Here is a 120,155-nt window from a genome sequence, read left to right on the forward strand (position 1 = left end):
TGCATGAAGCACAAAATGTTAAAATAATGGAATTCCATGTGTTCAGGGAGGAATGAAACTTCATTTCACATGACAATGACGAGAAAATCAAAATATTTCATATTTCATCAATAAAATACAAAAGAAATAGTGAGTGAGTGATGTCATCAGTTCCCTAATTTGCATACCGACCGAGATGTGTATATAACTGTTTTGTGAAATGAAGCGAAACTTTAAAATGTCATAACTTTCTTATTTTACATCCGAATTTTATGAAATTTTCAATGTTATGCTTGTTGGATTTTTCGCTTTTTATTCAAATCAAGTTTTTGTTGGAGTGGACTTGTCCTTTAAATAAGCCCCAGCTATGCGTTACAAAGTCAAATATCCTATCTTCTAAAATGCACAAATTAAATTTCGATGGTTTGCTGTGGTAATTTTAGAGTTGAAGGAGGTTCCTATTTAACTTCATTATGTTGTCATATATTTTGCCTTACTTTTTACTTCTATTGTTTAAAATGTGAAGTGAAATAATTGTTTTATCAATCAAAGTAAATTAAGTGTTAAAAATCTTTTATACCTTTTCATGTCGTATCCTAGCTGAGAGGAACTTTTTTAGATATCTTCTCTCTCTTTTGCATCGGGGGAGTTTCCGAAATTGATGGGGGGGGGGGGAAGGCCCCGTAACACATTCCAAAAATGCGTCCTAACTAGGGGGAGGGGGGGGGTCTGGGGTTTCCCTCCCTTAGAAAAGGTTGGAAAAATTACACCCCTTATATGCGATTTCCGCGTTTCTGAGGTCATTCACTTTATGTAATAAATATGGATTTCAAAAGTAAAATGTGCGTGTTGATGACATTAGTAAAGTTGACGCAAGGGGCTTGACTGAAGTAGAAAAGTGATATTGTGGCACACATATACATGTAGGTATGGTAGAGTAGGCGTGACTTACCAAGTCTCCATTTTCTTCATGTCGAAATCCGGGTATGTTTTTTGTCTTACGGCCTACTTGAGCGCATATATGTTAATCCTATATATGCAGAGCTAATCGGCCGTTGATGGCGTGCAGGACAACTGTTACGAGGCTGTAAATGAAAGATGGGTATAATACCCCCTTACTTTAAAAAATGCTTTTAAGTGTTTATCTCAATTAAGTTAAAAAGGACATTTTTTTTCTGCAGGTTGCCAAAAAGGGATCCGCCACTGCTGGTCGCGTCTTCTATATCGGATGGGGACGACGTTAAAGGTCAGTCCCCATCGCCGTACACCCCCACACACTAATATCTGAATGTAGAAATCGAAAGTAAGGACAGGACAAAGGATGTAATAAAGGGGAAGCTTATCCTGCTTATCCTAAGCAGAAAACAGACAAACATCTCTTCCATATTCTGTAATATAAATTCAACAAAAATTGAGAGTGGTTTTATATTTATGCAGTGGATTTATCATTAAGCCGACTATTTCATACCCCATTCTCTTGATAAAAATACTTTAAGTTATCATGAACTTTTGGAATATAAATCTATATTGCATGAAGATCTGATCGCACATGACGACGCAGATGGAAAATTTATAAAACCCATAACTCATTATTTTAAAGATTTTCATTACACCTTTTCTAATATTTTTTCCCGACATTTCTGCTTTTATTAAAAACAATTTATTTCCAAAGGTAAACGCGTTCTTTAAATAATGAATGAAATTTAAAAAATGTGATGTAATATAAACCTATTGATATTTTTGTACAAACGTTTTATATTAAAAACACTGACTCGATTGTATAATGAAACGTAATGAAATATGATCAAATATAAATTGTTGTGCTAGGTGAGAAACTTTTATCTAATATACTAGGTCTACATATTGTGTGTATTTATCATTATGTAAAGTCAATGATTTGTATTTCATGTACATATTCCACAGCTGTATATATTGTTTGTTTTCTTTTGTTTTTTGGTTTAAAACAACGAGCCCCTGCCTCCACTTCAATTCATATTCTGTCTTGATAAATGTGTATGATACTGTTTATGTTGTTCCTTTGCTCTTGAAATGTGAAAATACGGTTACACTTCGTAATTCCGAAGGTTCTTCATTCCGAAGGTTCGTAATTCCAAAACAACGTAAATTGCCTATACCTCGATGTTCGTTAATCCGAAAACGTAAAAGGGTTCGTTAATCCGAATATTTGTGGCGTTATTCCGAAGGTTCGTTATTCCAAAGGTTCGATAATCCGAAAACGAAATAAGGTTCGTTGTTCCGAAGGTTTGTTAGTCCGAAAACGAAATAAGGTTCGTTAATCATTATGTTTTCGGACTAACGAACCTTCGGAATTACGAAACTCATTTCGTTTTCGGATTAACGAACCTCATTTTATTTTCGGACTAACGAGCCTTCGGAATTACGAACCTCATTTCGTTTTTGGACTAACGAACCTTCGGAATAACGAAGCTTCGGAATTACGAATGTATGCGGAAAATACATGCCTGATGATCTGGAACTTATTATTTTTTGACTTGTAAATACATGTCCTTTATATTTTTTATCAAGGACCCGCATATAGGCATTACGGACACTTACAAATATTTAGGAACTATATTTAAACCGTCTGGAACCTTTTCCGTTGCAGTCAAGAATTTATTGAATAAAACTAATAAAGCAATATTTAGTGTAAATAATATATTCCCCCAAAATAGACTGCCTTTAATAGAAAACTTTAAAATATTCGATGCTTGCATTAAACCAATTCTTTTGTATAATTCCGAAGTTTGGGGGTTAGAAAAGATTTTACATGATCGAAAGAGAATAGAAAAATATTATATGACTAATTCTATACCAGAGTGTATTAAATCAAGATTCATAAAATAAACCCTTGGTTAAAACAAAAGTGCAGTAAATAACGCAGTCTTATCAGAAACTGGTCGCCATCCAATGTCACTATCTGTTATAAAATCTGTTATTAGATTCTGGTATCACATCATCGAAGCCCCAGACACAAGTATTATTAAAATGACATATATGCATAGATTAGACAATAAAAAAAACTCTCACAAAAAAGGAAAAACTTTTTGATGTAGCAGGATTTACACATGTATGGGAAAATCAGCATATATTTTCGGTAAAATGTCTAGGAAAAGCTTATTTAGAGAGATATATAAAATATTGGAAAGAAAATTCTTGACGAAAATAGTAGTGAATACAACAAGAAACTCCAAGTATACAATAAATTAAATGTAAATATGAATTGGAAAATTATTTACTCTTGGCCCGAACTCTTGGATATTGACAAAAAGAACATTACAACCTTCATCAAACTCAGAATAAACGATAATAAATAGGTGTTCAAACAGGAGAGATACAAACAGATTCCAGTAGAAAATAGGCTCTGTCCTCTTTGTCATATTGATGTTGAAGATGAATATCACTCTATTACCCAATACAGAAATCTCGATAATCCCCTTACCAACCTGATTGACAAGATAAAAGACGCAATACCTAATTTTATTAAATACAATGATGTTGAAAAATTCAAGTTTTTGTAGCGGCGCCCAAAGAAACGGATATGATTAAAGTATGCATCACTGGAATAAATACAATGTATGATTTGCGATCCAAGTATATCAATAGCATGGCCTCAAATCAAAGCAATGACAAATATTTCACAAATTATATGATAATTTTGCAGTTGATAAATTATAGAACGACGTTTTAGTACCTGATGATTATTGTTTTGCTAGGAATAATTATGCCCTGTTAGTTGACAGATAGTCTATTGAAAGAGTTTTTGACAGCATATGGTTCTCCCCCCCCCCTGAATTTGATTTGTATTGTTGTGGCTTTCGTTTTGTGTTCGTTTTGTTTAATTTTTGACTCTATTTATTGTTAGAAATGTTAATTAATTTATCATTGTAACTTATGTTCGAGAATTTGTATTTAAAAAATTGTTGATTCTATTTTGATTGTAATCCTTTATGTTTGGATTCGAAATCTATCAGAAATAAATTTGAAACTTGTACATTACATATACAGGGGCCGCGGAACGGTTTTTAAGTGTGTGTGTGTGGGGGGGGGTGGGGGCTGATCATGCAAAAAAAATCACCAACGGATGGTAATTTTACGTTTTTGCACACGGTTTTGGAAAAAAAAGTGGAGGGCTGAAGCCTACCCAGCCCCCCTCCCGTTTCCGCGGCCCCTGACATGCACAACATAATGAATTGAAAATAAAACAATTGAATTAGATGATGTATACGTTACTGGAATCTTTAATCAGGAGGGGGGGGGGGGCACCGTGACAACCAGCCTGTGTCCCCCCTCCCCTTTGAGTGGCGAAATTGTGTTTGGTAATACGAATATACCGTTCTAAAACAAGAGTGCCCCCCCCCCTCTTTGAAAGCGAGGACTTTTTTTTGCTTGTCAATTTTTCATCGGAAAACGTGCCCCCTCCTTTGAGAATCCTGGATCCACCCCAGATAATATCTATATGTGGATTCACGCATTCGAATATTATTATGATATAAGATTATCTTGTTCCGTATTATGATGAATAGTTTGTAAATGGAGGAATAAGATATTTAACCCCCGAGAACTAGTTGTGTTTTTTAACGTATCGAGATGACATGAGACAACGGCTATTTCATTACTATTATCATTATGGTAATGTGAATGAAACAATTAAAAAGGAGAGTTTAATAATATTCCAATGTTCTTGTGCACGATATATATATAATCAATGAACATTCTTGTTGGCAATGGTCTGGGCCCGTTGCAAAAAAGTTACTATTATGGTAATTTTGCAATCCAATGGTAATGCTGATGATCAACAGCCAATCAGAATCAAGGATTCCATGTAAGGTACCAAATGTATGGCAGAGTTACTTTGTCACTTTATGCATCGGGGCCCAGATTCTTATCCATCCTGAATAATAGTTGCAATAAAAAGAAGAAAGAGGTTTTTAAAACTAATGGTAAAATAAATCGATATCTTTGATAAAATAGTTTTACTCCGGGGGGGGGGGGGGGGGCGTTTCATAAAACTGCATGTTCGTAAGTTAAGAGTGGTATCCTTTTTGTGGTTAATGATATTCACCATTCAATGTTCATTAGCGATTAATTAACTGGTAAGAAAGGTTCACCAATTCTTTAAACTCGTTTTTAACTTACGAACAGCTTAACAAAAACCCACTGTTTACGTTAGTATGATAGGTTGCACAAACACAATACCGATTTCATTTCTTTCCCTGAACTTTATATATAGGCCTATCCCTGTCAAAAAGAACAGGTTTTAGAAAAAAATGAAATAAAATAAAAAGGAAATGAAAATCTAGAATGTGAATACACTATTAAACATGTACTGTGTTCTTTCAAGTGGGAATGTTGGATTCTCAGAATACTATCTAAGATATTTTTGGCGAGATTTTCAAAATTAAAATCAGTTTTTAAAAGTTGGTTGATTTCCCCTATATCTTTTGTCGGAATTTATTGTATAGTATCATTTTATGTGTTTGTTTGTACACTCTTGAAATAAATCAGTCGCCTTTTTAGTCGGCTGGGTGCAACTGATATTAAATGTCACATTTCTGACATATCAGAAATAGCGCCGTTCTAGTAAATGCGACTAGAATAACAGGTTTTGCTCAGCGACGTATGGGAGATTGAAGTAGATATAATGCCCGTCCAATGACAAAGAACAGCTGACAAGTCTTTGTCGAGAATTCGTGAACAGGAACAACAATTTCGTTCTAAGTTTCCAAGCTGACGAAATTTGCGAAGTGTATTGTTTGTCGATCCAGAATCAAGAAATATAACGTTTAGTCCTTAAACCGGTTTTCATCAATTTTCGACAAGGACTTCTTTCATTATGAAAGATTTCTGCCTAAATGAGACAGAAAATCGTGTACAACTCTTGAACGCACACACAGGTCACGGAGTGACCCTGAGTGCAAACAGCTGACTGTGTTACAACGTAGGGGTGATACATTTTCGCAATAGGTGTGATCAAACTCACTGGAGGGACTTTAATTCACTTATAACAAAGAAATGTGTACTACAGTACTCCTGTTGAATGCTCTGATGAAAATTATATGAGTTTCACATTCATTTGAACGGGAGGACAAGATTATTGTATATATCGAGTAATCGAGTGCATTATCCATAAATCATACTACCATTGCGACCCTGCCCGGCCGATGGTTCAGGCATGACGATCCTGAGTGACGTCACCGATAGAGACCTCAAATGCCAGGACAGCCTATTCGACAACTAACTTCATCTAGTAAAAAACACGTATTGAAGATATCCAATGGGAAAATGGCTTTCATTTTCATGAAATATACATTCCGTTCCTCAATAAATCTTTAACCCCGTCGTTAACTGCCCATTCATTCTCGAGCAATGGGGAATGAATACAGAGTGTCTCAAAGTTTGTGTGAAAAAAGGTGCATTTTCCATAGAACTTCTGCCAAAAAGCAATGCGTAAGGGAAAGATTAGCCCCAAAACACGAATAGATGAGTTAATCAAATGGAATGAATCATGAAAATCAGTGAAATATAGTTTCTCCTGTACTCATTACTGAATACCCCGACTTGATACGATTAATTTTTCCCCCTCTCCATCAACTTTTAAAAAAAAGGGTGCATATTTTCATAAAAATATCATGTGTTATATCGACGGACGCCCGTGCGTACGAGCAGGAGGAAGCCAAATGTCTCGTATTTTTCATAATGTTATTTTAAAAATACACACAACATTATGAAAAATACGAGACATTTGGCTTCCTCCTGCTCGTACGCACGGGCGTCCGTCGATATAACACATGATATTTTTATGAAAATATGCACCCTTTTTCTTAAAAGTTGATGGAGAGGGGGAAAAATTAATCGTATCAAGTCGGGGTATTCAGTAATGAGTACAGGAGAAACTATATTTCACTGATTTTCATGATTCATTCCATTTGATTAACTCATCTATTCGTGTTTTGGGGCTAATCTTTCCCTTACGCATTGCTTTTTGGCAGAAGTTCTATGGAAAATGCACCTTTTTTCACACAAACTTTGAGACACTCTGTATTCATTCCCCCATTGCTCGAGAATGAATGGGCAGTTAACGACGGGGTTAAAGATTTATTGAGGAACGGAATGTATATTTCATGAAAATGAAAGCCATTTTCCCATTGGATATCTTCAATACGTGTTTTTTACTAGATGAAGTTAGTTGTCGAATAGGCTGTCCTGGCATTTGAGGTCTCTATCGGTGACGTCACTCAGGATCGTCATGCCTGAACCATCGGCCGGGCAGCGCGTTTCCGTTTTACACCCTGGCGAAGGCATTTTCCGGAAAAGTAGCCAAAAAGCGACTAGTGAAGAGTCTACATACGTCGCTGGTTGCATGCAGCGTGCGACACAGTACAGGCGAGTCAGTTGCACAGTTACTGATCAGAGCACAGAGTTCCTCGGCACTTCATGTACAGAGAGAGCGGCAGTCAGGAGTGAAATCCGAACATGCTTTTGCAGTCGCGTTGTTTATGATAGTTTTTTTTTCTAAAAATAAATTATTAACTAAATGAATAGAATGACAGACAAAATCAAAATAAACAGATACTTATAATGGAAAGACAAATTGAAGTTTGATGGATTGATAGAAGCTGCCGAAAGATAGATATAGAAGACTGATAAATAGATAGAGACAAGATAGACAGATATAGATAGATAGAAGAGAGAGAGAGGTGGATAGATAGATAGAAAGAGAGAGAAAGAGGGAGAGATGTTGTAGATAGAAATATGGACGGACAAAGAGAGAGAGAGAAAAAAGACAGATGCTAGAGAAGGAGAGAGATAGAGAATTTGAGAGACAGATAGATAGATGTTAGATAGATAGAAAGATAAAGAGAGAGACAGAGAAGATAGACAAATTAACAGATAGATAGATACATAGATAGAGAAAATAGAGAATGACAGACAGATGGATAGATAGATAGAGATAGATAGATGAGAGCCGGATAGATAGATGTTAGATAAAGAGGGAGAGAGACAAAGAATATTAACAAATTAACAGATAGATAATTTTAAAAAATAGATAATTTAAAAAAATAGATAGATAAATAGATAGAGAGAATATAAAGAGAAAGACAGTTGGATAAATAGATCAGAGAGAGATAGAGAATTTGAGATAGATAGATGTGAGAGAGACAGAGAAGATTATTAGATAGATAGATACTGCAGTTACATAGATAGATAGATGGAGATAGAATTTGAGAGATAGATATATAGACAGATAGAGAGAAAGACAGACATCAGCAAATCGGCAAGGCAAATGATCAAGGCAAACATTCGTATTGAACCTGGAAAGTATAAGCTCAGCTTCACAAGTACGGTATGTTCTGCGGATAACTTCGGTGCGGACTTTGGATCGCGCGCCCAGCTGATAATGTAAACAAACGTAGACGTAGACTCTTCACTAGTCGCTTTTTGGCTACTTTTCCGGAAAATGCCTTCGCCAGGGTGTAAAACGGAAACGCGCGGCCGGGCAGGGGTCGCAATGGTAGTATGATTTATGGATAATGCACTCGATATATACAATAATCTTGTCCTCCCGTTCAAATGAATGTGAAACTCATATAATTTTCATCAGAGCATTCAACAGGAGTACTGTAGTACACATTTCTTTGTTATAAGTGAATTAAAGTCCCTCCAGTGAGTTTGATCACACCTATTGCGAAAATGTATCACCCCTACGTTGTAACACAGTCAGCTGTTTGCACTCAGGGTCACTCCGTGACCTGTGTGTGCGTTCAAGAGTTGTACACGATTTTCTGTCTCATTTAGGCAGAAATCTTTCATAATGCTACTGAGACTGCTCTTGAATCGTTGGTACGATCCCACAGTGTGCATGGAACACAATGTGAAATTATCTTCACAAGCAGCGTTGAAATACAGCGTTCATTAAGTCCACTATGTATATTTACATCCGATCATAGCGTACCTACGGGGGGCAGCGGGGGCAGTCTGCCCCCCCCCTGACAAGTCACAACCCATACAAAAGACATATCCCCCCTGACGAGCTTGAATACCTATTTTGCCCCTCCCCCCTGACGAGCTTGAAGACCTTATTTTATTTTTTTTTTTTGCTCAATTTTTTTTTCGGGTACGATTGAAAAGTTTTTGGATGGAAGACCTTTTTTTTTTTCTTGTCAAATTTTTCGAACGGTTTTGCCCCCCTCCCCTGTGGAAAATCCCAGGTACGCCACTGCATCCGATCAAATTGTTTGATTTTTCTCGAATTCATTAAATTTAACTTTTCGGGGTAGACTATAGCTTGTTCTTTGAGCGTTTGAACAGTGTGAATAATACCCCCTTCCCCCGGATTATTATATAGGCCTACAATATGCAGTCAACTTGCTACACACTCTTAAAATAACTGTAACTGTGAATACACAGTTACGCATTTACCCCAAAAGGTATGTGCATAGAACAGTCAAGGCCCTACTCAAGTGCATTTTGGAGCATAATACCCCATTTTTAATTCTTATACGTAAACGAAGGTCTGGAGAATAAAATCATGCTTTTGTCCACCGTGTCCACATAATTTCGCTAACAGACCAGACTACCTCGTTTAATTGTGCAATCGGCGTAATTGTCCCATAGGGCCTATTGTCTTCCCTTCTGATCCTAACCAAAGTAGCCTGTCAACCGGCCCCAGATCAGATTAATGGAATTTACCTTATTTAGAATTTATACCTTGTATAGGCATAAGTTATACACAACTTACTTGCCCCTCTGTTACGAAACGTTGGTACCTAAAACTTATTTGGCGTTGAGTAGCATGGGTATGAGAAACGTTATGGCATGAGAAAAGTTATTGGTCCCAAAATTGAAATGCTCATTATCTTACCATTGTTTTTCTCCAAATCTATTTGATTTTTTTTTCTTTGACTTTTCTGTTTGTCACACTAAATTTTATTGCATTTATTTTTTTCACCTCGCGTATACCATACCCAAAATGATAACGCTCATTTATTAGATCTTTCGATCGTACCATTTTGATCGTCGTGGAAAATGGGCGTGGAAGAAGCTCTGGTAAGTATTTGTTTTTGGTTCTATTTCATATTCTAAGAGTTACAGTCGTTTATCCAACCGTTTAGATCCCGTTTTCCTGAAATAAATGAGCATAAGTGGCGGTAAAATGCATTCGCACTCGCCCAAACATACCGACCGTACACGAACGCTGTCGCTTGCCAATGCTTGCTTCGGCGGACGGGTAAGAAGTCTCGTCGGGCTTGCGTCGGCCCAGACTCCAGAGAGGTACTCAGACGTGCCAACCATGGCATCCATGCCGACCCAGGGCCAGGGGCACTCACACAACATGCGAGGTTAGTAATACTAACCTCGCACAACGCATGTGGTTTCATAGTGGTGTGGTAATTATTAAAAAAGGGATATTGGTTATGAGATTAACCTGTTGGGAAGGAAGGAAAGGGGGTTATCAGGAGGGAAGTATCAGTGATACTTACCAAGAAAGTGATGGTGCAGGGCACGTTGAAAATAACCGAAAGCACGGTGAAAACAATAATGCAGGTAGAACCAAAAAGCAGGCCAAAGTAACTTGCATGCTGTGGTGATATTAATGGGATGTGACGTATTCCTGATGTAGATGTAGCTTGTAGATATAATGTACTTGTAGCTGTTGTAGATAAACTCGAAGAGCGAAAGGGCGAAGCAAAGGTTGTTGTGTTGTGTTCACAGACGTCCTCGTCTCGCTCATGTCGACTCTTCAAGTGATCATAAGATCTCTTGGCTGGCCTGACAATGCAGCTCTGCTGAGTTGTGCACCCAAGCATGGATGAATGCACATGGCTTGGGGTCTATTGTTGTGTGCACACAGCCTCTATAGTACATGAATCCTCTATGTTCCAACCCATCCCACAGTACTATATGTAGGGAGCAGTCGCGCGTGCCCCAGACTGTGGTACATTTTACCACACTCCCCCCGACTTTAGAACATCGTTACTTCCCTTATTTTTGGACTGTTGTTGTCCGGCCATATGTCATATGTACACATGTGGATCTAAGCAGTCCTCAGTGAAAGGAGGGAACGATAAATGTTAATCCACTGCCGCTCTCAGAGGTTTGCAAGAAACTGTCTGGAGTCGCAAGGGTCAGAGGATGAACATGCCATTTAGTCGGTATATTTATATGCCCAAATTTATTTTAAATAAAACAACTATCCAACTTCTCAGGTAAAAGGTCAAGGGGGGACTTATCAATGTGACTTTTGGATACAAGTATTTTAATCAAACAAACGCTGCCACATGATAAACTTGATGCTTATACCGAGACTACAAGAGGGATTTCTAAAGTTTTGCAAAAATATATTAATATCAAAATGGACTGCCAGAAGAGCTAAGGTCAAGCCTTACGCCCACAAGGGAAAGGAGAATACATGAATGCATATTGAAATGCTTATGAAGACTTTGTTGGTGGTTATCATCCCACAAGTCAAGATCTAGAAATCTTTACTGTTAGGGAACGACACCTGAACAATGATTGTCTTCGGAAGCCGATATGTACATTTTCATTTTAAACAAGAAAAAGGTTAAGCTTTTTGAGCAGACGGTTAATGGTGTAGCTAATCAATGTGAATTTATGAAAGGATCCTTCGATTGTTAAACCCCTCACTTGACAAGCTTAACCTCATCCCAGGAATACTGGAATGTCTAAAATTTGTAATGTACATGCATGCTTGCAGCAGCCAGAAAAATAGTTGACCCAAAGGTCTGACAAAATTTCTATAAACTTTGTTATGCTCTTAACCCCTTCCATAAAGATAAATTCTTAAACATGTAAGGATTTGGGGCTTGATTATTATTACTGAATAAATACAAATCTCAATTTCTGAGGCTAGTCCTTGGGCAGGATTTGGTCTGGAGTCCTTTGATGGATCTCCGCCCTTATTGCCAAGAGACAAGCAATCAGATTCAGAAGAATCTGTTAATATTTGTCATCTATCCAGTAAAAAGAGAACCTTATTGAACTCTATCAATTTGCTTAGTTTCAACGATGTTTATATCTTCCTTGCAGAAGTTAACAGATTCCCAAGGAGGTTATAACCAGAATAAAGAAAAAGACATTCTGGTTGTTGTGAAGTTTAAAAATGAATACATGTACATGTTGCTCTGCACAATGCTAAAGTCTGAAGTCATAAAATTCAAGACCTCACACATGTAACCTGCATTAAATAATCCCAGGAATATTGTGCCAAAATTTTAAGTAGCATAATATTTTTCACCTGATTTGTAAACTACTCAAACATTTTGGAAGCAATGGACTGGAAACTCATTTGCTCAAAGTATAAGTTCTATTCATTAACTAATTTAAGAAAAGACCACAAATTAATCTCCCATCTATCAAAAAGATATAGATTGAAATTATTGACAAGTGTTTAAATTTGTGTAATTCTTGTCTCCAATTACATAAAGATATCAAAACAGTGTCAGCTTTTCAAGTTAATTAATGATTCATAGCATAATGATAAATAATATTTCCCATTATTTTAAGTGACTTTATGTCAATGTTAAAGAAGAATTGTATTCAATGGTGTCAATGACATTCTGAGTGATAGTAAAAATGTCAGACTTTAGAAAATGAATGTCAATTTTGCAGCTACTCTAACAAAGACATTGTTAGTTCATCAGCACAAAAATATTCTGAGGTAAGTGCATGTAGTTTGACCATGGACAAGCACATGGGAACAAATACTCTCAAATTAGATATGTACTGAATAAACCAAATGAATTGGAACTCCCTAGTAACACCCCTGATTAACAATTAAGATTAATTCAGACAAACTTGTCTGAACAATTTAGATAAACTAACACCCAGCCCTGGAAGATCCTTAGAGAAAGAATGCAAATTACATAACTCATTGCCCTGGAAGAGAAATTACTCCAAAGGTGAACTATTTACAATGTTTCACCTATAGTCTGAAAAGTTTGTCACCCTTAAAGAGTTTAATAGATTGCCCTACTTTCTATAGACAATAGCAATTCCAACCTATTATGTATGTTCTGCAACCAGGGTTGAAGACAACAAATTTAGATGTTCTCAAGTCTGCTCTCAAATATTCAGAGGGTCTGCTTAAGAAACTAAACAAAAGAAATACATTTGTATTATTTGATTGAAATTGATCAATAGCTTATATTCGGAGGCTTTCTGCAAATCCTCCAATTGACTGAAGAACCCTTGATCAATGGAAATAGCTTTCTATAGAAAGCACTGAATTAAATTATCTAAAGTATCTGCTTAATTATGGGGAGTAGTTTTGTATGAAAGCTTTGAACACAATGGCCTAAGGAATCTAGTTACAAACATTATCAATTGAAATAACTTTGAATCATTTTGAATTCAAAAGCATTTTACCCCTTTTGATAAAACCTAAAGGACGTGCTGTATGTTATATGCGCATGTTAAGCCTGGATAGAAGAAACCTAACTTCCAAAGCATTCCTAAATATAATTATTTAAACTTTAAAGGGATAAAGTAACAATGTTCACAGACATGGTTTATTTTAAATCAATAAAATCACTAAATATTTAATGAAATTTTCATTATTCCCTACCCCCTCCTTTTTATTTATTTTATGTTTAAGTGAACCCAGAGTTCTTCTTGGGTTTCGTTCCCCTGGAACTGATATTTGGGGGTTGTGTTCTCGACACTTTGAGTTAATTGTGTTCGAGACACCTGTGCAAATGACGAGTGTAGGATTTTGATTCCTAATCACAAATGAAAGACTATCTTCAGATTTGGATATTTAGAACACCATGCTTTTGAATCTAAATCAATTTTGGTACAAAATATGAATACCAAGCAATGGTGTAAATTCCCAAGTCAAAAATTGAACAAAATCAAATACAAGACAATTTGTCTCTGAATGATATGAGTAATAGATACACAAGCCAGGAATATTACAAGAATTCTCTTCAGTGAATACCTTATCAAATTTGAGCAAATTAATAACAAGGTATTTTCAAATTATAAGTAAAGGAAAATCATCAATGCCAAAATACAATTTCTTGAAAGTATGCAGGCAAATTAATTTACGCAATTCCATGGTGGTACTAAGGTGGTACCGTACAACCTAAAAGGATAGCAACGGTGATCATGCGCAAACCTATGCTGCATTTGAAGGTCATTGCAAGAGAGACCTTGACAAGAGACAGTTACAGCACTATCCCAGCAGACTGCACGCTTACATGCATCTGGGTAAGGATTAAATCCTACATGTAACAAATCCAACCCAATCTTACATGTATTTACAACAGTATTTACAACAAACATTTCAGACTTTGATTGAAATAAAATTTCTGAACCATCAGAAATGTCATCAGAGTTGATAGTCTTATTATTTACAGTGTTAGCTCTCAACTCTGTTTTGGCTGGAGTGGCTTCTCTTTCTACCACTTTAGGACTTGAAAATAAAGGATCAGAAAAATTATTATTGCACTGCTCCTTTGCAGATTCAGAAATAATAGGAGTATTAACAAATAAGGATGGACCCTTACTAGAAAATGAGGAAACACCTTCATCTAATTTGTTACTGAAATCAAACTTCCCCCTTACTGTTGAAGTCAGTCCCTGGTCAGGTATGGATTGGGAGCCCTCAGTTTCAAAAGTTGTGGTCAAAGCCACTTCTGATTCAACTTTCGGGTCAGAATCCTCCCCACTGGATTGGGAGCCCTCAGTTTCAAAAGCTGTGGTCAAAGCCACATTTATTTCAACTGTTGGGTCAAAGCCCTCCCCATTGGATTGGGAGCCCTCAGTTTCAAGAGCTGTGGTCAAAGCCACATTTATTTCAACTGTTGGGTCAAAACCCTCCCCATTGCCAGAGATCAGACTACCAGACTTGGGTGGATCTGATTTCTTTTTGGAACCCTGGCCTGTTATTGGGGTTGAAGGTCGGCCTCTATCTTCAACCCTTCCCAGTTTGGGTAATTATTAGATTTTGAACGTTTACATGAAGCAAGGGTACTAATGAGATTGTCTAACTTGTTATTAATAGAGGCCATCTCAGTCTTCCATTGAGACTTTCCAACTCCATCAGAGTCCCTTGAATTATATTTACATGATTTTGGGGTAGAATCCTGCAAAATATCAGGGGTAGCCTGGACTGGACATTGTGTTCTGGGGTTTGGAAAATAATGTGAAGAAAATTGGCTATAAACAAAAGCAGGATGCCCTCGGTGAGTTTGGACATTCTGAGGGTATGTATTAGGTGAATCGTTTCCAAACCTATGTCCCAATTCAAAAACTAAATCAAAGTAATCAATTCTGGGGTTGCTTTCAAATATAGCTGCACAAAATTCAGCAGCTTGCCCCTGCAAACACAAATACAAATTATTGATTCTCTGCCTGGCGGTCCAACCTGCTTTATCGGCATACCGAGAAAATTGTTGAAGAAAAACTTTCCAACTACCATTAATGCCATCATAAATTGGTTTGTCTAAAACAGAAACTTTTTCTTTATTAAACCAAGTGGAAGAGGTCTGCCATTGACTTCTAGAAAACATGTGGTATCCTCCACAGTTTGATCAAAAGTATTTCAAACAACCATATTTCAAAAACATGAAACCCAATTTGACCTAACAGAAAATTCTTTGCAAATTTGCCTAAAACTTGAACCAATCACAGTAAAGGAAGTTACAGGCTGAAAATACCTTCCTACTATTTGCATTCAGTCCAGAACAATTTGAAATTCTATGTGGGAATTTAATAATAATATGGAATACAAAGCAGAAAATAAAATTCCTAATCCCACCTTGAGATTTGATAGCAAGACAATATACCCAAGAAAATCAAATATATTCTATCCTGATTTCAATTCCTAAAATCAAGCTATCTTTTTTTATTATTAAACAAGGAACTTCCTTGGAAAATGGCTGAAAATAAGTATCCACTTATTTTATTTTAATCCAGAAAACAATTATTTCAAATTGGAAAATGTGGTGACTATACAATATTCAACAAACTATTGAACTAATGCTCAGCCAAACAAGTGAAAGAAAACAAGCACAATGCAGCTTGGTTCATTCACTAACTGAGCCACGCCCAAGGCAATATTCACAAACAGAACACTGCAAAGAGCATGAAAATTCAGCATTCAGAATCACTCAAAAATTACACAAACAAAATATGGGAAAGAGACTAGAAAATCAAAGTTCCAAAATATCGCAATTTTGCGCAATTTGGGAAATATAACAAATTGATAGCTGGGATAATCTGGAGAATTTGATACTATTATCCCACTAAAATTGGACAGTAAAATTAGTACAAGTTTAAATCCAAAAAACAAATTGCGTATTAAATACAAGGATTGACTTATGCTTTGCAAAATGTCAAAGATACAAATTTATTTCTGGAGTCTCGCTCCCATGCAAGACAACAAGCATTCAGAAAAATAATCAGAATATCACTTTAATATCACAAGCAATAACAAATCAAAAGCACAATGTACTTTATATCTTTTGAGCTTACTCAAAATTATCCAATCTACCCCCTTCCAAAAATTTATGAAGGAAGCAGAACACTCCCAAAGCACACTCAAAATAAACGAAAAGAACGAACTGAAATCTAATGGGATGCCAATTCGCGCAAAGTAAGATTCGCAAGCGCCATTGTGGTAAAATAATAGGAATATTTGGTATGGGATTAACCTGTTGGGAAGGAAGGAAAGGGGGTTATCAGGAGGGAAGTATCAGTGATACTTACCAAGAAAGTGATGGTGCAGGGCACGTTGAAAATAACCGAAAGCACGGTGAAAACAATAATGCAGGTAGAACCAAAAAGCAGGCCAAAGAAACTAGTAGACAATTGCTGTGGTGATATTACTGGGATGTGATGTATTCCTGGTGTAGATGTAATATATAGTAGCTTGTTGTAGATAACCTCGAAGAGCGAAAGGGCGAAGCAAAGGTTGTTGTGTTGTGTTCACAGACGTCCTCGTCTCGCTATGTCGACTCTTCAAGTGATGATTTTATCCCTTAGCTGGCCTGACAATGCAGCCTTGCTGAGTTGTGCACCCAAGCATGGATGAATGCACATGGCTTGGGGTCTATTGTTGTGTGCACACAGCCTCTATAGTACATGAATCCTCTATGTTCCAACCCATCCCACAGTACTATATGTAGGGAGCAGTCGCGCGTGCCCCAGACTGTGGTACATTTTACCACAGTGGACTTTGACGTTTTCATTCATCACACGAATGTGAGGGAATGAAAAACGCCAAACATTTGAGTATTTCTCCACTAATGGAAATTTGTTTTTATGATTCAACTTTTTTTTTTAATGAATTGGAAATTATTTATAAAAGTGTTTTTATCGCTTACCTCCAAGTCTCAACCAGGATACTCCGTTCGATCCGTCCTTAATACTGCGGTGGAAAGTACGCAAACAACAATCGAAAAGCAATTTTTCGTATCGAACATTCTCAATTCAAGTCGTCAGCGCATAATAGGAAATTGTACCAAAAATCAACAGGTTGCATCTCATGTATATACTTATTGGTAAAGTACGCCATCTTTTGACAAGATGATGATGAAAGTGGATTGAACGAGCAAGAAAATAATGCTGATCGCCTAGAATGCAGCTAGCTTGCAACACCGTAAACAAAGGTACGGTAGGCACTTAAGAACCAAGTTTGAAAGGACACTCGTAAAATTACGTCACTCTCGCGATGAATAATCATTAGATCGTGGTCGTGCGTGTTCAATAAAAACTCTCTGCATGAATGAATATTCATCGGCGAGAGTGACATAATTTTACGAGTATCCTTTCAAACTTGGTTCTTAAGTGCCTACCGACTTTGAAATAATATCGCGCGCCCTCTTTAGGCAAAAGTTGATATCAACGCTGATCAAGAGGCATCTACGTGAAGATCACGAAAAATGCTCTTATTTTATTAAAAACAACACCAAACAGAATTCAACAAACGATCCATATGGTTCGGTAAGTGTCATAGAATAAATATAATGCTTAGCTACGATGTAAAGTCATAGTTATTTTAGTAAAAAGGGTGTGAAAGATTCGCGTGCACCAGGTGCATATGAATCCTTCACACACGAGACGATTTGAAACCATGAGTGGGCCAGGGGATGTAGCGTGGTAATTCTGAAAACGTTCTTATCTTTGTTTTATCTTTTATCTCATTGAGATAAACGCTAAGAATTGCAAGTCAGTATTCTGAAAATCTTTGTTCTTAACAACACAGAATTGCAAGTCAGTATTCTGAAAATCTTTGTTCTTAACAACACATTATGTTAAATACCGGTCATGCTGGTACATACCGTGTAATCTGGTCTGGATGACTGCCCCCTTGGCCTTATCTCAACTAGAAAGTCAGATGATCAGATGCCCATTTTTAAGATTTTATCCAATCAAAATGCGCTTTCAGCCTTTATTTTATATTGGCAGTTTAACCAATAGAAGCGTTCGTTATGTCAAGAGAATATCATGAACGCTGGCTGCACTTAGTATGACTTACACTGTTTCTGGCGCATTGCATGAAAATGACTGAGACACGTGTACGAAATAAAGAAATAAAGAAGGTACGAATAAATAACAAAATAGGAAGAAAGAAAGTAAGTATTAGAAGACAGAAAAGGGTCAGAATGAAGTAGAAAAAAAAATGAAAAGAACAGAGCAGAAAATAATGAAAAAAAAGAGTAAACAAAAGAAAGAAAAAAAAGAATGAATAAAAGAAAGACATAGGAGGAAGAAAAAAACAATTATCAATGATAAAGTGAGGAATAAAAAATGAAGGAAAAATAAATAACAGGAAAGAAGGAAACTTAAAGGAAAAAAAAAGAACAAAACAGAAAAATTAAAAAAAATAAAATGAAGGAATAAAGAACCAAAAAAAGATAAAAAATAAATGAAAGAAAAAGAGAAAAGGAAAGAAAACGTAAAAAGTGAAGGAAGAGAAAAAAAAGGAGAATGAAACAGGAAGTGAAAGAAAGAAAGAGATGAGAGAGAACGGTTAGGGTAGAATTGGAGTCAGAAATCAAGGTAAGGAAGAAATATAGAAACAAGGAAAAAATGAAATGAATAAATAAAAAAAAGAAAAAATATCAAGATGAAAGAATGAATGAAAGAAAGAAAAAGAAAGAAGAAATACAAAGATTGAAAAATAAAGTGTAAGAAGAAATAAAAAGGAAAAAGAGAGAAGAGGAGAAAAAGGAAACAAAAATAAAGACTTAGTAAAAAAGAGACGAAAAAAAAACGAAAAGGGAAAATAAAAAACAAAGAAAGATGAAGAATACTTGAAAGAAAGCAAAAAGAAAAAAGAAATTAAAAGATTCAAAAGAATAAAACAACAGATATAAATGAAGAATGAAAGAAAGGAAGAAAGACAGACAGATAGAAAGAAAGAAAAAGAGAAAATAAAGAAAAAAGAGATGGGTAAGATAAAGGGTGAATGAAAGAAAGGGCGGAAAAAATACTTGTTACCACCAGTGGCCATCTGTTTTAAGCAAGAAAGAATGTGGACATTGTGAGATGTGATAACCCTTTAGCTAAAATGTTGTAAATATTATCATAAATATTGTGAAAGATAACAAAGGTAAAAGATAAGAACATTTTCAGAATACCATTTATCTTTATTTTGTTCTTATCATTTTACCGCACTTTTGTGCGAGTAATAAATTTACTCGCTCAGCTTAGGATGGAAAGCAAGATAAGAAAAAGATGAGAACAAAATATAAGAACGTTTTCTGAATACCAATATGAGATCGTGACGCAGATCAGAACATATTTGAGATAAGAACATTTTTAGAATTCCGTCCCGGGACCGTTCCCTGGTCATCTGCCATGCCACACAGCCACGGTCCTCCCGTGTGCAGGGAGACAACATCCTTGACAGATACTATCATTTATGAGCCTTTTTAGACAATATCATAAATATTCTATAGATCTAAGATCCATAGGCATTTTATTTTTCAGATTATAGTAGACAGGGTACAAGGTAACAATTGAATTTAGAATCTAAGTTTCTTTTCTTTCATTCTTTCTCAATCCAGGAAGAGTTCATTTTTTTCTGACAGCCACCCAAAATTGAAAATAAAAATATGGAGAAGATTCAAAATAATATATCTAGCCCCAATATCAAACATATATGATGGGAGAGTGGAAATACGAAAACACGGCTTACTCTGTCAAGTTTTTTAGCAGGATCGAGTGCGTGTAAACTGTCCGTAGACATCGGTTTATTTAGTCAGTAAAGGGTCTGAAAGCCTTAGACTACTTGAAGTATTGGCTTATGTAATATGATTTCTAGAAACCCCCTTTTCGGTATAAGCGCTTCTCGCTAGCATAGCGGGAAGAATCCGGGGGGGGGGGGGCATGTACATTGACGAGTGGCTACCATGCGCGACCAATAAAAATCTCTCCATCTTCAAAATAGTATACAAATATATCAGGCTTTGAGAAAGTATAAAAAGGATGTCTTTTTCAAGATAGGGCACATTACATATGTGTCAAAAACACTAATATAATGAAAAGGGGTATATATTTTCGATAGGAAAGTTATGTGTTTAGGGTCCAATTTGCGAGGGTATAAAAAATCAAGACTAAAATGTTTTATGTGCCTCAACAGTCAACACTACGTGTTGTGGGGAGGTGGCAGAGCTGTACCAAACCCAATGATGTATAGGTAAAGGTAAAACCGACGTCGTCCATGGCACAACAATTTAAATATCACTATACTTGTTTAGGGGTTCAATTCACGGAATACTTGCCAAGAGTATCGTTCTGTTTCCAATTCTTGTTAAGGGTAGGGTTTCACATGCGAATACTTGTTAAGGGGTGCGTTTTCAGAATGTGGAAAATACGTGTTTAGGGGGCTTTTCGTGACCCCATGGTCGCCAATGGTATCCACTTGTCAATGATGATGTCACATCTCCACTTGTTGTTTTGTATATGAAAATAGGTTTATTCAAATTTTTTCCTCCAAGAACTAGAAAAATTGGATTGACATCTGATTTAGTGTCTTAGATATCTATTGCTGCAACCTATTTCATTATAAGGGAGACATATCATTCACACAAGTATGAAATAATGAAAAAAATATGATTTTATGTAATGACATAAGAAAATGGAAAGTGGAGATGTGACATCATCAGCCCACCTACATGTAATGAACATTCATGATGACTGTTTTCACAAAATATAGCTAAACTTTAAACTTCAATAATTTTGTTATTTGTTATCCAATTTTGATGAAATTTTTGGCATTTTGCTCAGTGAATTCTACTCTTATTTATTAAAATATAAATACTTTCAGCCCGGACCATCCCTTTAATATATATTGTCGTTTGCCCATCAATATTTTGCAGTATCACTGTCACAGTTTGGGCGCATGGATACTTCATCTTGATCACACATGTATTATATGTTAATGGTTTTTGTTGTTCTGCTCTGAAGCGCCTTGAGCATCTAATCATGATGGAAAGTGCGCTATACATGTACAAATCTCATGTATTATTATTTTATGAGTGATTTGGACCCCCTGTGACTCAACTAACCCTTTTCCTGCAGTAAGAACATGACTGGGAGTGGGAACCAGGAAAAAATGTGGAATTACAGGCTTCAGGGAAAGAGTTCCTCTTGTGACAGCCACCCAAAATAACAAAAGATTTTATTTGTAACCGATTTTGATGAAATTTTCGGCATTTTGCTCAGTGAATTTTACTGTATGTATTAAGATATAAATATTTTCAGCCCGGACCATCCCTTTAAGGGCATGAACTGAAGTTACAGGAACTTATTCTTTCCCGCTACCATCATCAAATGGGACCACCTGAGAGAGAGTGTATCAACTGGCCATCATCAAATTCATTCAAGTACTTAATAGTCAATCGACAGAATCTTCTCATCGTCTCAGTACACTCTCTCTGTCTCGGCTGATGTGATTTTGCCTGGTACATAAATCCAGAACCTTGTTATTTTTTAAGCCTGTAAAAAAAGGAAATGCACACCTTATTTAAAATTACTTAAAAGAGAAATGCCAGAAATTGCAGTAAACACTGCTTTCATGAGAAAGTCTGTAAAATAAGGTTTAATTGTCAGTATATCATCGAGGATCTAGATCTGGTACAGTCACATAAACTGAACTTTGTGAAATCTTGAAATCTACGCTGAAAAATGTTCACACTGAAGATCACCAACACAGAAAAGCGCACGTGGGACAGTGTAGTATTACTGCATTGAATGTCGGGCCCGACGCCTTGACCCGAATCCTGTGCTTACATGTATATGCTGATTTCTCAGCAGTTACACAATTTCATCCAGAATCCTTTGGCACATATGTTTTATCTATACGAACAGACACTTTGGTGGTCATTTCATTGGATTCTGTATGAACTCATTTTGATATCGTTACCAAAACTGGCATTTACCTTTAAATTACTTTTTTCCCTCATATAGGTTCTTACCTTCCAATTATTAACAACACTGCATATTGATGTCATTAATTCTGCAAATATTAAATTGCTTTCCTCCCCTTTTTATTTTGCTTCGCATATGCTCATGAAACTGGCCTCCATATCCTTGTGTTTGTGGCTTTTCACTGGTTTCCAACGATGCTATAAAATGAAAATCATTTGCTCATGAACCATCACATCGCAAAGAAGGTAATTATTAACTGGCAGTAATGGATGGGGGGGGGGGCTCACAAATTTTGAGTGTGACTGAATGTATGTGTGTTTTAATGCTAACACGCAACCATTTCACACATGTTATTGATTACATGTGGTTAGTCTGCAGGCAGAGACCCTTGGTTTTCACAATTCGCATACTAGTAGAGCATAATGCAGAGTCTGAATTAGACTGAATTAGACTATGTACTGTTGCTGGCTCTACCAAATCTTATTTGACAAAGACAGAGTCTTTGGAGTCTAGTCTTTACTCTAGACCTGTTATTGGTTGAAGTGTCAAATATGAGTCTGAGCCTGCAGACTAACATATAATTTAGAATAGGTTCTCCAATGATTGCTATTAACCTAAATAGACTGGGCTATTTCGACGCCTAAGAAGACCGGGGGGGGGGGGGGGGGGGCTGATCTTGCCGACTTGCCCCCCCCCCCCCAGTCTTTTTAGGGTTAAGGCTTTGTATTGCTGGACCCAGATCTGGGTCCCATAACACAAAGGTAAGCGATTAATCGTACGTTTGATTTTTACAATTGATTGTACATTGTAGTCAATGCAATCAATTGTAGAAAAATGTTCAACGATCATTGCTAAGCTTTGTGTTACGGGCAAATCACACAACTCTTTGTGAAACCCCTCCCGGAACCAGAAACTTCTGCATGCAGGAAATGTTTGCATATTTTGCAAAACTAGTGTTCTGAATGATACCTGATAATGATATTCAAACTTTTGTAGATTTCATTCTTTGAATCAGGGGCGGATCCAGGATTTTCCAAAAGGGGGTGGGGGCACATCTTCCAGATGACAAATTTGACAAGCAAAAAATAAAGGCCCTCACTTTAAAAGGAAGGGGGGCCAGGGCAAAACTTGTGTTTCAATGGCATTCTCACATTACAATTTTAATTCTAGCCCTCACGGGGGGGGGGGGGGGGGTAGGAGCCGGCTGTGCAACACTCCCCCTGGATCCTCCAGTACTTTGAATTCCCTTTCAAAAATGCACTATTATTAGGAGTGGGCTATAAATGGGTGATTTTTGGTTTTACTGTGGGAACAGTTTTTTTGTGTTCCTTTTACCTTATCTCAACATGAAATGACAATATTTTTTTGTCTCGGGTCCGAGAAAAAAGTGTGCCGGGCCAAAATCCAAAATGGCCGCCAAAATCCCCCAAAATCACAGTTTTGGCCACAACTTCTTTATTTGGTGGTCTTTTTCTCTGGTTTTGGTGTCTATTCATATGTTTTAGGGGGCAGGCAATTTGTTTTTCCTATAATTAGCACTTTTAAACCATTATTTGTAGAGTTAAAAGGTAATTATACCTAAATTTTCCCATTTTTATAGCCTTTATTCAGCCAAATATAGGTTTTATTGTCCTGGAGTTCTTGGATATTAGATGGTACGAGGTCAACAATAGCAAGCAGCTTCATAGAGCTATATTGCTTTTATTCCTCTACGATGGGTTTTACGGATATTTGTGAAATATATCTTATTAAATAAAAAAATGTTAATTATCCATAGGGGCTATACAGTATACAATGTACTGTTACTGTACATACTACACTGCATATTTCCATGCATTGACCACCATGACATATGACAAGGCCTGTATATAAACTATAGTGTCATAGAAATAAGCTCTTAAGGTTTAAAATTAGATTGTGAATTTGATTGCTTGTCAGCTGATGTACATGATGAAACCAGCAACGTAAATTGCACATAAAATATCACATATCATATACGTACATCACATATCTACATGTAGCCATATCTTCTTCATTTGGAGGCTTTTTTTACCTGGTTGTGGTGTCTAACTGGCCTGTGTTTATGGGGTCAGGTAACTTTATAATCATGGTAACGTTGATCAACAGCCAATCAGAACCAAGGATTCCATGTACATGTAAGTTACCATTAAGTTAACATAATGGTCAATTTTTATGCAACGGGGCCCAGAATATCTACAGTGTAAATGCCATGATGTGGGGATTATTACCTGTCTCTGCCCCCTGAATTAGCATATTTGACAAAACATGTCCTCAGTTTCTGAGACAAAACATATCTTCAATTTCTGAGGCATCTAATTCTAAACCTAAGAGCTCATTTCTACATGTATAACACTAGTTTATACATGCCTTGTCATGGTGGCCAATGCATTTATGCAGTGCAGTACATTGTATGTACAGTACATTGTATACTGTATAGCCCCTATGAATAATTAACGTGTTTTTTATTTAAGATATATTTCACAAATATCCGTAAAACCCATAGTAGACAAATAAAAGCGATACAGCTCTATGAAGCTGCTTGCTATTGTTGACCTCGTACCATCCGCTATCCAAGAATCCCAGGACGATAAAATCTACTTTTTGGCTGAAAAAAGGCTATAAAAATTGAAAAATTTAGGTATAATTACCTTTTAACTCTACAAATAATGGTTTAAAAGTACTAATTATAGGAAAAACAAATTGCCTGCCCCCAAATACATATGAATAGACACCAAAACCAAAGAAAAAGACCACCAAACAAAGAAGTTGTGGCCAAAACTGTGATTTTGTGTGGTTTTGGCGGCCATTTTGGATTTTGGCCCGGCACACTTTTTTCTCGGACCCAAGACAAAAAATATTGTCATTTCATGTTGAGATACATTACAAGGAATAAAAAAAAACTGTTCCCGTATTGAAATTACAAAAAAAGTATTTTTGACCCATGTATAGCCCACTCCTACTATTAACTTGCTTTACGAGTTTCATTCTTTGAAAGTTTTTTGTTGTTGACAACTTGTGTGTTGATTGCACTTGTTATTTGCTCTGCTCTGTGTTAACAAAATTATAGAGATTTAAATGTTATTGTTTATTTTGTTTTTTTGCCAGGTTTTATACATACTTGTTGCCAGGGGCGGCAGAACTGTGGGGGGGGGGCAGGGGGGCACTTGCACTTGACCCCCAAAATTCCCAGTATGAAAAAATGCCTTTTTTAAAAACAAATACCTATTTTGAAGTAAAATATAAATTTTAGGTTAGATAATCACAATATTTTTTTGGCTCCCGCTTCGTGCTCGCATCAATTACTGTTTAGTAAGGTATTCATTCTGTTCTTGGTTACAAAAAGCGGTTAGAATAGAATGTCCAGTTTTCAGGTTGGAATATCATGAATTTTAAGGCAAGTTTCACAAATTTAGATTTGAAAATGTTTCAAACCGCTCGCTTGCTACTCTCGCTCATGGAAAAAAGGAAGCCTGACTATTTATTTCATCAATCTGAAATCATTTTAAAAAGGCTATGTTCAACTTAATTACTACAAAACTACTTGCAGATGATAATATGGTGAAAATATCAATTTGCATAAAAACGCCCATTTTGACATATACATGTAAGTGCCCTTTTTTGCTTTGCCCCCCCCCCAACGAAAATATGTTCCGCCGCCCCTGCTAGTTGCTGTGTTTTCTGTTAAAAAATAATGCTGTCATGTAAAATTGCAAAATAAGAAGCGTAGCTGGAACATCAGATTCCATGCATGTTCAAGCTTTCACAATCATATTTTCTCTTTTATCAAACCCAATATTCCTACATTTAATTTTCATGAACTCCTAATCTTGAAGCCACCTAAAAAATGGACCATGTTTAACAACAGTAAGCAAATGCCATTGCACACCTTATGACTTGTCTATGACCTATTTTTTGGAACAAGCAGCATATTTTATTTTTAAAAAATATTTTACTCGTGGAATGATCTTACATGTATTTGAGGTTAGGGATAACTATTCATATTAATTGCAAGGCATTAGTTTGCAGTTTTGGCAAAGTTGGTTAAAATTTACACAATCATGCAATTGATATGACACCATTACGATTCTGAATTAAGTTTGCTTTTACATGCGCATGTGGTAGCATACCTCTGGTTGACATGTATCTGAAAGTACATACATAAGGTTATAATTCGGAAAGAGTTTTTGGTTCTGGAAAAGTAAAGTTATTAAGGATGAAGGGTTTATAAATTTGCAGTGTAGTTTTAGAGAGTAGATTTGATGTTTCGCTTTACAGGGCGATTGTTACTGGAGCAAATGGCATTAAACCCTACATTTACATGTACATCTGTATGAACAGGAAAGAAATAGCCATAAATGTATAAATTCGAGTACTGGTATTCAGATGATTTTGAACATTGGACTCTAGTTTATTTTATTATTTAGTCTTCCCATCATTTCAACCATTCCAATTTCGGGTCGTTAACTAAGCATATTACGGAATGCAGTGGCCTATCAGACTAACCATTTTTTATACATGTAGCTTCTTGGCAGTTCCATAAAATGTGTACGTCCAGCCCCTGATGTGTGGGACCTTCATGAAATTTTCCGTCTCTGATTTCTTGTTCTTTTGACAGTCTGTCATGTTCTCAAAGGACCATTACTTGGTCAGTTTATGAAGTAAATTATTAAAGACAGTATGAGAAATATCGGAGCTGGACCTACAAAAAGGTTGATCATTTTATGGAGTTGCCCTTCTGCACGAGAATAAACCTCACTCTAATCCCTTTTCTGACATCCTATCCTTGCTTGTAGTTTGGTGTGCCTGTAGTGGTAGGGATAGGTGTGGTAGTCCTTACAATCGTTGTAGGACGCTACTTCTTCGGAGGCGGTCAAAAGAAGGCGAAAGGGCCCAAGAAGACGTTGATTGACGCGGACACCAAGATTCCTCTGCAGCTTGTTGACCGTGAGGTAAGTTCTTAGATTTTATATTTCATCTTATACAATGACATACATGTACCTCCCAAAGAGGTCACAAGACATTTCCATGTCTGCCAAGTGTCTTTGTTTCATTTCAATAAGCCAGTTGGTAGTTCCACTCTGCGCATGATCAGAGGAAGGTCATTGGGATTAAAGTGACATAGTGGTTTAAAATTTGATGAGATAAGCACCAATTATGATGTCTTGATTATTCATATATTTTTTTAATTGGACATAATTTCATTTACGTCCACGAAAAACAACAATGCGCCCACAAACGACTGGTATTTCACAGTTAGCCAAGCACATACACATTCTACAACATGCTATATACATGTAATATGCATTCAAAGTAGAAATGCAACAAATTAAATTGTTCATTGGTGTGCTATTCTAGTCACCTGGTCTTCTGGGCCCCGTCTTACAAAGAGTTGTGATTGATCCGATTAATCGCAACTATGGACGGCCAGCAATATCAACATCTAAAATGCATGTTGGTTCAAAATATTTTCTAGATATGCTGTATATTCATACACTCATCCTTTTCTTGCAAGTTCATTGAGTAAATTTCCTGCAAAACAAATTCTGACATGGATTCCAGAGTTACGATTGATTGGATCAATCAAAGTCTAAACAAACAAGGATATATGTGTCTTTATTAGAATAAACAAAACAACAAATTACATGTGGCAGTAGAGAAAAACACACCAATTTGATGATCAAGGCAAATATGGTCTGCTTCCTTGTTTCTGATATTAAACTCTGGTATAAAATCTGGTATTAAACCTAGATTTTGTTCAATATTGCAGGAGATTAGCCATGATACTCGTCGCTTCCGCTTTGCCCTACCAAGCAAGGATCACATCCTTGGACTTCCAACAGGTAGGTCAGGGGCCTGCAACACAAAGCTTATCAATCAATCATAGAACATTTTTTTAAATATTGATTGCATTGACTACAATGTGCAATTAATTGTCTTGATAATCAAGTGTAAGATTAATTACTAACTTTTGTGTTATGCCAGTCGAATCGTTTATTTTCACTTGGGCTAATTATACTGGGTGGTAGGTAAACCTACATGTAGGTTTAAAACCTAGTCTAATCTTGAATTTGAACCACATGTAGATGGTATTCTGGCTTCATAATATTCCTTCTATATTCGTGGCAATTATAATGTACTAACAAATTTATTATTCAACTTTTTTTTCTGTTCTTCCCATTTTTGAAAACTGTTTGCAAGCGGAAAAGAATTATTTTTTAATGGTGAATTCATAGGTTGACAACTGGCACTCCATAAAAGTTTGATCCAAGACCCATGTCACACCTGATTTCCTACCCAAGACCAGTCTAGGGGCGCCCGAGACTGGTTTCCAAAGAGTTAATTTGACCCCCTATTATACTGGAATCGTAACAAGTGTCAGGGCGTACCGAGACAGCTTTATGTTGCATGAGACTAGCATACGTGGGGGGGATATTTACAGTGGTTCAAACCACCCCTAAAATTTTAAAATTTTGTTACAGACCTTTTTTTTTTTGCTTTTCAATTTTTTTTTGAGGAATGAAACAACATTTGTGATGAAGGCCTATTTTTTTTTTGGGGGGGGGGGTTATTAACATTTCATAGAGCTTGAACCCCCCCCCCTTTCAGAAATAAAAATCCTGTGTACTGTAGTGCCTGAGCCTACTTAGCCTATCCGGTGTAAAAGTTGTCTAAGTTCACCCACTAAATCACGGCTATCAGAATACCACCCGTTAGGTCTACTGTCAATGGATTCAAATTGCTGTTTGTTCTACTACACTTGTGAAATTCCAACTTAAGACTTTTTCAGTCTAATTTCCACTTTAATTTCTAATTGACAGTTTTTCAAGTCATAAATTTTTCAAGACAATATTAGAAGTATAATTCCCTATCGCATACAACTTACGTTATCATTATCAAGTATAGGCAAAATTGGTGTGAATGTACATGTATCATTTCAGGTCATAAGGCGAGGGTCATTTGCGGTCAACAAAGTAAATATTTCATTATCAAAGGAATTTTTGTAATTTTTTTTTTTTTATGGGGGGGGTGGTGAAAGGTTAGTTTTCAAGGACAGCACTGCTACTACATGTATATGAATTGCGTAATTCAGGCTACCAAAAGAATTCCACTTGTTGATGCAAGTAACCTTTTTTTGTTACAGTTTAAATGAGGTTTTAAAAATCCAATCGAACTTACATCAGAAATATCAGGATTTCTATTTTTTTTTTTGCTGTGTGATGTGTAGGTCAGCATATCTACTTGACCACCCGTATTGATGGCAAGCTGGTTGTGCGTCCTTACACACCGGTCACAAGTGACGAGGACAAGGGATATGTAGATCTTGTTATCAAGGTAAATCATCCTCAGTGATTGATTGGGTGATGGATTGATTGATCAATTTGTTGTTTGTTTGATTGATTGATTGTTTGAATGATTGCTTGATGAATGAATGATTGCTTGAATGAATGAATGATTGCTTGAATGAATAAATAAATAAATGAATGAATGATTGCTTGAATGAATGAATGATTGCTTAAATGAATGAATGAATAAATGAACTAATGGATGAATGAATGATAGCTTGAATGATTGATTATCAGCCAATCACCTCCAAAAAAGTAAACCAATTACACTCAATGGCCTGAATTCACAAAGGTGGTTTTGAAAACCATCAGTTGAACCAATTGTTTATGCCTATTTATGCCCATTGTTTACGCCTATTTACCACGCAAAGTGTATATTAAAAAATGTCCAATGCTGATGCATACTTTTCTCACAGTGTGCCAAATTGAAACCTGTTGCCATGGTTAAGTACAAGTATTTTATTAATGAGTCCACTGTTTTGAATTAATGAGTCTACTCTTCAAACAGTGGACTCATGAATAAAATAGCGTACCTAACCATGACAACAAGCATCAATTTGGCGCATTGTGAGAAAAGCGAGCATCAGCATTGGACATTTTTGATATACGCAGTATTTGAGTGTAATTCGGAAATCTGCATAAAGCATGGGTAAAACCACCTTTGTGAATTCGGGCCATCCTGATCATTGCTATGGACAATTATCTGTACAATATCTTTTAGGGCCAGGAGCGTCTGCCCTTTAGGTAGGAACAGTTGTGTAATAAGCCCAACATTTTGAGGGGGTAGGCCATGGTCTGTTTGGCAAAATTTCTGTTGAAAAAAAGAGCGAGCAAAAACTTTTGTTTGCAAATAACTTGTATTCGAAATTTAGGAATACAATTTTGTGATAGATGTAAACATAATAATATATACCTTTAATACTTCACCAATTTTCCCTTTCCTTTTGTAGATTTTCCTTTGTTTTTTTCTTGGTCGTGGAACTTTTGGGGGGCAAGAGTCCCCCACCCCCCCCCAACACACATACAAACTATCACCTGTGTGTAGGGATGATCCTTTGAGTTACTTTTGATTTTCTGTTTTATGATTCCATAAATTCTAGGTGTACTTCAAGAATGTACATCCCAAGTTCCCTGAGGGAGGCAAGATGTCGCAGTATCTTGAGAACCTTCCAATCGACGATGCCATTGATGTCCGCGGTCCTAGTGGTCTCCTTGTCTACGATGGCCAGGGTAGGTCATCATCCAGGGAGGCGTTCATAAGTCATCTTGTCAGTTACTTTGTGTTTAAAAGAGATTTGTTTCACAATTTGTAATAATAATGATAATAATTAATAATGATAATGATAATATTAATAATAATGATACATATGATTTATATATTAGCGTCTTTTTCGTTTTTATTAAATGCTCAAGGTGCTTAGAAAAGAGCAAAACATAAAAGTAAAGAGAACTAAAGAGTACTAGAAAAGGTAAATTACAAATGAGGGAAAATGTCTGTCTTCAAACAAGTACCTGCTGGTGAACAAATGCAATTTTATGTTGTTAAACAAATAGAGCAAAGTTCAAAATATGGGTCATTAAATTTTTAGTTGCACTTTATGAGTTAAAGTATGGAAGAAAAAATAAAATAAAAATCACCATTTATCTGTCTTTCATTCTGATTTGTAAAGGTAACTTCAGTATCAAGCCGGATAAGAAATCTGCACCAAAAAAGAAGTTTGCCAGGAACATTGGTATGATAGCTGGTGGTACAGGTAAGACACAAGATATGATAGTATTTAGCACATATTGTATAGGGGAAGGCGGGGTGAGTTGTGACACTTTTTGCCCCTATGCTCAACTTCCCTGCCTTCCCCTACCATTAAACCTCTGTGTGGGCTTCCAAAGGGACTTGGATGTTATTACCCTGGCTTTAGCCCAACAAGCTTATTACTCAGGTTTCCCAGTCATGGAAAGTCAGGGAATTTGGAAAATTTTTGAAAAGTTATGGAAAATTCATGGAATTGCATTTACCTCTTGGCTATGGCAGCTTTCCAGTTTGTCGTGTCTCGCAACTCTCATACTCTGATCATACTCTGTCAAGTTGATGTTCATGATTTCCATTTTTCCTTGTTTTGTGACATCCCAAATTCTACCTAACTTCCACGGGAAGTCCTTGAAAGCAGCAATTAAGTCATAGAAAAGTCATGCATCTAAACATTTATTGCCATTTTATACCGATTTTATTTTTGTACATTTGTACACCATGACTAGTGAGGAGAGCTTCATAACTGAAAGTAGTTTTTCTTTTAGTCATCCTCATGCACTAGTCGGTGGTAATTTCTTCCTCTTGTACATATTCTTGCTGTCTTTTGCCTGGAAATAAAATAAATAAATAATAATGGTTCTCCTTTCACAGAGCTGCCAGCTATTACTGATTTCCAGTATTGGACAATTAAAAGAATACTGACAAGTGGCTTCATGCTAGATACTTATTTCTAAAGTTTCAGTTTTATGTGTTCTATGGTATTTTGAAAACACTGATTTCCTCACCAAAAAAAAAAAATTCACTGAAATATCTTTGTTCAGGTTGGCTCTACTACCAGGATGATTTGGAGTTAATGATTTTCCAACGACCCATATTGCATGGGTTTCTTGTATTGTTTATTATTTATGATATTCCTCTCAAGCCCAGTCAATGTAATATGACTATATTCTTGTAGGCATGATTCCCAGTCTACTGATTCTACAGCTAGTCCATTATGTTGCATGAATCTCTATTGAATGAATTGGATTTTCATTCTTTTCTTTGATTTTAATTCCAAAGGAAAATGAAGCGAATGACTCAAACTACATACCGATGGTGAATAAGATTAATGTGGTTAATATTTCTGATATTCCCCTCTAACCCAGTCAATATAATAGGACTATAACTTATAGGTATCATTCCCTTTCTACTGCTTGCTAGTAGAGGTGAATCTGTCTGAAATGACCTTGGTCTATTCTTTTATTTGAATTGCAATGAATAACTTTGAGTGAATGACTAAACTGCATACTGTTGGTGAATAAGATTAATGTGGTTTATAGTTTTGATATTCCCCTCAAGCCCAGTCAATATAATACGACTATAACTTGTTATTGTAGGTATCACTCCGATGCTTCAGCTTGTCCGTCAGGTCTTCAGAGATGACAAGGACACCAGTAATCTCTGGCTTCTGTTCGCTAACCAGGTGAGACATTGGGTTAAGTTTACAAGAAAAGTAATAGTGTTAAATACATGGTTTGAATATGGGGGAGGGTGCAGTACCTCAATTGATCGAGCAGAGGTCTAGCAACCAGGTTTGAAGAAGCGGTGTCAACACCAAATCTTAACGGAAGGTTAAGTTTTTGAAATGACAGCATAACTTAAAAAGTATATGGACCTAGTTCATGAAATTCGGCCATAAGGCTAATCAAGCATCACTGAACATCCTGTGTGAATTTCAGGTCACATGACCAATGTAAAAGGTCAATGAACTTTGGCCATGTTGGGGTTATCTGTTGAATTACCATCATAACTTTATAAGTTTACGGATCTGATTCATGAAACTTTTTTTTAATTATGTTTTTATTGTTTTCATAAAAAATCAATTGAAACTTGGATATATGAGTAATCAAGTATCTTTGAAGATCCCATCCGAGTTTCAGGTCACATGACAAAGGTCAAAGGTCATTTAAGGTCAATGAACTTTGGCCATGTTCAGGATATTTGTTGAATTACCATCATATCTCTGTAAGTGTATTGGTCTAGTTCATAAAATGTGGCATAAGAGTAACCAAGTATCAATGAACATCTTATGCGAGTTTCAGGTTACATGACCAAGGTCAAAGGTCAATGGGATTTGTCCCTGTTCGGGGTATTTGTTGAATTACCATCATAACTCTGTATTAAAGTACATTGGTCTAGTTCATAAAACTTGGAAATAAGTGTCATCAAGTATCACTGAACATCTCATGCGAGTTTCAGGTCACATGACCAAAGTCATTTAAGGTCATTGAACTTTGGCCATTTTAGTGGTAATTATTAGATTGCTGTCATAACTTTCAAAGTTTATAGATATAGTGTATAAAATGTGGATATAGAGGCAATCAAGTACCACTGACAAGTTTTAGGTCACATGATCAAGGTCAAATGTTAATGAACGTAGTATTGTATCATTATATGAATGGTGTTTTTTGTGAATAATTATTTCATAGCAGTTTTCAAAGTCAGCTCTGCTGCAATATTAAATCGCGTGATGCAGGTGGGACCGTCAGAGGCATTCCACTTGTTTTGATAGCAAGTGTGAATAAGCCTTATTATAATGCCTCTTCTATTTTTGGTTCTTTTAGGCTGAGAATGATATCTTGTTACGCAATGAGCTTTATGAAGTGTGCAATATTATTAAGCAAGTGTGAATGAGTCTTGTCATAATGTCTCTTCTATGTTTGGTTCTTTTAGACCGAGAATGATATCTTGTTGCGCGATGAGCTGGAGGAAGTAAAAAAGGAGCAACCTGACCGGTTCCATCTCTGGTATACTCTGGACCGTCCTGGTGATGGTAAGTAGTTACTGTCCACTAGATTGCCACGGTAAATTGCCAACTCGTCTACTGGCAACTCATCCACTCACCACATGGTCTACTTTCATTTAGTCTAATGCCATTCCGTCCATGAACATTTCGTCTAACAACCGTTGGGTCCAATCATCACTTTGTATGTGGACTAACTGGCTATTGGACCAACTGGTTATTAGACGAAATGGTGAGTGGACGAATTGGCAATTAGACCATGTGGATAGTGGAAGAACCGATGGTAGACCAAATGATAGTAGACGAGTTGGCATTTGGACGAATTGGCATTAGACCAATTGGAAATGACCGATTTCAACATGGTCTATACCCTTTTTGTCTACTTTTCATTTGGTCTAGTCCCATTTTGTCTATTCCTACCAGTTTGTCTACTGATCATTTGGTGTAATTGCCATAGCCCATTTTGTACATATATCGGAGACAATTTGAAAATAAGACTATTTGCTCTTAGACCAAGTGGATATATACTGTTATTACAAACTGAGACCCCTCAGTCCAGCAACCAAATCTTTAAACTAGGGGCCCATATCATTAAGAAGTACAAATAATTACAACTGTCATTTTGAAAGTGTTATGATATCTTGCATGAAAGCTATATATGTAGCTGCATGTTTATAAGATTGATGACAAGTCAGCCTTTGGTTGCGATGATCTTTTAATAAACCCCTCCATCCTCTTTGCCATTATGAGAAATACCGTGGAAACCTCGATTGTGATTGGCTGTTGAGCCATGGTAGTTGCCATAATTGACAAGGACCACATGACTAGAAAAAAATTACTATCTGGTACAATGTAACTGCTGCCTTACTACTTAATTTAGTATGCTTGTCCTGAAACATGTTTGGTCCCTTCCCACTTGCACTTTGTTCACTTGTCTACCATTCATGGATTTAGTATGAAATTGTAAATTTTTTTTAGTGAGAGGTTGTTATAAGCTTGAAACTTAGGAATATTCCTATTTTGTGCACAACAGAGGGCCTGTCCAAAGCATTGTGACCATCTCAGATAACCTAGTACTTAGCAATTCTCTGTTTTTCAGGTTGGCATTAGATCCTGCTAGGTCCCCTTCCTAGGCCTATAACATGCAATAACTTATTATATAACAAAATGAATGCTCCTGTTTTCCAGGTTGGGAATCCTGCTAGATCCATCCCTTCCTAGGCCTATTACATGCAATAACTTATTATATACATGTAACAATGCTCCTGTTTTTTTTTAGGTTGGGAGTACAGTTCAGGTTTCGTCAGTGAAGAGATGCTAAAGGATCACATGCCCCCTCCGGGAGATGACACCCTCATCCTGATGTGTGGCCCTCCACCTATGATCGACTTCGCTTGCAAACCTAACCTTGATAAGCTCAGCTACACCGAAGACATGCGTTTCGCCTACTGATAAGCCAGCAGCCATGTTGGGGAGACTGGTACTAAACGGGAGGGGGTGGTTTCCCAAAGGGTTTAATATCTTTGACTGTTTTTTGTGAGTGACATCGCCAGTGCCATACTGCTTTTAGCACGTGCCATAAGCTCATTCTCGGCATTCAGTCTCACCTTAAAATGTGACTCTCGACATCCAACGAAACAAAAAAATTAATTTGTTATCCTTTTGATCTGTACACAATTCAAAATTCTTTAAGAAAGTAATTTAGTCTATTTAAGTTAAACAGTAGTGTGTCTACACAATGACTTGTGTCTTGCCTTCGAAAAATAATGATATGAAACTGTAGTTTCTATATCCTTGCTATAACATTTTGGTGTTCTTTAACCTATTTGAGACTGAGTCCACAGTCAAGTGGACCGTGGTCCATGGAAAATTTGTGTTACAGCGCAATAAGCCAGTCTCCAGGGGGTAAAGTGATGTAACAATATGAAATGTAGATGTCAATTTATTTGAGAGTAAATAATTTAATATGTAAGTCTGCAGTACATTATCACTTGATCAACAAAATCCAGAAGTAATGAAAAAATATTCATTTGATTCTTGTACCCTTCATTTCATTATATCCAAAGGTGGTCTGTTATATATTTAATAGCTTTAAAGAAACACATTTAAATGGAATGGTAGCACAGTACTGTTTAAATCAAGGTAAACATACAGTATTATTATGTTGGCTGATTATTTACTTTTGCTGATTTCAACTATTTACAGGAGAATGAATTATAATCTCTTCATAATTAAGTAGTGTGCTTTATCATGATCAAAAGTCAAGTCATATTCGAATTCACACGAATGACAGCGTAGTATGAAATGTTTTTGATATAGTACAATTGTGTTGATCAAAACAGATTATTTATTTACACCTCCAGTTTATTATTGCTGACAGAGAAGCTTTAAGAACCATAATTCAGTTAATGGAGTAAGTTTGAATAATCAGTGAAGTGGAAAAGGAATTTGAGAGCTTATGAGAATTCCTGCTCAACTTTCCCCTCTCATTTAGGCAGCAGCTGCAGCTATTTCTTTGTTGTTACTCTAAGAGTGTGCTCACCAATTATTATTATTAAATAAGAATGTTGATTTTTAAATCTAAACAGCAACATGAATCATGATTTAAAATGCAGTTACAAAACAAAACAAAAAGGTACCTCATGGTTTAGCATGACATTATGGATAAAGCTGCAGCCACTGCCTAAATTTAGGCTACCTTTGCACCATTATCCATCAAGGAGATATATATTTATCGTCAGCTGAAATGCTTAATTTGAGTAAGTTCATGTCAAATAGAAATGTGTTATAATATGTAGCTTTGGATCAATTGTGATACTTGAAACTTTTGGAATGGTATTTTTACAATATACACCTTTATGTTTCCAAGAACAAAAATGAGAAATTTTAAATCAGGAGAATGTGAAATGATCCCTTTAAGTTGTGATGTGATTTTGCACTATTTTGCATGATTAATCAAGGGGGTGTGGAGGGTATGCTATGTGCCTATCTTATTGTACAGGTGCTAAAAAGGGAAATTACTGGTAATGTACCACCAAAGTTACTTTTTCATTGAAATTAATGTTTAGTGTATGTGCATGGTTTTGATTATATGATAATCATGACGATTAATATACTTCTTTTTTTTCATTGAGATTGTTGTTTTTCTTCTTCAAATATGTACTATTATGCATAATTGATTTTTTGATACACAATTGTATTGGAAGAAATGCATACATATTCCAATACATGTAGTTTCCCTTTTTTTTGGGGGGGGGCTTATTGTATTCGCACGGAGTTATTCACAATTTAGAATGCCCTTTCCTGTGTTAAATGATGACTGCACTTATTTTGTGAGCTCTAAGTTCAAATAATTTTGCAACCTCAGTTAATATGATGAAGAAACCTTTCAGACATACACTAGTTCACTTCGTAAAGTTATGATTAACTTTATGAACAGTTTTGTGCCGCTCCCCGCTGTAGTACTGGGAAGTATTCAATTTATCTTATTTGCATTGTAAGTGAGACGTACATGATATAAGTCTAAATGTAGTAATTTTCTAGTCAATTTTGTATCAGAATCGCAATACATTTCATATTTTGTGTATGTTTTCTATATATTTTTTGTTAAAACCAAATATTGGTATTATGGTTAGACCATGGATTGTTCAGCGTTTAACAAACATTTTGTAATCTTTACCTAATTAATTTTGAAAATGATCAATAAAATTGGTGTCAAGGGAAATGTCAGTCTGATTTTAATTTTTTGTGGGGGACAAATTTTACTCTGGATTACCATAAGTGGATATCTTGTATTTTCATTTATGCAACAGGCCTAGAATTAGCGTTTGTCATGTTGGTTCAAGAATGACCTTATCACCATACATACTTTTGTGCATTGCATGAGTGCAAAAACCCCTTAGCAACATGCATAGGTGTATTGCGTAAGGCAGTGGTAGACCGTGACCCGGAGGAGACAATTGATTGGAGGGGCACTGTATTGTTTGTGAACAATGCTGTGCCCCTCCAATGCTTTGTCTCCTCCGGGTCACTCCGCCACTGGTGTAAGGGCATTCCTGCACTGATGCAGTGCACAAAAAATATTGCTAAGGGGGTTCTTGCGCAGACACAGAAAATTTATCCCAATTGATGTAAACTTGACAAGAGGATTGTGGTATATTTAAAACATTGAGCGAGAGAGATGGTGGGGGGGGGGGGGGGGGTGAAAACTGGGTCTTTTAATAAAGCCAAGGAAAGGATTTTGTTTGTCTACATCTTAAAATTATATTCTGCTTGACCTAGTCTTATAAATAAGGTGCATTGATGACTTATGTGTACCGGTAATTAAAATGTCAATTGTGTTTTCAAGAGTGTATAGTTCAGTTAATATTAAAGATCAGACTTAAAATGGTAGTTCACCCTGACAAAAAGTTTATTGTAAAAATACTAGAAAAAATAATATAAAATATTGCCGGAGGTTCTGATAAAAGTAAATTGTAAGTATATATGTGACGTCATATGCAAGCAGCTTTCCTACATATCTTCTGGTAAAAATTAATGAAATGTCATTTTCTCAGAAAATTGGAAAAGGTTTTTATTGTACCTTCAGTATATGAATAGACAAGTCATTCCACACGCGTTCCGAAAAAGGAAACACTAAAAAAGTAATCATGAACCATTATTAAACAATGGTAATTACATAGCATATTTGGCAGCTGCTTGTTAATGATGTTAGAAATCCAAAACTTGAAACTCTAATAACTTTCTTAATCTTTAACAGATTTTCATCAAACCTTCACCAATATTTTTTATATTTCTTTCTTCAGGGTGAACTTTTCCTTTAACTGGCAGAAAATGGTTTGATGCAAATATAGAAAAAATGTCATGTGCCTACCCTCCCCTTAAAAATTGCCAGTACAGAGGAAATAGAGAGAAAAGCAGAGAGGGAAGGAGAGTGGGAGGGGTTGTCTTTGATCTGTTCATAAAGAATTCAAAAGTTGTGGTAATAAGTGATAAAAAAACAAAGTGAGAGTGGGGGGATGTGGAAATGGGGAAGTAATAAAACTGGTCCCTGAAACTGGTAAGATCGAGGAACCGATATTGGTCGGCTTCAGAAGATGATCTTAATTGCTTGTTAAACCCCTTTAACTTCCGGGGGGAGGGGGCTTCCGTACAGAGAGGTTGATGTAGGATAGGGGAAAAAACATTGTTAGTGTAATGAATAGTCTGTTAAATGTAAGATAAGAGATACAGTAGATATGTGGATCTTATTTAAAAAAAATCATTTTACTATTGAGGCAATTCTCTTACAATAGGAAGAAGAAAATCGGAATGCCCTTACAGGATGGCGGGTGGGGTGTCCGGACACTTTATATTTTTGAAGCCTTATTTCTACCGAGATTGTTTTCCCTGACTGCTAAGAAAGCACGAATGCCTGTGAGCAAGCAAGCAGAGGACCAACGGCTTAAGGTCCTCTCCAAGGGACCTGGTAATGAGGATAAATGCCTTACCAAAGGGCACTAGCGTACCACTTGGGAATCGAACCCGGGTCACCGAAATCCTCTACCGACTGAGCTATCGCGCTTTCTTTTTTGCGGGCTTTTTAGTCTGGTCAGTTAGCGGAATTATGTGGACACGGTGGACAAAAGCGTGATTTTTTCTCCAGACCTTTGTTTATGTATGAGAATTAAGAATGGGGTATGCTCCAAAAAATCTGGCTGCAGGAACAGTGAAAAAATGGGTGAAAATGTCAGAATTTATGAGTTCAGATTTGTCTGATATATAGACTAGCGCTAGTGCAAAACTCAATAGCAGTGCATTATTTTGCATTGGATTAGTTCTTGAATTCAGACCCTTTTTGAACAGATCTTCTGTTTGTCCTCGCATCTCAATACACCAAATATCTGAATGAAGATGCTAACCAAGCCGAAGGGTGACGGTGGAGGGGGTTGAATGTTGGTGTGTGTGTACATATTTTGGTCTTGGGGTAAAGGTGTGCAAGACACATTTTTTGCATGTGTTGGAAATTGTGTTGCCATGGTAACAGTGTATTATTGCAAAAATAAGGTAAAAATCTTGCAGTTAGAACCACTTCCTCTGTTTTTAACCGATTCTCATGAAATTTGGCACACAGATTGGTCTTGAGGTGAAGATGTCTAAGACACACTTTTGTGTGTCTTTCAGAAATCTTGTTGCCATGGTAACAACATATTATCTGGTGAAAATTGGGAAAAAATCTTACAATTCAAACTGCTTCATCAGTTTTCAATCAATTCTAATGAAATTTGGCACACACATTGGTATTGAAGTAAAGATGTACTAGGCACTTTTTGTGTGTGTTTCAGAAACTGTGTTGTCATGGTAACAAAATATCATATGGCAAAATTTAGGTTAAAAAAAAAACTTCATCAGTTTTGCAGCAATTGTCAGAGAGTGCATTACCAGGGTAGCCACATATGATAGCCAGAAATGTAGGAAAACTTGTGGATCAAACTTCTTCCCCTGTTTTTAGTCAGTGCTCATAAAAATTGGAAGAAATATTCATCATAGGGTAAAGATTCATATTAAATTCTAAATGTCTTCTCTGCATTAAAATGTGGGGGTATTAATCACCTTCATTAATATTTCTTGGTTTGAGGGGAAGGGGCAGGATTAGTCCTTTAAATCTGACATCAAAGAAGGTTAAAGGCAGTGGCCATTAGAAACATAAAAATGATAAACACTCTTAAAAAACGCATCCCCTTAAGGGCATATAGGCTGGAGGTACACTGGGTGAATATGAAACCTTCTGCTGAAGCAGAGGAGTTCCAACACTGGCAAGCAAAACAAAATTTGTACCCATTCTACTTTCAACAGCTGATTTTCCAAACCTTAGTTCCACCTCCACAAGATGTGCACCCCTCCCCATACCACTTTTAGTTCTACTTCCCCATGCTCAAACCAGTCTACACCTTTGTCCCTCAGGGGTCAATGCATTTTTAAAGCTAGACATTACTCTTTTTTTTGGGGGGGGGTGGGTCTTTAGAAAATGACCTCATTAAAATTACAGTTAAAGGATTATGACTAGGAACTTACCCCCCCCCCCCCCCCGAAGAATAGGGGGCTGATAATACTTTTTAGCAGAAAATGCCCTCCCCCCCCCCTTCAAAGGTAAGAAGAGTCCTTTGCACTTCAGACCATTCATTTGAAGCTTAATGCATTCTGATTTGATAAAAAAATTGTTTACAGTACCCAATTAACCATTGTTTATTTATATTCTCCTACTCAGTCTTTTATTCATATTCATATTTCGTTCCTACTCTTTCTTTTTAACTTTCACATCACTCTTGATTTTGAGCTTCACCATGCCATCTCCTGTTTCCTGTCTCTCTAAGTATATTTTTTCTGACATATTTTAAAGTGTACCTTTAATCATGCAACTAATTATTATAGAAATATAAATATATACAAAAATATCTGCACTTGTTTTAGAAATTCACTTGCAAATCCATGACTCAGTAACATACCATATCAAAAATATACCTATGTGCACAATAGATTTTAGCCTTATATTTTCTTTCATTTAATTTTTTTCAGTATATTTCTGTGACAGCCCCTGCTTCATGCTTCAAATAAAACATTGATTAATTGGACACCGGAAACTTTTTTTTTCAAAGCAGAATGGTTGAGGCTTTAAATTAATATGCTGAAGTGTAAAGGATTTCCCCCCTTTTTTTTTGGGGGGGGGGTTAAGTTCCTAGTCGTTATAATTTCATTTTAATCTTTATGTGGCAATTTTCTAAAGCCCCCCCAAAATAAAAAATGTAAGGGGTGTTTTTTAAGAGTGTTTAAGTTCCTCATGGTCATGGCCTTTAACCTTCTATATTTTATGTTGTCAGTTTTTAAGGACCTTCTCCGCCCCCCCCAAAAAAAAAGCCTATAAATATTATTGAAGGTGATTAATACCCTGCGCTATTATATGACGTTATAAAGGGGAATCAAACCCAAATAAACACTTGTTTTTAGAGGAAAATGAAAAATCAGACAAGTTTATAGGTCAAAGTTTGAACAATATCGGACAAACCATAACAAAGTTGTGAACATATTAAAGTTATAAACATTGGTAATCACTACACCCATAAAGACTTCAAATTGACCGCATATGTGATGTCACAGTGATTTAAGAAGGCAAGGACCACTCTTCCATGTACTGGAATAATTAATTAGCTAAAAAAAAAATTTCAAAAGTTTTACTTCAAATTATATCTTTCTTTCATGAGGACATAAAACATACTACCGGGTTTATATTACGGCCCCAATGGAATAGGGATTTAGGAGAAAACCAAAAATCCTGAAAACTACTAGTCTTATGGGAAAGTTGTCCTTGCGGCCCCACCCCTTGTCATAATTTACTTACCCAGTTGCCAATTTGAATTCTACATACTAGTAGCCTTAGGGAGCTTAATTTTAAAGCAGCCATAACTATATTTTGCTTGTCCGATTTCTTTAAAACTTTCACCATTCTTATTTTTCTCCTTTTCCATGCACACAACATTATGACCAAGGCTTGATTCCCTTTTAATACTGAATATGAATCTTTACCCAAAATTAATATTTGTGTCAACTTTTATGAGCACAGGCTGAAAACTGAGAAGTAGACTGATCCACAACGAGTTTTCCCATATTTCTGGCTAAATGTGGTTACCAAGGCAATGCACTCTCTGGCAAAAGGTTCTTGCACATCTTTACCTCAAGGCCAATGTGTGAGCCATAATCATTTCATGAGAATTGGTTAAAAAAAAAACTGATGAAGTAGTTCAAATTCCAAGGTTTTTACCTAAATTTTGCCATATTATATGTTGTTCCCATGGCAACACAATTTTGGAAACACACACAAAAAGTGCCTTGTACATCTTTACTTCAATACCAATGTGTGTGCCAAATTTCATGAAAATTGATTGATAACTGATGAAACAGTTTGAATTGTAAGATTTTTTCCCAATTTTCACCAGATAATATGTTGTTACCATGGCAACAAGATTTCTGAAAGACACACAAAAGTGTGTCTTAGACATCTTCACCTCAAGACCAATCTGTGTGCCAAATTTCATGAGAATCGGTTAAAAACAGAGGAAGTGGTTCTAACTGCAAGATTTTTACCTTATTTTTGCAATAATAAACTGTTACCATGGCAACACAATTTCCAACTCATGCAAAAATTGTGTCTTGCATACCTTTACCCCAAGACCAAAATATGTACACACACACCAACATTCAACCCCCTCCACCGTCACCCTTCGGCTTGGTTAGCATCTTCATTCAGATATTTGGTGCATTAAGATGCGAGGACAAACAGAAGATCTGTTCAAAAAGGGTCTGAATTCAAGAACTAATCCAATGCAAAATAATGCACTGCTATTGAGTTTTGCACTAGCGCTAGTCTATATATCAGACAAATCTGAACTCATAAATTCTGACATTTTCACCCATTTTTTCACTGTTCCTGCAGCCAGATTTTTTGGAGCATACTCCATTCTTATAGTCTGGTCTGTTAGCGTCAAAAATGCCCTACTTGTGGACACGGTGGACAAAAGCATGATTTTTTCTCCAGACCTTTGTTTATGTATAAGAATTAAGAATGGGGTATGCTCCAAAAAATCTGGCTGCAGGAACAGTGAAAAAATGGGTGAAAATGTCAGAATTTATGAGTTCAGATTTGTCTGATATATAGACTAGCGCTAGTGCAAAACTCAATGGCAGTGCATTATTTTGCATTGGATTAGTTCTTGAATTCAGACCCTTTTTGAACAGATCTTCTGTTTGTCCTCGCATCTCAATGCACCAAATATCTGAATGAAGATGCTAACCAAGCCGAAGGGTGACGGTGGAGGGGGTTGAATGTTGGTGTGTATGTACATATTTTGGTCTTGGGGAAAGATGTGCAAGACACATTTTTTTGCATATTTGTGTTGCCATGGTAACAGTGTATTATTGCAAAAATAAGGTAAAAATCTTGCAGTTGGAACTACTTCCTCTGTTTTTATCCGATTCTCATGAAATTTGGCCATTTGGCACACACATTGATCTTGAGGTGAAGATGTCCAAGACTTACGTTTGTGTGTCTTTCAGAAATCTTGTTGCCATGGTATCAACATATTATCTGGTGAAAATTGGGGAAAAAAACCTTACAATTCAAACTGTTTCATCAGTTTTCAATCAATTTTCATGAAATTTGGCACACACATTGGTATTGAAGTAAAGATGTAAAGGCACTTTTTGTGTGTGTTTCCAGAATTGTGTTGCCATGGGACAACATATTATATGGTAAAATTTAGGTAAAAACCTTGCAATTTGAACTACTTCATCATTTTTTTTTTGTTTTGAACCAATTCTCATGAAATAATTATGGCACACAAATTGGCCTTGAGGTAAAGATGTGCAAGAACCTTTTGTCAGAGAGTGCATTGCCTTGGTAACCACATTTAGCCAGAAATATGGGGAAAACTCATTGTGGATCAGTCTACTTCTCAGTTTTCAGCCTGTGCTCATAAAAGTTGACACAAATATTCTTTTTGGGTAAAGATTCATATTCAGTATTAAAAGGGAATCAAGCCTTGGTCATAATGTGTGCATGGAAAAGGAGAAAAATAAGAATGGTGAAAGTCTTAAAGAAATCGGACAAGCAAAATAAAGTTATGGCTGCTCTAAAATTAAGATCCCTAAGGCTACTAGTATGTAGAATTCAAATTGGCAACTGGGTAAGTAAACTATGACAAGGGGTGAGGCCGCAAGGACAACTTTCCCATAAGACTAGTACTTAGTTATCAGGATTTTTGGTTTTCTCCTAAATCTCTATTCCATTGGGGCCGTAATATAAACCCGGTAGTTCTTTTATGTCGTCATGAAAGAAAGATATAATTTGAAGTAAAACTTATGAAAAAAAGAAATTTTAGCTAATTAATTATTCCAGTACATGGAAGAGTGGTCCTTGCCTTCTTACATCACTATGACATCACATATGCGGTCAATTTGAAGTCTTCATGGGTATAGTGATTACCAATGTTTATAACTTTAATATGTTCACAACTTTGTTATGGTTTGTCCGATATTGTTCAAACTTTGACCTATAAACTTGTCTGATTTTTCATTTTCCTCTAAAACAAGTTTTATTTGGGTTTGATTCCCCTTTATAACGTCATATAATAGCGCAGGCACAGGGTATTAATCACCTTCAATGATATTTATAGGCTTTTTTTTTGGGGGGGGCGGAGAAGGTCCTTAAAAACTGACAACATAAAAATATAGAAGGTTAAAGGCCATGACCATGAGGAACTTAAACACTCTTAAAAAACAACCCTTACATTTTTTTTTTTTTGGGGGGAGGGCTTTAGAAAATTGCCACATAAAGAGTGAAAGAAAATTATAACGACTATATAGGAACTTAACCCCCCCCCCCCCAAAAAAAAAAAGGGGGGAATCCTTTACACTTCTGCATATCAATTTAAAGCCTCAAACATTCTGCTTTGAAAAAAAAATGTTTCCGGTGTCCAATTAATCGATGTTTTATTTGAAGCATGAAGCAGGGGCTGTCACAGAAATATACTGAAAAAAAAATAAATGAAAGAAAATACAAGACTAAAATCTATTGTGCACATAGGTATATTTTTGATATGGTATGTTACCGAGTCATGGATTTGCAAGTGAATTTCTAAAACAAGTGCAGAGACTTTTGTATATATTTATATTTCTATAATTAGTTGCATGATTAAAGGTACACTTAAAAATATGTCAGAAAAAAATATACTTAGAGAGAGACAGGAAACAGAAGGAGATGGCATGGTGAAGCTCAAAATCAAGAGTGATGTGAAAGTTAAAAAGAAAGAGAAGGAACGGAATATGAATATGAATAAAAGACTGAGTAGGAGAATATAAATAAACAATGGTTAATTGGGTACTGTAAACATTTTTTTTATCAAATCAGAATGCATTAAACTTCAAATGAATGGTCTGAAGTGCAAATGACTCTTCTTACCTTTGAAGGGGGGGGGGGGTGGTTTTCTGCTAAAAAGTATATCAGCCCCCTATTTTTTCGGGGGGGGGGGTTAAGTTCCTAGTCATAATCCTTTAACTGTAATTTTTATGAGATCATTTTCTAAATACCCCCCCCCCAAAAAGAGAGTAATGTCTAGCTTTAAAAATGCATTGACCCCTGAGGGACAACGGTGTAGACTGGTTTGAGCATGGGGAAGTAGAACTAAAAGCGGTATGGGGAGAGGTGCACATCTTGGGGAGGTGGAACTAAGGTTTGGAAAATCAGCTGTTGAAAGTAGAAGGGGTACAAATTTTGTTTTGCTTGCCAGTGTTGGAACTCCTCTGCTTCAGCGGAAGGTTTCATATTCACCCAGTGTACCTCCAGCCTATATGCCCTTAAGGGGATGCATTTTTTAAGAGTGTTATCATTTTTATGTTTCTAATGGCCACTGCCTTTAACCTTCTTTGATGTCAGATTTAAAGGACTAATCCTGCCCCTTCCCCCAAACCCAGAAATATTAATGAAGGTGATTAATACCCTCACATTTTAATGCAGAGAAGACATTCAGAATTTAATATGAATCTTTACCCTATGATGAATATTTCTTCCAATTTTTATGAGCACTGACTAAAAACAGGGGAAGAAGTTTGATCCACATTTAAGTTTTCCTACATTTCTGGCTATCATATGTGGCTATCCTGGTAATGCACTCTCTGAAAAATGCAAAAAAAAGGTTCTTGCACATCTTTACCCCAAAGGCCAATGTGTGAGCCAAATTTCATGAGAATTGGTTCAAAACTGATGAAGTAGTTCAAATTACAAGTTTTTTACCTAAATTTTGCCATATGATATTTTGTTACCATGACAACACAGTTTCTGAAACACACACAAAAAGTGCCTAGTACATCTTTACTTCAATACCAATGTGTGTGCCAAATTTCACGAGAATTGATTGAAAACTGATGAAGCAGTTTGAATTGTAAGTTTTTTCCCAATTTTCACCATATAATATGTTGTTACCATGGCAACAAGATTTCTGAAAGACACACGAAAGTGTGTCTTAGACATCTTCACCTCAAGGCCAATGTGTGTGCCGAATTTCATGAGAATCGGTTAAAAACAGAGGAAGTAGTTCCAACTGCAAGATTTTTACCTTATTTTTGCAATAATACACTGTTACCATGGCATACAAAAAAGGTGTATTGCACATCTTTCCCCCAAGACCAAAATATGTACATACACACCAACATTCAACCCCCTCCACCGTCGCCCTTCGGCTTGGTTAGCATCTTCATTCAGATATTTGGTGCATTGAGATGCGAGGACAAACAGAAGATCTGTTCAAAAAGGGTCTGAATTCAAGAACTAATCCAATGCAAATAATGCACTGCTATTGAGTTTTGCACTAGCGCTAGTCTATATATCAGACAAATCTGAACTCATAAATTCTGACATTTTCACCCATTTTTTCACTGTTCCTGCAGCCAGATTTTTTGGAGCATACCCCATTCTTAATTCTTATACATAAACAAAGGTCTGGAGAAAAAATCACGCTTTTGTCCACCGTGTCCACATAATTTCGCTAACTGACCAGACTATTAACTATTATACATAAACAAAGGTCTGGAGAAAAAATCATGCTTTTGTCCACCGTGTCCACAAGTAGGGCCTTTTTGACGCTAACAGACCAGACTATTTTTTGTCTTTGGATTACACTAAAAATATGAATTCAATAGTTGTAATCATCATCTATTTTGTTCTCTATAATATTTCCTAACATTTTGTACAAAAAAATTGATGAAACTTCGCTTGTAAATTTTTCCAAATGACTTTCTAAAATTGATCGTCTGGACACACAACAACTGGGTATAAATGTTGGAGGCAACAATCATTAAATATGACTGATTGCCAATACCATACAAACAAAAGAATTATCCGAGGCTATCTTCAATCCGTTGACAAGGATAGGTAAACGGAAAGCAGACAAATTTGAGAATGGACGATTTTAAGTTTAACGCCCAAAAGATGGTAACATTGATTATGTATTTTCAAATTCCATGATTTCCTTTTATGAAAATGTATTTCCTAAACATTATTGGTCATTTAGAGTAGAGATTGCAAGTCGTTGGTGTGATATTTTTAGTTTAGTCCCATGTGCTGATAATTGTGTAAGTGGAACAAAATGAGGAGGAAAGAAAAAAAGGTTTTCTTACTTTGAAAGAAAGAAATAATTAAGGAAAACAGGAAGGGAGGAAATAACATTGAAAGAGAGAATGAATAAGGGAAAAGACAAGAAGAAATAAACTTAATGAAAGAGAGGGAAGAGTGAAAAAAAGAAAGAAAACAATGGAACTTGAAAGGAAAGAGGGAACAACAAGAAAAGGGTGAAGGAAGCAAAAAAAAAAGAAAATTTCAAGGAAAGAAAGAATGAAGGAAATAAAAAAAAGAAGCTAGAACTAGTAGAAGGATAGAAGGAAAAAAATAGGGAAATAAGAAGGAAAGTCGAAATTAAGAATGAAGAAAATAAATAAAATGAATACAGAAGTGAGGGAAGGAAAGCTAGGAAATTATTGGAAATAGAGGTAGATGGAATGGAAAAGGGAATTCAGGAAATGTGGAAGAGAGGATTAAGAAGTAATAATGGAAAGAAAAAAATCGAGACAAGGAAAATCAGGAAGGAAAGAAAGAATAAGGGAAAAGAAGAGGAAAGAAGAATGAAGCCAAGACTAGCAAAGAGAACAGAAGAAAGAAAAGAATGGAAGAAGGAAAGAAGGGATGACAGAAATAAAGATCGAAAAGAAAAAAGGAGAGGAGGAGAGAATGTAAACAGGAATAACCATCGTCTCTGGGGATTTATTCAACAATTTCTTACATTTTACTATAATTCCCATTCACCGACGGTAGGCCTAGTGTGTTAGTGCGAGCCTGCATGTGTAATCTGGGTCGACAATTCAGAGGGCAGGTTTTGTCCAGATTTTAATTTCTTTTAGATTCTAAGTGACATATGATCTTGAAAAAAGGCCCAATATTTTCGTTAGACTCTAATCTTTCTATTGATACTACATAAAATCTATAAAATATCGAAAATATATGTTACCGATGAGTTATTCCCTGGGTTATTCCTTATTTTTTTATTTTCTGCCGGAGAGGAAAATATGGCAGTAGTCAACGAGTTGTGCTTTTATCAAGGCTTTCCGATTAAATTTCAATATCTTGGCCAATCAATGCGAGCGACAAGTTCCGAACGCACGCACATCTACAAGCATAAAGCAGTGGCACAAATCGCAAAATATAGCGACTGGTAAATACGTCTCTAAGGATGATGACGTCATCCAAGATGGCAACTTACGTTGACCAACGAAAGGATCGAAGATGACGATGTTCTTCTTCCTGTTACTGCAGGCAAACTCCTCAATCGGGATATAATTGCTGCAGGCGTGTGTAGCTAGTGGTGAATTTGAATTAATGATGTGCCCCCCGGATGAAAGTAGACATTTGAATTTTGTTTAGCCTTGTCTTAAAACCATCGACCAATTTAGCTTCACATATGTCTACTGGTAGCAGATTCCATTCTGCCATGCTCCTTGGAAGGAAAGAGTACTTGTTGCAGTCTTCTTTGTTGTTGGTCGGGAAAAAGAGATTGACGATGATTTCCGTGTCCTGACAGAATTTTGAGAGGGAGCTGTTAAGTATTGACCTACGTTGACCAAAGCACTGTAATTTATAGATTTATAAAAAAATGTGTAAGTCTTGAGATAGCCCTTCTATCTTCGAGAGATCTGAAGTGGTTAAGTGATTTGTGATGACAGTCTGTTGTGAATCTCCAAATTGCGCGAATAATGCAGCGCCATACCTGACTTTTACTGAATTGATTTAAGTACAGAAAAATTTATGAATAAAATTACCGCAAATTATGCTGGCGCAAATATTCACTACTGAATGACACGCGCCGTATAAGCTAAAACAACAACAACAACATTTCCATTCAAGTAACTTCAGCATCTGGGAAACACTACTGGTTCTCCTGTGATCTTTACAGACAAATCTAGCAACTCTTTGTTGAACTGCTTCTTGTCTACTAATCTGGTCTTTCATGTATGGGCCCAACACAGAAGCACAGTCCTCACTCCAAATTTTGACGTACTAACACTTTATAGGCTGTTTCTTTTACATTTCGGGGGCAACTATACAAGTTTCTTCAAAGAAGACCTAAAACCCTATTCGCTCTAAATATGGTAGTATTAACATAGTCGGACCAGGTTAAGTTGCTATTTATCTCGACACCTAAGTAATTGTGACTTGTGACAACATTTCTTCCAGTCATCATTTGAAAGGAATTAGCGGTAACTGCGGTGTAAGGTACAATATTTCTGAATTTTAAACGTTTTTTCGTAAATATGGATGTGATTTCTTTTTCATAATGTGACAATTTATGTACAAAAAAAACATCGGAAAATCGGGTTTCCGCTGTCTAACGTTACTGCTAAAATACGCTGTCTGTACGTACGGGCCTCCAAGCTCTTCAGTCTATGTATTGGTGAGTGAGCCAACGCAGTTCAGCGGAAAAACCAAAATACAGAGACTGAAGCTTTTGGTCTAGAGAGAATGCAGCATGCAAATACAGTTTTAAGGGAAAGAAAGATGGAAATAAAGAAAAAGAAAAAAGATGGAAAGTACAAAAAGGAAGGAATGGAAGAAAAATAAACAGAGAGAGAGGGGATCAGGAAAGAAAGCGAGGAAAGGAACAAAAAAGGCCAGCAGAAAGGATAGAAGAAAGGATGAAAGAAAGATTGAAAAGAAAGATTGTTCAAACTTCAAACAAAAAATCCAATCATCTAACAAAAATCTTACTGATATATCTTAAAAATTGTTAAAAAACTAAAATATTTTAGAATAAATTATTAAATTTCACACACACACAGAGCTCTACAAGTTCGCATCGATCTCAAGACTCAAAGCGAAAGCTGAAAACTCAATAACTGTGATTAATTTGGTGGAAAAACTATTTTTCATGTGCGATTGTTCAGTCTGATTGATTGGGGATATAGGTCTGGAGTACAGGTGTGCACAGCCTACATGCCTGCCACACCCTGGCGGGAGGCCCGGTCACATGCACTAGCTAGTATTTTTGTATGTTAACTTTGTGTAATAGTGCAAACCAGCTTGCAATATGAATTGAGGGAAGTTGTTAACTTTGTTTTCTCTCCCTCTCTTTTGTCTGTTTGCTTGTGAAATGCGGGAAAACTTTGTAAAAATTTTTATTTCACAATGAGAATTTTGCTTGCTCGATTCGGGCAAGCAGTTTTTGTGTTTACTTCAAAACACTTGTCCGACTCTCACTTTTACTTGCCCTGGGCAATAGGGCAAGTGCTTATGTCGCACCCTGTACAGCATTGGCATACCATAGTCCTACCTGTAGATTCCCCACAGGTAGGATGGTAATGAACCCTTGGGTGCACTATGCTCCACCTACCCGAACATCAAGCCAGTGAACTCACTCTAATACTCTTGAGTGACAAAGTTGGGAAAAAAATGCAGATTTATTGTAAAAATCCTACGCTAAAACGAGCTTAAAACAGAATGAGAAGCTTAATTTCTTACTCTTCATTCTCATTTCACTCCATATCCATCCTCCGGTTAGCCTCAAAAATTGGTGATTTGATATAATAAATAGCAAAGTGTATGCCGACTGCTGCGGTGAAAGTTATGTTATTTGTGTAGGCTATATTTCAACGTAAAAACTCATTATTTTTAGAGACCAGTAAAAAACACAATACAAACTGGGTATCTACTGGTCCGACTTGGACAGGTTGGACCAGTAGAAAAAAAGGGTTAGTGTGGCACCCCGATGTATCTCGATAATTTTTTTCATTCAATAAAACAGCTTGCAGCACAGAGGGCGAAGGATAGAAGGGCACAGTCTCCGGAGACTGAATCAAACTGGGACAGCTCGGAACCAGAGGAAAACACGGTGACACAGATCAGTTCCGATGAAGAGTTCAGTGTCAAATCCACCAGGTCTCATAAATCAACAAAGTCCTCACGAGGAAGTAAGTAGATATGTGTAATATCCCTGAAGTTTAAAGGAAGATTATCACTCCATTAAGATGTATCACCGAGCATAGATTGAGATTTATGATCAGCAGACGATGTGTATTGAAACACAACTGGAAATTACAAAATTATAATCGAAGCCAGCCGGTTTGTTGGCTCAGTTGGTAGAGTGTCTGTCTCACAACCGGGAGGTGTTCAGACCAAAAGACGTTAAAAGATTGGAGTTGCTGCTACCCTGTTTGTCGTTCAACAATTAAAGGAATAGAGCCTCGTTGATCTGGCACTGCACAGCGGCTGCCGGGTTTACAATCAATTGGGCAAGGCAAATTTTTGGAGTATTTCATGTCTATTTCGAACAATAAAAAGCATTGATTTGACTTTTCCCAAGGCTAAGCAGGCTTGGCCGAATAATTTCTTGCCGGTTCACCAGAGTTTGCTTACCCTCAAATTTTGTTTTTGTTTTTGATAAATGTACTCCCTGTGAAAGCTGACACCATACTGACTTTGATAGGCACAAGGGTCTCTGTAAGGCATTGCTTAGCAATCGATCATATGGCTATAAATTTTGGAATGGATTTCATTCATCATTATGCACAATCAATTGTAAAGCTCAACTGCACAATCAGTCACTGAGCATTGTGCTACTTGGCTCAGGGGCCCGTTGCAGAAAGAGTTGCGATCAAACACAACTCAAAAAAATCTTGCGTGACTTGATTTTCAGCCAATGAAGCACCAGTATTTGGGACTTGCACTTGATATTTGACTTGCATTGAAACGAAACCCTTTCTGCAACAGGCCCAAGGTCTGAATATCACAGTCAAATAGTAATGAATTTGGATTGTGCACTGTTGCTGCTCCAAGTCTAATCCAGTAGTACATGTACTTCAGCCTTTAAATTTACTTCTCCAAGACTTGCAAAGAACATTGAGGATCAGATGTACAGTATCACTTCTTTATAAAAGACAACATTGATTTTAATTGGTTGTTGAACCTTTACAAATGTTTATTGAGTTTCAAGATTTATTATACACATGACGAAAATCTCGCGTTTGAGGGCTGTATACCCCATTTTTCCTTATCATCAAATATCTTCTCCCAGTAATACAAATCCTATTGCCCTCAAGCATGAAATTTAAGTATAGAAACACCTGTTTCTTGACCTCGGTCCGAAGATAATTCACCCCAGCATCTACGGTCACAGCAGGGGGCCACACACGATGGATTGCAATGTGTGTAGTTCCGGCGAGCGCATGGATGTATACACGCGTTGATAGAAAGTTTTTTCTTCTTTTCTTTCTTTCTTTCCTTCCTTCCTTCTTTCTTTCTTTCTTTCTTTCTTTCTTTCTCTCTCTCTCTTCCTTCCTTCCTTTCTTTCTTTCTTTCTTTCTTTCTTTCTCTCTCTCTCTTCCTTCCTTTCTTTCTTTCTTTCTTTCTTTCTTCCTTCCTTTCTTTCCTTCTTTCTCTCTGTCTGGCTGTCTAATTCTTTTCTTTCTAGACTTATTTTCTTCATCCACCCCCTTTCTACACCTCTAAAGAACGTGCATTTGCCAATCATATCTGTAGTAAGGCCTATAAATGTCCTTTTCTCAAAGTTGAGGTGTAGGCCTATACATAGAACATTAAAATACAAATACCAGCATTATGAATCACAATGTTTGGATAGCATTTCAATGTTCTATTCATATCTATTCAGAACGTTTTCTAATTCACATGCGTTATTAGCAGGTGATCTTCTTTATCTTTATCTCCCATTATTGTTCTTATTTTGTAGGCCTATAGCCTGTGTATACGGTAAACCTCCCTCTGAAATACCTTTCTTGGTTTCATGTTTTCTTTCAGATTTGTTTTCACCCAGGCGCGCCGGAACACTTTCATTTTTTTTTTTTTTTTTTTTTTTGGGGGGGGGCAAAATCCCGAAGGGGGCACAATATTTTTGAAAGCGTGAGATACGGAAGCGATCGAGCGGGAGAGGGTGTGGTTGAGGGTGTAAAAATTTAGTGTAAAAGTTGCGTTTCTAAGAGCATTCAAAAATAAATTTCTTGAGAATTAAACAGTCTTGCACCAGTTCTTTTTGCTCCTGTTTCCTCCCTTCTTACCCAGACTTGTGTTTCTTCATGATCAGGGTCGCAGTTCCAGCAAATTACGAGCCTTATTGCAAACTCTATTGTTTCAAACCAATGTAATATAGGCCTTTTAAAGACTTTAAGATGACAAACATGACCGTATGCATCCGGGGGCCGCCGATCGAGAGGGCAAAATTCACAAAATTCACCCAAAGTGTGCACGAAATCTTTCAATTTTATTCTAGAAAATGCAAAAGCTCCCCCATCACCATGGGCGGAAATCCCAGGGGACAGGGGGGACGCGTCCCCCTACCATTTTGGAAAGGGGTACATAATATCAAATGTCCCCCTACTATTTGTGCTCTTTTATTATGGAAAAAATACATAATTTCAAATCGAAATTATACACATGTATCCTCGAATTTCGAAATATATATAAACAGATAGTTTTTGTTAAGAACTTGGTTAGGAAAAGAAAAGGCATACCGGCCCAACTATTCTCCAACTCTCACCTAGCCCTATATACCAGCCAAAGAGTGATGACATTGATGACATCGATGGCCATTGTCAATTTCATAACTAATAAAAATGATGAAAAAAGAAAATCGCCTCTGAATTTAGTGCATAGACGGTTAGACGAGAATGTTCCATACCCAGTAAAATCATACCTTTGTTAATCCAATTCACTTTCCCTTTATTCCAAATTTACTTGGAATATACTGAGAATATTTTCATTGTTTGCGTACTCAGTATAAAGAATAGTTTTCATGAGTTATGATTAATCCTTCACAATGAACTTTAACTATGCTTTATCCCCCAAATTTGTTTTTAAACACTCTATTAACGAGACTTATACTCCATTTTTACACAAAATTCCTGCTGTGGGAGGGGTCATCATAGGTAGATCAAGGGGCGAAGCGGCGGAAGGTGAGGCGAAAAATAAGAAGAAAGATAGGACCGGGAAGAAAGTTGAATGATGGAAGGGAGGTGAATAATTGGGAAAAAAAGAAAACTTTCAGGACATATTATAAAAATAATAAAATCGCTTGCGCTTTGCATAAATACACAGCCATCTTTTTATTTCAAAACGTGCTTGATTTTTTTTTCACTTTTTGGATCGAAATATATAAAATCAAATCATTTATCTAAGAAGATATCCATCTTTTTCATAATTTGTAGGTTTAGATATTAAAGAAAATTAGCTTGCCATTCGGTTTTAGTCTGAAATGTATTCATTAAAAGGTTAAACGTTATCACACTGTAATAAGATGGAAAAGGGGCTTTTCAAAGGTATGTTTCACAGAGGAACTGTTCGTCAAAAGACGCCAGGCTTACTATGATAATGTAATTGCCCCGTCAGGGGCAAAATTGTTCATTTTTGACAATAGAAATGACAATTTTTGGGCATAAAAGTGCCTTCATCGTATACTTTTGTCCTTTAATTATTTAAAAATTTATCATTTTTCTACTTTCAGGGGGGCACATGGGGGGGGGGCAAAATCTCGTTTTGCCCCCCAAAAAAATTTATTTGGGGGGGGGGCAAGTGCCCCCTGCCCCCCCTCGCTTCCGGCGCCCTTGTTAAAGATATATAGAGAGAAATAGAGATGGGGTGGAAATTCCACCCCATCTCTATTTTCTCTCTCTCTTTCTCCCGACAAAAAGGACAGGGCGCTAATTTTAATCACCTCATGCATATTAGCAGAATGACAAATTTTGAACTAGAAAATAAAACAGACATTTATCACAATCAAATATGGGCATGTTCAAATGGGTCGCTTGATCAAAGATAAAAAAGGACACTGCAAAAGAACTTTCACTATGAAAAGGGGGCTAAGGGGGGGGGAAAAAAACAACTTTTTTTAAAGTGATTATTCAACAAGATGTACTTGAGGAAGGGGAACATAATATTAAAAATGGGCACTGAAGGGATCGGGGTTCAACGGGCACGCGGTTTTGTAAACTAAGACACGTGATCGATCTTTCCAACACTCCATCTTCCCAACTCATCAATCGCCTGAACTCGCTCTCCAACGATGAACATTTTGACTTACAAAAAAATTAGCACAACATATCTAAGTTAGACATTTAATGGTGGAAACTAAAAGTATAAACGACCCAAAACAAACGGTGGAATGGATGCAGCACACATGGGCAGTTTACCGGAGAACCACGTATGGTGCAATAATACGTTTGCGATTAAAAAAATAGTTACAGGCATAGTTTGTATTTAAATTATGAATAAGACTTTGGGGTAAAAAAAATAATGATTTCATATTTTTGTGCATATCAGCAGCATGATTATTATACTTTGTATGTTGGTATGCCATTACTTCTATTTTTCGAACGTTAAGACTGTATCATTGCGCGAGTGAACCGCGCTGGACGGACAGAAACTATGCATGCATCGCGGTCCTTGCATGCTAAGCATACCGTAATTTTTATTCGCTTACTTTCCTTATTTCAAGGTCGATTTTCTTCGTTCGAAATTGAAAATGGACTAGTATTGGATGTCTGAATGTAATATGCCTTTGAAAACGTGATTAATATCGAATACAATAATTTCATTCCGAAGATCCTTCTACAGGCAGACAAGTCTTACGTAATAGCACAGCGTTGTTTATCATTTCGTCCTTGGCTCAACGCTCATTTAGCTGGCCCGTGGTGGTGAAATCGAGACAAGGGGATTACCTGGCCAAGATGGGTTTATCGGGGTTGGAAAAGTTGTTTGAGATATTCCAAACACAAATCGGGGTATGAAACCGCAGTTTGCAGTCCGAAGTGAGGTCGAGAATCAAACGGGAAATTTTCGTAATGAGGTGTAAGGCCACCATTAGCTTAAATTTGGTAATATACACATGTTGCTACTTTATATCTAGGCTATGAACAAAAGGGCAATTTTCTCCCTAAATTGAAATGGTATAAGAGGACGTATATATATGTAACCCACTCACAATCAAAGTCAGAACATCAATTGAAATACTTGCCTTGTACATTAGTATTTAATAGGGATTTTCCTTCTACCAATTTAATGTGTGTTCTTTGTTTTTCCAGCATCAAAGGCTGATTCTTCTAAAACAAGAACTTCTTCAAAGCCAGACCCATTGGTGTCTCATAAAAGAGATTCAAAACCTACAACAGATGGTCTGTCTTCAAGCAAAGGGTGAGTATAATGTAGGTTCATACTTTGCAAGATTTAAAGCCCTTGCCAAGTGTTTAAAGTAAAAATGATATTGATCTAAAATTGATGATAGTCTGGCAGTCAGGAGGTGGTCACCATAGCTGGAAAGGAAGCACATTTTCATGATATATGGTCTCAAATTAAGGGACAAGTCCAATCAAACCAAAAGTTGAGTTAAATAAAAAGAAAAAAAATTCAAGAAGCATAACACTGAAAATTTCATCAAAATTGGATGTATAATAAGAAGCGTTGTGGAGCATTGTGGCCCAGTGGATTAGTCTCCAGACTTTGAAACAGAGGGTCGTGGGTTCGAATCCAAGCCATGGCGTAATTTCCTTTCGGCAAGAGATTTATCCACATTGTGCTGCACTCAACCCAGGCGAGGTGAATGGGTACCTGGCAGGAATTTATTCCTTGGAATGCGTGTGCGCTGTAATCTTAGTAATTTCCGGCAGCCAAGCTACAGCTGGGGTAATAATATCCAAGTCCTTTGGAAGCGCATAGAGACATTCATAATTGTGATATGCGCTATACAAGAACTGTTTATTATTATTATTATCAGAAAGTTATGACATTTTAAAGTTTAGAATAATTTCAACAGTTATATGCACATCCTGGCTGGTATGCAAATGAGAAGACTAATGATGTCATCCACTCACTATTTCTTTTGTATTTTATTATATGAAATATTCTAATTTTCTCCACATTGTCAAGTGCAATCAAATCCTCCCTGAACCGTAAAATTTGCATTGTTTAATATTATATGAACATATCTTGAACATACCTTGAAGTATGGTTCAAGTTGTCCTTATTGTCAAATTTGTATAAAAGAATGAAATATTGTATAATTCAAACAATAAAAAAACAAAAGAAATAGTGCCGAGTGATGGACATCATCGACAGACACATTTGCATGTCATTGACTTGTGCATATGAAAGTTAAGCAAAACTCTAAAATGCCATAAGTTTCTTATTTTACATCCGATTTTGATGAAATTTAAGCGTTATGCTAGTTTGATTTTTCTCTGTTTATTCAAATCAACATTTTCCTAGGGTGGACTTGACAGGTCTTTAAAATTAACAACTGGTCATATGGTCTATATATGATGGGGGGAGGGGGGTGGCCAGTACTCCTGTATTCTAAGATTTATATTCCAGTAGGATGTGAAAGCCTTTATGTAGTATGCCTAGCAATTGAGTCTTGGAATTCTTGTTGGAATGCTCCCCAGGGAGTGAAGAAGGTGCATACATTGTATGCGGGCATGCAAGGATCCGATGACCGGGTTAATAATATGTCTGTAAAGCACCTAGAGACGTTGTTTCGATGTACAAATGCGGAATATTATTATTGTTATTCCCTTTTGAAAGAAAATATTAAGATTTACATTTCTCCTCTTTGATTTAGATCTGAACGACCAGCTGTGAATGTATTCATTGATCGGGGAGGAATTGATTCTGATGACCAATCTCAGAAGTCAAGCACCAAAAAGACAAAGAAGAAAAAAGAGAAAAATGAAAAAAATCCTCCTTATGACTTCAGAGAGGCCCTGAAAGGTAAATTTTGCTTCATTAATGTCAGGTTTAGGTAATATCACAAACCCTGTAGACAAAACAAAGCATGCTGGATTGAAAGCAGTGCATTAACCAGGCTGGACAACACATAATGTAGGTATAACAATTTTTGGCCCGTATTCTGAACTCTGGTTTGAATTAAACCCTAGTTTAAAGTTGTGGTTTAACTATGGAATTGGATAGTAAATTGTTGCACAAATTACAGGGATGCCAGTTCTCCAGCAATTGCCGGAATTCCGACTTTTTAGTATTTTTGGTATCAAATTTCTGACTTCGAGATGTTATTTCCGGGTTTCAGGCCGATCTGATCATCTAAACTAATCGGACATTCACTTTCACAAAAGTATGTTCCGTGTATTTGGGCATGAGAACATTGCAGAACGACTGTCACGCATAACTAGTGCGATGTTGCGATGACCTGTAGGTCATCTCTACATGGCCGTGCGATCGCGATGCAACCAGCGTGTGGCAGTGTTTCCATGCGATGTGTACGTACGTTGAAGCACTGAGAGATCTAACCACGGAGCTCCCTGGGTTATGAGAGATTGAGAGAGTATGGTGAGTCGATCGAGTCGACTGAGAACGAAGCAAAAATATGGAGTTTTATGGCACTGGGACTTATATATTTTTGGTACAAATTTATTTCTTTGGAGAATACGATACCATTATTGTCTGGTAACTGTGATGGAACATTGCAACGACAGAGTTACATGTACTGTCAGTACGGCATCGGAACGTTACAAATTCATTTATTTTGTTACCGGTATTGGATTTGGACTCGGATCAATAGTTACCACAACATACGTCTGGAAAGTGTGACGAACATGAATTTTTTGCCTTGCCAGAGACCCGAGACAAGGCGAGAGCTCGCATGGTTTGAGTAAGTTTGTTTGTATTTACATGTACATCTTGATCTGAGCATGAGTATCACAATAGAAAATGAGTGTGTTTTAATTTTAATTTTTTTTTATTTTTGTATAAAAATTACCCCAAAATTGGATTAGATTTGAGGGAAAAATATCCCTCAGATATGCTCAGAATTCTCCAAAGAGCATCTAAGAACCCCAGAGCTGGACCCCAGCTGAAAGGACTTCACGCTCAACATGTGCGCTTCGCGCACATCAATTTAGTTCACAGACAAATTTTCAGGCCCAAGAGCAATTCGCCACTGGCATCCCTGATATTAGTACAATTTCAAGATATTAACTCACATGGCACTTAAATCATTCATAAGTGCTGGGAACGATAACAAGTATTTTTCTTCATTATGCAAGCATATGGAAGAAAAAAAAGTAATCATAAGAAATTACAATGTAACCAGACTTTTTGTCTTGCCAACCAGAGGTGAAGGCGAGACTTAGGGATCCAAATGTCTTCTATCTGTTGTCCGTCTGTCACAAACACATGACTACACAACCGTAAGTCACTTTTCAACCAAACTTGGATTGTTGATGGACTTGGGGGACCTGCATGTTATGCTGCAGTTGGAGGTCACATGGTAAGATCAAAGGTCATTTTCAGGTCAACGTTTACATGCAAAACTTTCTTATGACACCTAACCTAACTCCTCAACCGTAAGTCGCTTTTCAACCAAATTTGGATGGTAGATGAACTTGGGGGACCTGCATGTTATGCTGCAGTCGGAGGTTACATGATAAGGTCAAAGGTCTTATTAAAGGTCATTTTCAGTTCAACATTAAAGTTTATGTGCAAGGCTCTTATGAATTCATGTATGAAGAAAGTTATACAATTTTCCAAAAGTTGATTACTACTTATATAATTTGTTTATTTTCTATTAGTCTTAAATGCCAATTCATCCAGTTACCAACCATCAGCTAATCCATTATCTATATGGTCTAATTGCCATTCTGTCCACTCACCATTTTGTCTAATAACCAGTTGGTCCAATTGCCATTTAATAGTTCATAACTTCATATACCATTTGGTCTAATGGGACTATAAAGTGTTATATCGACGAAATGAATGAAAATTGGGTAATAGACCAACTGGTTTATGAAATGAAATGGTCATAGACATAGGAGAAGTGGTGATTAGAGGAAGTGATGATTGTACCAAATGGTATTGGTTGTTAGACGAAATGTTGATGGACGGACTTGCATTAGGTTAAATGAAGATAGACCTTGTGATGAGTGGACGAGTTGGCAATAGACGAATTGGCAATTTACCGTATAATTCATACAGGGCCCTGGGAATTATTTTTTTAATGAGGGTGAGATGTGAATTTGAACCCCCCTCCCAAAAAAGGTTTTTACTGTAAACTTGAAAACAAATCAGGTCCCGAGTAATGTTACATGCGCCCCCCCTGGAAAAAGGATTTCGCTATATAAAAATGAAGGTAATTATGATGACATTTTTACACATAATCTTAAATGTGCGCATCACTAATGCACAGTTTGATAGAGGAAGTTTTTCGCACGTGTTTCGGCTCTCAAAAAAGCTTTTACTTCCAGAATTCAGTCTATTATACCTCATTTTGTCTACTTTATCATAGGGTCCATGCTTCTATTATTCATTTTTTTGGTTTATCGAAAATGGTGTTCGGAAGTGAATTTCAGCGTAGATCCAATTTCATATTGATACTGTTAACTCAACAACTGAGATCATTGTCCAGTTAATTCGTTTACTAGAACTTGAAGTTGAAGACATGACCAAAAAATGCAAAGTAGTGGACGATGTGATGACCAATGAAAAACTTGAACATGACAAGAAATGCATGCATAGCACATAATTGTACATACACTGAGCATATATACATGTAGAGTGCCTTGACTTTGACAAAAGTCAAACCGAAAGTAGCCAGACACAGTGAATCATGATTCAAATCACAGTTGCGTTTATACGACCTTGTTCATTCGGGATTCTACAGAAACGTCTTTCCAAACGCCCCTTTTTCCGTGTTTATGTTTGTGATTTGAAAGACGTTTATTTTCACTTTTGACTATTAAAAATGCAATCTTGATTCTGCAGAATAATGATTTGTATTATGATTCAGATCATGATTCTAGGATAAAAAAGTGGCGCATAAACGCACCCTTTCTTGGGTAGATTTCCCCTGTGTTTTTTTTTCCCCTTTTATTAACTGTTTGTACTTCTTTTCCTCTTTCTTACTTTTGTTTGTTTGTTTTTTTTCTTCATTTTTTCCTTTCTGTTGTTTCTTTCTTTGTTTTTTTTTCTTTCTTTTTTTCTTTCTTTCAATCTCTTTTCGATATCCCTCTTTTCTTTTTGTCTGAGAAAGGGTCAGACTTTTTTCAGGATCTGTCACTGTGCATTTGTTCAGACCTATTTTATGATCTGTCACTCTCATCTCCTGCACAATGTAGTAACATAAAAAACTTTTAAAATGAGGCATAAAATGTAATGAAAGCAAAGGCTTTAATAGTACAATATGAAATAATTTTTCAGTGAAAAATATGCTCAGTCATATTTCAGTAGAGTCAGGTGTGTAGATTGGAAGATTCATTGATGTACATATGTGCATAAAACATTCAGCTTTATGATGCAGAGTTGGATCGACATCTATCAAAAGTTATCAAAACTATTTACAGCATGTACAATATGAATTATTGCAATGAGATTTGACAATGCAAAAATAATTATGTGTTTTACGTCTACATTGTAAATTAACAATTTGTGTGTTTCAAATTGAGCTTCCTTATCAGGAACCTCAGGCAATTAATATTCATGAAAATTCCCAAATAATTATATGTTATTGTACATTAGAACTGAAGTGGCTACCCTGGGTAAAAATACAGTTATTGTACCGTTACTAGAACACTATACAATGATTAGCTTTAATACATACATGCATACAGTCATGTATTTACTAAAACATCAACATGTACATTTTTATAAAGGGAACCAACCCTCTCTTGTCAGAAATCTTTATATATTTTTTTTTCAGTTCATTTCAATTTAATTGTTTTTATTTTCCACTTTTCCACTAGGAAAAACAAATAAAAAAAAAATGTTCCCATATTGAAATTAAAAGAAAGTATTTTTGACCCATGTATAGCCCACTCCTAATAAAATCACATTTTGGAGCAATTCTGGGTCTGACATGCTTGTAATGTTGCGTAATTTTTCAGCTGCATACCCGGGCATTGTAAATTTGATCTTAAGATGCGCAAAAAGTCTGTGAGCTGCACTGTCAGAAAACTAAAGTAAGTTGAGTACTACTCTTCCAATACATAAAATGGTTAAAATGTCATTATATTCAAAAGTTTTACTTCAAATTATATGTTTCTTTGGCAATAAAACAACACTATATACCTGAGTTATATTACTGCCTCTGGGAATGGGTACATTATTCGGGAGAAAACCACAAATCCCTGATAATTAAGGGACAAGTCCACCCCAACAAAATTTTGATTTGAATAAAAAGAGAAAAATCCAACAAGTATAACACTGAAAATTTCATCAAAATCGGATGTAAAATAAGAAAGTTATGACATTTCTAAGTTTCGCTTCATTTCACAAAACAGTTATATATGCACATCTCGGTTGGTATGCAAATGAGGGAACTGATGACATCACTCACTCACTATTTCTTTTGTATTTTATTATATGAAATATGAAATATTTTGATTTTCTCGTCATTGTCATGTAAAATAAAGTTTCATTCCTCCCTGAACACGTGGAATTCCATTTAACATTTTGTGCCTCAGGCAAGGAGGTCCTAATCATCAATTTTGTAAAACTTGAAATATTGTATAATTCAAACCAAAAAAAAGAAATAGTGAGTGAGTGACATCATCGACTCTCTCATTTGGATGTAACTGGCTCGTTCATTTAACTATTTTGTTAAAGATAAGTGAAACTTTGAAATTTCCTAACTCTCTTATTTTACATCCGATTTTGATGAAATTTTCAACATTGTGCTTGTCTGATGTTTCTCTATTGATTCAAATCAACATTTTTCTGAGGTGGACTTGACCTTTAAGTACTATGGGAAAGTTGTCCATGCCCTTTGTCATATAAGTTTATTACTTATTGCAAATTAGAAATCTACATAGTCTTTAAGGATCTCAATCTTAAAGCAGCCATAACTTTCTTATTGCTTGCCTGATTCCTTTCAAACTTTCACCATTCTGTTTGATTTATTTTTCTATATTCCAAAACAACATTTTATGACCAAGGCTGGAATCCCCTTTAAATAGTTCAAACAAATATGGCAGCCCAAATGCCAAACAGAATGCAGAAATATCATAATATTACAGGCCTACAAATTCAAGCATTAAGAAAATCAAATTGTCCTGAGTATCATAAACAAGAATGGCTCATGACAAATATAGGCATATTACAAATGTGAAGAATTTATGCTTTCATTGTCTTCCAACTCAAGCAATTATTGAAGCACACTGTATACATGAAAATGTATAATATTAATTTTGAATTGATACCCCATAGTATTCAGTGAAGACTCTGTATGCATGTTACAAATTCAAATCACTGAACTACAAAAACATATTACATCTCGTACAAATTAAAGCAATTTACATCAATACATGGTATTAGAAAAAAAAGAATACCGGAGTATGTAACTGCAACATACTTCCAGAGTCCAAAGTGCTCTTAAGCCATATGTTTTTTGTATTAATGGACGGCACAATGGCATATTGTGGGGATGATTTAAGGTTACGTCTTGGTTTATTGGGTTTTATGAGTTCCGATATGTACTTCGGGGAGAGGCAGTTCTTGGCTTTATAACAGAAGACGAGTAAAAATAGTATAATAGAGAATCGTGAAAAAAAAAAGGTGAAAGGGGACAAATGCTGACAATGTCAATATGTCAGGGTTTTGTGTATGACTCAAGGTATTCACAAGAACTGAATGGTCTTATTCCTGGCAGTTTGTTACATTTATATTGTCGCACGCACCACGAACCGTCCTCTCTGCGCACTTCGCGAGGCGCGATAGCGCACTGTATCTTTTCCACTAACCGTCCTCTCTGTTACGATGCCCACTGTGGCGTAAATAATTCACTTCAAGAAAATATAAAGATACAGGATGAAACTTAAGAACCTGCACTGTCGAAAGCATCGAAGTGCGCATAGAGGACGGTTCGTGGTGCGTGCGACGATATATTGCAGGGGCCTGTTCCTCAATACTTTAATAAGTCTAGTAACTTCTTGACTATAGAATCGGAGATAGAGCTACTTGTCCGCTAACCATTTCACAAAGCCCTCTTTGCCAAGATTAGGGACAACAACCTAACTAAATATTTGACACCTTCGAACCTGTCATAACTGTCACTAATGTGCCTCGAAATTTGAAAATTATGATCTTACGTATATTAGAATTTGAAATTAGATTGCAACACAAGTGGGATAGATCATTCAATAATAATTGTAATGCATAGAAACTTTAAAAACTGTTACAGAAAAGGCCACAAATCCATTCATTTTTAGATAGTAAAATAATTGAATCGATAACTGGAATCGTATTTGTAGATTTCAGAACCTTATCATCATTTTGAAAAATTGTATCTCTAATTTGTCAAATCTTATATACCAGTATCTAAACATTAACAAATTTATGTTACACTTTATTTTGATGTTTTAAATCATAAAAAAACATTATTATCTTGATTTTACAAAGGAAACCTTTGTGGTTTACTTCCTTAAACTATAATTGGTATTCTGGGGGTACCCATCTCAACGTCTACAATTTCATTTTTTCAGCAATTGAATACTCAAGTCTTCATGGATTAAGTATGTATGATGCATATTTTGCGTCACCTATTATTGTGATTAGATGTATTTCACAGTTCATCACAATAATTGCAGTCTTATTATTTTGCTTTTTGAAAATTATTCTATTTTGTGACTAAGGCTACATCTCATCTTCTCTTTCTACAATAGTAGGCCTATTGATATCAATGGATTTTAGTTAGGAAGGCTTTCGTGAAACTGGTTTAGTAAGATTGGAACTTATACTCTGTGATATGACTAACTTGTCCAGGTGTGGTGAAACAGGCCCCAGGAGGGTACATGCATGGATTTTTAGTATAAATTGAATATTATGTAATCATTTAGTGCATGTAGTACATCGTAGTACGAGGCAGGCATTTAATCAGAGGGAGAATTGCACTATGAAGTGTTGAATGTTATTACATGAAATCATAATTATTTCTATGCTCGTATGTGTGTGTATGATACATTTCCCTCTCATTACAAAATAAGTTCCAGCAGTAATACAGTTACATGTATATATGAAGATATAGAAATGTTTTATCCAAATAAGACATAACTTAAAAGTGTAGCAAGCAATATGACATTCAGCTGCATATCATTGGTATGATGTACTGATAACAGTCTATAGAGCACACACACTGTCCAAATATTGACCCTTATCCAGCATCAGGTCTCTTGTATTAAACAAGCTTTACAGGTATAAGCAAATAGCTAAAGCAAATTCAACTAAGAATTTAAGAAAGTTTAGAAACCATATAACTTACCCAATGCAAAAAAGGATCTATTAAACTACATGAGTTTGCATCGCTCAGTGATTTCCTAGCTACATACATGTACGTCCTGATGAAGTCTGGTGCCCTCCTGTTTGCCGCTCCATTCACTGCCAATTCATAGGAGACAATCCTGGTCAGCTCACTAATAAGGAGCTCCGGCAAATGAAATAAGGACACCAGCCCCCACTAATAAAACCATGGCAGCATGGATTTTGCATATCCAATTTACATTTATTAAATAGTTAATGTATGCACAAACCTATCTTTACAATGTGGGAGGTGGAGGATCCTAAGTCCCTATGTAGGCAATGGTGTTTGCTTCCTTCGCAATCCATTTTCCATAATCTTCTTTCTTTATTTTCTGGGCTGATTTCCCCTGGGGGTAAAAAGAAAAAAGTTTCTTGTCATATCGTCTTCACTGACATGTTGATATGAAAAATGTTGAATATTCTAGCTTGTCTGAAATTGGCAGTCATGCACATCTACATGTATTGATCAAATCAGTGAGATATGTACATGTAATACATGTACTTCGTGTTGCTGAGCAGTTGCCGCAAGAAATGATTTCATGAGAAAGTCTTCAAAATTATGGTTAATTGATTCAAGAGTATACATGAAATAGCTTGTTTTATTTTCTAAGTTATTTCCAGATCAGCAGTTGACATTTTGAAAGAACAAGTTCTGTAGAATTGAGTGTTCTTGATCTGCCTTTTCCTTTGTCGGGTGAAGGTGAGTTTTGAACAAAAACATGGTGAGATACATGTACATTCATAACTTACCTAGTCATGAATAGTTGTATGTCAACATGCATGGCAAGATTTGTTATCTCCCCAAGTTGGTTTACAAAATGACGAGAATCAGTTGTGTAGTCACAACGGGTGCATGAATGGCTGTTGATCTTTCACTAGCCACACTGGCCTGGATTCATTTATAACAGGATGTGATGCTTGTACTTTGGATGTAAAATTAAATCTCACCATAAACTTAATACAGTATAACATACAATGCATCTCGCCACGTTGACATACAACATTTTTAAGTAGACTTGGCGAGATAACACATATCGCCATATCAAATACTTTTAATGTTGACTTGGTGAGACAATCTCGCCATCTCAGCAAGACAATGGCTCACATAATAAAAAAAAAACACGCATGTCGAGGGCACTTCATAGTTTCCATAGCTTGGATGTTACAAGTGTACATGCAGGAGGACGAGTGCAAATGTGCATGTTAGTTTAAAAGCTTAGTTTTCATATATTCCAATTTTGCTTGTAATTATCTTACTGACATTAATAGACTTTGACTCTCAGCCTGATCCTGTTCAATTTTGAACTTCATTGATTTATTTGTGTAAATACAAGTAGCAGGCCTTGGAGGACTTACAATTCTGTAGATCTTAGCCAGGAGTAGTGTAATTACTAGAAATTGCACAGTCAATACAACATAAAGAAGAATCACAGTGGTCCTGGAGAAACTGTTTTTTGTCACATCAATATAATCCTTTTGTGACTTGATGAGTTCATTCGTAATTGATGACAGGTTTTGGTTGAGAGCTTCATTTTTCTTTCTTAGAACCCTGTTCTCCATCAGTAGATCCTCTGAAGCAGTGCAGTTTGGTACAGACCCGCCATCTCCATCTTGTTCAGTTGTGTTGACATGGGGATCACGCACTTGAATCCAATCCTTTCCTTTGGTTTTGAAGATGGTGGAATCGGTCCGCAATTCCATGTGAAGTGGTCGAGTATCCCGACGTTGCACATTGCGGATGTGAAGGCTTATATGCAGATCCCCGTTGCTGCTTTTGTACTTCTCTTTCACGAAGGTGAATGTCAGAAACCATCTGTCAATGTCCTGACGATCCATGATCTCTTTCCCCTGGGTGATAGTTTTATCGCCTGGAGATAGAATTACAATCTTTGATTCATCGAGCCAAAGTTCTGTCAGGATAGAGAGATCACACCGCAATGATATGACTGCTGTGATATTCTTTCCCTCCTGATATGTGTCACCTGTAGAAGGGAAACAAGAGCACAATCAGATTTATCTGACAAATGTACATGTATCTATTATAAAAACAATTGTTCATTTTGTGTATTTTTTCCAATCCAGTTCAATCCATTAGCAGAGCTGCCAAGTAGTACTGATTTTCAGTATTTAGTACTGAAAAGTGAGAAGAATACTGATAGTTTCATGTAAAATACTGATTTCTAAAGTTCAGTTGTATATGTGTGTGGTCCTATGGTATTTTTTTGAAAATTTCCTCACAGAAATACTGATTTTCAGCTTCAAAAATACTGAAATGTTCCTTTTCAGGTTGGCAGCTCTGCATTAGCCATTTTATAAAGTGCCTTTTTGTTTTGGTTAAGAAATGCTGCTCACACTAAGTACTGTAATCCATGTTTTGGCCACTAAAACAGTAATTCAGCACCTCAGAATAATCAGCTCAGTCCATGCAAATCACTGTCCTAGCAAAGTAACTGGTCAACATAGTAGGCTTTTACAGTGCATGATTTGATATTTTATTGTTCACTAGCTGTATATCAATGTCGTGGGTATGACGGAAATGATTAGTCAAGATGCCAGTGTTGTAGTGCCTGATGCTCGGCCTTGGCCTCAAGGCGCCTTAAGGCCTAATTTTTCAAAGCCTTGGCCTTGAGGACTTTGAGCCTTAAAATTTCAAGGCATTTTGTTTTTTGTACTTTCATTTGTTTTTGTAAAAGTAATTATAAATGTTTGACATTTTCTGTATATTTAATGACACTGATGGTCAATTCTACCAGTCAACAATAGCAGCAGCAGCAGTAAGTGTACTAGCCGTGCCATCAATTGTAATTATCATCATTATCAAGAACTATAATCACATGTTACAAAGAAAACAGCAGTGATGAAAAAAAACATGTGTTGTAATAATGATTTATAATGATAATGACAATATTGATAATGATGATAATGATTGTATTATGATAAAGATTATAGTTATTTGATGAAAGGAATAATTCTGACAGACCTGACAGCAGTTTTGGCAATTTTCATACAATTTTCATAGCTAATTCTGAAGAGTGATAACAAGGTTGATTTCTATTCCATTAGGATTTTCCTCATATTATTTTCTTTGGTCAACAAGAATGTTTTAAGTCTCAATGATTTTCTGAAAAGATTTGATGAACTTAAACACAATCTCCAATTTTGTCATATCCAAATGGGCTATGTCAATGGCATGATGAGCCAAAAAAATTGAGCGGCCAAGCATGGCATATAGAGCAAAATTTCTGCCAAAAAAGTTGAAAGTGAGCGAGCAAGCAAAATTTTTCACCCCCTTACTATAAGAAAAGCTAACTTAATTTTGTGATAGATTATGACAATATGTTTTTGCGTTGAAAACATAACCTTTTTGTCAATAGTTTGTTGGTATCATAGTCGATGCTACATGTCCTTCGGATCGTAGCACTCATGATATGGCCAACCGCGTAGCCAGGATTTCATTTTGGAGGGGCAAATGCACGCGAAGCGTGCCAACACTTAAAGAGCGTGCGAAGCGCGCTCCATAGGGGGTGGGTGCAGGGAGGGGGAGTTTCCCCCTCCCGCGCGAAGCTTTTAGTGTTTCATAAATTAAAATGAAAAGGAGCCGTTTCTCTTGTCTCTAGTACCTCCAATTCGGTTGACTATATTGCGATTTTGAACCTTGTTTTCAAAAGTGATTGTAAACGCACAAAAGAGGTATACAATGGAGGAAATTAAAATGATGATAACTCCGCGCGAAGCGCGGAAGCTAAAGTGATTTATCAATTTTTCTTGCCATAAAAAGGGTCCCGAGAAAAGGGTATTCTCAAAGATATATTGAAACTTTCTTTGGAAAGATCAGATTTGATTACAAACAATTTAGCATCAGTGCATATTTTTAACTCGCAAAACAGAGAAGATTGGTAGAGGAAGATATTCCTCCCGCGATGAGCAATGAAACTCTGAAATTTCAAAGGGCGGACGTTTCATCAAATGTAGATATCTCTAATACCCAGTCGTCTCTAATTCAATTGATTTTCTAAGATTATTGAACTTCATTACAAGGAAAATAGTGCGCATAAAGTTGAAACTTCTGTGATTTATTGAAATTATCTATCTATATAATAAAGGATGATTAATTTTTTTGACTTATCCTGAAGCGCTTCATTTTGAATATAAAGAAACTTAAGTGTCATTCAAAATTTCAAACTGAGGGCGCAAAACAGGACAGGAGATGAATGTATACAGGGAAATGACATGAAGTTTAATACAATGATAAAAAAAAATATTGTACTTTTTTTATTGAATACGACACGAATTCCATACCTTCCTCTTTTTAAATTAGGAACCTGTTTGCCCCCAAATTATGGTTGTTTATAGTAATGAGCTGAAAAGCGGGAGAAGCTGACTTTATGGAGGTGACGGCAGAAACTGATATAAAGATTTTACCCGCTCGGAGCCGACCAGACCAGAAGTTGCGCGATCAATTGAAAAAAAAAGATAACTTCATACATTTACTTTGGCCTAACCTTACTGAAATTCATGCCCTAATGTATACAATTTTAACTTTAACTGGCAAGAAGCACATAGCTGAGGTGGAAAAACAGGGTTAGAGAAAAGGTGGGGGAACAATGGAGAACTTCAATATTGTCATTTAACCGCGCGCAGCGCGGAAGCAAAATTCATATATGAATTTAAAGCAAGAAGAGTGAAGGAGTTTCTCTTTTGAGAAAAAAATAAAGAATAAATAGAAAAAACACAAAGCTACCTTTCTTCCCTTTCCTTCCTTCCCTTTTCCTTTTCTCCTCTCCTTTTTTCCCTTCTTTTTTTTTTCTTTTTGGGGACGTTTTTTTGGGGGGCGACCGCCCCCCTGGCTACGCGCCTGGATATGGCCTTGATCAGAACACTAGAAACTTGAGAAATGTCATGAATAATTATGAGCGAGCGGAGCAAGCGAGCCGAAATGTTTGCGTTTTTCCGTCAAAACATACAATTCTTCTCAATAGCTTGTTGGTAATGATTACATATTAGTTGATGATACATGTCCTTCTGCTCATAAGTCTCATGATATGGCCTTGATCAAGAGACTAGAAACTTTTTGCGTTTTCCCGTCAGAACATACATTTCTTGTCAATAGTTTGTTAGTAAATCAAGTATTAGTCGATGCTACATGTCCTTCTATTCGTAACACTCATAATACGGCCTTGAACAGGAGACTAGATACTTATGGAATTTCATAAATTATTACGAGCGAGCGGAGCGAGCTAACCGACATTTTAGCGTTTTCCGTCATTTTGGTAAAACATACATATTTTGTAAGAAAACGTATGTCTTTGTCTTGGTTCACTTGTATTCATAAGTATACATCATGATAATCATGTATGGCCTTGTTAATGGCGATACCGTGATCATCTCGGCGACATGCGGAAATAAAAGATATAATAAAATGGAGCGAGCGAAGCGAGCGGAAATTTTTTCTGTGTTTTTCGTCGGAAACATGAGATTCTGTTCATTATTGCTGTCATATACATTATTGGGTAGGGGAACTGTCCGTAACCAGACCAAGGAGTTATCAGGCTCTTGCCCGATAACTCCTTGACCAGACCGACCTCTGGGGCTCAGACAAGCAAAAAAAAAAAAAAGGAAACGAAAAGGGGGGGGGGGGGGTTGAACCCCCGAAACCCCCCCCCCCTTGCGTACGCGCCTGCTCTGACTTACTTTACACTTTGACTTACTGCTCTGACTTACATTACACTTTAGGAGGATAGGTCTAAACAACATGGATGTTTCTCACATAGAGGCAGTTTTCAATCAAGCAAAGCATGAAAAATATTGTAAATTTTTGGTGTCATCTGATAGAGAAGTCTTTTATAGCACTTCTAATAGAAATGCTTCATAATTAATTCAACAATGTTGCGTAAAAAAATGTTTCGAACGTTATTGTTTGATACATGTAGGTCCTAAGCGCATTAATGGTATCATGTGGAAGAGAACATTCCCGTCTTCTTGACCAACCTACATGTGGAGCGTTGTGGCCCAGTGGATTAGTCTTCTGACTTTGAAACAGAGGGTCGTGGGTTCGAATCCCAGCCATGGCGTAATTTCCTTCAGCAAGAAATTGATCCACAATGTGCTGCACTCAACCCAGGTGAGGTAAATGGGTACCGGTAGGAAACATTAAAAAGCTGTGTGCGGTATGAACGCCTAGCTTAGCCGGGTAATATAGGAGCCTTGAGCACCTAACAAGGTGGATATGTGCGCAATATAAATGATCTATATTATATAGTTCAGGTCACTTCTTATATTTTTCAAAATGAGTGAATTTCCATTATTACTAAAAACAGTAGGAAGCTAAAATCACTGATTTCATCCCCTTGAATAGGAAGGGGGAAAATCCTAATTTCTTTTTCAAAAATTTGTGCAGTTCAGTCATGAAAATTTCAAATTCACCCTGACATATAGTATACATGTACAAGTAAATCTTTTTTTTTTACATTTAGCAGAAAATAGAAATATTGATGTAGCTAAATGAGAATAGAGGAATAGTAATTGGTTAATGGTAGCCAAATTTCAGTGATTTTACAAACCAGCACAAACCTGGTCTCCAAAATAAGATTCTAACTGCTTTCAAAATTTTGATTTTTTTAGATGCTCTTGACTTTGCACTTTGTTTATGATATTGATATTTATATTGACTTATTTTGCACATTTCACATAATTATGAACAAAATACGAAAACAATATAACGGAAGAATTAACATCGTATATATAAATCACACAATTTTAAAATATAGTGAAATATGAGGAAACCTGCATAAAAAAGCAAAGCTTGTTCGTTCTGGAGGATTATATTAATACAAGTTTCATTGAAATATTTTTTTAGTTGTGAACCATTGAAAAATGGAATTTATAGAAATCATATAGATTATGTAACTGCCTAGCTCTAGTTCTATTTTTTATTTATTTATATATTTTTTTTTTTGGGGGGGGGCAGTATTTAGCATCCAAAACCTGTTTCGAGGGGGGGGGGGGTGCAGGGATGGAAGAGTTTTGAAAGTGCAAAGCTTTTAATAAATTCAAATCAAAAGAAGACACCTCTTTTATTTCTGGTTTCTCTACTTTCCCCAAGTCCAAACAATATATTTCCTGATTATGAATTTAGATATGGAAAAAATATATTATGAACACTCAAAAAGGGCAATACGATTTCTTCCCAGGCTAAGCATGAAAATTTAAGGGATTCTATAGAAGTTTAAGGGTGTGTTTATGCAGCCTCCATTGCGGAGACAGAATCAGCTTTTTCAAACAACGTTTCAGATTTTGTTTTCAGATCGCCAATCATAAACGTTCTGGGAGTGCTGTATATTCTGTTTTTCAGATGCAAAATTGCGATTTGCAGCTGGCTTTGCATCGTAATATTCGTTGAGCAGAAAAGCGAGGTCAAATTGGGCATGCCATTTTTGTCTCACCTGCATTGCAGAGTGACACTATACATGTAGGTGCCGCTTTTCCGCCGGCGGCGGCGGCGTCGTCAACATTGAAATCTTAACCAAGGTTAAGTTTTGAAATGTCATAACTTAGAAAGTATATATGGACCTAGTTCATGAAACTTGGACATAAGGGTAATCAAGTATTACTGAACATCCTGCTTGAGTTACGGGTCACATGATCGAGGTAAAACTTCATAGGGTCAACAAACTTTAGCCATGTTGGGTTTTTTTGAGGAATTGTCATAACTCTAAAAGTTTATGGATCTAGTTCATGAAACTTGGGACATAAGAGCAGCATGTATTCCTGAATATCCTGTGCGCATTTCAGGAGCATGGCCAAGATCAAAAATAATTTAAAGGTTAATGACCTTTGGCCATGATGGGAGTATGTGTTGAATTGGCATCATACCTAAGGAAGTTTATGGATCTAGATCATGAAACATTGATAAGGGTAATAAAGTGTGAATTGTTTTGCACATTTTTCGGTCACCCGATCACGGTCAATTGTCATTTTGGGTCAATGGACAATATTTTATCATCATATTAGTGTTTTCTTCTGTGAATAATATTCATTGGGCTCTCTTTAAAGGCAGCACTGCTGCCATATCAAATTGCGTAATGCAGGCGAGACTGCCAGAGGCGTTCCACTTGTTTTGAATTTTTATTCCTCGAGTGTTGTTATGGTCGGTTATTGATTAAACTTCGAACAATGTCCGATCTATAAGTAATTGCATGGAGCTACATGACATCGCCATAGAATTTCAACCATGGTAAGGAAATGATATGACAAAATAAAGAATATTAAAATAATTAAAAAAAACATTTATTTCTTCATACTACTGGGGCTTCTGGCTCAGCGATGTCTCCTCACCATATACATGTATCTCATGTTCCGGGTTTTTGTGTAAATACCTCAACATACATTGTGATTACAAATAAGATGAGTAGTTTAACTTGATAATCGCAGTACATGCAAAATAATATTGGTCATGATTAGAACCAAATTCCGCGGAGGTAAGTTCCTGTTAGAACCATCCTACTGTATTTTCCCGCGGATTTTCATCTCACCAGAAGCATATACCAAATGAAATGACATATATCATTTAAACATTTTTACTATTGTTGTTCTGTGAACCCCAGAAACCTGGGGGGGGGCACTCAGTTTATATTGCATGGTGGGTATGTGCCGTGGAGGGGACCCCTTACATGACGAAAAACTTCCATTTGAGAACACTATACCCCAGTTCCCCTTCTCATCGATTCTCTTCTCCAGCCGTAACTGCCTCAAGAAAGCAATTTAAGTATCAAAACACCTGTTTCTTGATGTTGGTCCGAAGATAAACAACAGCCCGGCATATACAGTCACAGCAGGGGGCCACACACGATGGGATGCATGCGCAGCGCAGAGTGCGGTCCCTGTAAGCATGCCGTCATTTTTATCCGCTTACTTTCCTTATTCCGAGGTCGATTTTCTTCGTTCGAAATTGAAAATGGACTAACATTGGTTTACTGAATACAATATGCCTTTGAAAATGTGATTAAATATGGAATACAATAATTTCATTCCGAAGGTCCTACTACAGGCAGAGAAGTCTTACGTAACAGCGCAGCTGTTGTTTATCTTTTCGTCCTTTGCTCAATGCTCATATACTGGCCTGTGGGGGTGAAATTGAGACAGCGGGGATTACCCCTGGATTACTTGGCCAAGCGCGGTTGATAAGGGCTTGGAAATGAGTTTTAGGAGATCCAAATGGAAAATGGGGTACAACACCGCAGTTCGGATTGCGAACTGCGGTATTGTTCAAAGGGAAGTTTGACATAATGACACTCAAATTTCTGTTCCAAGGCATAGCATTTTTTATCTTATTGAGAAAAAGAACAAAGAATGCTGCTCCAAAGCATAGCATTTTCTTCTTATTAAGAGAAAAGAAAGAACTTAGCTCCAAATCTTCGCATATTTTTGTTACGCCATTCCGGCCATATTGATCTGCTACAATGAGCTGCAATATTGGTGAAAAGCGGTCGCAGAGCGCTGCCCGACCATCGCCTCTGCGCGAGCACACCAAGTGCCCGTGCCGCCGGGCTAGCTGCTTGCACATACATGCATGCGCATGCCCATTCAATAGGGATGTATACGCACTCACACGCAGGCCACCTGTTCCAAGGACCCCCGTTTTCACAATTATTTGTGTATAGTTCCGAAGCCCGTTCCGAGGACCCTCCTTTTTGTCTCACCCACCAGAGGTGAAGGCGAGACTTAGGGATCCAAATGTTGTCCGTCTGTTGTCCGTTCTTCACAAACCTTATGACACATAACGCCGCAACCGTGAGTCACTTTTCAACCAAACTGGATGGTAGATGGACTTGGGGGACCTGCATGTTATGCTGCAGTCGGAGGTCACATGATACGGTCAAAGGTCATTTTCAGGTCAGTGTTAAAGTTTGCATGCAAGACTCTGATGACATGTACATGTAAATCACTTTTCAACCAAACTTTGATGGTAAATATACTTAGGGGACCTGCATGTTATTATTTTGGGAGGTCACATGGTATGGTCAAAGTTCATTTTGAGGTAAATATTAAAATTTACATGCAATACTTTCTCTCCCAGTCATTTCACTAGGAACTTTCGATACAATTCTGTTGCGTGCTCTCACAAATCACAATATTTCTGGTTATTTTCATTAATAGGTGAGACACAAAATTGCTTTATGCCTTGTTACAATAAGCCTACTCCAAAGCCCCTGTTTTTTGTCTCACCCATGGCACATACCTACCACTTTTTTGGTCGAGTACCCCCCCCCTCCCCCCTCTCGGGCCAGAAACACTGATTCTGGTCAGACGACGTTTCAAATGACATAAAGTAAGCATGGATGCAACTACGTTTCGGACTAATCACGTATGAAAACGCTGATTCTGGCCTGAAAAGTGGAAGCATAAACTCGCCCTGAGAGAAGAGAGATGTTACATTCTTGTGGAAAATTTGATGACTGTGGTATGAACAATAAAACTAATGGCAATAAGAAAGATCTCACCACATTGAATGTCTTTAACTCTACAAACTAAATGCAAACCTAGAAAAAGTGTAAAGGGAAAAGAGAGTTTGACTTTACTCAGTGCTATTTGGCAGTCAAACTGATGTTTCATCAATTTTCGTCTCAACACGCATAGCAGAACAAAAACATAGTTGAAGGTCTGGCAGAAGACACGGAAGCAGCGAGGACGTTTCAAACCAAGGTTTAATGTTTAAACATTAATAACTATAAGACCAACATGTACATGTATATCATGAAACTTGGACATGAGGTTATTTAAGAATAAGTTGTGATCCTGTGACACGAGTTTCAGGTCACAGAACTACCACCTCCCCCCCCAAAAAAAAATATATATATATATATTTATATATGATCCTGATTCTATACATGCGGATCCAGCCTTCGCCAATAGGGGGGGCCCAGAATTTTTTTTCTGCCATATTTTCCCCGATCGGCCACTCGAATATGATATCTGCCGGGATTTTTGGTTTCTTTAAAGGGGTAGTCCTATTAGTCACTTCTTTGCTTTATTCTTATGAATAAACATAAATATATGATACCGTAATCATTATTTATATAATGCGAGCGCGAAGCGCGGGCTATTTTTTTTAGGGAATCTTATGTACTTTTTTCTAAAAGTTATGAACATTCTGGGCAATCCTGAAAAAAAGATTAGTATGCAAGTGAATAATTATTACGAACGTGAAGGGCGAGGAAATGAACTGATGGAAAAGGTACTGTTAAGGACTTGCTTGCAGTTAGCCATGAAGATCTTACATATTTTAAAAAATCAAATAATACGAGCGCGAAGCGCGAGCTGAAATTTTTTGACATGTTTACCTAAGGAATGGAAATTCTAAGCACTTTTGTAACTTAACATAATAGGTATATAACTAAACGATTGGTGCGAGCGCGAAGCGTGAGCAAAAAATTTCGTGATTTAGACCTACTGAACGAGACACTCTATTCAAGTTTTGTAAATCATGAAAAGGATGAGGAAGTGGGGATCTTCCTTACATTAATAATGCGAGCGCAGAGCGCGAGCGGAAAATTTTTATATATGTTTTGAGCTGATCGAAAACGTATTTGTTATGGACTGCTTGAACTTAGCCATGAAGACGCTACATTTTATTTCAACATTCAAATATTGCGAGCGCGAAGCGCGAGCTGAAAATTTTTGACATTTCTACCTGAATAATGGAAATTTTAAGCACTTTTTGTAATCGTGGAAAGGATAAGACAAAAATTGAATATTATTGATGCGAGCGCGAAGCGCGAGCGGAAAAATTCTGGACACTCTATTCATGTCTTGTAAATCATGAAAAGGTTAAGCTATTGGAAATTTTCACACATTAATAATGCGAGCACAAAGCGCGAGCAGACAATTTTTTTATATTGTTATCTGAAACTGGATAATTATTTGAATGGAGAACAAGCTGCGTATCTGAATAAACGTTTGTGTTTGAGATATCGACCTAGAATTTGGGTACTCTAAATACCTTTTTTACCATGAAAGTCAATAAAGCAAGCGCAAAGCGCGAGCTAAAAATATATGATATTCAGATCTGAAAAGGGGTCACTTTAAGCTCTGTATTGCAAGCACTTTGTGGAAAAATTGTGAGGTGAAAAAGGATAACAGTTAAAACAGAGCTGATATTTTCAATTATTGTTACTTTGAGTTTTGACATATATTCTATAAGGACATTATGTCATCATAAGAAAATGATGACTATCTTCCTATTTCTCTTCCTAAGCGTGAGAGCGCAAAATCTATTAATATTATGGCCTGAAAACTGGACATTTAAAGCACTTTTGTAATTATGAATAAGATGCATGAGTTTATCAATGCATCTATCAATGCGAGCGCAAATCGCGAGCAGAAATTTATGATTAATTGTCATCAAATGGTGATTTTAAGTAGTTTGTTTTAGAATTAATATTGAGATATACATAACTCACTAATCAAAATGCAAGCGTGCAGCGCTAGCTGATACGTTTTGACAATCTGACCTAAATAGGGATATTTTGAGAACTTCATGGAATACAGGAAAATAATATATAGGTAACTGACAAATCAAATTTTGTGAGCGCGCAGCGCAAGCAGAAATTGGTAATATTGAGACCATATTACACTTTAAAAAAATCAATTTGTAAATAAAACAAAAAAATGAAAGTTCAATTTCCCAGCTGAAATATATTTTGTTTATTGACTTCAGAATTTGATATTTTAAGGTCCATATTGAGCAAGATATCACCTAAAAGGCAATGCGAGCGCAAAGCGCGAGCGAAAATTTTATATCCCGACATGAAAGATTAAAAAAAAATAATTTCCAAGTCTTCCCCTTATCTTATTTTATTCACTCATCTTCCTCCTCTTATGCTTGCCTTCCTTCTTTTCTCCTCTCTTTTCCTTTTTTCTTTTTTCCTTTTCCCCTTTTTTTCTTTTTTTTGCTCCGCCAATAGGGGGGGCCCAGGCCCCTCGGGCCCCCCCTGGATCCGCCTATGATACATGTAGTTAATCGGGCAGAAATGAACAAAAATTATATTATCACTAGGGTAAATCTGGTGCAAGCAGTGGGGGATGATAGCAATATATTCAAAATATTTTGGGGATACCCCCACAAGGGCTACATGTACTAGGGTATATAACCGTGTACATAATATCACCAGGTGTATTAGATAAATTATTCCTGCTCGCAGCGCTGTTATTGAATAAATTACCCTACTTGCATCCAGCATGGTGTGGAGGTCCTGCTGAACACTTACTTTGGCTTGACCTTAACTCTCCAGACACAGAAATCTCAACTGATCTTAGCACTAGGGCACTAGCTGACTCTTGGTCATCGGGGGTATATATTTTGGGGTATTGCGGGCGCACTGTGCGTAATGTTTACTCACGCATGGATGTGAGTGCAGGGCTATTAATCGTCTATATCGCCGGTTAAGCCCAGGCAACATTTTTAAAAAATCCTTTATGCAACAGGTCAAATAAGAATGAAACAAAGGGATCATGTTGATGGGGATTAAGGGTGCTTCATAAAATGATTATAGGCCAAACTTTCAAAAGCTTTGTGGAAATAGTGCAAAGATGCAAATTTAAAGAAAAATATTGCAGAAAGGAAAGACTTTGAATAATTTTAAAGATTATATATCGGGAGATGATGCAACATTCATATTTGAATTCATTACTCTGTAATGGAATTAACATGACTTAAAGCTCTATAAACGGATGAAATTGTAAAGTGTGTGGGAAATACTGCTGTCCTAACATGCCTTTCGTGTTTCATTAACGGAATTGATTTGGTCAATGTCATCAGTATAGCTCATTGTACACTTACATATATACTTGAAGTGTTATGGAAGTAGTATCCGTAGACTCGTGCCGGGGGGTGGGTCAAATGTATTGCTGTACACATGCGTGACCAAATTATTTTCACACACCCCCTAAAGGAGTCTTTCTCTGCGTGCAAATTGCAAAATAATCCCCTGAACAAGTTCTCACCAGAATATGACCCCTAAACACATTTGTTGCATGGGGCTCATGATGCAGGGGATATTTTTTAGTATACAAAATTAGGCCAATTTCAGCAATTTAACCGCTTTTGAAGATGAATCCACTCATTAAGAGTAGTGTTAATCATAATTTGATGATTATTAAATACCATTTCTGTCTTGGAAAGTGGGAGGGGGGTGATTGTATGCCATCCATCTTTCAAAAGTGGGGGATGTATTCCCCACCCCACCCCCCCCCCTCCCAGACTTACGCCCATGTATAGGCCTATAATTTTACTACATGGCCCCGTCTTACAATGAATTACGATTGATCCGATCAACCTCAACTGTATATGGAAATGAATGAATGTCAGAATTTTTCTACAGGAACTTTGCACAATGTCCATTGTGGAGCATTGTGGCCGAGTGGATTAGTCTCCAGACTTTGAAACAGCATTACGTCGAATCCCCGTTTGGAGAAAGACCGCAGTTCAGACTGCAAACTGCTGTATTAGACCCCAAATCGTATTTGAGATCATGGGGCGGTTTCATAAAGCTGTTCGTAAGTTAAGAGCGACTTTAAAAACGACTGGTGATCATCGCCAATGGTGTGTACCATTTACCGCAAGACAGGATCACCAGTCGCTCTTAACTTACGAACAGCTTTATGAAACACCCACCTGATCAACCCCGCTTGGCCAGGTAATCCCCGCTGTCTCCACAGGCCAGATTATGAGCATTGGGCCAGGGACGAAATGATAAACAACAGCTGTGCTATTACGTAAGACTTCTCTGCCTGTAGTAGGACCTTCGGAATGAAATTATTGTATTCGATATTTAATCACGTTTTCAAAGGCATATTGTATTCAGAAATTCAATGTTAGTCCATTTTCAATTTTGAACGAAGAAAATCGACCTCGAAATAAGGAAAGTAAGTGAATAAAAAATGGCGGCATGCTTTGCCGGGGACCGCGCTCGGGCTATTATGTTATCTTTGGACCGAGGTCAAGAAACAGGTGTTTTGATACTTACTTGGGGCAGTAATTGATTGAGAAAAACCATGGAGTAGGTCCATGGAAAATCTGGGGTATAGTGTTCCCAAACGGAGGTTTTCGTCATGGAGGGTCGTGGGTTCGAGTCCCAGTCATGGTATAATTTCCTTCGGCAAGAAATTTATCCACATTGTGCTGCACTCAACCCAGGTAAGGTGAATGGGTACCTGGCAGGAATTTATTCCTTGAAATGTGTGTAGGCTCTAATCTTAGTAATTACGGCTGCCAAGCTACAGCTGGGGTACTAATATCCAAGTCCTTTGGAAGTGCATAGAGACATTATTCATAATTGTGATATGCACTATGCAAGAACTGTGTATTATTATTATTAACAAAGAGAAGGACGCTAAATTTTCAACAAAACAATGAGTGTAAGAATATTCAGCATATCTAGAAAATAATTTGAATAATATAGTTGTGGTTGATCAGATATATCAGGTATATATCTCATACATCAGTCATGCCAAATGAACTTATTAATGGCATTAAAAGAAGAAGGAAAAAATGGAGTTTGAAAGATTATGAGGTCTTCCTACCTGTGGTGTCACCTAAATTGCAGCAGTTTCCTACTGTAGCTTCTGTTCGTGTCATGCATGAAACAATATTAATAACCTGCACCGGTACTGTAGGTACTGGCACCTGAACAGCTCTTATCCATACATGTACATCAACAAACAAGAGGAAGAACAATAGCATTTTTTGATTCATGATGCGTGTGCGAATTAGATGTGTTTTCTGTCAAAAACACAGTCAGGCTTTCAGATTTTGTTTGTCCCAAGACTTGTTTAGCTTGCAAATATTTGTACAGTACCGGTACTTGTATCGCTTAATTGCTTTATTATCCTCCGAATGATCGTGCAATGTGCAATGATCATTGCAATGATCATTGCACATGCGTAGTTAATCGTTTGTAAAGGTCACGGTCAAGTGCATACCCTTCACTCGAGTTATGCATTTCACAATGCATTGTGTACTGAATTAAAAAGGGTCTCATTCAGGAATTGAATGTGCTCATCTTTGTGTGAAGACCCACTTTATCAAGTTTCAATTAGCTCTCTCGACAGACTAATTCACCATTCAAGGATAAAGTTGATCTCATATTGCTCACTTTAAGCTTTTCTATATGTGTATACTGAAATCTAATTGGTCTGTAATTATAACAAAAGTTTGTGGTTTTAAAATGTTTGAGACCTTGGGCATTAAAAATCTTTATTTTGTGATTTTATGAACCTTTTTAGTATTGAATACCTGAAATTTTGTGAGATACACATTCATTGTGGAGCGTTGTGGCCCAGTGGATTAGTCTTCGGACTTTGAAACAGAGGGTCGTGGGTTTGAATCCCAGCCATTGCGTAGTTTACTTCAGCAAGAAACTGATCCACAGTGTGCTGCACTCAACCCAGGTGAGGTTAATGGGTACCGGTAGGAAGTAATTCCTAAAAAAGCTGTGTGCGCTATGAACGCCTAACTTAGCCGGGTAATATATGAGCGCCTTGAGCACCTAACAAGGTGGATATGTGTGCAATATAAATACCCTATATTATTATTATTATAAGAATTTACTACTTGGATAGGCTTAATTTTAAGTATTGACCACCTTCAAGGGCAACCTGAAAACATAACCTGTTTAAGAGTGCTTTTTGATAGACATTAATTTGTTCAGACATATTTAAATAGTTTTTTTCTCACCTGCGAAGCAAAGTGAGACTATAGGCGCAGCTTTTCCGACGGCGGCGATGCCGTCATTGTCCATGACGGCATCGCTGCTGGGACAGAGGTCTCCGAAATCTTAACCTGAGGTTAAGTTTTTGAAATGTCATCATAACTTAGAAAATATATGGACCTAGTTCATGAAACTTGGACATAAGGTTAATCAAGTATCACTGAACATCCTACATGAGTTTCACATCACATGACCAAGGTCAAAGGTCATTTAGGGTCAATGAACTTTGGCCGAATTGGGGATATCTGTTGAATTCCCATCATAACTTTGAAAGTTTATGGATCTGATTCATTAAACTTGGACATTAGAGTAATCAAGTATCACTGAACATCCTGTGCGCGTTTCAGGTCACATGACCAAGGTCAAAGGTCAATGAACTTTGGCCGAATTGGGTGTATCTGTTGAATTACCATCATAACTTTGAAAGTTTATGGATCTGATTCATGAAACTTGTACATAAGAGTAATCAAGTATCACTGAACATCCTGTTCGAGTTTCAGGTAACATGATCAAGGTCAAAGGTCATGAAAGGTCAATGAACTTTGGCCATGTTGGGTTTTTTGTCTCACCTGCATAGCAGAGTGAGACTATAGGCGCCGCTTTTCCGACGGCGGCGGCGTCAACATCAAATCTTAACCTCAGGTTAAGTTTTTGAAATGACATCATAACTTAGAAAGTATATGGACCTAGTTAATGAAACTTGGCCATAAGGTTAATCAAGTATTACTGAACATCCTGCATGAGTTTTATGTCACATGACCAAGGTCAAAGGTCATTTAGGGTCAATGAACTTAGACCATGTTGGAGGAATCATCAAAATCTTAACCTGAGGTTAAGTTTTTGAAATGACATCATAACTTAGAAAGTATATGGACCTAGTTCATGAAACTTAGACATAAGGTTAATCAAGTATCACTGAACATCCTGCATGAGTTTTATGTCACATGACCAAGGTCAAAGGTCATTTAGGGTCAATGAACTTTGGCCGAATTGGGGGTATCTGTTGAATTACCATCATAACTTTGAAAGTTTATGGATCTGATTCATGAAACTTGGACATTAGAGTAATCAAGTATCACTGAACATCCTGTGCGCATTTCAGGTTACATGACCAAGGTCAAAGGTCAATGAACTTTGGCCGAATTGGGTGTATCTGTTGAATTACCATCATAACTTTGAAAGTTTATGGATCTGATTCATGAAACTTGGACATAAGAGTAATCAAGTATCACTGAACATCCTGTTCGAGTTTCAGGTCACATGACCAAGGTCAAAGGTCAATCAACTTTGGCCGAATGGGGTGTATCTGTTGAATTACCATCATAACTTTGAAAGTTTATGGATCTGATTCATGAAACTTGGACATAAGAGTAATCAAGTATCACTGAACATCCTGTTCGAGTTTCAGGTCACATGACCAAGGTCAAAGGTCAATGAACTTTGGCCGAATGGGGTGTATCTGTTGAATTACCATCATAACTTTGAAAGTTTATGGATCTGATTCATGAAACTTGGACATAAGAGTAATCAAGTATCACTGAACATCCTGTGCGAGTTTCAGGTCACATGATCAAGGTCAAAGGTCATGTAAGGTCAATGAACTTTGGCCGAATTGGGGATATCTGTTGAATTCCCATCATAACTTTGAAAGTTTATTGGTCTAGTTCATAAAAAGTGGACATAATAGTAACCATGTATCACTGAACATCTTGTGCGAGTTAGAGTAGTTTTCAAAGTCAGCACTGCTGCTATATTGAACTGCGTGATGCAGATGAGACGGCCAGAGGCATTCCACTTGTTGTTGTTCTGCTCTTAAGCGCCTTGAGCATCTAATCAAGATGGAAAGTGTGCTATCCAGTCAGCCAGCAAGCCCCTGAGTTAATGAGCAAATGGGCAAGATTTATCCAAGACCTCTAGTGGCTGAATTCATGTCCCTGCAAAATCTCGTGAATTGTGAGACTTTTTTTCTCAAAGAATTTAACCACTTTCTCCTTGAGTAAAATTGATTATTTTTGTACCATGGGGAAGAGTAAATGTTACTTTTATATATACTGGTTATTTCTTTGGAATAAAATATTTTGATAAATAAGTTAATTTTTCACCTGAAAAGATGCATCAAACAGAATTTTCTTCCCCTGTTTTTACTTGCAAATAGTGCAACATTTTGTGTTTTAGGCACCAACATTATACCATCAGAAAGCTCAAACTCTATACTTTCTTACAATGTCACTCTTGATATGTGGCATCTTTTAGATGGGTCAGGAGCCAGCCTTTTCCATCAAGATGCAAGATGAGATTTCTAAATTTCTGAGTAACATAAAATCCAGAGTTCTGATTGGCTGAATAATGTTTTCGCAACAACAGGCGCGGGTAATTTGAAGAGATTACCACATGGTGATTGTGACCTTGCAGAGGCCCAGTGTGGGGAACATTGGAATTTGCGTGGATATGTGGTCTCTATGACCAATCAGAGCGCAGTATTCTTGTTTTTGAGCTGCTAAATATACTTGGCCTATGAAAAGCTGGCTGCTGACCCATATAAAATACACCTTCTTATAAAAAATATATCGTATTAAAGCTTAGATCTTCAGCTTTATCATGATCTAAAAATCATTTGTGCTCAAACAGAAATTAAGTGTGAAAATAACAACTCTTTTTGCATGAATAAAATTATTTTGTATTATGTTTTGTATCAGAAGATTTTCCTATATTACAACATTCTATTAAAAGTCCAAACACATGACCTAAAAGAACGAATCTCCTTCTTTACAAAGATACCAAAAACATCAAATTTGGTCAATATTTAGAGCAGCAATGGCCGAATAAAAAGAGGTGTTTTGGTTCGCACCAAGCTCATTAACAATGCAAAAACCCTCTTAGTCATGAATATCACTTGGATAAAAGAAGCCACTTTTTCAAGTCTTGCCGACTGACTGTATTCAAATCTCATGTATTTTTATTATTCTTAATTGATTTTTTGCAAGTAATTTCCTCCTTTTGAGGTCAAATACACCAGGGGGGGGGTCCCACATGTATTGGTGGTATGGGGGCTTGCTGTTTTGATTGCCCCCTTTTTTCATTTCATGAAGAAATATTCTCCAGATTCTACGCATGACCAAAGTTCTGTTCAGAAGATGCGCCTTGCCCTGTTCCAAAGATTCCTATAGTTACGAAACATTCTGGTTTCCGCAGACCTGCTAATTAAAAGTCCAAATCAGGCTTTCCCAAGGGTTCTCCTTTCAGTATTAAACGCTGTTATGAAAATGAAGACGTTCATCCCTGTACATTCACCTGTTCCCTTTTTTGGTGTCAAAATAACCTTTTTGAATAAAATGATCTTCTTATTACAGATGATGATGGTGGCCCTCCTAGTCAGAAAACTGCCCAGAGACCAGGGCGGACTAGGAAGGGGGAGTCGTATGACCCTGCCCCGCCCAAGACCAAGGCCAAATCAAGAAAAGAACAAGGTGAGTTCCTGTAATATATGATGGGTTTGGTGTCATTTCTGAAGGAATCCAAACTTTGATGGTAGATGGACTTGGGGGACCTGCATGTTATGCCTCAGTCGGAGGTCACATGGTAAGGTCAAAGGTCATTTTCATGTCAATGTTAAAGTTTACATGAGAGACTCTCTTATGACACCTAACTCCGCAACCGTAAGTCACTTTTCAACCAAAGTGGGACGGTGGATGGACTTGGGGGACCTGCATGTTAGGCTGCAGTCGGAGTTCACATGGTAAGGTCAAAGGTCATTTTCAGGTCAACGTTAAAGTTTACATGCAAGACTCTCTTATGACACCTAACTCCGCAACCGTAAGTCACTTTTCAACCAAACTTGGATGGTAGATGGACTTGGGGGACCTGCATGTTATGCTGCAGTCGGAGGTCACATGATAAGGTCAAAGGTCATTTTCACTTATGTGCAAGGCTCTTATGACAAGTGTTATTCCATCCCAGCCATTTCACAATGAAGATTTGATACAATTCTGTTGCGTGCCCTCGCAAATCACGATATTTCTGTTTATTTTCATAAGTGGGCGAGACACAAAATCGCTTTTGCCTTGTTAAGATCTTGTTTGTGTTTGAAAAGGCACATCCTAACATCAAGTCACCAAAAATGATTTTAGGATCTTTATTACGTTTGAGAAGGCACATCCTAAGCTTTGAAATGATATGTTACTTGTCAAACGTGATCAATCGTAACCCCCCAAAACACTTGATGGAATGCAGAAGAAAGTAAAGTGAGAGTTTCACAGAATGAGGAGAAAACAATGTTTGAAGTTCAGAGTTCACTCAAGCATGAGATGTGCTTACTGTGCAATCCTAATGAAACTTCCAGGCAGTCCGGAAAAATGTGTGTCAAGGAAAATCTTTTTATTTATTCAATATTATAGCTTTAAAATTTGACACTGTATAGAAGAAGAAGAAGTACTCTTTAAAATGAGTTAATTTTTATTGTTTTGAAGTTTGAAGCTCAAATTAAAATTTTTGCTATTAAAATTTTTGCTGTTTTCAGAGGACATTTCCTGGGGACTGCTTGTTGGTTTTGGTGTGGCTGGTCACATATGTTACTATTTCAAAGTGAAAATTATTGCCTATGTATTCCAGTTTGATAACTTAACCCATTTTTCATGATTTATTGTAGTCTTAGATTCAGCCTCATGGGACGAATCTGCTGACGAGAACCAGAAAGCACTGACCAGGATTCTGAGGGAGAGGGATGGACTTGAAGCAAACAATAACACCAATAACTCAGAACCAATTACAGGTGATTATGTAAAACTTGGTAAATTAAAGCTGCATGATTTTTCATTTTGGAGTGCGTTGTAATGATGATGATGATGATAATGATAATAATAATGATAATAGGCAATTATATAGTGCCATCTATCTAGAAATATTCTATTCCAAGGCGCACAAGAAAAGAAAGAATGAGAGAGAGTTTGGATGAGTGTCAAAGTGCCAATGACTAATATTGTTAGAGAAGATAAGACTTCAGTTTAGATTTGAAGGTCTCCAGTGATGGTATAATTTTTAAATTCAACGGCAAACGATTTCAGAGAGAAGGTGCTGAGGCAGAGAAAGCTTGCGCACCATATGCTACACTTGACTTGGGAGTCTTGAGAAGTTATTTGTGTGATGATCTTAGGCTATGAGCTGATGTATATTAAAGGCATGACAAGGTCCTGTTGATATTTTGGTGCCATACCATTTAACATTTTCCAAGTGAGAGGAAGTATTTAAATTCTATACACTTTGAGAATGGCAACCAATGTAACCTATGGAGAATTGGTGAAATGCATACTTTGACAAACTAGTTAAAACCCTGGAAGCTGTATCCTGAGCATTCTAAACCTGTAATAATTGAAGGGAAGAATAATGTGGGTCATTGCATTGCCCCAAATCTTGATGAATGTGTGTACATGATTACCCAAAACAAACAGAATATTACATGTATACATATAAAACAGCCAAATTGGTTTTTACATTTGTTCAGTTAAAACGTTTCTATGGAAATAGTACAGTTCTGTTTGATATTGAAATGTAGAGCCTTTGTTCACCATGCATACTTCATACTTGTTGTACTGTAGGAAGTTGCATCTACTTTCCTTCAATTATATACTTATTTGATATTCATATTATATGTTGGTATCACATATTATGATTCAAGAATTCAAGATTTTTGTTCAATGTTTATAATGTTTGTCTAATTTTCTTTAAAATTTCTGAAAACTACCTCACAGATATCTTTTTCCTTGCTTTGATCTTCCCTTTCGCCAAATTTTACAAAGATGATCTTCCTTTTTTTATTTAGATCCTAAAGCTGATCTTCAACCAGAAGATAACAGTCCAAAGAAGAAGAAAGGGTGGTCAATCAGTCTGAAGAGCAAATCAAAAGAGAAGAAAACAAAGAAGACAGAGGAGCCTCCACGGGAGATGCAGGTTGCTATGACGACCCCTCCGGTCCCAAGCCTCAAACACTCAGAGGTCGATGTTGTGTATAAGAAGGAGGAGGAAGATGTAGAGACAATTATTTCCTTGGATGAGGATGATAGAGAAACAAGGTAAGTGTTTGGTCATCAAGCCATAAAAGAGAATCATGTAATGATAACAAAAATGATAATGAAAATCAAAGATGTTTGTGATTTATAACTTTGTGCCATATAATTCACTCTAAATTATCCTAAAACACTGATGATGATGATGATGGTGATGGTGATGATGATGATATTGATGATGTTAATGATGGTGATGATGGTGATGATGTTGATGATGATGGTAATGATGATGATGATGGTAATGATGGTGATGATGATCATGAAGATGATGATGTTGATGGTGATGACGATGCTGATTATGATGCTGATTATGATGATGATGATGATGATGGTGATGATGTTGATGATGATGGGGAAGATGGTGATGATGATGATGATGATGGTAATGATGACGATGCTGATGATGTTAATGATGATGATGGTGGTGATGTTGATGATGATAATGATGATGATGATGATGATGGTGATCATGGTGATCATGGTGATGATGATGAAGATGATGTTAATAATGATGATGATGGGGAAGATGGTGATGATGATGGTGATGATGGTGATGATGATGGTGATGATGATCATGAAGATGATGATGGTGATGATAATGATGGTGATGATGGTGATGATGATGATGGTAATAATGCACCTAAAATAGATGATTTCACAAATCAAAGAATTTTGGCCCTTAATATACAGTTTATGAAACATTTACAACCGATAGTCTGAGAGGAAACCTACATTTACTGTCCTGTGTAGATTAACTCCAAATATTTTTCCACCCTTGATTTTGTCTCTCCAGATTTGTGTATATCTATCACCATGGCAACACGTCATACGCGGACACCAGACCTTCTCAGGAACCTGTTTACATGACGACCATCGCAGATAAATCAGAACTCATCTTTCGCCGGTGTGCCCGCGAGATCTTTGCAACACTACGCATCCTCGTCGACTTTGTCCTCATATTTCTTCTGGAAGGATTACGTTTCCTTGCATACAATATTATCAGTGCGCTATTAGTTGGTGTAACAACTGGATTCGGGGATTATTTCTTGAGGCCAGTGGCCACAGCTATCTTTAACGGACTCTGCCAGCCTTGCGCCATGTTTTGCTTTAACGTGGGCGTGGCCACAAGAACTTCAACTCGACCATTCGTGGATGTACTTCATAATTTTTTGTCTGTTATCGCCATGGTGATACGCGCTTTCCGGCTGGTAGAGGTCAATCAGAACAGACCTCAACAGACCGCTGCAGAAGATGTGTAGATGAACAGTATTCTAACATCACATCAAACACCAATCAGGGAAATTTCTACAACTTTTTTTTGCAATTCAGATGACTTCGTGTTAGGAAATTGCCACGTGGTCTTTGCCCTCTGTGTCTAGTTTCCATTTGGTCTCATCTCACACGACCAAATCCATAGAGTTCATCTTTACCAGTTTCATCTACATGTACGATCCACTAGGTCTAAAGGCTACCGCACACCTTACGATTTGTCTGCGACCCGATTACAGAATAAATGTAGTAGAATTTGATGCTAACATTGAGACCTGGAATATCTTACTGTGTAATGTTCTAAATCATCGTACAAATACCTATGTTCAATTCTGTGACTATGCTATCATCCTTCTTTAATAAAAGCGAATTCGATATCTAGTCGTAATGATGTCATAGCAGTCATACGATTAGCTACGATTTGAAACTGATTTGGCCTTTACTCCAAAATAAAGGCTTTCAATCTTTAAAAATGGTTATATTAGTATTCTTTCAATTAATTCAAACCTCAAATAAAATTATATGTTCCATTCACATTTTCAGAAAATTAGCAAAATGTGATTTGTTCGAAAATCGTATCGCAAACAGTCGTAAGGTGTGCGGTGGCCTTAACTGTTTATGAACCAAATTTTCATTTAACCAAGTGCAAATTAATAAGTAAGACAATGTGAAAATTATACTTTCTGTGTGAACGTCGGAGTAAATGACAGATCAAGCAAGTATTAGCCCAAGTGATAGTTAGATCAAGTGGTAATTAGACCAAATTGATAATAGACTAGATAGGTTTAGCCACAATGGTGTATGAGACTTACTGCTTGTAAACCAAGCCCTTTTTGTCACACCTGTATCATTGAGAGAGATTATAGGCATCGCTTTTCTGCTGGCGGCAACGGCGTCGTCAACGTTGAAATCATAACCAAGGTTAAGTTTTTGAAATGTCAAAGTATATGGACCGAGTACATGAAACTTGGACTTGAGGGTAATTAAGTATCACTGATCATTTTGAATGGATATCAAGTCACATGATCAAGGTTGAAGGTCATTTAGGTCAGTTGAAGGTCAGTGTGGGTCGTTGTGGCCTAGTGGATTAGTCTTCTGACTTTGAAACAGAGGGTCGTGGGTTCCAATCCCAGCCATGGCGTAATTGCCTTCAGTAAGAAATTTATCCACATTGTGCTACACTCAACCCAGGTGAGGTGAATGGTACCCTGTAGGAAGAAATTTCTTGAATGCTGGACTGCCTAGGTAGCCTAGCTTTCCTTTGGAAGTGCATGGAGACGTTATTCATAATATATTATGCGCTGACTGTTTTTATTATTATTTAGGGTCAATGAACTTTGACCATGGTTGGGGTATCACACATTGAAATCTTAACCAAGTTGATTTTTTTTTCTACACATTATCATAAGTTTGAAAGAATAAGGATGCATTTTATGAAACTTGGAAATAAGGTTATCAACAATCTGATCATTATGTATGAGTTTCAGGCCATAGGGTTAAGGTCAAAAGGTGATTTAGCATGCACGAATCCTGACTATGTTGTGATTTCGACATAGAAATATTAACCAAGTCTAAGTTTGGGCAATGTCATCACAATTATGAAAGTAGATGGAGCTATTTAATAAAACTTAGACAAATGGTTAATCAAGTACCATTGACCATCAGACATTAGTTGCAGGTCACATGATTATGGTAACTCATGTAGGATCAAAGAACTTGACCATAATGTGGTAACCGTGATAACCAATATTAACATTTCTAATTATTAAAGATAATTTTGAAGGTTGACCTTTCTATTCCATAAAACTTTCATATAGTGGTTACCTGGTATTGGCAAATGGACAAATGTAATTTCAGGTCACTAGGCAAATGACATAGTCATTGGATGACAAAGAACTAAAGATTTTATTATGAAATGAATGCCTGTGTCCCCCCCCCCCTCTAATTTTGAAAAAAATATGTATTGTCCAGGTAGTTGTTTTCAAGGTCAGGCGAGAATGCCAGAGGCTTTTCACTTTTTTCATATTTATCTTAATATTTTGTATGAACAGTACTTGAATTTTTTTTTCTGTCATTGAAACGAAACAAAAAAGCATACACTGTAGATGATGATGTGTTATTTACATGTATGTTTAAAATGTGTATACAATTCCAGCATTGAGACGTGACTTGCATATATACATTTACAGTATGAGCTAACCTCTTTGCACTATTAAAACAGTTTCATAAAATGCAATAAAATTTCACAGTATTTTTGGCATTTGAAAAATATGAATGTCTTTTCCCCTCATTCAGAGTAACAAAATTGCATAAAAAAAAGAGTTCTCTTTATAACAGTTGCACCTTGATGTATTATGTACCATTCAAGTATTTGAAGAATTTATTTATTATATAGATATTGAAAGGTTTTATGTACTACATAATTATAATTTTTTCATGTTTTCTATGCATTTATTCTATGTGATAATCTGTATGTGCTGCTTTCGTTCACTCACTCATTCTTTTTGTATAAAGGCTTTTTTTAAATACTTATATTCTTAAATCATGAGAGAATATATTTCATGCGATGTATTCATAGATTGCACAAACAAATTCAAGAAAAAAGGAATGAGCAACTTTGTGAGATGTCATTAAGGGTTTTTATTTCTTTTCCAACTGATGATGGCCATGCTCACAAATATTTTTTTTTCTCTCTCTTTTGGACAGTCTTTCTGTATGGGCTTCAATATAATACAATATTTGTTAGTGACAATATCCAATTGTTTAATTCTTTTCAAGTTTGCATTTTTCTCTGCCAATTTACATTTTCATATAAAGTACCGTATACAAAATTAATAATATAGCACAAATGTTATTACAGAAGAAGGCGTAAAACCCAGATAGCAGGGGCTTGTGTCGGGATATGCCTGTAACACTTAAAAAAAAATAATGAAATGAGAAGTATCAAAAGTTAATGATTTTATGGTACATCTGTTTTTTGTATCACTTGCATTTGCGAGTGGAATATTTGCTTTCATTGGAATATATATTTAATGCTGCATTTGAAGAAAATATGTTTGGCTGATTTGTTTTGATAATGAATAGATCATGCATATGATATGTATTCTGAAAATTTCTGAAGTTAATATAAGACTTTAGATATATTAATGGGAAATGCACTGCGCTATACATTTTTTCAGGGCCCTGGACTGAGGATTATTCTATTGTTACTTGGGGTGATGAGCATTGTCCGGGGGGGGGGGGGGGGGCAGTCGGATATATTGCTTTACACCTGCGTGACCAAGGAATTTCCATACACCTAAACAAGTTTTTCGTGGACTTTATTTACACATTTTAACCCCTAAACAAGTTGTCGCCAAAATATGACCTCGGGGAAAAGGCTTGGGGAAAAAAACATACCCTAAACATGTTTTGCTAGTCTTTAAAAAAACAAAGTTTGGGGAAAAGCATACCCTAAATACGTTTGACCCTGCGATTGACCATTGACCAGTCTTTCAAAACCACCTCTTTTCTTGAAAATCTGTGTTTTTGATACCCTAAATCCACGTGTGGACTGCGTCCAAAACTGGAAAAACACCCCTTTAAACGCGTTTTTTTGGTCATGCGTGTGTACAGCAATATATTCGACTGGCTCCCCCCCCCGCACAGGGCATTGTCACTGGGCCTGTAGTAACAATAGATAATCCTCCGTGGCCAGGTCCATGCATTATTCTCCTGAGTAGCAGTTTAAAGATAAATTCCAGTTTTGGTAACGATCTCAAAATGACTTTTTACAGAATCTAATATAATCACCACCCAAGTGTCTGTTTGTATGAATAAAAAATATGTACTAAAGGATTCTGGAAGAAATTGTGTAATTGCTGAGAAATAAGCAAAATAGGGGCGGATTCGGTCACTTCCGTCGGGTCTTTATTCCAGCAATAATAATACACTGTCCCACGTGTGCCTATCTGTGTTGGTGATCTTCAGTGTGAACATTTTTCAGCATAGATTTCAAGATTTCACAAAGTTCAGTTTATGTAACTGTAACAGATCTAGATCCTCGATATACTGACAATTAAGCCTGGTTTTACAGACTTTCTCATGAAAATCAGTGTTTACTGCAACTACTGGAATTTCTCTTTAAGTATTACAATGAAACAATAAGCCTAGAGATGTTTTGAATTTGCTGAACAATCACTATATGCTCTGGGTGTGTAACATATTTATACATGTAGCTAGCAATAATTAGAACTTGAGTGTAATTACTGTACATTGTAAACGTGTGTGCTGTGACAATATCAGGAATATTTGTGAATCATGAGATTACATTGTATTTTTATAGAAACAAGATAGTTTTGAAATCAATATCATGCATAACGTTGAGAATTGTGCATATTGCATATGTGTGGAAAATACTGTAGTAGTAATATGAAAATTAATATTATGAATACACTGTATAATTTATGCATATTCACTATGAACTAATATGTGTTTTTTATTGTCATACGAGTACATTATACCACAAAATAGCAATTGTAGCCTAATTAATGAGTGAACAAGTTTAGACTAAGTAAAATCCAGCATTAAAAGTGGAGAGCCATCCAGTTGGACAACTCACAACCATTTTTTTTTCAATACAGTAAATACATTAACTACTAGTATTCAACCTCAGTCTGACAATTTACATGTAACATTTTCTTTAAAGATTATATTGCACCGTCTTTGTTATATTGGGGAGGGGACATTTTGACACCCCACCCCCAAGAAAAAAAACATTGCAATTCCAAATGACATTTTGGAGTGTGCTCAGTCAATTGTTATAATGTTTTTGGAGTATTTTTGTAAACTGCTAATCAGTTTCAACATTTGTAGCGCTTTACCCAAATGATGGTTTGGGTAAAGGTCAAATTATGGACCTTTGCCAAAATAGCACATTCCCTTTATGCATGCATTCGGACAGAATTGTTTTTAACCATATCTATGACAAATGAGAATGAAATGAAAATATATTTCTAAATTATTCATCATCTGTAAAACTTGCTGTTTATGTGTTGGTGGTCTGTGTTTGATGAATTTTATTTATTCAAAATTTTGTCATCATTGATGATAATAGTGATGATATTGATGTGATATTACTTATGGGGGGTTGCAAGAAACTTGCAATCAATTGCAAGTTTATTTTCAGTCTCTAAATGAATCAGAAGTTGTGAAATTAATTTTGACTTTGCAATTGATTTCTTGAAACAAGCAGTATAATCGGATTTACTACAGTTGACATTGATCTATCAATTGTAAATTTGCAACAGAATGTTTGCAATTGATTCCAAATATTTTCTTGCAACACCCCCTTAATTAGTCGTTATTGTCATTTTTTTTGTTTGTTATAAACCACACATTTTAGCCAAAGGCTGATCTAACTTTTGAGTTTTCAACTATTTTCTGCAATGAAGTCAATTTAAACCAAATACATTTTGACAAAATTTATTTTGATGATGTTAACAATTTTTGATGATGATTGTGATGATGATGATGATGTTTTTGATGATGTTTTGATGATGATGATGATTTTGATGATGATGATGTTTTTGATGATGTTTTGATGATGATGATGATGATTTTGATGATGATGATAACTTTGATGATGATGATAATTTTGATGATGATGTTTTGATGATGATGATAACTGATGATGATAATTTTGATGATGATGATGTTTTGATGATGATGATGATGTTTTGATGATGATGATGATGATAATGATGATAATTTTGATGATGATGATAATGATGGTGATGATGGTGGTGGTGCTGGTGATGATGACAATTAATGAAGACTACACATGCAAATTGTCAATATGTCACTTTATGAGATGAAAATTAATAGAATATGGTGATGGATCATGATTTTTGTAAATAACAATCAGCAAATAAATCATATGTAATCATCAAACCACAATAAAAAAATCACCATCATCATCGATCACTATCATGATGAGCAGCAGCAGCATCAATCATCATCATCATCATGCATCGATCAGCATCATCATCATGCATCATACATCATCATCATTTTCATCATCATCATTATCATCACCATTACCATCATCATCATGCATCATCTTTATCACCATCATTATCATCACCATTACCATCATCAGGCATCCTCCTCATCATCATCACCATCATCATCAGCATCATCATGCATCATCATCATTACCATCATCATTATCATCATCATCATTATCAACATCACCATCATTAATATCATCATCATCATCATATGCATCATGCATCATCGTACATCATCAATCATCATCATCACCATCATCAGGCAGCATCATCCCGGCATCATCTTCCTCCTCGGCCTCATCATCATCGTCGTGCACCAACGCACCACACATTCATCATCACATCATTAGTGCTTTAATTCGACTCATGATTGCATCGTTGTCTTCTTCCTCCTAGCGGCGTGGAGTAGCGGAGAATTTTTATTAAGGACATCTCGAATTAGTCTCAAACCTGTAAGTTTGCAATTTTTATTATGAATTTCGGATACAGCCAATATGATTGATTTAACGTTATTTATCACCGATGTTTTTATTGAAGTGAATGCTGTTGACTTGATTTGTAATATCATGTTCGGTCCCATGCGTGTATTATTGTGTAATGTGGAATCTACGAAAAATGGAGTTGGGCCTCCACTCAGACCATGGCACTGACATATTAATGTAAAGTCGAATTCTCTCGATCTCTTTATAAGACTGCTATGTACGCCCAATTTCAAAAGTAACTCGAGTCTGTTGTTTAACCTAAGTATAAATGAGGTGACCATAATTTCATGCATTTAAAAAATGATCATGAAGACTCATTTTGAAGTTGATTTTCAATCAAAAATAAATTCTCACAAAGACAAGTCACAGTTCACACAAAATTAATCAAATCATAAATACCAGATGGAAGGCAAGATTCCAAAGTCAAATTCCCTTGAATGAATTATAAAGTAGGTCAAGGGTTTTGTTCGTATCGCGATCTCAAAATTCCATTGCGATCGACTAGTGCGCGCTCGGCTGAAAAGTGTCATAAAAAAGATTTAAAAGAGTGACCTTAATTTGCGCACAGTCGTTTTGCAAAGCTTTAGAAAAGATATCAAGCAGATAAAGGTAAGATAATTATATCAGATAGAGGTTAAAATGCCATGATTTTGGTTGGTATCATATTTTATTTACTTATTTGAGACCTCTGCTTACAAACTGGCGATTTCTTGATTGATGCTTGTCGAGAAGATCAGATTTTATTGGAGCAGACGCAAAAGGTAACAAAATTCGCCGATGATTTGCCAATATTTTCACAATTTGAGACCTTACCTTACCTTCAACAAGAAAATAACTATACAGAGTAATTTTGGGTTGCTTTTTCTGTCGGCGATATCAGTTTTTCAAGATATTAGTTAGATAAAGAGACATTCAACCATGCTAAAAAATTAGGTAACGCACGACGTAAGGTCACACCACCACACAGGAAAAACAACGCATTTGAAATTATTGCATTTTTTTATATTTATTTTCAGCAGAGATGCCAAGTTCAAAGACCAGCTATGCATGAGATTTTCTGTGAATCTGAGTGAGATCACAGACGTTGTGTACAATGTATATGGGGATAGGCTGTGAAAGTTACGTGAGACGGAGATTTGAGGGAATGAACAAGAGTCCAAAATGCTTGAGTCTCACGCGTAATGCGTGAGACTTGGTAGCTCTGTTTCAGTGATTTTAACACAATAAGTCGCAACCCATTTATTTATTCTTTTTTACTTGTGCAGATATTGCTGGAATTAAAGGAATTTATTGAACCAGTCATTATGTCCTTGGTGCCAGGACTCGGGAGTACATTGTCTAATAAAACTACTAATACTATAGCATAGCCATAGCCATAGGCCTAGACTGGCTAGAGTTTCTAATGTTTTTTTTTGAATTGTCACAGAATTATGCAGTGTTTCCAATCGTCTTGTAGAGCTAACATTAGAATAGAGCCATCACAATTTGCCCAGCAGCCAGCACCACAGCTAACCTCTCATGAGCGTTAGTGACCCATCCCCACAGATTGTGCACATTCTAATGGTGGCATAGACATCAGGCCAACTCTACTCGCTCTTCCTTGCCTGGCCTAGATCTACATGTACATGAAATTGAATTTATTGGCCCATATTCTGATAGCAGGTTAAACTTAAACTCGGGTTTAAAGTTGTGGTTTAAGTATGGATAGCCACTTGTTACATAAATCACTAACAGTAGAGATTTCATATTTCAGCTCATTTGGCTCTCAAATCATTCATAATTGTCTAGGAAGTATAAAAAGATGATTGTTTTCACCATCAATGAATCAGGAAAGAGCACAGTAAACATAAGAAATGTTCAACTGAAAAAAAATTGATACTTTTGGCATCCCTAGGGCCTTACTTAAACCACATAAAAACCTGCGTTTAAGTTAAACCTGACTTCTGAATACGAGCCATTAAGTTGAGGTCTTTGATTTCGCAAAGAAGAGTTAGATTTCATTAGCTATCAGTATCAAACCTTATGAATCATATGGGAGTGGCCTTGTGACGTCAGTCATGTATGATGCACTCTAACAAGAATTAGGCTGGAACTTTTAGATGGGCAGGGTAATTGTAATGTGGGAGTAGCCTTGAAATACAAATTTTATGTTTGTGTTTATTTCAGAAGATGGGTTCTTATACAACCTTCCTGATTGCCGCAATCACTGCTGCAGTAACTTCGGTCATCTATGATGCGCTCCAGCAAGATTTTGGGCGGAGCTTTGAGATGGGCGGGGCACTTGGTTTGATCGACAGGAAGGGAAACCTTAGCTTGGAGGAATACTATGAAAAGTATAATGGAAAATGGTAAGAAACAAAAAATTGGAGATTGGTATGTTCCTTTTTGAAGGAATCTAGCTTTGATTGCCAAATAAATAAACTTCATTTTGAAGAACCCCTGATCTCTTGCCCAAGTCTTTCACAGACATTTGCGATCAAAAACAAACTCAACAATGTACAAAATAAACAATTCTGCAGTGTATTTTGTTTTTCTTGGTTGCGCCATTTTTTTTAAATGTATCCTTCATTGTTATCAGAGAACTAGAGTATAATTATACTGTCAATTTTTTTGCACTACTATGAGTATAGGGTAGAACAAGAAAGATATTTGAGCTTCATGACACATCTGGGCCCCGTCTTACAAAGAGTTACAATTAATCCAATCAATTGTAACTCTATGGAAATCCATCAGTGCCATAATTTTTTTCTACATGAATTTGAACAATGTCCTTCTTAAACAAAGGAAAACGCACCAAACCGTCAAGAAATCAATGACTCCATGGATATACATTCATATCAAGTAACATTTTTGAATTCATATGGTGACTTTGCTGGCTTTCCATAGTTGCGATTGACCAGTACAATCGCAACTCTTTGTAAGATGGGCCCCCAGTTAAGGCTATTTCTAGAAAAATTGGTTAATTGGATGTTGGGCAGGAAGTGGATAGAAAGGATAATTGTTGAGGTTCTTATTAAAGAATAATCCCAAACGATTTTCATTCTTTCTCTATGCTTAATTCTCTACTATAATACAGGCCTGTTATTATCACAGATGTGGTCGGAAAGTGGAAAGCCAGTGGATGGAGTGAGAATTTTTTTACTCAGAACTTTGGAGATGAACATGTCACGCTAAAATCTGTTCAGGTGAGTGGTCATTTCTCAGGTTGATTGCCCCTAGGTTCATGCCGACTTTGTCTATTGATGTTTAGTCTTGTCCCACATGGTCTAATCCTAGACCCTATATTACCAGTTTGTCTCCTCACCATTTGGTCTAATTCCATTTGATTCATTTTATACTGTATCCACTTGGTATAGAACCATTTTTTCTATATGATTTAATAGACAAACATCTTTTCAACCAAATAATCATTTGACAAAGAGCAACATAATTATTGAATAAGAATATCTGGGCATTTAGACCAAATTTATACTACATGTAGAAAAAAGGTGGGTTTAGCCACGATGACGATCTGAAATCTAGTCCATCAGTTAGTAGACCAGTTGGATACAAACCATTTCAGTTGGCCATCATGGACCAGACATTTTGCAAAATCCCCGCCTTTGGATGTAGGTGGCATGGTACATTAGAAAACGGAGTAGCTCAGGAAGGATCCTGAATGGCCCCATGTAGAGTAGACTCTAAGAGCGAACACCTTTGCACGTTAACACTTAACATACTACTTTAATTTGTATTGAAAAATAGTGTTATTTTCTTTTTAATCTTTACAAAAATATAAAAAACCTTGCTTGATATGGAAATTAATCCACATACACAATACAAGAATCATTTTTGTTTTTGCAAAGCTTGTACCGCCAGCGTAAGAAAGAAAATTGATTACGCTTGCATAGGTAATATTTAAAATTGCACGAAAACGTGTCCATGGCACGCTAAGGGTTGAGAACCCAGCGTAGTGGTCCACCTGCACATTCCCAAGCAGTTATATCTATGGAGGAGAGACCTTCAGGTCATAGTGATTCAATTTGCGTTTCACCTCCCAGGCAAACCTGATTGGCCTAGAAGAATTATGATAAATAAATAAGTCACAAGTTAAGACACTTTTCTACCTGTTCATCTCTGTCATATTCTTACAGTCAAAACTTAAAGATGCCTCAAGCAGTTATACGACCCTCCAGCATTTTGTGAAGCTGAAGAAGAGTACGGGAAGGAAAGATAGATGGCTTTATGTCGAGGACGAGATCTTTATACCCCGTAGGCCATCTTTAAAGGAAGATATTGGACAAGTGGTGAGTCAACACATACACGCAGAGGAAATCTCTTGATCCTAATGGCTAGCAATTGTGACAAGCCACCCCAAAACCAACAATAAGCTGCCAGGAAGGTTCTCTGTAATACCCAAAATAGTTATTTAAGTCTTCGACAAGTAGAATGGTAACATTTTGTAAATTTGCAGTTTCAAGCCATGCTGATCGAGCTTGGGACCCAAATTTACTTGCAACTGATTACAAATATGTTTTAACACTCCAAGTGTTGTATTACACAAGTCTATATAAAATTGTTTGCAACAAATAAAAATTGGTTGTAAGAAGTAATTGCATCTTTTTATGTTACACTTTCAGATGTATCTTGAGGAGGATTTCTTCCAGCTATTCCCTGAAGAAATTAGACCTTGGAATGCCATGATGCTATGGGGTACTGCTTACTCAAGATCAGCGCTACATATAGGTAAGACCAAAAGCTTATCTGCTTTGTCGTCTGTTCTCTATAGACTTCACTTCTCCACCTATCCATAGACTGAAGTCTTTCTTACACTCTACAGGGAACCCATGTCCCAAACCAAAGTTCTTTTTTATTTGTTTAAATGCACAGCACTCTGATGCAGTGCGCGATAGGAAAAAGGAAACCGTATAAATTCATTGAAATTTTTTGCCATCATAATAATAGTAATAATGCAGTTCCTATATAGCGCATTTCGGACCCGAATGGACGCTCAGTTCACCTTACGGAAATAAAATTATGCAAAATGAGGAATTACTTTTTAGAATAACACTTAAATAACATCAACATTAATCAGTTACATATGGCAAAAGTATTGGGATAGGTCTATTTGAATGCTTCATTAAAGAAAAATGTTTTAAGTTGGGATTTTAAAGGCCTGGTGGGTGTTTCATAAAGCTGTTTGTAAGTTAAGAGTGACTTAAAGAACGACTGGTGATCCTTTCTTACGCACAAAACCATCGCCAATGAATATACCATTCGCCAAAAGAAAGGATCACCAGTCGCTCTTAACTTACAAACAGCTTAATGAAACACCCTCCAGGAACAATTTGTGATCGGAGAGTACTTGGGAGGAAATTCCAAAGGGTTGGGGCTCTAGATCCTCATAAGAGGAAACATCTCATGAAGTATATTTATGATTGACAGCAAAAACTTTCACTGGATTACGATTTTGTTTTTCTGGGACGCACTTTAGTGGGATTAATGCTCGAACATGTGCCACAAACTTTTAGTTGCCTTACAACACTTCTGGCAAGTAAGGTTTGCATGTAGATGCCATTTTTACTGAAGCCTCAGCTGAGTGATTTCTTGGTCAAAGCACGTGATCAGTTTGAATACCCCTTCTTTAGTCTATGTTGTAAATGCTAGGCTAAAAAGGGTTGCTTGCTATTCTTCAAGGATTGATCAGTTTCCATTAACTTTATCCATTTTACCAGAAATTAGGAAAAAAATGTACCTCTTGTCTTCCAAATAAAATAATTCAGCCATGCATGGTGTCAGTGGCACAAGTAAGGTATTGATAAAAGTATAGAGTTGTTCTTTCATAATCTGGGAAATGTAAACCAGGGAATAACTGAATTTTTCAAATATGATTAGCATTTCGAGTTGTAAGAGAAAAACTTGCAATGATGCTTTGTAAAAAAAAATGCTGCACAAAAGCAACTTGGCAGAACAAATTGTGATATGGTATCAGGAAAGTTAAAACATTTAAGATTCTTACATGTATATTAGATTCTTTCGTATTAGCTGTCTGAATTTGGATTACAATTATTTTCATACGCATTGGAGATGTCTTGTATTTATCTCGTTGTTTCTTCTTCTCTCCCATTGTCTCATCGATATTTTCCCTACATGACATTGGACTTAATGACTTACATTTGTCTCAATATCTCGTGTTATAGACCCATACAACTGGACAGGATCTAATGCAGTGATTTGGGGGAAGAAACGATGGAAGCTATACCCTCCTGGCCAAGATGACTTGCTCTATGCTAAAACCAACCCTAACTCTGGATTTCCTCTCAACTGCCATACATATACAAGGTTAGTATCATCTGTTTATCTAATAAAATGTCTTAAGCTAGATGGGTGCTAGCTATAAGGGGAGTTGATAACTATTTTGCTGATCTCAGATCTTGAGAAAAGCATTTGAAATGGCTGTGACAAGAGACATAAGGGAGAGCGAACTTGCGTTACCACTGAGAAATTCTCTGAAAAAAAGTCTGCTTATCCTCTGGCAACTGTCAGGCCAGGGAAAATGAAATTATGACCCTACCATAACGTCTGCTGTTCATAGATTTTGTTCTTCTACTCTACATTTATGCTCTGAACAGTCTTAATTTTAACCCCCTCCCTCGACAAATTTTGTCACTACTCCGTCACTCAAATTTTTTTGACCGCGCCGCTCGCTGACTTTTTACTTTCAAGTCTTGCGCATCTTTTGAGACCAAATTTGCGAAGCAGGGTACGTGGTTCTGAAATTACGCAACATTTTGTGAGTGCATGTTAGACCCGAAATTGCTCAAAAACTTGATTCCGTGTATAAAGTCAATGCAAAGTGTGTTTTTCAACCAATAATCATAAATGTATGAATATTTTTACTTTTCTTTGTTAAAATGGATTTATTTTCTGCTATTTATGATTGCAATAGGGTATCCAACAAAAATCATTGAAAAAAACAATGATAAACAAAGGTTTGAAAAACAAAGAAATACATAGAAATTAAAAAAACACAATAAAATACATAAGAAATTAATTACATTTTTGCTATTTTCTTGGAGATATTTGTTAGAAATGAAATGATTGATACTCCCACCAAAAATTTGCATTCTACTAGGTACAGGTATATAAATTGAGTTAAATGCAAACACATACACAAAAAAAACAAATTTAGGGCAAATTTCATAAGCTTATTTGCATAATTAATTAAATATATAAGCAATTAATTTTTTGAAAATTTTACCTTACAGTTTTGTAGTTTACATCCAACTCTATGCCTGTGCAAATTTTGGTTGCGATCAATGGCCGAGATCTGGGGGGGGGGGGGTCTGAATTAGCCCAGTTTAGATAGGGTTAATAGAATTGTTATTATTTACAGATCACATTTTGTTTGTCTTCAGTCCTATCGATGCCTTTGATCCAGACCTAGATGCTTATCCCAACTTTGCCAAAGCGAGAGCTTTTCACGTTGAACAACATCCAGGTGAACTCTTGATTATTCCTTCAGGATGGTTTCACCAAGCTTTCAATGTCCAAGAAACCTTCGCTATCAGCAGTCAAGTCATGGACCTTGCAAATTATAAGTAAGATCTTTTTTCTTGGATCACTCTGTACTCCAAAGTTGTGAATGGGATGTTTCATGGAGCACAATGTGTCTCCAATGTGAATTCATTTGTTATACGTGTACATGTAAGAAGTCAAATTATGAATGAAGTACTTTTTATGGACCACTGTATACTCCTTAATTATCAATAAGAAATTTTCCTGAAGCCCCCTGTTTCTCCAATACAGAGCTGCCAAGCAGTATTCTAAGTAAAATATTTTTTCTTGGATCAGTCTGTATTCCAAAGTTGTGAATGGGATGTTTCATGGAGCACCGTGTGTCTCCATTGTGAATTCATTTGTTATACATGTACATGTAAGAAGTCAAATTATGAATGAAGTACTTCTTATGGACCACTGTATACTCCTTAATTATCAATAAGAAATTTTCCTGATGCCCCCTGTTTCTCCAATACAGAGCTGCCAAGCAGTATTCTAAGTAAAATATTTTTTCTTGGATCAGTCTGTATTCCAAAGTTGTGAATGGGATATTTCATGGAGCACTGTGTGTCTCCATTGTGAATTCACTTGTAATACATGTAAGAAGTCGATCACAGACTTTGCAAATTATGAATGAAGTATTTTTTTATCAATCACTCTATACACCTTTATCAATAATATATTTACCTGAAGCACCCCGTTTCTCCAATGTGAATTGACCTTCTTTCAGCAGTCTAGTCATGCACCTTACATGTCATATGATACTTTTCTTGGATCACTCTATACTCGTAATGAATGTAAATGACATTTTCCAGGGTACCTGATTTTTCCAATGATAATTGATTTGCTTTCAACAGTCAAGCCATGGACCTTACAAATTATAAGAAAGATACTTTTCTTTGACCATTCTGTACTCTATACTGATCAAAATCTTAACAATCTATCAAACAGACCTTCTATGCTTTTTGTGGAATGCTTTTGTAAATATAAAGTAAAATGCCTTTCTTTGAGCAGCCCGTTCATGCTGTTCATGCTACAATTTCATAGAGACATTTGCTATTGGGAGTCAAGTTATGGACCTCCCAAATTATGGATCACCCTATACATGTTCCAAATTGTTAAAAAAACTACTTATTTTGGTTACCATGTTTTTAGTTTTTTTTTGGTCAATGTCATTTTTTCCCGGCTTAGAGAGGATTCTTTTCCCACTAGCGACTCTTAACCTCAGACTGTCACTCTTAACACCGCAATAAATAAATAAATACAAATTATGTCTTACCTTGACCGTACAGTTGTGAAAATGTGTCAAATTTTGAAAAAGTTTTCATTGTTTTTCTTTCTTTGACAGAATTATTCTTGAAGAGATAGCCAAAGCGGGTCATTTTGCACAAACCAAGCTTCATTCATTATATGAATCCTTTACACCCTCAAAACAGGTGAGATTTGTTTCCTTCATTAGTCCAACCTGGGGCTTAGTTAAAGGAATACCTATCTATTAATATATCGACTGTCCACCCTCTTGCTTTTCTAAAGATTTGATTTTATGGTCATTTTTAGGGGATAACCCAGACAAGCATATTTTGCTTTGTTATCCCCCTCCATGCACTTGTGTATTTTCTTTGTATTTTGTTTTCTTTCTGTATTCATTTTTTAATGGAATTATGGTCTTTGTACTTGCACTTGTAATTTTTTTACCAGTACTGGAAAATGAATTGAATTGAAGGATGCCAACTTGTCTTTTTTTCTTCAAATAAAGATTCCTGAATATGTTTGATTACTTTTTTTGAGGGGGAAAGAAAATTGTTTATTATACTGTATAGTATGCCTGGGATGTATTTTTTTTATATGTAAAGGTGTATACTAGATCATTTTTTTTTCCATGGGTGCACTTTCCCAATTACAAAAGCCAAGTAAGCTTTTTTTCAGGGTGGGTTGTGTATGGTGACTTCAATGGTATGCCCCCCCCCCCTGTTGATAATATGCCAGGCCCCCATCAGAATCAACTCAGATAATAATTGGGAATATGATAAGATTTCTAGATTTATACATCGACATGCATGTTTGCGTTCACAAGTGAACAGGGAGTTATGACATGAATTTATAAACAATTAAGAAAAGGCTTTCGAATTTATTTTGATTATGTTTCATCTTTGTTTTACAGGTGGAAGCCGCTATGAAACTCATTCCACAGCACGTCATCGATAGAGGGCGCACTGTACTGGACATCGCCATCAACCAACTGACCTTGCAAGAGTCGATGCAAAGCAAATATTCATGATGCAGAATACTATTCCATCTACCATCACCTATTTTTGAAGTTCATATTACCCTACGCGATATTCTGCAATGCGGCTCTGACAACCTCTTTTCTGGTATCGGCTTTTTGTATTATGCTTTTTACACAACGTTTTCTTATCCTCGTACTATTACTAACCCTGCGCTATCCTCAACCCCCATTATCCCCCTTTTTTACACAGGCCAAATTTTCTGCCTAACCCCAGCTAACGAAATGCTTGCCTTTCTCACACAAAATACAGTAATCCTGGACAACCATTCATGAGTGCTCCGACAATCTTCCATGAATATGGTTGGCAGAGAAACACTTTAACTCCAGTAAAAGTCAGTAAAACAGACTGGTCACAAAAACAGCTCACACAAGTTTTTCATGAAACACTGCCCAGCAGGAATATTACCAGTAATAGTGCACTGAGACATGTCTCCAGACAGAGATTGTCTCATATTGGTCTCGGATGCTAATGTCTGGGTATTGGTTACTGTCTCAAAGGCAATGTCTTTTTCTCGCAGAAATTAAGAACTAAAGTTAATCTCACTGGATCGTATTCTGAAGTCGGGTCTAACTTAGACCATGGTCTAACTCTGTGCTATAATTATGGGAAGCCAAAAGTGTCAAACATTTTTTTTAAGTTGTATGTTTCTTATGTTTAATGTGCTATTTCCTGATTCATCGATGGTGAAGAAAATGTTCTATTTATACTTCCTAGACAATTATTAATGATTTGAGAGCCAACTGAGCTGAAGTATGATATCTCTACCGTTATTGATGTATGTAACGATTGGCTATCCATACTTAAACCACAACTTTAATTCTGACTTCAGAATACGGAAACTTGTATGCATCTCAAGACTGTGATTGTGCATCTCGTCTCTACCTCGGCTGATTATGAATGCAAGCCTCTTTGTCTCATCTGAGACTGTCTAAGGCAAAACAACATTTATCGATGTTGATTCACATGGGCTGCTCTATATTTGAAATTCTACCAAGGGACACATCCCCCCAGGATCGCTGCCTATGGTTGTATTATTGGTTTTTTACACTATCAACAAATTTATAAACCCTGTACTATAGGTTGGGATAAATTGCCATTTAGCCCCACCTATAGTTAGCCCACTTTCTTTTTACACAGCATTATTGCAGAGTTGGTTAACCAGTACAGGTTTATTTGGCCCTGCAGGGTTAGCTGAGCAATGCAGTGTTAAGAGTGACAGTCCATGGTTAAGAGTCGCTAGTGGGGAAAAGAATCCTCTCTAAGCCAAGGACGGTGTCAATGTATGCCCTAGAGGCAACAGAGCCATCCCTCCTGTCAAATCAAAGATTGTTTGATGACTAAGAGTGTTGACATGCTCCCCAGAGTTGACCCAGGACTCGAACCTTGGACTAGAGAATCATTTATTAACTTTCACAATTGAATCTGTGGATTCGGGCCCACACCTTTTTCCTCCTTGTCTTATCAATTACTGCATGGCATGGAGCTAACCTCAACCTTGTCTAAAGTCAAGAACAGGGCAAATAGAAAGCTGGGTATCAATTTTTACTTCATAATCACAACCTAACTGATTTGTTTTTAATACTTTTTAAGGCTTTCTAGTTAGTGCTGTATGTGAGCTAGTTTTGTACTTCATATTTAATTCTTGTATTTTTGTAGTAATCCAAGTACATGTATGTGCAATTATTTAACTTAATATATGTAATTTTTGACAAAGAGGGATAGGGTGTTTATTTGTATTATGATACTAAACCAGCATCTTTTTTCACCAAAAGCACCCTTGATTTTCTTGCCAATTTAGATATTTGCTAACAGTAATGTACCTTTAATGATATTGAATATTCCATGTTTGTGATGCTTATTTATGCCCTAAAAGACTCTATAAGATGCTGAGGATGTTCTTTTTCATGTGACTCTTGATTCAGGAAATAGAGAGAGTGAAAATTAGTCCATCTATGACTAAGGCTGCATGATATGATAATAATGCTGAAATATTGGCAGAACTATATTATGTAGATACATACACATGACTCTGCCAAATGGGGCATTGCAAGAAACTTGTGATCTATTGCATATCTATTTTGGTCCGTATTGGAATTAATTCATGCAAATTTGTGATTGATTGCCAATCTGCTTCTTGAAACAAGGAGTGTAATTTGATTTGCTACAGTTTAAAGTGATCAATCAATTGTAAAATTGCGACTGACTAGTCTTTTGGTATGACAGAAATCTGTTTAACTTTGGTGAAAATTTTACCTAAAAGAGGAAGATTCATGTGTTTTCCATAAATTAGGCATTGTTATCTTGTAAGTTACAATCGATTGTACAATGAAGTGTAAGTAAATTAAGAGGCTTTTATGGGAGGAGATTATAATTTATAAAAAAAAAAAAAAAAATTATAATGAAGTGTAACTATAAGAGTATGTCAATCATTTACGAAAAGTTACAATTAATTGCAATTGTCAGTCGTATCTGTTTATGTTACATCCCCCTGGTCTGATAAATTGCTTTGGCAATTATTTGACTTTTGAAGTGTGACTTACGACAACTATTCTGTATGCACTACAAGTATCACACACTCTTATCTGTGACTGCTTTATTCCAGCTAGGTTTTTGCCATAAACATGCCATTCTGAAGGTGAAGTGGAGTTACTCTGGAGTAACTCTGGATTGAGTTGATTGCTTGTACTGTGGGCCGACATTACACCCCCTTTCAAACTGGCAAACTCTGCAGCGGTGTACCCGCAGTCGTTTCTGTGGTTTCTGTGCGAGTTCGCGCCATATGTGTGGTATGAGGAATCTCCCCCATGCGGAAATGAATGAAGTTACGCATAAGATAGGCGATAACGCACTTCCAGTGCGGACTAACTCTGTTTCTAACCCTCTTTTTGAATTGGGTTGAATACTCCGCATTGAATCCGGATCAAAATGATTCTAGAATTTTCATACTGCCCTCCACTTCGGCTGTCAGTATGGAAGTGGTATTAGTAAACTTAAAGGACAAGATTCTTGCTTGTATGATATCACTGTTTCTTGTCAGCAAACTTTCATTGTAAGTTGAAGCCTTTTGACCACTTTCAAGTGAATATGTACATGGGCATTCCAGCAATTATAATTGCACATTTCAAAGAAGAATATAAATTTCTACCGTTCCAAGCTTTGATATGGAATGCATTTCCTATATCTGGTAAAAAATCTCCATTAATCATGTGGGATATGAAGAAATGAAAATGAAATCCATATTTTACTGTTTTAAATAGATATCTGAAACTACTCAAAAAAGATATTTTTCCCATTTGATCGTGGGCCCAGTAGCCACTGTGCCAATGCCATATCGATATTGCCCTTAAATCGTTTGAACAGCAAACAGGGTAGCAGCGTCTCTTATCTTTTAACGTCTTTTGGTCTGACGTGGCCGGGGTTGGAACTCGCGACTTCTCGGTTGTGAGACGGTTGCTCTGCCAACTCAACACACAATGCTTTACGTTCCCTTGTTTTCTTCAAAAGAAAAATTATCTGTATATGTAATTCATAAAGTTTCAAAGGTCTTTTTAAGATCTTATTGCATTACAGTCTTAGCCTGGTTAGTATTTCTGGTGTACCCATCAAGCTGAGTCAATATAAGAGGAACATGAAGCCATAAACACAAATTTGAAATTTCCATGCATTTCAGTATTACCAGTACTATCTGTAATTTGAAAATATATATGTGGTCCAGAAAACCTGTGCTGGAACATAAAGCAAAGAAACAAAAAATATATTCATATTTATAAGTATTTTATCTTTTGTGAACAAATTTTTGTCATTACTCCTATGTGTTTAAGATCGCACGCTCGATCTGTCATGAAAATCATAAGTCAAAAACATTGGAACCAGTGGGATTCGACCATGTCATCTACTGCTTGCCGGGCAGCGACTCAACCACCAGGCTATTCTGGTTCACGGCTAAGCCACGATGAACTGGAATTCAAATACCTTCGATCCGCTTCTTTCTGACTCATTAATATTCAAATGCAGTCCATCGTGGACAATAGATAGCAAATAAACGGGCTTTAATAGGAGGTAATAATAATATGTAATCTTTATAAATCCCAAAACTTCTTTGCCTTGGGGTCTTACTATCCAATCAGAATCTGTTACTAAATTTACAAAATTTATCTGCTTTGTTTATGCAGATACTTTGCAGGTCTCATTAATATATTATCCTATTCCACCATACTGTTAAAAGAGAAGTATTAGTACCTTGACAAGTCCATCCTTGATGTAAGTTATTTGTATTCACTATGTTTCATAACCATGAGTGCAATAAATATTTTATTATTTATTGAATATGCCTCTCCCTTTGTAGTCTTGTCAAATTTGAAAAGAATAAGATGAGATTATGCAGGGTTCCACACTAACAGTTTTTTTCTACTGGTCTGAACTTCAAATTTACTGGTCCCCAAAAGTAAAGAAAAGCATAAAAAAGACTTATTTTGCTGTATTCTTTGCTTTAATTGCCCCCCCCCCCCGAAAAAAACGTACTATCAAACAGTACACATAAGACAATTCGTGAGAACCATTTCTCAATTTTGGAAAGCCATTTTTTATGATGCTAAAGAGGAGAAAATATATAAGTTTCATATATTTTATACTGGTCATATCAGACCAGTAAATCTTGCTTTTTCTGATCTGAGACCATCGGACCAGTGTCGCTCGCTGGGTCATGCAATAGAGCTGTGTCACTTGATTGATAGAATGTTGTATGATAATGATGATATTAGTGACTATGGTAGTGGTGCTGATGATGGAGATGATGTTGATGTAGAAGAAGCTATAGATATGATTACAATGATGTTTCTGATGATGGTGGTGTTGGTGATGACATTAAAAGAGATGTCGATGACGGTGATGATGTGATTGTATGATGAGTATGATGATGAAGAAAAGGTAGTGGTGAGGTGAGATGATGGTAGGTGCATGGGAAAGAGGGTGTGCATAGGACTATGTGGGAGTGTGTAGGTGCAAATAGGGGAGTGTGAGATGGGGGTTTGGGAAGCAGAGGGATGTGCGTGGGAATGGAAGAGAAGTGTGTGTCACTGGTGTGTGTGAGGAGTGTAGATGGTGTCATCGGTAGGACTGAGGATGAGCATGTGGCAGTGTTTGTGTGTGGATCCTGTGCGAGACTGGAAGGGTATGTTGGATGAGGGTGTGTCTATGTGTGTGTTTGTTAATTGGTGTGTGGATAATGTTTGTGGAAGGGGGATTAATGTGTGGATACTGTATGCATGGTTTGAAGGGTGAGTTTGTGTGTGGATGCTCTGTAAGGCTGGAAATGTGGGTTGGTGTGTGTTTGTGGGTGTGAGTGCTTGTTGGTGTGTGATGTTGTTTGGAAGGATGGGTCAGTGTGTGGATGGGAGTGGGAATGTTTGTTGGTGTGTGGATGCCCCGCAAGGCTGGAAGGGTGGGTTGGTGTGTGAGGGTGGGCGGGTGTGTGTTGGTGTGTGCATGGATACTGTGTGCAAGTGTTAGTGGTGTGTAGATATGACTGTGGGTGTGAGTGTTTGTTGGTGTGTGGATGTTGTGCAAGGGTGGGTTGGTGTGTCGATGTGAGTGTGTGTTTGTTGGTGTATGGATGCTGTAAGCATGGGTGGAAGGGTGGGTTTATTGGTGTGTCGGCGGGAGTGTGTCTTGGTGTGTGGATACTATGTGAGTTGCTGGATGGGTGGGTATGTGAGTGTGGGTGGAAGTGTAATTTGTTGGTATGTGTGGGTGCTGTTTGCAAGGCGGAAAGGGTGGGTTGGTGTGAGGATGTTAGTGTATGGGAGCGTGTGTGGGTAGTGTTTGTATGCGGATGCTGTGTGCATGCAAAGCTTGAAGTGTGGGTGGAGTGTTTGTTCGTGTATGGATGCTGTACAGGTTGGACTGTGTGGGTTGGTGTGTGGATGTGAGTGTGGGTAAGGGTGTTCGTTGGTGTGTGTGGGTATTGTATCCATGTGTATGGATGACAGTGTGCATTTGGTGTGTGGGTGCTGCATGTGTATGGCTTGAAAGGGTTTGTTGTATGTGAGTGTGGGTGTGTGTGTTGGTGTGTGTATGCTGTACAAGGCTAGAAGGGTTATGTTCGGTTTGTAGATGTAAGTGCATGGGAGTACGTGTTTGTTGGTGTGTAAAATGCTGTGGATCGAAGGGTGGGTCCGGTGTGTGGATGTGAGTGGGCATGGTTTTTGAGTGCATCATGTTGTTAAAGGGGAAGTTCACCCTGACAAAAAGTTTATTGTAAAAATAGCAGAAAAAATAATAAAAAATATTGCCGAAGGTTTGAGAAAAGTTCATCAAATAATTAAAAAGTTATTAGAATTTCAATTATTTGATTTGTGACGTCATATGCGAGCAGCATTCCTACATAGCGAATGGTAAAAAATCAATGAAATGTCATTTTCTCAGAAAATTGAAAATGGTTTTCACTGTAACTTTTGTATATCAATAGAGAAATCATTTCACACCCGATCATGAAAAGAAAACAAAATTAAGTCGTCAGGAACCATACGAAATTTGAAATTCATACATTTTATATTACATACCACATGGGGCAGCTGCTCGTTTATGACGTCACAAATCCCAAATTTTGAACTCTAATAACTTTCTTACTCATTAACAGATTTTCCTCAAACCTTCACCAATATATTTTACTATTTTTACAACAAAGTTTTCTTCAGGGTGAACTTCCCCTTTAAGATCGGGTGTGATGTTGAGTGTACATAGGTAAGAATATGTTTGAAGGAGTTTAGATGAGAGTGTGGGTATGCATACTTGCATTGTAGTACTGTGTGGTTTGTGATGTGTGTGTGTACTGGAAGGTCGGTTGGGAGTGGGTTGTCGTGTGTGGGTAAGGTTTATAGTGTTGAACCTTCTTATTATTCAACAAAAAGAAAACGATTTACTGGAATCGCCGATATTAATGTCTTAAGCCAAAGGGTTCGTTTGCCATTTCTAACCTTACGAACACGTACAGTGCGATTTCAATCTAATAATGATTTGAAGCAGATTGGACACTATTTTAACTCGATTTAATAAATATAGTAAAATTAAACAACAACAAAGTGAGAGAGAGAGAGAGCAAGGGGGCGAGGATCAACGATGGTGTGGAAGCAATTATAGCCCAGAAGGAAAAACCAGTAAGACCAGTATTATTTTACTGGTTTCCAGTATAATTTTACTGGTTTCCAGTATATTTTTACTGGGCCAGTTGATTTTTAACTGGACCAGTAAAAATCAACTGGAGACCAGTTCCAACAATTGCATTCCAGTTGAAGCAATTAGTAATACCAGTTAAATTGTTTTTCATTAAACTTGAGTGTTACTGGTCCAATGTATGGTTTCCAGTATATGTTTACTGGACCAGTTGATTTTTAACTGGACCAGTAAAAATGTACTGGAGACCAGTTCAAACAATTGCATTCTGTTTACTGGTCAAATAAATAATGACTTTATTTCAAGTCAGATCATTTAACAAATTATGAAAAATGAATCTTGCAATTCAGAGAAAGTTATTATCGTTATCATTTATCATTGTTATCATCATTGCTAATATAATTATCACAATTATTGTTATTATGATTATTATGATCATTGTTGTAATCATTCTTATTACTGTTATTATTGTTATTGATATTGTAATTATTATTATTAATATTATCATAATTACCAAGTATTAATATTATCATTAAAATAATTATTTCCTCTAATTATGATTAAGATCAAAGCAAGATGTATTCGTCTGATATAGTCAACTGGTCTAAAGTAATTCAATGTTTGAAATTAAACTGGTCAAGACCAGTAATACCAGTAATTCTGATGATGCTGATCACGTGGTTTACCTCATTTGCATATTTCCTGTTTTTTAAAGAAAAATCAGGATTTATTATGGAATATCCTTGCAATAGCACTCATTGTTGTTTAAAAACCTTCAAAATAAGTGTGTGAACTAATTCACAATGAAAATGTGTAATTTCATACATCACATTCAAAATAACAGCAGAAAGATTAATTTACTAACCATCTTTTCCATCACATTTCACTGGCCATGGTATATAACAAACCAAATGCATGTAATATACTGGACCAGTTAGACCACCAGTTCGACCAGTACGAAAACCAGTGAGACCAGTATGGAGACCAGTAACAACCAACAGAAACAAGAAACACAGTATAAAATTCCAGTACACAGTATAAAATTCCAGTTTAATTTTTAACTGGACCAGTATGACCAGGTAAACCAGTAAAACGATGTTCCAGTTAAAATTATACTGGTCTTAACTGGTCCAGGAGCAATTGGAGGCCGGCCGGGGGGATAATTGGGCATAGAGGCAGGACACAAGGACTAATTGTTTCTTTGCAGGAATTTCGTATTCAGATATCAAGATTTGAGTAATTAAAATTCACTCATGATAGTTCTGACAGAAAAAAATACCATAATTTTAAGTTAGAACTTAACTGAAAACCCTGTAAAGAAAAATGAGTAACACAATAAGATCAAAATTTTTGGGAATATCCCTTCACCTCTCCGCTTTAGACAAAACGCAACAAATCAGAACAAAGTCAAATCAATAAAATGCCAGTTTCAATCTGAACTTAAAGGCACTGACCTGCTTTGTGAAAAGCCGATTAAAATATATGTAAATGTATTCGAATTAAACGGGAAAAAACGAAATAAAAAGTCGAATACAATAGAATACTACCAGAATTTATAGAATTAGAGTTTTCCTTAACATTACGCCTACTTGTTTTGATTTACATCGATTTATGTGCATGCATGTTTATTTTCACCATTTTGAGCTCAGTCTACTGGGAAAATTAGGTTTATTTCAATAAATTAAGACAAGAGACGGAGGTGCATTAGAAAGCATAATGAGTGACTGACATGGTGATCGACGCGTTGCCATGGCAGCATTAATAAGTAAATTGTGCCCGGTTTTACTGATAAATTTCAGTCAACTTCTTAACTTTAATCATCATTTTTGTTTATCGTCTATACTTATCAATGACTTTTGTAGCCTAAATCATTTAATGTCCTTTAATTTCGTTCATAATCTTTGCAGACTATTCTCATATATTTTATCCTCATAAAAAACCCTTAGTAAATACTGTTAATTAAAAAAGAAAAAGTCGCGCAATTAATGGATAAGATATCTAGCAATTTTTCTCTGAATCTAGTAAAAACTAAATACGTTTTAGCGATTCCATTGATACACTTCCCATGGCCACCGTGACTGTTTAAGATGACACTATAATTTTAATTAGAAAGTGTCACATTCATTAAACTTCTCGGTTTTACCGTTGATAACAAGCTTTCATGGAAATACCATACAGATAGTACATGTAAGATTATTTCGCGAAATATTGGCACTCATAAATAGAAATATTATTTTTTTCTTCATCATAGTATTATAGTGCTATATGAAGCTTTGATCTTACCTTATTTGAATTAGGGAATACTTGCATCATGAACCTATTTTGTGATAGGTCCATGCTAGCATATAAGGGCAGATCCCATCAGACACTTTTAGATAGACTATTACTGCAAAAGTTCCTTCGTATTATTGACAATTCGGCATTTCACAGAAATAAAAACATAAACAATTCAGCATTTCGTTCACACACAGACCCACTACTTTTAAGGAGACATGGAAAGGGAAGCATGACCAAGGTTCTCTGTCAACATTGTCAATTAAAAAGCTCGGATATCCTTCTATGGAATAATTAATGAGCAACATTTTTAGGAGACCAGCTAGGACATAGGTCTTTTTTCAATGGGGAAAATAAAGACATATCTAGAATACGAGTTAAGTATAAGTGTACCAGCAAAACTAATTTGCAATGTTGATAAAACGCGGTATGAAACAATTTATCAGTTTATAGAATTCCACAGCCTTGCACAAACTTATTTCTTTTTAAGTGTAATTCTCCATTTGTTATAGCAACTATACGTACTATATACTCCCGAATCGAATTGAATTGTCAGAATCTCCTGATTTAATAGCCTGACCATTTCCTTTTTACACTGACCTCGGCCCGCTGAGTGATATCATTAGTGTACATGTACCTACAGTGTATCGATGCATGGCATAAAGAATAAGAGTGACCCCGGTCGATGTTTAGTTTGGTGCTTTTATCGTCACATATTGTCGATCGAGGCCAGTCAGTGTAATTTGCCGTGGAATTGCAAGAGCCTGTACTCCTCGTAACTTCGAGAACTAAGCCCGAGAGTGTCTGCTTCGAGTCGGTGTGAACGCAAATCATCTTTTAATTTTAGTTGGAGATCGAGGCGGTCTGAATACACCAGTTGATTATGAGTGTAGATACAGGAGCTCCTCCGCCAAAGGCAACCCAGGGAAATGAAGACATTGCTGGTAAGAGTTCACACCATTTTTGCCAACACAAAATGTAAATTATATAAAAAGCCAAATGGCATTGATATGAATGTTCGAACTATACCAGCATGATTTATTAAATAACACGTGCCAGTCATCATATTGTACAGCTGAAAGCCTGAAACAGTTCATCACGTCGACCTATTTTACGCTTGCATATTTATTTTGTTTTTATTTACTGAACGTGACTTAACTGCAAAATAACCAAAATATTGTGATGGATATTCATCAAACCGTCATTGAAGATATTCTTTTTGCCATGCAAGTTTCAATTTGCTAGCTCATGTCGAGCTGTACGGCTGATCCATTGACTATACCCTACAGGTCTTTCCCATTTATTTTACAAATTAAAACTGCTCAACCCGACTCCGGACCCGAGTAGCTCAATTCACCTTGAAACATACCTATTCAACATGTTCAACGGCCCGACCTAAGAGTACAAACAAGCAAAAAAATCACATATCAGAGCTTAATCTACACACATGTATACATTCAACTGTCCAAGCTTTATTTGCTTTTTTAATGAATGCCATGTCTGCATGCTACCATCATGAGTATAGAGCTATTAATAGCTCCATGGTTGGCTCAATGGAAGAGCGTCCGCCTCGATCATGCATGAACGGGAGGTCGACGTGGGTTCGAAATCCCGACCGATACATACCAAAAAATAATTTGGGACCTCCTGCTTGACTTTTATGAACGGAGATAAGGGTAACATAATGAATAATGATACAACCAGCATGAAAATTAGCTGAGTTATTATTAGTAGTAGCAGCAGTATATAGTATTACTATATTATCAGCATCATCATCATTATTATTATTATCATTATTATTTTTATTGTTATTATTATTGATATCATCATTATTATCATTATCATTATTATTTTATTATTAATAACATTGGTGATACTTTGATATTCACGATGGCTAGCTCGCGGGGCAATATTTTCTTCTCGGTGAGGGAATTAAAAGGAGTCCCCGTCCAGTGCATTAACGAGTCGGTTGGTCATTTCTTTATTTTCATAACTGTCACTGATTAATAAGTTTATTATTTGATTTTGATTTTACTGATTTTGAGAGTAAACAAGAGTGGAATCACTGGCATACAATTGGGACCTGGGGGCTTTGGATTCACCCCCCCCCCCCGGAGTTTATTTTGATTCGTAAAATTAGGGTTGGTTGATATAAGTGAACATTTGAATATCTTCTTTACAATACAATGAAATTGTAATCCGTTTAAGATATATAATTTCAATCGGATCCATAAAAGCCTTAATTCATATACATGCCACTGAATGGAAGAAAACTATACAGGTAACTGACATTCATATGACCTCAATTATGGATATACGAAATAAATAAAGAAACAAAGGGAATAGATAGATAGATATACAAATAGATAGATCGATAGATAGATAGATAATAGATAGAAAATAAATATATTAATCCGTGAGGCACTGGCGTACAGATGGTGGAGCCGAAGAAAAAGCCCCAAAAAGTTCCACTACGAAGAAAAGAAAAACAAAAGAAAAGAAAAAAGAAGTTGGGGAAAACAAAAAGGAATGGAAGTAAGACATATTTTCTGAATATGTTAATCTATAATCAAATATATTTGGTCATTAACTTCATTCGCTCGGGATTATTAAGATTTTTTCCCCCATGAGCGCCCTGTTGTGCACGTACAATTGTTAGGCTCAGTACGCTCCCCATGCAAGGTTGGTGGGGGATTGACTATAAAAAGGGCATTTAAATTTTGTTTGGTATTTTTTTTCTCACAGACACACCAAGTGAGTTCCTTGTCGAATTTCTCACTCAACTGAAGGCGACCACCTCAGAAAATGCGCCCGAGACCACACGTACCCTAGTTAATCAGTCCCTAGAGCTTGCCACAGGTTTGCTGACATATCCTCTCGCAATGAGCAGTGGTGTCAGCAAAGATGCCCAGGTAATGTAATTATTGGGATACGTGTATCGAGACACATTTATTGTCACAATTTTTTTCATGACCCGTACGTTTATGTACCGAAAAAGAATACAGACCTCGACCTTTCATGCCTACAGGATAATTAATTTTGCTATATCGATGATTATGATTATCATTTTCATGAGGATTTTTATCATTATAGTTAACATTGTAATCATAGATATAATTGCTTGTTGATATTATCTCTATCATCATCATCATTAATCCATATTTTATTTTTCGAAATAGACATTGTTGTTATCATATATTACTGTTGTTATTATTATCGTCATCATTATCGTCATCATCATCATCATCAATATCATCATCATCATCATCATCATCAATATCATCATCATCATCATCATCATCATCATCATCAATATCATCATCATCAATATCATCATCATCATCATCATCATCAATATCATCATCATCATTATCATCACCATCAATCCATAGCCCTTAATTGATTTAATTACTATTAACGGTATTATCATATGACTCTCACCAGATTTACAAATCTTATTTTATTATTATCATCGATATCATAGCTGCTTGCCAATGAGACCAAGGCAATTGATTTCGAAGTACTTTACAATGAAGGCAAAACTGGATCATTTAAGTTCTTCAAAGAAATGTCATCAGATCTTTTACAAGGTA

The 120,155-nt window shown here is 36.5% G+C and overlaps 4 protein-coding genes across 7 annotated transcripts in view; all 4 read left to right on the forward strand.

The window, feature by feature from the left end:
• Positions 1–9,940: 9,940 nt before the first annotated feature.
• LOC121421104 (NADH-cytochrome b5 reductase 3-like) lies at positions 9,941–35,927 on the forward strand. Of its 3 annotated transcripts, XM_041615734.1 has the most exons (10): positions 9,942–10,047; positions 18,564–18,566; positions 27,216–27,371; positions 28,190–28,262; positions 29,648–29,754; positions 30,866–30,995; positions 31,436–31,519; positions 32,889–32,974; positions 34,225–34,324; positions 35,574–35,927. In XM_041615734.1, the coding sequence occupies exons 1-10, from the start codon at positions 10,027–10,029 to the stop codon at positions 35,744–35,746; spliced, it is 933 nt and encodes a 310-aa protein (XP_041471668.1). In that variant the 5' UTR covers positions 9,942–10,026; the 3' UTR covers positions 35,747–35,927. The 3 variants fall into 3 exon arrangements, with proteins under 3 accessions (XP_041471671.1, XP_041471668.1, XP_041471669.1); XM_041615737.1 differs by lacking the exon at positions 18,564–18,566 and having other exon boundaries at positions 9,941–10,047; XM_041615735.1 differs by lacking the exons at positions 9,942–10,047; positions 18,564–18,566 and adding an exon at positions 22,566–22,646.
• Positions 35,928–48,199: 12,272 nt separating this feature from the next.
• LOC121421014 lies at positions 48,200–91,035 on the forward strand. The gene is made up of 8 exons (XM_041615598.1): positions 48,200–48,311; positions 52,168–52,333; positions 57,452–57,560; positions 58,984–59,132; positions 86,782–86,898; positions 88,077–88,199; positions 89,247–89,496; positions 90,284–91,035. Exons 1-8 carry the CDS (start codon positions 48,279–48,281, stop codon positions 90,747–90,749), a joined length of 1,413 nt encoding a protein of 470 aa, XP_041471532.1. The 5' UTR covers positions 48,200–48,278; the 3' UTR covers positions 90,750–91,035.
• A 6,190-nt stretch (positions 91,036–97,225) lies between these two features.
• Positions 97,226–107,735, forward strand: LOC121421015 (F-box protein At1g78280-like). 2 transcript variants are annotated; one of them, XM_041615599.1, is made up of 9 exons: positions 97,226–97,261; positions 99,458–99,639; positions 100,368–100,476; positions 101,425–101,577; positions 101,911–102,016; positions 103,471–103,612; positions 104,689–104,871; positions 106,179–106,266; positions 106,992–107,735. In XM_041615599.1, exons 2-9 carry the CDS (start codon positions 99,461–99,463, stop codon positions 107,106–107,108), a joined length of 1,077 nt encoding a protein of 358 aa, XP_041471533.1. In that variant the 5' UTR covers positions 97,226–97,261; positions 99,458–99,460; the 3' UTR covers positions 107,109–107,735. The 2 variants fall into 2 exon arrangements, with proteins under 2 accessions (XP_041471533.1, XP_041471534.1); XM_041615600.1 differs by having other exon boundaries at positions 97,241–97,261; positions 99,461–99,639.
• A 9,496-nt stretch (positions 107,736–117,231) lies between these two features.
• LOC121421701 (O-methyltransferase MdmC-like) overlaps positions 117,232–120,155 on the forward strand; it is a 7,715-nt gene continuing 4,791 nt past the window's right edge. Inside the window, exons 1-3 of the mRNA XM_041616487.1 lie at positions 117,232–117,506; positions 119,308–119,474; positions 120,047–120,152. Of these exons, the coding sequence (XP_041472421.1) occupies positions 117,446–117,506; positions 119,308–119,474; positions 120,047–120,152 (334 nt within the window). The 5' untranslated portion in view covers positions 117,232–117,445. The remainder of the gene's footprint in view (positions 117,507–119,307; positions 119,475–120,046; positions 120,153–120,155) is intronic.

The sequence above is a fragment of the Lytechinus variegatus genome, chromosome 9 (genome assembly GCF_018143015.1).
Source record: "Lytechinus variegatus isolate NC3 chromosome 9, Lvar_3.0, whole genome shotgun sequence".
NCBI classification, from domain to species: domain Eukaryota; kingdom Metazoa; phylum Echinodermata; class Echinoidea; order Temnopleuroida; family Toxopneustidae; genus Lytechinus; species Lytechinus variegatus.

Coding starts and splice junctions, on each gene's coding strand:
- LOC121421015 (XM_041615599.1), top strand. CDS start 99,461: ATGGGTTCTTATACAACCTTCCTGATTGCCGCAATCACTGCTGCAGTA. Junction 100,477..101,424: donor TCACGCTAAAATCTGTTCAG/GTGAGTGGTCAT, acceptor ATATTCTTACAG/TCAAAACTTAAAGATGCCTC. Junction 104,872..106,178: donor ATGGACCTTGCAAATTATAA/GTAAGATCTTTT, acceptor TTTCTTTGACAG/AATTATTCTTGAAGAGATAG.
- LOC121421014 (XM_041615598.1), top strand. CDS start 48,279: ATGGACGATTTTAAGTTTAACGCCCAAAAGATG. Junction 48,312..52,167: donor AGTTTAACGCCCAAAAGATG/GTAACATTGATT, acceptor TCAATAAAACAG/CTTGCAGCACAGAGGGCGAA. Junction 86,899..88,076: donor CAAATCAAGAAAAGAACAAG/GTGAGTTCCTGT, acceptor GATTTATTGTAG/TCTTAGATTCAGCCTCATGG.
- LOC121421104 (XM_041615734.1), top strand. CDS start 10,027: ATGGGCGTGGAAGAAGCTCTG. Junction 28,263..29,647: donor CATCCTTGGACTTCCAACAG/GTAGGTCAGGGG, acceptor TGTGATGTGTAG/GTCAGCATATCTACTTGACC. Junction 32,975..34,224: donor GGCTTCTGTTCGCTAACCAG/GTGAGACATTGG, acceptor TGGTTCTTTTAG/ACCGAGAATGATATCTTGTT.